This window comes from Malus sylvestris, chromosome 12 (assembly GCF_916048215.2).
Source record: "Malus sylvestris chromosome 12, drMalSylv7.2, whole genome shotgun sequence".
Classification (NCBI taxonomy): domain Eukaryota; kingdom Viridiplantae; phylum Streptophyta; class Magnoliopsida; order Rosales; family Rosaceae; genus Malus; species Malus sylvestris.
In genome coordinates this window covers 7,006,286-7,150,464 of record NC_062271.1, presented here as the reverse complement: position 1 = coordinate 7,150,464, position 144,179 = coordinate 7,006,286, and the positions used below count along the sequence as shown (strand labels likewise).

General features: G+C 37.9%; 5 protein-coding genes, 3 long non-coding RNA genes and 3 pseudogenes across 9 annotated transcripts; 2 read left to right on the top strand and 9 right to left on the bottom strand.

Annotated features, from left to right (window-relative positions):
* Positions 1-1,395: 1,395 nt before the first annotated feature.
* On the bottom strand, positions 1,396-8,151 carry LOC126592109 (zinc-finger homeodomain protein 3-like; annotated as a pseudogene).
* A 22,252-nt stretch (positions 8,152-30,403) lies between these two features.
* LOC126593930 (uncharacterized) lies at positions 30,404-31,689 on the bottom strand. The gene is made up of 2 exons (XR_007613063.1): positions 31,578-31,689; positions 30,404-30,824 (listed from the first exon to the last, which is right to left on the bottom strand). It is a non-coding gene; the product is annotated as an uncharacterized LOC126593930 (long non-coding RNA).
* A 32,282-nt stretch (positions 31,690-63,971) lies between these two features.
* On the top strand, positions 63,972-82,586 carry LOC126592683 (uncharacterized). The gene is made up of 2 exons (XR_007612753.1): positions 63,972-64,642; positions 82,555-82,586. It is a non-coding gene; the product is annotated as an uncharacterized LOC126592683 (long non-coding RNA).
* LOC126592682 (uncharacterized) lies at positions 68,479-69,998 on the bottom strand. Of its 2 annotated transcripts, none has more exons than XM_050258438.1 (5): positions 69,774-69,998; positions 69,467-69,559; positions 69,257-69,355; positions 69,083-69,163; positions 68,479-69,000 (listed from the first exon to the last, which is right to left on the bottom strand). In XM_050258438.1, exons 3-5 carry the CDS (start codon positions 69,272-69,274, stop codon positions 68,785-68,787), a joined length of 315 nt encoding a protein of 104 aa, XP_050114395.1. In that variant the 5' UTR covers positions 69,275-69,355; positions 69,467-69,559; positions 69,774-69,998; the 3' UTR covers positions 68,479-68,784. The 2 variants fall into 2 exon arrangements, with proteins under 2 accessions (XP_050114395.1, XP_050114396.1); XM_050258439.1 differs by having other exon boundaries at positions 69,474-69,559.
* A 1,545-nt stretch (positions 82,587-84,131) lies between the features above and the next one.
* On the bottom strand, positions 84,132-89,622 carry LOC126593296 (uncharacterized; annotated as a pseudogene).
* Positions 89,623-94,151: 4,529 nt separating this feature from the next.
* Positions 94,152-96,537, bottom strand: LOC126592108 (uncharacterized). The gene is made up of 2 exons (XM_050257866.1): positions 96,487-96,537; positions 94,152-96,385 (listed from the first exon to the last, which is right to left on the bottom strand). The coding sequence occupies exons 1-2, from the start codon at positions 96,535-96,537 to the stop codon at positions 95,726-95,728; spliced, it is 711 nt and encodes a 236-aa protein (XP_050113823.1). The 3' UTR covers positions 94,152-95,725.
* Positions 96,538-100,459: 3,922 nt separating this feature from the next.
* On the top strand, positions 100,460-101,618 carry LOC126592008 (uncharacterized). Its single transcript, XR_007612566.1, has 4 exons — positions 100,460-100,733; positions 100,817-100,914; positions 100,998-101,095; positions 101,271-101,618. It is a non-coding gene; the product is annotated as an uncharacterized LOC126592008 (long non-coding RNA).
* An 18,321-nt stretch (positions 101,619-119,939) lies between these two features.
* Positions 119,940-120,593, bottom strand: LOC126594415 (uncharacterized). The gene has a single exon (XM_050260723.1). The coding sequence runs from the start codon at positions 120,499-120,501 to the stop codon at positions 120,175-120,177; it is 327 nt and encodes a 108-aa protein (XP_050116680.1). The 5' UTR covers positions 120,502-120,593; the 3' UTR covers positions 119,940-120,174.
* A 201-nt stretch (positions 120,594-120,794) lies between these two features.
* On the bottom strand, positions 120,795-123,192 carry LOC126594416 (putative pentatricopeptide repeat-containing protein At3g13770, mitochondrial; annotated as a pseudogene).
* A 135-nt stretch (positions 123,193-123,327) lies between these two features.
* On the bottom strand, positions 123,328-126,890 carry LOC126594409 (polygalacturonase ADPG2). The gene is made up of 3 exons (XM_050260718.1): positions 125,865-126,890; positions 124,554-124,885; positions 123,328-123,943 (listed from the first exon to the last, which is right to left on the bottom strand). The coding sequence occupies exons 1-3, from the start codon at positions 126,482-126,484 to the stop codon at positions 123,456-123,458; spliced, it is 1,440 nt and encodes a 479-aa protein (XP_050116675.1). The 5' UTR covers positions 126,485-126,890; the 3' UTR covers positions 123,328-123,455.
* A 297-nt stretch (positions 126,891-127,187) lies between these two features.
* LOC126594411 (transcription factor bHLH48-like) lies at positions 127,188-132,344 on the bottom strand. The gene is made up of 7 exons (XM_050260720.1): positions 131,336-132,344; positions 131,105-131,224; positions 130,796-130,861; positions 128,391-128,459; positions 128,096-128,167; positions 127,633-127,839; positions 127,188-127,465 (listed from the first exon to the last, which is right to left on the bottom strand). The coding sequence occupies exons 1-7, from the start codon at positions 131,831-131,833 to the stop codon at positions 127,430-127,432; spliced, it is 1,068 nt and encodes a 355-aa protein (XP_050116677.1). The 5' UTR covers positions 131,834-132,344; the 3' UTR covers positions 127,188-127,429.
* Positions 132,345-144,179: the final 11,835 nt, after the last annotated feature.

Below are 144,179 nucleotides of genomic sequence, written 5' to 3'. Positions count from 1 at the left end.
TAAATTGGTGGGCCTAAAAAATTTCTGGCACATAGCTCCAAAGACAAGTCTGTCCATATGTCAACTCAAGGCCACGTGTTGGCTATCAACAGGAGAAGAAGTCTATCAAGGAACGTAGGTATGGTTGGGCCCAACACTATCCTTTCGTAAATTGGATATTATGTAATAACTCCATTTTAATTAATTAATAAGAGGGCAAGATTAATTAAGTCATGAGTTTTGGCTTTATATTATAGAGATAATATATTGAATGACTCCATAGGATTTAAGATATAGAAGAAATGTCCTAAACGAGATTAGGGCAAGGAGAATTGTCTTCCATAGTCACTTAGTCCTTCAACAAAGTTCCAAGTCGTTTAAAAAGTCAACAGGACATTGACTATCCGAAAAGGAACCTTTAGGGACTGTGATTGTCTTTAATACTTTGTATGCTTAAACAGGCAAAATAAAGGAAAATGTCACTTAATAGTAGGATCAATTGGCGCCATAGTTGTTGTGACATACGTTCTAATACATATTTTGATTGTGTAAATCCTACGTAGAGATAGATTAGGAATCATTTGGGATTTAGAAGATCTTTCCTAATAGACTTTGTATTACTTAGACAACAAGTTTCTTTCATTCTTATTACTATAAATAAAGGCACACGGGCTGGGGAATAACACATAATTCCTCAAGCCTATTCTCCACTCTTTTTGTCTCCATGTCGCACTCCTCAATTAAATATAGGCCACAACATGTTATCAACAAGCTCTTGATGCTACGCGAAAGAGAATTTATTCATCTTCAATTAGGGGAGTATTACGTTTCAATTATTCTTAATTGATTAATTTTTATTTTATTGGATTTATATATTTTTATTGATTCAATTTATTTTTCTTGTGTTGAACATGATACAAGCTTTGAAGATTGAAAGCCGAAATTTGAACAAAGAACTCCTACATACCCGTTCACAATATTCACCACGCAATATAGGTTCTTCCAAAATAACAGCGTTTATCTAGATATTTTTTCATCGGTGATTGCATGAACCTTCACCATATTACATGACCAACTTACATAAATTGTTTATGCATTATATTAATAATATTACAATTATGTGAATTAAATATATGTCAATAAACAAAAAAAAAATATTTGAAGCATGGACTAGGGTTTTGTAAACCGGTAAGAATCTGAGGGGAAAAAACGGAAATCTAATGAAAAGGGCTTCAAAACTTTGAGTTTTACCCAAAAACCACCCACTAACTTTATTTGATGATAAGGACAAGAGAAAGAAAATGAAAATAAAAACATACCTAACAAGCGCACAAAGGTCCATCTCTCTTCAAATCTCTTAGAATTCAACTCTGTTTCAATCTCCAATTTCCGAACATCCAAACGGACCTCAAAGTCTTATTGATTCAAGAAAATGAAGTTGAAGATCAACAAAGCTTGCGATTTCCATACACCTGCATCAATACATGATTCGCCACCGTGACAATGACGATGATGGTCTTCATACTCATCAGATTGATCTAAAGGGATGGACCCCACCATTCATATCCCCATGTTGTAGTTAGACATTATCATTTGGTGTTGGTGTGGGTATTGGTGTGGTGCTACTAAACTCTTGTGATGTCTCCTCATCTTCCATGATTTAATATGAATTTCCTGCTCCCAGCTCTAATCGCCTTATTGATGGTTGATGGAAATTATGATCCCCAGAGGAAAATTGCTCCTACTGCTGCTCACCTTCAACGTCTTTTCTATGGAAGTTTTTGTGGCAGTTGTAGACAGAGCAGTTGAGGCCCTTGAAGGCTTCGATGGTGCCCTCTTCTCCATTGGGCATAAATTCACCACAACCATCTACAACATTCCCTTATATGGCTGCTGCATGGTTCTTGAGGCACTCCTTGTACCTCACTCCATTGTGCCTAACTTTTTTTTTATTAAAAGTGTTGTGTTTGTAGGGCACAACATTTGCATTTGCTTTTGCATCATCTCCTCCTCATCCTCATGAGAATGATCCAGGCTTGTGGGCATGAGAATATAGCCATTAATGTCAAGGGGACTTGATTTTAAGGCACCACTGTTGAGGAGGGAAGAAATTTGGAGTGGTTGTTGTTCTGGGGCACTAATTATGAAAGTGAACCAATTACTATACACTATATATGAAACTGGAGAATGCACTATTTATGAAACTGGACCAAGAATGAGACACTATTTATGAAATTGACCAATTACTATACACTATGTATGAAACATGACCCAATAACTAAGCATTTTTTATGAAAATTTAGTTTCATAAATAGTGTAGTACCGGTCAGTTTCATAAATAGTGTTTAGTTTCATAAATAGTATACTACCATTCAGTTTCTAAAATAGTGTACTACTGTTAAGTTTATAAACAGTGTCTGTAATGGATTTGCGTTTTAGATTTTTTTTTAATTTTAAAATTGTGTTATTTTTATTAAAATTTAAGTTCTTTTGTCATTTTTATTAAAATTTAAGGCCCTTTCATTAAAATTTAATTTTTTTTTTCATTTCATAAAGTTATTGTTATGGCCTATATTTAACTAAGGGGTGCAGCATAGAGACAAAGAGAGTGGAGAATAGGCTTAAGGAATTTGTGTGTTAATTCCCCAGTCTTTGTTTCTTTATTTATAGTAATAGGGAGGAGAGAAACTTGCTCTCCAAGTAATACAAAGTCAATTAGGAAAGATCTTCTAGATCGCAAAGGATTCCTATTCTATCTCTACTTAGGATTTAGGCAAATGTAGAAGCAGTTGATGAAGTAGTCTCGTCTAGTCGGCACAAGTAGTGAATGTGAGTCTCGAAACAAACGGAAGAATGCATGGGTGGTAAAACTCATAAAACCTTGCTATGGCAAAACCCAAGGTGGGACAAAAGCCCATAGTCAAAGGAGAAAAGTAAGAAATTGCATTAAGTCAAAACCATATGTCTTCGGGACTCAACTAGGATGTACACAAGGGTATGACCAACCCAGGATGGGTGCCTTGTCAAAACCTAGCCAGGTAACAAATACCAAATGGGAAAAATGCTCATAATCATCGAGAAAAAAGTACATCAAGGTCAAGTGAGTATACTTCTGGATACTCCCCATGAGTTTGACAAAACTTCCAAATGAAACTACAAGCATCGCAAGTGAGAAAGTTACGCATACCAATTCCTCGGACAAGCTTCTGGAAGGTAGACTTTGGCAGTGACGTCGTGTAAAGGTCGGCAAGGTTGTTTGGGATCGGATCGCTTGACTTCAATCTTCTGATGCTCATGCTGATATAGACACAATATGCTTGGTGTTAACTTGCTAGGATGTATCATGATCTGGTCGATATATACAACGTTGTCTTCATGAACTGTTGCTGGGACTCAACGATGGATGAAAATACAAGGATTTTGAATATGCTCAACAAGAATTCTCGACCATATCTCTTACGTGATAAGATACAGTGAGTCTTGGAACGATTCAAAGGTTTTGCAACAAAATGTCTATATCACGGACCTCCAAGATATTGCGGTGTTCCTTATTGGTAAAGACATAACCATGTGGGAATGTACCTTATGCGGTCAAACAAATGGTCTGATTCAACGAATCCCATAAGGTAGGCATCATTATGAAGATCAATGAGGTGTGATCTATTCTGAGATGCAGAGGAATAGATAAGCCCAAAGCCGTAGTAACGGAAAAATGTCTTTAACACCAAATTCAGTGGTGGCGTGTATGCGTAGTGCTGATTTATGCCAAAGGATTATCAACATATAAGATGTCTGATTCTAGTGCATTGAGATAAGTACAACAAACACCAATGGTACTTAGATATGGTTGCCTCATGTTCCAATATGGAACCTTATGCTCCATACCCTCCGTAAAGGTCTCATTTGCATCTAATGTACATACAATCAGGGTATACTCGAACGTAACACCTTCTGGGTCTAGTTCAAATGTTGGACTAGAATAACTATCTCAAAACTTCAAGTCGAGGTAATGTCGAGTTTTTCCAAGATCATTCATCTTAAAGTTTGAATTTAGTTGTGAGTCAGTTTTCTCATCTCTAGCAATATTGGATTTTGTACACGCATGGGCATATATCCCTAATTGATCAAATATTCACTTAGAAGGTATACCATATTTGCCCGGATAATTCTGCATCTATAAAGTGAAAACCTTATCAGAATCGAAAGGGTGTTCTTGTGGTCTAAAACTATTTGAATTAATACATGTAAGTCCTTTGGAAACTCCATGTAGGTTTCGTATCAGGATCCAGAGATACTACAACCACGTTTGTAATGCTGCAATAAATCACATGGAGTATGAGAGAAGCCTTGGGCCATAAGGCTTTAATCGTATTATTCATTCATCTCATTCGTCATAGACTGATTCTTCTAGTTGACCAATCAGTTCTACGTTGACATTAATCAACAAAACGTGGTTCGTTATCGTCATTTTTCATTTATGTCGGTAGTTACCATATAAATGAAACATCATCTACGATAATCTCATTCCAATTCCATATCTCATCTAAACTAGTATACTAGACCAAAAACTTCATGTCTTGGGAGTAATCCGGAATTAAACTCATGAGATGAAAAGGATTGAGACAACGATCGATAGGTGGATTTGTTCGTGCCACATTCCTTCATTTTTTGGGAAGTGAATCCTCGAACTGAGTGATCTATCACGCTTCTGGCATAAGATAGATTGATTGGCTAGCCTCCAATGTACGAGGATCAACCACATTAGTGGCGTTCCTGGTTTTGGGATGAATGGCCGTTGTACATTGTGTACATATCTTTGCAGGCACAATTGCAGCTGGTATACGTGACCTTGTCACTTTTGCTAGATCATAGGAAGTGTCTAGTTATACTCTGACGATCTAGATTGAGATTGAGATGAGACATAGTGAGGATGTCCACGATAATTCACATCGTTCTTATAGGAACGTTGACGTTCTTATCTCCCCTTAATGGCCAGAAGACTGTCTCATAAAAGTGACAATTCGCAAAACGAGAGGTAAAGAGATCGCCTGTCAAAGGTTCTTACTAATGAATATTAGAAGGAGAATCATAACTGACATAGATTTCCATCCTTCCCGATGACCCTTTTTGTTCTTTTTGTACCTACAAAATGGCACATAGACCACATAACCAAAGACGCCTAGATGCAATTTGTGGGCTTCGTATTTGGTAATCAACTAACACACGCTTTATAAGGTTGGGTCATGACGGGCCTCAGGTGGACCAACATGGTTGTTTGCAATATTACATCGCCCCAAGCAGAGATCGATAACTTGGTACGTATGACCAATCGATCTCATAATCATTTGAAGGCATTTAATGAATGCTTCTGCTGAGCTGTTCTGGGTATGAACATGGGAATGAAGTTCAACTTCAAAACCCAACCGACATGTAATTTCTATCAAAATTTTTTGATGTAAATTCTCCAACATATCTAATCAAATAGGTTTGATCAGATAATCAGGGTGGTGAGCCCTGAACTTGTTAATCTGAACCACCAATGTGGAGAATGTAGCTTGTGGACAACAGCCACACGTGTGACCAACGTGTAGAAGCATCAACCAATACCATAAAGTATCTGAATGGTCCGCAGGGTGGTTGAATCAGTCCACAAATGTCGCCTTAGAATCCTTTGTAGAAAAGATGGAAGGTGCAAGGTATAGTACGTGTCCAGGTATGATGTCTTTACTTATGGTAAAAGGATGCCCAAAACAGCATATCGCGGATCATCCTAGATATCCTAAATGTACATCCATAGTGAAAATTCCTTTGGAATCGCGAGCTTCTGGCCGACCACATAGTGAGCATGAATGTGTGTAATCCACTCATTAAGCATTCTATCTTCTCTAGAATATGCCTCTGGCTATACTCACAGGAAGTGCAATATGGTAATATGCCAAGGAATTTTACTCCATTTTCTACATTGGTTTCAATATGATAATAATACTCTCGAATATCCTTAAAGCTAAAAAAGGACATTCTTCCAGAATGAAGTGAGTATAAGGCTTCCCTTTATGGTAAAATTAGTACCATTGGACAATATAAGACAGTGCCATGCTCTACAATCAGGTTGGATAAGCCTGAAAGGTTGTCAGGGGATGATTAGGTATAAAGTTAGCATAGAACCAAACTACTAACTTCCCCACAAAACATACCTAAGCATGAGTTAATTGTAGTCACATGTGGTAAATTTCGTTAATTAATTCTTATTTTGAGAATAATAATGACATCCAAACACCAATCTTAAATCCAAGAACAAAATAAATTATTCACAAAGTAAACCAAAAATACAAGGGGGTTCAACCAATACGGCATTCCATGTCAAATTTCGCTCTTCCAAGTAAGTTAGGTGGAGAAAAATTAGTCTCATAGATTGACTACGGGAATGGTACTCTTTAACAACATTGGTAAAAGTAAAGACAAGTGCATGACCAATGATCTATTTCATCAAAACTGAATTAGATTCTGCAAGATTGAGGTTCAAGGATATTATCCCTTATTCTTAAAGTTTTAGGTGTGAATGATCATGATTTAGGCGTGATATCACCTCTTGGCAAGCCCGGCAAGCCCAGATTCTAACATAGATTGTAAAACAAATTTGAAATTAGATTGTATAAGAGAAAGACAAACCGAGACTTGGGTTTGGTAGGCTTCAGCCAAAACTGTAGGGGTCTATTCAGTAGCCTCTGCCGAAGCATAGCAATACAGTTCGATATACTTCTGCCAAAACAGAGCATGCCTTTTGGTACACCTCTGCTGAAGCAGAGCATGCTTGTCGATGTATCCTTGTCGAAGAAAGGCACCACCATTCAGTAGACTCCAGCCAAAACTAGGCCTATATCATTTGACACCTCCCAGCTGAATTGTCGGGGTACCATTCTCTCATGAGTGGTAGAAATCAGATCCGAGAATTTGGTAAACTTCTGCTCTATATACTGTTGCTTCAGGAGTAATTTAGATATAGAAGGACGATAATTTTTTTTTCTTCCAATCAAAATTCAATAGGATATAAACTTCAGAATTGTACCTATTCATACGTAAAAAGGTTTTATTCATGCTTTGCTAATGGAAAGAATTCACCTTTGTATGATTTGAAATGGTCCATAACGAGTCAAAGAGCAATGGAGTCCTCATCAGTAAGGTACTTCTATTTGATATGCTTCAGGCATAAGTCTTCGAATAAAGATCATGGCATATGTTTATTCAACTCTTCCACACCATAATTGGCTACAATGATTTCGTAATTAGTCATAGTAAAGCGGGGTGTGACGTCTTGTATCCACATAAAGTAGTTTTCTTATTCGAAACTTCCAAATTATGGAAGTCAAACTTGTTATGGTTCAACAATACGCTGAATGGCGGAAACAAGAATGTGATTGGTGTTTTAGGAAATAAAATTTCGATAAACATCAAAGTTAGAACATTCAAGTTCTAAGACATGGTTTGGTTTAAACGGATTTAAGCATGGAGAACTTCAAGTCTCAATATGAGTGTTGTATGTTAAGAATCTTTAGGTTTCTATGGCATTTTTCCGAAACTTCGAGTTCGGAAGTATGAACTTCAGGTTCATAAAACCTACAAACAATGTTATATATACAAGACCAAAATATATAAAGCACGAGAAAACAAATATATTAATAATGGGTAACTTCGAGACACTTTGTGTGAAAGTTCAAGGAAAACGACCCTAAAAGAATGGAGTTTCAAGTCCAAAAATATTATTTTAATCGGCTGGGCTGCAGGCCAATGAAAAAACTTGGGTTAACAGAATCAAGGCCCAAATATGGGCTAAGAAAGAAAAATTGAAAACCAAATCCCGATATATAGGGTTCAAGGTTTCATATAGGCTAAAGTAATTAGGCCCAAAAAAAGAAAACAATTTTTTTTTTTCACACGAATTGGACTGTAGGTCCAACTGGGAAAAAAAAAAGGCTAAAAGCCAAAAAATAAAAGAGTGAGCCCAAGCCCAGAATAGGCTGCTAGAGAGGTTGCTGATGTAATAGGTTTCTTTTAAATAAATAAATAAATAAAAATGGGCCGTGAGGTTCTATGCTCAAAGCTAGGGCTGTTTGTTAGGTGTGGGCCTAGAGTAATACAGGTCCAAGGCCTCTGGGGCCTGAGATCCGAGCCCATCTGCGATGGGTAAAGGTTTTATCGGGAAACGATGGAGGCTAATGGCATCAAAAGGGATGACGATGAGCATGGATCACAGAGGTCAAGGCTGAGGTCGTCGTCGTGGAATCTCAAAAGGTGAGACAGCGGAAGACGGCTGAGAGGCTCCAGGAAGCACAATGGGTGCCTAAAGAAATCCGGCGGAGTGTTTCGATCTGAAATTTTGATCTCAATCATCAAGATTCATGGTGGTGGACAAAATTCTGGCATCACCATTGTCCTGCAATCATTGAGATTTAGTGATGAGTGCGGTTGCGGGCGCAGTACTCGATTCCGTCAAGGTGCAGAGGGTTAGAGGAAAGAGACGATGTAAACGACGTCGTTCCGTGAACTGGAACTAGGAACAGCTCTGCTCAACTGGGCTTGGCGGCTTGGTGAAGCCGTGGGCTTTAAGCCATGGCTTAGACAGAGGTCCAGCGCTAGCTTGATGCTTAAGCACTAGGCTCTCATAGGTTCGGTCCAAATCTAAAACATATATATCCATGTTTCTAGGCCCAATCGAGTCCTAGGGTTTTCTTCTTTCTTTTTCTTGCTTATTCACACATATTCAATTCACATAATGGCAAAATTATGGATACAATGCATAAACAATTTATGTAGAATCTAAAATTTGTAAATCGTAAAGTTGGGTCATGCATTATGGTGAAGGTTCATGCAATCAAGGCTGAAAAAACCTAGATTGCATGATGAATATTGTGAACAGGTTTGTAGGAATTCTTTCTTCAGGTTTCGGCTTTCCATCTTCAAAACTTGTATCACTTTTAACACCAGAAAAAAAAATTGAATCAATAAAAGTATATGAATTCAATAAAAATCAAAATTTAATCAAAAAAATAATTGAAACGTAATTATCTCATGATTGAAGACGAATAAATTCTCTTTAGCACAACGTGTAGAACGTGCTAATAATGTGTTGTGGCCTATATTTAATTGTGGGGTGCGGCATAGAGAGAAAGAGAGTGGAGAATAGGCTTGAGGAATTTATGTGTTAATTCCCCATTCCTTTTGCCTTTATAATCCCACGACTTAATTCCATTGAACAAAGAAGTTTGATATCAGAACAAGTTTGATAAAAAAACTTATACTAAAATTTAAACAATACCAAGTAGAAGCAATCGATAAAAACCCAAACTTTTGTTTTATAAAATTGAAAAGACATAAACTTTTATCTGCAAATCATCATTCAATCCAAAAGGGCCATAATCCATAATTCAGGTGTTCAAGAACAAGACATCAAAAACTACAATCAGCCAATTAAAAGAAACCAAAACAGGCATATGGGCATTCCAGAAACCATACAAATAACCCAACAAAATTAAAAATTAAAAGCATACCCAGAGTATGTTCAAGCTTGAACGAGCTTTTGGCCATGGTGGAATTCTTACTGCGATTGAGTGAGGTCGCCGAGGTGTGGTCGAGTCGAAGTCGAGAGGCGCAGAGAGAGAGCGACGGAGAGAGAGAGCGAGTGACGGAGAGAGAGGCGCAAAGAGAGAGCGACGGAGAGAGAGAGAGTGAAGGAGAGAGAGAGCGACAGAGAGAGCGACAGAAAGAGAGAGCGACGGAGAGAGAGAGCGTCGGAGAGAGAGAGCGTCGGAGAGAGAGAGTGACGAAGTCGAGAGGCGGAGAAAGAGAGTGACGGATTTGTAACTCTGAGGGTTTTTACTTTTTTTTTTAATTTTACATATATTAAATTAAATGGGTAAATGGATACCCGTTATAACCATGAATATTATCCATAACCGATGGATACCCGTTATAACCACGGATAATACCCATAACCGCCATTCAAATTTCATGGATAAACTGTTATACCCATAACCGTTTATTTGTTTAAACGGTTACCCATAACCATAACCATCAACTTTAAATGGGCGGATAACCGTGATTACCCATACCCATGAATATTTTGCCCATCCCTACTCTGTGCTGCTCCTACCCCCCACAGGGCGAGTGTCACACAATGCAACAGTTATAACAAGAAAATCATTTCCAAGAACAAATCTCGACGATTCCTTTAAGATTCCTCGGGAATTTCATCGGGTTTTGGGCCCCTTCCCCATCTCCTTTCGAATTTGAAGTTGAACAAGTGCATCTTAGAGTCGCCATCACCGGTGCTCTGCAATTTGGCAGATTGTGGCCGGATCTACATGCAGTTTTTCTGTCGTTTGCTACCGAAGCTCTTGAAGTCTAGCCCAGATTGGGCATTTTCCTTCCCCAGCCCACCTTTCATTCCTAAGCCTGAAGCTTGTTCATGGGCCCGTTTCCTTTAGACTCTTCCTTCACTGCAACATAATGTTTGTAGATGCTCTAATGGGCTACCTGCAATAGCCTTTTGAGCCCACCGCAGCCCAGTGGCTGCAAAGCCTTGACTTTTGACAGCAACCAACAATTCTTTATTGGGCTACTACCGTCATTTTTCTCAGCCTAGCCAAATTATTTTTTTGGCCCGTTCTGTTTCTAGCCCACACCAAATTGGGTAGAACGTCTATGGCGTAGGCTATATTATCTAATCGTTGGCCCAAAGCCCAGTTGATTAAATTAATAATTTATTAGACCTGAAACTCCAACATTTAGGGCCGTTTCTATATACTTTCAAACAAAATGTCCCGAAGCTACCCACTACTATTATATTTGTTTTCAATTGCATTATATATTTTTGTCTTGTGTATATTGCGTTTGTTTGCAAGTACTATGAACCTGAAGTTCACAATTTCGAACACGAAGTTTTAGAAAAGTGTCATAGAAACCTGAAGTTTCTTAACACGCAACCGTCATGTTGAGACCCAAAATTCTCCATACCCAAATCCATTTAAAACAAACCATGTCTTAGAACCCAAATGTTCTAATGTTGATGCTCATGGAAATTTTATTTCCTAAAGGACCAATCACATTCTTATTTTCACCTTCCGTGAATTGTCAAACCATAACAAGTTCGACTTCGCTAATTTGGAAGTTTTGAACAGAAACTACTTTATGTGGATACAAGATGTGACACTCCACTTGACTACGACTAGTTGCAAAATCATTATAACCAGTATGTTGTGTAAGAGTTGAATAAACCTCCGCTATGATCTTCATACGAAGATTTATTCCTGAAGCAAGTCAAATGGAAGTGCCTCCCTAAATGAAGATTCCATAGCTCTTTGACTCACTCCTACAGACCATTTCAATCATGCAATTGTGATCTCTTGCCTGAAGCAAGACATGATTGAAACTTTTACCTGAAATTTATATCTGATCAAATTTCGACTGAAAGAAAATCTTTCTCGTCCTTCCATGTCTCTAAATTGCTCCTGAAGCAACAATATAAAGAAAAGAAGTTCACTAAATTCTTGAATTTGATTACTAAGAGAAATGTACCACAGTGATCGACTAGGAGGTACAAAACGACATAGACTCAACTTCAGCTAGAGCCAATTGAATAGTGATACCTAATTTTGGCTAGGGCCCATTGAAATATATGATCTGCTTCAGCAGAGGCATACCAAATAGACCCCTCAAGCTTCGGCTGGAACCTTTGGAAACCAAGTATGGGTCTGTCTCTTTCACATCTCAATTTTGAGTTTGTTTTACAACATATGGTAGAATCAGGGCTTGCCAAGAGATGGAATCACAACCAGATGCGTGATCCCTAGTACATAAGATCTAAAAACTTTATGAATAAAGTACATTATTTTTGAACCTCAACCTTGTAGAATCTACTTCCATTTTGACATAATAGATCATTGGTATGCACTTTTTTGTGCCACTACCAATTTTATTGAGGAGTACCATTCCCGTTAAACTGTGAAACTAATTTTGCTCCACCTAACACAATGCGAAAACCGAAATTGGACATGGAAGGCCACATTGGGCGAACCACTTGATACATTTTGGTTTACTTTGTAAACAATTTCTTTTGTTCTCGGATTTAAGATTGGTGTTTGTAAACAATTTCTTTTGTTCTCGGATTTAAGATTGGTGTTTGGATGATATTATCAATCTTCCTAACTGCTCAGTAGGGATTGTTGTTACAATAACGGAATATAAAACCTGGATAAGTGTTAAAAAGTATAAATTCATCTAATTGGGGTAAAATTACTTGAATTTTTCAAAATTAGCGAGGAAGTTGTTTTAATATTTACTAATGTTCATTACCAACAAAAATATTAATGCCTTAGAACTTAATGAAATAAGGTGAAGACAATTTAATGCATAAAAGAAAATGACTTGAAATTTTATTTAAGATCATGAAATATTCAACACATATTTAGCTAGGGAGCAATATAGTTCATCTTCTAATAGGAAGAAGAAGCAGGTGCGACAGTAGTTAGAACACAATGATTCCAAAGTTGTTTACCCCTTGCCAAAGCCTTAGATCTTCTTATTCCAATGCTTCCCCTAAGAGTCCAGTCCAAAAATATATCATGACATTTTTTTCCCACCACCATAATAGCCCGACAACTTTTGTCACTAATCGGTTGTCCATGAAAAATGTAATTGTATGCATTGTGTGCATACTTTATGGAGAAATGTTTTTTGCACTAAGCTAAAGCCTTCTCATCTATTGCCTCCAACATCGGACATGTGTTACTCAACAAAAACAAAACTACCACAATTGGAAAAATGTTTATTATGGCCATGCTTCGAAGAATGAGTAACTTTTAATTTTCTGAGAGAATAATGTATTTAATGGAGTTGAAGTTTAAGGCATGTGGTTCAATATTTATAAGGCATAAGGTAAAAGTACAAGTCATTCTAAAAATAAAAAACTTATTTGCCTTTAAAACTAAACAAGCAACATATTGAACTGCTATGGGATATTAAATATGAGAGTTTCAAAATTTTGGTACTTACGTAGTATGTTAAAAATAACAGAATGGGAGATAAATTATTTAAATTGGAACTGTTACAAACTACTTGTTATGTGCCAAAATATTGCTTCACTATGAAGTAACTTTTGCAACAAAAAAACGAAAAGTTTTTTAGATTTATATGATAATGACAAAGTAATATGATTATGAAATTTATTAATAAGTGAAGAATTATTGAAATACAATAAAATAAGTAAATGAACACCCTTTTTAGAAACTCGTTTTAGCATAAATATTATATCAAACCTAACTTTCTAAACTTGGAATGTTACCTCTTCCGTCAATTTAAGTATTGGATCATTAAAAAATATTTTACTTTTGTTTATTCAGACTACATGCACAAGATAAAAAAAAAATAAAGATATGAATAAGTGTGAAATGAATAAATTTCGCGAACCAGGAGCATGCTGAAGTTCATCGATTACAAGAGCTTAAGTGTAAAATAAATGGATTTCACTAATTTATAACATCTTTTTTTTAATACATCTGAATCTACATAAGAGGTCTGGGAATAGGCTAAGTCTCACAATGGGTTAGCCATAGTAATTTCGTTGGAATTCGCCTTTGGAGGGAATCAAATTTAAGACGTTTTAGAACATTTTAGGGCTTAAATAGTCATTTTATGAGCAGTTTAATATTAAATTATTATGTGGGGTGTAGTTAACAAAATATGGGGTGTTAATAAAAAAAAATCCATACTTTTTATATGCAATTGTTAGAAAATATTGCTAACATAGGGTCCTTTTAGTCTCATTAGAAAATACATAGTTATTTTGGGTTTAAATGGATGGGCAAAGGCCATACAAGATGAGAGGATCAAGCCATTGAGCCTATAAGCTAGCCCAACATTCAGTAGACAGATCACTACCGCAATGACGAAAGATGACCACCAACAAATGACCTGTTCTGACTTTGGATAGTCTACTGACGGAAAGAGACGAGTGTCGAACCTAAAAACTTTCTAGCACATAGCTCCAAAGATAGGTCTGTCTACACGTTAACTCCAAGCCACATGTTGGCTATCAACGGGAGAAGAGGTCTATCAAGGAACATAGGTATGATCGAGCTTAGCACTCAGGGAAAGTGCTTTTCAATCACTCTTGAAAAAGTGATGCACACGAGACACATCGACCCGAGAACTCATGCAACTAGCTCTGTGTAAATGTCACTTCCATTCCACATATTGAGTGGACAATGGAGGAGTATCTTGTAGGTCGTGTCTACGTGTTTGCTGAAGTTCTAGATTTATGCAATTCTTTATCAAATACTTCTTTGATTGTGCTTGTTTTGGGGTGCTTTGATATCTATAAATTCAAATTTCTTAGCCTTTTTATTTGGTATTTTTTTCTCATGGAATATTATAATTTATGTGGGTGGAATTGTTAGCTTTCTGTTTCTAGATGGAAAGAAGATGAGCTCGTTAGTAAAGCTGTCAAAGTTGAGCTCTTTGGCATTATGTTTCGGTGGGTGGAATTTTTAGCGTTTGCTTCTTTTAGCATTCTAATACACCAGTCCAAAGAATCTGTTCTAACAAAGAAAAAATGTAATTGGACCCGTGGATCCCGTTTGTACTAGTTTGAAATGGGCTGGGTTAGATTCGATTTCAAAGTTCAAAACTCTTATAATAAGCCCAGTGACATGTCGCGATCTCGATATCCTCCAAACACTAGGACGGGCACGTGTTGGCTTCATCACTCGAGAATATTCTTAATATTCCCAGAAATATTCTCTGGACTATTTCCTACGTTGACTTTTACGAAATTTTCTCGGGAACATTCCAAGACTAATTTCGATGTCCCGAGTCCGATTTTGACATCCGTTTAGTGAAATTCTGAAGTTTTAACATAGTTGACTGGCTCGGCATCTCAGTTGACTTGTTGGGTTAACCAGTGACTTTTCCGTTGACTCGGGACTCCTCTTAGAGTATTTCAACGCCATGATTCCAAATCCATGCTCTGTTTTTCCAAATTCAATCGTTTTAGTACGGTTTTACTAATTGGTCCCTTTATGTGCTTAGGTGTGTTTTTAGTGGTGATCCCGTCTTCTCTGGTTTGAACGGTTTTTCAACAACAGAGTATCTGTGAGTGGATCTCTTCTAATTACATGATTTTAAATGTTAGGCTTGCATTCATAAAAAGCATGATTAAATTTTATTTCGCGACCCGAAAATTTTATTTCGGAAAATAATTTTGGTGATAGGCCAAATTAAACTTTTGTTTATTTAACTACCATTAATCACAATTCTTTATTTAAATTTCTTAATCACTCACAAAATCTATAACCAAAATTTACTTACCAAAAACATAAGATTAAATTTTCGATAATTCACCAAATTTCTTTTCTTAAATCAAATTCCCAACAAAAGATTAATCTCAATTATTTAAGCCTGCATCTAACCTTTATTAGACTACCTACGTACCCTTGAGCGGGATCAAGCCTTTCGTAGTTCATCAACTTTTAAATGTCCTAAATTCTTATGAAGAACATAATGTTTTCTTTTTGGATATCCTTCGTAGTGACGCTAAAGCCATACAACTCAATGCTTGCAAATAGTAATCACAACGTCATTACCAAGTAGCTTATGATGTCTCATTCAGCTCCATTGTTTGAAATAAACTCAACAATGTTTATTAGCTCCACAATCCAAGTTTGAGACTCTAACTCTCAAGTGTAAGCACACTCAACTACACAACCCTTCATTTATCAATAAGCATAGATCTTTCCAAATATACAAAAACAAACACATAATATCAAGTTAGAAAGTTGACAAAATCTTTTACTAGAAAGTATTAAGCTTCCTGTACCTAATTAAATGGACCAAGATTCAAAATTTAATAGTAAGAAGAATTTAGGAAAGAAGATAAACGTTGACGATGTGAAGCATTGCATTTCCCAGGGAGAATTTAGGAGAGAAGATAAACGTTGATGATGTGAAGCATTGCATTTCCCAGGGAGATAATTCCACCATATGCATTACTAAATTATTCATTATTGTCTTCTTCATCAGAATTACTATGCTAAAAATAAGGCAAGCAATAATTCATGACAGTTGGTCTTGCTCTAAGGATCTTCTTGAAAAAAAATTCTAATTCCAATTCAAAACTGGTACAAGGATTAAGGAATTAAAACACTTATGATATGGGCATAAAGTATAACCAAGATGCCCAATAAAATTCAAACTGATTAACAAACCCAGATGAAAGGGATGTGAATTGGAGAATTGTAGCCTTACCAGTTTAGTATCCAAATCTAACACACTCACAACTTCTTACTTCTATTGTTTTACTATCTTCTCTGAAAACCAAACAGGGAAAGTCGGAGACGGTGAGTTTGAGGGATAGATAACGGCGAGAGAGAGGGATGGCGATGTAAAGTGAGAGAGAAAATAGAGAAGGCTGCAGGGTTTGAACCAATTTGGGTTGAAGTCCCCTTCGGTTTTTTTTCTTTTTTTTCTTCTTCTTCTTCTCCCTGCTTCTTCTAGAACTCTCCCTGACCTTCCCCCTTCTTTTTCCCTCCTTTATTCCCTTTCCCCTCCTAGAACTCTTCACATGACATATTTTAAATTTTCAGGGTATTATAGTATAATTCTATATTTTATGAATTATTTATGTTTTATAATTTGTTGAATTTACGTTTTATGAAACGTTTATGATTATTGAATTTACATCTACGAAAGATTTACGAACCATGGCTTTTTACGCTTTATGATATATGATAGATTTATGGATATGAATTTATGTTTTCATATGATTGATTTATTACAGTTTATGATATGATGCTTTGGGTTTTTGAGCTCTGATGATATGATTTGGAAAGATATGATTTATGTTTTTTGTGTTTACTTAGTGGGTAATCATACAAAACATACACACAACACAAGTATGTATTTGTCTATGGTCATAGGACACAGTTGATGAGTTATGAGATATTTATGACATACTCATAGGTTCACCGGCGAAACCAGTGTCGAACAGCTTCACTAGCCATGGCTAGTATCGATGTGTTATATACCTTTTCTTCTCTGGCATAACCCAGAGTCGTACAACTTCACATTCGGATGATAGAGCCTACCATGTTTCTTCACTGGTGTAACCCAATGTCATATAGCTTCACCTTAAGGTGATCGATATGACTTCGAGCAACTATGATACCCATATTTAAGTACATAGTTATATGATTTACGGATGTTTTACGGATTTACCTTTGGAGGACTACGATACCACTTTTAAATACATGGTTATATTATTTATGAACGTTTTCATGGCATGTTAAGATTTTCATAAAACCTATTGTGTAGTACTATATGAGTTTCCAAAACGGGTGGTTAGCATTTTCAGAAAGAAAATTGAGTTTTCTTATTATTATTATTATTATTATTATTATTATTATTATTATTATGAGTTTTCAAAATGGGTGGTTAGCATATTATTATTATTATTATCATTATCATCATCATCATCATCATCATCGTCGTCATCATCATCATCTACTTTGGTCCACTCACCTTTTGATTTCACAACCTCTTTAGGACTTAGAATCGAGGCTTACAATCCCCGCGTTGAGGCATTCCCGTATTGGTATCTTCGAGTTCTCTCGGTGTAGGATTTCTTTCTTTGTAATCGCATTATTTATATAATATTCCTTTCGCAATATTCTTGATTAGTTGTATACTCTGAATACGTTCCCGCCTTTGCACATTTCATTATATTTAAATTTCCATATTTTATTTACGTTCATTCTTTCTTCATAACTTTCATGCATGTTAAAATGACTTCGTCACCCTTAGGTGTTGGCTAGCACATGCTCATCCTAGTGTTTGGAGGATATCGGGATCAAGGCGTGTCACCCGGCCTATCCCGTTGTATTTTGAAGCAAATATGCTCTGGTCACTCCAAATTTGGGTTTGGCCCGGCCCATGCCCATTCCTACAATAAGCTAAGAATTTTTCCAACGCTACTCCGAATGTGCATTTTTCCGGATTAAGCCTTAGGTTGAATGAGTCTTGTAGACAAGTGAGGTACTCCTCCTCCTTTTTTTTGGCCTCCATGTCATCGACGTATACATCCATTGTCTTTTTTATTTATCTTGAAGATCATGTTCATCAATCTTTGATGGGTTACTCTTGCATTTTTTAGTCTAAAAGGCATAACACAAAAAGAGTACATAATCTATCAATGACAAAAGATGCAGCAAAATTAAACAAACATGCAAAAAAATAATCATCATACATTCGTTTCTAGGTGTTGGGACCGTGCCTTTTTCCTCTTCGGTCTTAACGGGATCATCTTCAAATTGTCTTTCTATATTAACTATCATTATCTACACATCATATGTCTAAATAGAAACTAATTCAGAGAGATTAAGGGAGTTACATACATCATGTCTAAGTAGAAACCTAATCCCGAGTGATTATGGGAGTCATACAAAGAGGGAGATAGCAAATTCCCACTTCAAAATAAGAAGGATGAGGCGCGCAAACCCTATTTTATTAAATGTCAACGTAAATTTAAAGTTAAAAACAAAACATACAAGTGCCAAACCATGCCCTCATGTTATACTAACAATCACATGGCTCAATATTTGGCCTACTCCATGATCATCATTATTAAAATAAAAAAATAAAAAATAAAAAAAATAAAAAAAAACCTATTTAATTAATGGCTCAAATAATAAATTCAATATAACTAACAATTAATTATATCTAATCATCATCCTAGTTAATGTTGCTATAACCATAGGTGTGTGACCTCATAGGTTTTAATTAAAGCCCATAGTAAAATTAAATAATAAATTAATTAACTCCATAAACCATAAGTGACACCTAAATTTTTTTTATAGCTACCCAGATCAGTAGAAGAATACGCGAACTAATCATATTACTCTTTCGAACCTTGATTGTAGTTATAATGCAATTTGGTTCTTCCATATTCAGTTCAAGATTTATGTGATATGAAATAATATCAAATCATATGTAGAAATCTATAATCACCATTATTAGGCTTGGCAAACGAGTCGTGTCTGTCGTGTTCGTGGAACACCTATTATCTTAACGGGTCGTGTCGTGTCACACCCGTTATCTTAACGGGTCCTTAACAAGTCGGGTCATTTTACCCAATGGGTAAAGTGACCCGACCTGTTTTGACCCCGTTAAGAAAAAAAATATTTTTTTTCTTAAATTTGCACATACCACACATTGCCGCATAAATATTACTTCAAAACATTAGAACACATTTGTCATTTAAGTACTACATCTACACTTAAAAATAAGAGCCTAATAAAAAAACATCCATACACTACTAATCTAATATTACAAAATATTAAATGTGCAGGGATATGCAAAATGAAAAAGTTTTTGTTTTCAAGGTTGTGAAGTCTTTCTCAAAAGTGTAAACATTGCCAATGGAACTCAAAGCTTGCATGTTATTCCTTTTACAAAATCCTCAATTTTCATCGATCATCATGAGGAAATTGTATTGGAACTTTGGCTTGATCTATTGCCTTCAAGAGTTATGTTGATGATATTTTCAGTAAGGTTTTCCATGTCAGAACTCTCTTCTGCATAAACTAAGTATAGAAAAAACCAAACATTAAAAACCATTCAAATTATGAGAAGTTTACCAAAATAATTATGAAAAAAAATAAAACAATAGTACTATACCATATAAAAATATATTAGCCTCCAACCTAATGCACAATGGACGACTGAGATTAAATCTCAGCCGATCCAATGGTCATCAATTTTTTAAATTTAATTTAATATATATATATATATATATAATTATTATAGTTTTTAGGGGTATACAATTGTTAAATTAATATATATAATTATTATAGTATTTTTTTAGGGTTATAAAATTATAAAATTAATATTTTGCTTATCGTGTATCGTGTTACTCACGTGTATACCTGAACCAACCCGTTATTTTAACAGGTGCTTATTAGGTTACCCGATAATGACCCGATTCGTTATCGTGTCGACCTAAACACATGTTAATTTCGTGTCGTGTTGTGTCGTGTCGGGCTATTGGGTCATGTCAGGAATTGCCAAGCTTAACCATTATGCATCTCATGTCAAAGAAGCTATTACAAAAATAGCTTGATCAACAAGTACGATTGCGCATAGATTCCTCATTGACCATTCACGTACCACCATACTCATACACATAAAACAAAACAACACACGATGGGTCATGCATGCGGAATATTGAGGGCTTTGAGTTCAATTAGAGTTCATATCTATACATAAGTATACTATGATGCCTCAAGTGTGAGATATATTTGCATACTGCAACCGGAAACTTTGTCACATTTGAGTTTGTTGGAAATTTTGAGTAGAAATTTCATTGTCCCACATTGGCCATTCCCAAAAGGTTTCCTCACTTTATAAGGCTTTATCCCTTATAGATAGTGATTGGAGTGATGGACCATGGATAATGAAATTGGGCTCAATTTTGGGGTTGGGCTTTGGGATGTATTAATTAATTGATAATTAATATAAAATTAATTATTTTTAATTAATTTCAAATTTAATTAAATTTTTTTTTTATGAATAGACTCATCTTTTCAGATTAAGTCTGAGAGCGTATGAAAATATCTGAGAAACAGATGGAGCAACACACCCTTTGTGTTGAACAGTCATCTCACAAAAACATGTCTGTTGCAAAAAGACATATGCTCACTATAAATACATGCATCTGCATATCATTCAAGGCTCTAAAAAAAAAAAAAAATTCTCAAGGCACTAAAAAAAAAAAAAAAATCATCAATCCTTATATACCAAGCATACTGAGAGTAAAAAAAAAAAAATTCGCCAGAAGTCTAGTTTTCCAATGCTAGAATTCTAATTTAGATCGTTAAATCCTGATGAAGCAGACGTCCATAGAACTACAAGCACTAAGTAGGGACAAAATTTCTGTTTCAAGGACATTACGGTACGCAAGCCTCGATCTTCTATATATATGCTTAAATATATTTCATTCTGTATATTCTCTGTACTATATTTATTCGCATTTTTATTAGCATATATAAGTTTATCACAGATTGTTGACATATATCCAACAATCTTGAAACAGAAAACATGGATCAACAATTTATGACTGTGAATGGCGTTGTGCCAAAATACTCTGAAAAGCCTAAGAAATTCAAAGCGCTGAATTTTAAGAGATGGCAACATAAGATATTGTTTTTCCTGACAACCATGAATCTCGCTTATATTGTCAAGGAAGAAGCTCCGAAGTCTAATGAGAATCCCATGATGAAAGAGACTGTCATGGCAATTGAAGCTTGGAATCATTATGAGTTTTGTTACAGGAATTATATTCTGAATAGTTTGGATGACAATCTCTATGACATTTATTCTATGTGCAAGACAGCAAATGAGTTATGGGAATCTCTAGAGAAAAAGTATAAGATTGATGATGCCAGTTCAAATAAATTTGTTATCAGTAAGTTTCTTAAATATACAATGATGGCTTCAAAATCTGTTATCTCTCGAGTCGAAGAAATCCAGAAATTGATCTATGAACTACACTCCAAAGGATGGGAGATCAATGAGCATTTCCAAGTTAAGGTGATAATAGAGAAGTTGCCAACTTCCTAGAATGACTTCAAAATTTATCTCAAGCATAAGCATTATAAGATGAATATGGAGGATTTGATTCTGAGGCTACGAGTGCAAGAAGACCACAGAAAGGTAGACCGTTCTGGTAGGTTTGCTGCCATTGAAGCCAATGCGAATTATGTTGAAGGAGGAAACTCTAAGCCCAAGTTGAAGAAGAATAAGGCTTCGAAAACCAAGCAATTTGTACAATCTGCCCTTGCTCCTAAAGGCAGAATCTGAATAAGATTAAGGGCGTCAGCTTTGTGTGTAGCAAATCTAGTCACAAGGCACAAGATTATTATCATCACAAGGATGGAAATCATGTTAACGAAAACAACAACAACAACCATGCTAACATGGCAATCACCAATGAAGAGTTGGCTGCTGTTATGTCCAAGGTCAACATGGTCTCGAATGTGAGTGAATGGCTGATGGATACTGGTGCTACCAAGCACATCTGTATTGACAGATATATATTCACTGAATATTATCCTACTGTCCTTGGAGAAAAACTATATATGGGTAATTCTGCTTCATCTGCGGTGGAGGGGAAAGGCAAAGTGGTACTCAAATTCACATCTGGAAAGAGTCTCACCTTGCTAAATGTGCTACATGTTCCTGAAGTAAGGAGGAACTTGGTTTCTGGACCTATTCTGATTGCTAAGGGCTTTAAACTTGTATCTGAATCCAACAAATTTGTACTTACCAAGGGTATGATGTTTGTTGGAAAGGGATATGTGGTTGATGGCCTCATGAAACTCAATGTAATTGCCATTGATGATGCTAATAAAATAAATGCTTTTACTTGTATTGTTGAGTCTTCTAATATTTGGCATGCTAGATTAGGACATGTTAATTTTCATTCAATGCAAAGAATGGTTAAATTAGAATTATTACCTAAATTTGAAATTGCCTAAATTTGAAATTGATTTTAATCGTAAGTATGAAACATGTATTGAATCAAAATTTGCTAGGCAAATGATAAAGTCAATTGTGGAAAGATAAAATTAATTACTTGGATTAATTCATAGCAATCTTTGTGACTTTAAATCCACACCAACTCGTGGAGGAATGAATTATTATGCACTTTTATTGATGATTGCAGTAAGTATTGCTATGTTTATTTGATTTATAGCAAGGACGAAGCTTTGAATATGTTGAAGACATATAAAGCTGAAGTTGAAAATCAACTTGAGAGAAAAATCAAAGCACTTAGATTCGATAGAGGAGGAGAGTATGAGTCTATGAGTCTACTGTCTTCTCAGATTTTTGTGCACAACATGGAATTGTACATCCAACAACGGCTCCATACACACCACAACAAAATAGTGTTGCCAAAAGAAAAAATAGAACATTCAAAGATATGATTAATTCCATGTTAAATAGTTCTGGGCTTCCACCCAGTTTGTGGGGTGAAGCTTTACTTACTGCAAATACCATATTGAATAAGGTTCCTCAAAAGAAGATTGATGAGTCATCTTATGAACTATGGAAAGGACATAAACCCACTTATAAAACCCTCAAAGTGTGGGGTTGCTTAGCAAAGGTGCAAGTTCCGTTACCAAACAGAACGAAACTAGGACCTAAAAGTATTGATTGTGTATTCATTGGATATGCAAAAAATAGCACTGCTTATAGGTTCCTTGTTGTAAAATCTTTGATTTCTGACATACATGTTAACACTATATTAGAATCGGCAGATGCAGAATTCTTGAGGATATATTTCCTTAAAAAGAAAAGGAATCGGGTTCTAATACAAAAACGGGCCATGATCATAGTCATGATGAAGTCTCTTCTTCTAGTGTCCAAGAAAATGATATGGAACCAAGAAGAGGAAAAAGAACCAAAGTTTCTAAAAACTTTGGACCAGATTTCATTGCCTACTTGTTCGAGAATGAACCTAGAACTTTAAAAGAAACAATGTCTTCTTCCGAGGCTCCTTTATGGAAGGAAGCAATTAAAAGTGAAATGGAATCCATTATGGAAAATAACACATAAGAATTGGTTGATTTACCACCTAGTAGTAAACCAATTGGTCATATAAATGGATTTTCAAGAAGAAACTTAAGGCGGATGGAACCATTGACAAGTTCAAGGCACGTTTAGTAGCCAAAGGTTATCGCCAAAAGGAAGGGTTGGATTATTTCGACACTTATTCTCCAGTTTCTTGCACAACGTCAATTAGGACGTTAATAGCAATTGCGGCTGTGTACAACTTTGATATACATCAAATGGATGTAAAAACATTTTTAAATGGAGAACTTGATAAAGAAATATACATGGAACAACCTGAAAGGTTCGTGCTTAAGGGACAAGAAAGCAAAGTGTGCAAATTAGTTAGGTCATTATATGGACTTAAACAAGCACCAAAACTATGGCATGATAAATTTGATCATACTTTGTTGACACATGGGTTCAAAATAAATGAATCTGATAAATGTGTCTACATTAAGAGTAATGATAAAACTTGCTTTATTGTCTACTTGTATGTGGATGATATGCTCATAATGGGAAGTGATAAAGATGTAATAAACAAAACAAAGAAAATGTTGAATTCAAGTTTTGACATGAAAGACTTAGGTCAAGCCGATGTCCTTTTAGGAATTCAAATTAAGAGAAATAGTGAAGGGTATGTCCTTACATAATCTCATTATGTAGAAAAAAATATTACGAAGGTTTGGTCAATTTAACTGCAAACCTGCTACAACTCCTTTTGATGCTGGATGCAAGTTGGAGAAAAATAAAGGCAATGCCATATCTTAACTTGAATATTCTCAAGTAATTGGAAGTCTAATGTACTTGATGAATTCGACTAGGCCTGATTTAGCTTATGCAGTAAGTAAGCTTAGTAGATATACAAGTAATGCAACACAAGAACATTAGGATGCATTAGTAAGAGTGTTAAGGTATTTGAAAAATACACTTGATTATGGATTACTTTACACAAAATATCCACCTATTGTAGAAGGCTTTAGTGATGCGAATTGGATTTCTACACTACAAAATCCAAGTTGACAAGTGGTTATGTTTTTACCTTAGGAGGTGCAGCAATATCTTGGAAATCCTCTAAACAGAAATGTATAGCTCATTCCACCATGGAGTCAGAGTTTATAGCTTTAGAATTGGCTGGAGAGGAAGCCGAGTGGCTAAAACATTTTATGGAGGATATTCCAGTACGGTCAAAGCCTGTAACTGCTATATGTATACATTGTGACAGTATAGCCGTGCAATCAAGGGCCAAAAGTCATGTATACAATGGAAAGTCACGACACATCAGGTGTCAGCATAATACTCTTAAGAAGTTGCTCTCCAATGGAATAATATCCATTGATTATGTAAAGTCAAAGGAAAATATAGATGATCCTTTGATAAAAGGCCTACCAAGAGAGCAAATATTATTTACATCGAAGGGAATGAGTCTTAAGCCAATTCAATGAATTGGACTGGGCGGAAACCTAACGTAGCTAATTGGAGATCCCATAGTCTAGGTTCAATAGGAAAACAGAGGTTGTGGCATGTGGTAAGCATCCATATGTTTATAACTTATTTGGTAGTCAATAATCAAATAACTTGTTCAATAGACAAGCACCCGTATTTCAACATGTGTCTAAGATGCGTTGCATGAGACCGTGCTAAACTTTATGATATATACTGACCTTTCTTGATACTTAATATCCAGTGACTTTCCAAACGGTTAGGAACTTTGTTTAAGGGCTAAGTGGCGATGGAATACAAGTCTCTATGCCTACCTCGTTTAAGACATTGTTTCCATATCTTAAATCCTATGGGGTCATTCATAGTATACTATCTTTATAATATAAAGTCAAACACATGAATAAATAAAACTTGCACCTTTATATAATTATTTAATATAGAGTAGTTACACAATATCTAATATTAAAAATGACTTTCAGCGCACAAGTCCAACAAATCTTCATAAACCTACTTCATTATTGCTCTGTAAGAATTTTAGTCGATAGATGTTTCAACTGTCTCAACTTAGATTTAAAAATAGTAACAACAATGGTTATGATATCCTGAATAGTCATAAATAAAAAAGTGTTGCTTACATTCGAAACTATTCCTTTTCGGGCGGCTGTAGGACGGACGGTCGCTTATAGGTGGTAGGGTGCGGTGGGTGGTACTGCTCAGATTACAATCAATCTTCCTAACCACTCAGTAGGGATTGTTATTCCAATAAGGGCACGTTTGTTTGGACTCTTTAAGTCTCACTGGACTAGACTGCCTTAGATAGGAGTCCTAGCCCGTGTTTGGCGCAAACAAGGACTATCTTTAATGACGTTAAGTCGGACTCGCTCCGACTAAAACCTTCCCTAGCTGTTCTTAGCGAGGCCGGTCCAAAACTGGAGGATTTCTAATCCCGTCTCTAGCGCCTACGTCGTCTGTGGCGTCGCCCTCATCATCCAGCGAACCCAATCACCAAATCTGGCCTTCTCCTTTGTACATGAGCTGCAACCCCCTTCTCCAGCCACCAAATCAGATTAAATCCCAAATATAGAAAACACCAAAATTTGCAATAAACCCAGAAAATTATTACCTTGGGTTGTAATGCTCTTCTCCATAAATCCGTAGGCATAAACTAAATCGAATTTGGAGATGGAAATCATAAATTCTATTAGAACTTGATTTGGGATTTTTGAGTAAAAGAGATGTGAGAAACAAAAAGAAATACATGTTGATCTTTGAATCCAAATGAAATCAGGTGCAGAATTGGCTTCCTCCTTTGAAGAAGAAAACATGGAGAAATAGGGGAAAAAAAGAGAGACGGGAGAGGGACGGTTGGTCGGAGAAAAAGGGATAGAAATCAAGGGAGAGGGAATGGAAAATGATAGACCTTTCGAGAGAAAGGCAGAAATATCCTAAAAGAAAAAAATAAATTAATGATAAAATATTAATTGATATGAATAAAATAAAATAATATTATAATTTATTAATTATTCTGCTCCTTAGTCCGACACTGCACCAAACGCTTCACTAAGTTAGTCCAGCTTAGTCTAGTCTAAGACAGTCCAGCTTAGTCCCTACAGTTAGTCCAGTCCGAGATAGTCCGGCGCAACAAACGCCCCCTAATAGAATATAAAACCTGGATAAGGGTTAAAAAGTATAAATTGATCAAATTGGGATAACATTGCTCGAATTTTTCAAAATTAGAGAGGAAGTTGTTTTAATATTTACTAATGTTCATTCTACCAACAAAAAATATAAATGCCTTAGAAGTTAAAGTATTAACGTGAAGTCAATTTAATGAATAAAAGAAAATGGCTTGAAATTTTATTTAAAATCATGAAATATTCAACACATATTTAGCTAGGAGCAATATAGTTCATCTTCTAATAGGAAGAAGAAGCAGGCGCGACGGTAGTTAGAACACAATGATTCCAAAGTTGTTTACCCCTTGCTAAAGCCTTAGATCTTCTTATTCCAGTGCTTCCCCCAAGAGTCCAGTCCAAAAATATATCATGACATTTTTTTCCCACCACCACAATAGCCCGACAACTTTTGTCACTAATCGGTTGTCCATGAAAAATGTAGTTGTATGCATCGTGTGCATACTTTATGGAGAAATGTTTTTTGCACTCAGCTAATGCCTTCTCATCTATTGCCTCCAACATCAGAAAGGTGTTACTTACCAAAAACAAAACTACCACAATTGGAAAGATGTTTATTCCGGCCATGCTTTGAAGAATGAGTAACTTTTAATTTTCTTAGAGAATGATGTATTTGATGGAGTTGAAGTTTAAGGCATGTGGCTCAATACTTATAAGGTATAAGGTGAAAGTACAAGTCATTCTAAACATAAAAAACGTATTTGCCTTTAAAGCTAAATAAGCAACATATTGAACTGCTATGAGATAGTAAATACGAGAGTTTCAAATTTTGGTATTTATGTAGTAAGTTTAAAATAACAGTATGGCCGATAGATTATTTAAATTGGAACTATTACAAACTAATTGTTATGTGCCAAAATATTACTTCATTGTTGAGTAATTTTTGCAATGAAAAGGTAAAAAATGTTTTTACTTTTCTATGATAATGACAAAGTACTATGATTATGAAATTTATTTATAAGTGAAGAATTGTTGAAATAAAAAAGAATTAGTAACTGAACACCTTTTTTAGAAACTCGTTTTAGCACAAATACTAAATCACACCTAATTTTCTAAACTTGGAATGTAACCTTTTCCGTCAATTTAAGTGTTGGATTATTAAAAATTATTTTATTCTTATTTATTTAGACTACATGCACAAGATAAAAAATAAAATCTACATAAGAGGTTTGAGAATAGATTTCATGATTTTAGTAAGTATAGCTATATATAACATCTTTATTTTAATACATACGAATCTACATAAGAGGTTTGAGAATAGACTAAGCCTCATAATGGGTTAGCCAAAGTAATTTGGTTGAAATTCACATTTGTCAAGAATCAAACATGTGTAGGTATTCCTCTAATTTATCTCCACTTGAAAGCTTGAGAGTTGATCTACCTTGTCTAGATTCTCCTTTAGGTTCCAAAGTAGAAACCCTCTTGTTCGTGGCAGGAATTTCCGTCGGGTATGACTTCCTGGCCGACGAGCACACAGCTCCCCTGGGAGATTGGCGCCGGTTGAGGGCTACTGTCGGGCTTCTACTTTCCTGTCGGGCTTTGTCGGGCAAGTCTCGTCGGGCAAGACTCGTCGGGCAATACTCTTCGGGCAAGGCTGAAAGAGAAGGACAACGTTAACTTTGAGAGGTGCCTTTGTGGGGCCTTAGGTGTAGGCCTTGAGGCTCACAATCAAGGTTAACATTTTAGTGCTCAGGCGTGCCACTGCCATCTTCAGCATGGCAGATGTCGAATGGATGTTAAGTTTTAGTTGTGAATATGCATATGCCCGAGAAACCGTGTTAGATATAACAGGTGTCTTTGTGGGGCCTTAGGTGTAGGCCTTGAGGCTTCCTATCAAACTAAACCAGTACTTGAGCATATTATATTTGGTCTTTATGGTTGTCGGAGTCTTATAACTATTATATTTCTGATTATCCGAGTCTGAGAGGTAGAGCGAACCCAAATAGGTGCCTTTGTGGGGCCTTAGGTGTAGGCCTTGAGGCTTCCCATTAGAGTCCGTTCTTATACTCAAACCATCTAGACCGCAGAATAGAATGAATCCAAATAAGTGCCTTTGTGGGGCCTTAGGTGTAGGCCTTGAGGCTTCCTATCAGAATCCATTTCATACTTAAGCGTTCTATGATAATCATGATATAATAGAAATAAAACCAAGAGGTAGGTCGATTACTTGCGCCCCAAGTAACTTCGGACTTCTCGTTTATCAAGGATTGTCGTGGATGGGTTAAGTCCACATAAAGTTCTTTTTTATGCCTTGAGGCCAAGGACTTTTAAACTAATCAGATTTACATGTCTGAGGGCTTAGGACTTGAATCTAATTTAAACACTGAAGATATATTCAAATCGGATCCAAGTACTGAGAAAGCTTTGTCATCGTGATTTTGCTAGAAACAACTTGCATATAACTGGAAATATACAACATATTGCTAGACTTTAAAGAAAGAGAAGACAAAGACAGAGCAAAGCAGGTCGGGCAAGATTAAACCTTATCAATTAAGGCTGATCGTCTTGCAGGTCCCTATCTTTGTAGTTCTGTCAAAGGTCTGAAAGCTTAGAGGGGGAGAGGGGAAAGGAGAATACAAAAGGTGAATCGATACTACAACAAGTTCGAACAAGGTAGCAGAGCTATTACAGAGGTTGGGAGAAAAGATTATCCCGCGGGGGATGAAGGCTTGGGCTGACTACAGCTTCGTTTTGAAAGGCAAATCTGGCTTTTTGAGCAGAGTTTGTGCTTTTGTTTGTTTGATTGAGTGTCTTTATTCCTGTCTTCTCTTCCTCCTTTTATAGACGACTCGGTTTGGCTCCTGTAGCGACAGCTTTGCCCAAATGCGGTCTGAGGGTGATGACTCATCAGCTTTATTACATGTAATGTCACCATAAAGTACTTTATGGGCTGTGCAGTCTGATCAGTCTACACCACTTGGTCCTTGGGTAGGTAGGCAAGTGGCCCTTATGAATTGTATCAAGTCAGAAAAGGCCCTTTCTTGCTTTCCCAGGTTTCGGCCGGGCCTTGATCTTCCATTCCTCCAGGCCTCCTTTTGGGCCGACTCCATCTTTGGGCCAAAAATTAAGTTTTAATCCAAACACCTCTAAAGTCTCCACACCTTATAGCATTCCAGATGAATAAGGGACCTAGAGAAGGAGTGGACGTTGGTGCACTCTTTGTCTAATAGAAAGAGGAGAACGAGATGGAATTTCACTCTCAATTTCAAGGCTGATGGAGCCTGAACTTCTGTCTAAAAAAAGGCTATTTTTTTTTTCTTCTCTTAATTCTAGTTTCTTTCATTTCTCAAAAGCATGCATCACTTGTAGAGCGATTAGTGGATAAGTGACCATATGGATGTTTATGTCAAGACAGAAGCCCTCTCCCTCAAAATGTTTGGAACAGAATAGGTTAATAGGTCATTTGGACCACTTTTTAACTTTAAGACATCTTGTAACTTAATGTAAACCCGATAGGTTCTTGCCCTATGAGTTGACTAATTCAAAGTTATTTTGGGAGCCATTTAAGACGTCTAAACATCATTTAATTTAAACTATTTCACTAAATTTCAATCGTTATCCAATTAATCAAATTAATTATTCAATCATTTTGTCTTATTATTTTCATATTTTTTGAAATTGCTCTAACAATATGAAGATAGAAACTTTTATATGCAATTATTAGAAAATATTGCTAACACAGGGTCTTTTTAGACTTATTGAAACAATACATAGTTATTTTGCACTTAAATAGATGGGCAAAGCCCACTACTAGATGAGAGGATCAAGACATTGAGCCTAACAAGCCAGCCCAACATTTAGCAGACATAGCACTACTGCAATGACAAAAGACGACCACTAACAAAGGACCGGTCCTAGTCCTGTATAGTCTATCGACAGGAAGAGATGAATGCAACCTAAAGTACTTTCCGACCGCCCAAGCAATTGGTAGTCCTGAAAACTTTCTGGCACATGGCTTTAAGGACAAGTCTATCCATATGTCAACTTCAAGCCACGTGTTGGCCATTAATGGGAGAAAAAGTCTTTGATGGAACATGATAGGATTTTTACCACCTACACAAATAGGGATAAAAACACATTAAAAATACTTGTAAGAGAACAAGGTAGTTATAGTATAAATGACTCAAGTAAGGTCGTGTTCCACATGAATTGAATGTATAATTTTTATTTATTTAAAACCAACTTTTAATTAATTATTTTAAAACAAAGTTTAGAAAATGTTAATTTTGACATTTAAAATATTAAAAAAGAATTTAAAATAAAAATAATTAAATAAATTAACTAGAAAACAATTTAAAGAAAATCAATTTAAAGAGACACTAGGGTTCCGCCATCACCTTAACAATCCTACGTAGTTATCCCAATTACTTATAAAATACCTATGCATACTTTGAATGTTAGGTTTTCCTAATATATGTCCTACTTGGAACCTCCAACATAAAACGTATATCTAACATGCAACATGTCCAGACTTTCGCATCAAATATGAACAGACTCATTAAGTTTTATGAAAACCCTTAGAAAAACGATGCAACCCTTAAGACATGATGTTCATCCTAAGTGAAATTACAATTATTAACCACAAGAAGTCAACGCCAATTTCAAGGAACCCTCCGACCAAAATTGCATCAAATTACTTTCCTAAATATCCTAATAGTCGTGAATCACTAAAACACTTAGATATCTTAAAACAGTGATTAATAATTGAAAACATGCATGCATAATATCATAAGTAAATTGAAAAGAAACTATATATTCTTGCTAAGACTTGTGGCCTCGCCCTAGCAAAAGGAATTAGTTACGAACAATCATAAAATAAAAATTAGGGTTGTTCTCTTCATGCTCATCCTCCCTCTCTACTGCTCTGCTCCTACCCTTGAAGTTCGTCTAGAAGAGTTCGAGATCTTCGCCTTGGATCACCTCCGAGGTAAGTTTCCTGCCCATAAACTTTGTAAGCATACTTGGAGAGGGTGGTTTTGGCAAGGTGTTCAAGGGTGTCTTCAGTGATGGAACGATTGTAGCAATTAAAAGACTTACCATGGAAGGCAACAGGGCGATGAGGAGTTCTTTGTTGAGGTTTAAATGCTGAGCAGGCTGCATCATCGTAAACAGGGATTGGGAGAAATTGGGAGAAATTTCTACTTTTTTTTACATTGGGGAGGGGAAAATTGGGAGAAATTGAAATCAATATAATCACAAAGGAAATACCTGATAGGATTTTGTTGTCTATGTAAATAAGATCAAAATCACATGAAATACTTGCAAGAATACAATTTTGTAGTATAGATACTCAGTGGCGGAGCCACAGGGAGACTAGGGTAGTCCAGGGCCCATCCTGGAATTAACTTTATATCGATTGTGTAGTGATTTTTACAATAATGTGCATGTGGTGTGTTGATATATCAGGTTTTAAAGGTTTCATTAGGTCCTGGGGTCGACCTGCTGACGGAAAGCCACTTTTTGGTTTTTTTTTTTTACCAATTACCATATATAACTACCCTTCTGCCAACATTATGAATTCTTTTAAACCAATTAATTTTTTTTAGTTCATATAAAACAAGGTATATATATATATATATATATTCAAGAGGAAGATTCAATAATATTAAAAGAAAAATATCGTAATAATAGCTTGAGCTAGTTATAACGTTATTATCAATGTTGCGTTAAATGTCAACACAGGTTCTATTTACTATGACATCTCTCAATACTAATTTTTTTTTCATACAAATTTTAAAGGTCTATCACTCTTGTTTGATTCAAATTTTCCATGATATTACTAAAAAAGTTTCTAATTTCCTTCAGTAGTTTAAAGGCCCCTCTTGGCTTGAATTTTTGGCTCCGCCACTATAGATACTCATTCAAGGTCGTTCTCCTCAAGGACAATTTTAACAATTTATGTAGAAACAATTCCTAATTAAATACTTAGAATTAAAAAAAAATGAAGAAAAGAGATTTTGAAATTGGGTAATATTAAAAACGAATTTTAATTAAAAACAAATAATAAATTTGCTCAAAACTAATATGATAAAAAGAAAAGAGTTTTAAATACCAATTTAGAAAAACACTAGGGTTCCACCATCACCTAGCAATCCTATGTATTTTTACCAATTACTTATGATCTATACATGTCACTTTGAAGGTTAGGTTTTCCTAATATGTATTTTCCTTGTGATGTTCAAGCAAAAACGTATATCTAACATGCCATCCATTTATGATGTTCAGATCAAATATAAACATGCAAGACTCATTACGTTATGTGAAACCCTTTTAAAAACCATGCAACCCTTAAGAGCGTGATGTTCACCTTAAGTGAAATTACAATTACAAATCACAAGAAGCCCTTTTCAATTTCAGGGTGATGTTCCAACAGAAATTGTATCAAATTACTTGTCTAAATATCCTAATGGTGGCCAACCATCAAGACAATTAGATAGTTTAAAACGGTGATTAATAATTCAAAGTGCGCATGCAATCAATTATAAGCAATTAAATAAAAATCACATATTCATGCTAAGGCTCGAGGCTTCACCCTAACAAAACGAATTAGTTACGCATATTCATAATTGAAATCATAGAAAATATTATTATAAAGAAAATGATTGAAAACACCTTAAAATAAAAAGTCCAAAAACCTTCAAGAATTTCTTAATTTATTTTAGAAGAACTTGATTGGAAAAAAAACAATTGAAAGTCTTTGAATTTGGTATAAGAGAGCCTCCTCCTACGATCCTTCAGTTCATTAGATTTTGGTAAGAACGTGCTGATAGCGTGTTGTAGGCTTATTTGATTGAACTGTATAAAGGACAGAGAGAGAGAGGGGCCGGCGGCAATAGAGAGAAAAAAAGATTTGTAATTATGAGGTGTGTGTTGTATCACCCCCTCATGCCTTATTTATAGTTGTAGGATAGGTAAAATCCTTATCCTAATAGGATTACTAAACTTCTTTGGCAATAAATAATCAGTTAACTTGTCCAATAGACAAACAACTGTATTTCAGCACATGTCTAAGATGCGTCGCATGATACCATGCTAAACTTTATGATATATACTGACCTTTTTGGATACTTAATATCCAGTTGACTTTCCAAATGGCTTGGATAATGGGCAATCTTCCTAAACGCTCAGTAGGGATTGTTGTTGCAATAATGGAATATAAAACCTGGATAAGGGTTAAAAGGTATAAATTGACCTAATTGGGTAACATTGCTCGATTTTTTCAAAATTGGCGAGGAAGTTGATTTAATATTTACTAATGTTCATTCTACCAACAAAAATATTAATGCCTTAGAAGTTAAAATAATAAGGTGAAGTCAATTTAATGGAAAATGCCTTGAAATTTTATTTAAAGTCATGAAATATTCCACACATATTTAGCTTGGGAGCAATATAGTTCATCTTTTAATAGGAAGAAGAATTAGGTGCAATGGCAGTTAGAACACAATGATTCCAAAGTTGTTTACCCCATGTCAAAGCCTTAGATCTTCTTATTCCAGTGCTCCCCCCAAGAGTCAAGTTCAAAAAAATATCATGACATTTTTTCCCACCGCCACAATGGCCCGACAACTATTGTCGCTAATCAGTTGTCTGTCGAAAATGTAGTTGTATGCATCATATGCGTGCTTTGTGGAGAAATGTTTTTTCCACTTAGGTCAAGCCTTCTCATCGGTTGCCTCCAACATCGGAAATGTGTTACTCACCAAAAACAAAAGTAGCACAATTGGAAAGATGTTTATTCTAGCCATGCTTCAAAGAATGAGTAACTTTTAATTTTCTCAAAGAATGATGTATTTGATGGAGTTTAGGTCAAGCCTTCTCAGATGTTGCCTCCAACATTGGAAATGTGTTACTCACCAAAATCAAAACTAGCACAATTGGAAAGATGTTTATTCCGGCCATGCTTCAAAGAATGAGTAACTTTTAATTTTCTCAAAGAATGATGTATTTGATGGAGTTGAAGTTTAATGCATGGAGCTCTATATTTAGCCGGCATATGGTGAAAGTACAAGTCATTCCAAAAATAAAAAACGTATTTACCTTTATAACTAAATGAGCAACATATTGAATTGTTACGGGATAATAATACGAAAGTTTCAAATTTTGGTATTCACGTGGTATGTTAAAATTAATGGAATAGGAGATAAATTATTTAAATTGGAACTATTACAAACTACTTGTTATGTGCCAAAATATTACTTCATTATCAAGTAATTTTTGCAATGAAAAAGCGAAAACTATTTTTACTGTTATATGATAATGACAAAGTAATATGATCATGAAATTTATTTATAAGTGAAGAATTGTTGAAATACAATAGAATAAGTAAATGAGCACTCTTTTTAGAAACTCGTTTTAGCACAAATATTATATCACACCTAATTTTCTAAACTTGGAATGCGACCTTTTCTATCAATTTAAGTATTGGATCATTAAAAAATATTTTATTTTTGTTTATTCAGAATACATGCACAAGCTAAAATAAATCAAGATGTGAATAAGTGTGAAATGAATAGATTTCATGAATTTTAGTATGTATAGCTATATATAAGATCTTTTTTCTAATACATAAGAGGTCTTGGAATAGGCTAAGCCTCATAATGGCTTAGCCATAGTAATTTGGTTGGCATTCACCTTTAACAAGAATCAAACCTAAGTCATTTTACTTATAAGTGAAGAAGAATATTATTAGACCATAGTACAAGATGGAAACTATATATAACATCTTGAATCAAAAGTCCAATTAGAGATAACCTAGAATATTTTGAAGTAAAACCGCTCCATCTCTCGAGATTCATGCTTGGGATTTCAAAAATTAACATATAGTAACATGTATGGTAAGATTTACCAATAAATTAACATGCCTCTAGATATAGTTGACAGTGGCAAAGATTATGTTAAAGAAATTTAATCCTCTTCAAGATAAAGATCTAAATTGTTGATGTATCCACTTTTTTTTTTTCAATTTTTCAAAATCAAAAGTTAAGAAGTTAATAGGAACATTTACGTCTAGATCTTGATTTAAGACCTTTGTAGATATTTCACTAATTTCTCTCCACTTGAAAGGTTGAGCATTGATCCACCTTGTTTGGATTCTCCTTTAGGTTCCAAAGTAGAAACCCTCTAAAGTTTCCACACCTTATAGCATTTGAGATGAACAAGGGACCTAGAGAATGAGTAGACGCTAGTGCACTCTTTGTCTAATAGAAAGAGTGGAGATGGAGATGGACTTTCACTCTCAATTTCAAGCCTGATGGAACATGAACTTCTCTCTTAAAAAAAATAAAAAAATAAAAAAAAATAAAAAAACCCTTTCTTTTATAGGAAAACTAATGAAAAGGGTTTGGAAACTTTGAGTTTTAATGATAAAGACAAAATAAAGGGTAAAGTGAATAATACAAGTATTGACTTTTTAGTGTAAAAATGTAATTTTTTGTTAAAGTGAACAGTACCAGTAACTTTTCGTTAAAGTTCTCTTCTTTTATTCTATTTGCTTTCATTTCTCATTGGCATGCTTCACTTATGGAGCGATGAGTGGATGCGTGACCATATGGAAGTTTGTGTCAAGGCAGAAGCCCTCTCCCTCAAAACGTGTCAGCCCAAATAGGTTATTGGGTCATTTGGATCACTTTTGAACTTTAAGACATCTTGTAACTTAAAGTAAACCCAATTTGTGCTTGCCCTATGAGCTTGACTAATTCAAAGCTATTTTGAGAGCCATTTAAGACATCTAAACATCAATATATTTAATTTAAACTATTTCACTAAATTTCAATCGTTATCTAATTAATCAAATTAATTATTCCATCATTTTGTGTTCATCCCAACCTCTTGAATGTGCAATCTATTAGGTTCTAATTGGCAAGACAATAAGTTTTTTATCTTTTAAATGAATCTAAAGCACACTTTTAATTCACCCTCTTATTGAGAATAATATAAAATTATTCTCGAAGTCTCACAGACCATGAATGGTGCCTAACTGCGTATTGCTAAATGTATGCCTTTAAAGTCAATCATTTGATTATAAATTTGGGAATACATCATACATATTAATATAAGGCTTCTAATTTTAAATTAATAGGTAAATATTACTGTTTATTATATGTGTAAAATATAACAACATAAGTGTGGAGCAAAAAATAATCACAAGGCGACACGTGGATTTTTGGGTTAAATGGATAAAATTACCCTCGAGGCATATCGAGATTCTTACGCACAAGCAGTGGGCAATCAATCCTCAACTAAGTCAATAGTGCCCAAAATAGGTAATAATTCAAAACCTATCTCATTCATCGTCGTGAAATCTTCCCCACAAGGTAACTCCCAAATTATTTCTTTCAAATTATGTTAATTAGTCAATTAATGGATTTATTACCTAATTAATCTATTAATTAATGGCTTTGGTGTCTCCCTGCGTTGCGCCGCACCTAATCGTCCACCTCCTCGGTGGGCCTCCTCACTGCTACCCCATGTGGGCCTACTCCATCGCAACCCAAAGGTTTTATACCTTTTGTTTTTTGTTAGCCCAACTTGATCCCAACCCAATTTTTTGGGCGGGGCTTCACGGTTTTGGCCCGTTTAGGCTTGGGTTCAATTTTGGACTACTGATTTTCATCGCCTGATATTTTTAGGCAATATTGGGTTTATTATTTTTTGCCCATCACTCCTTATTAGCCCGAAGCTCAATAAATGAAAATTTGTCAATTCGTAAAATTACTACCGTAGGTCCTGAAGACCTACATGATTTAATTGTTGAATACTTTTTTGTATATATTTGTGTTTGTTTGCTCCCATGAACTTGAAGTTCATAAATTTCAAACCCACAGTTTTGAATAATATGCTTTGACAACCTGAAGTTTTCTTAAAACATTACAACTATCAAAACTTGAAGTTTTTTATGTAAATTTAAACCAATACATGTCTAATAGAATCCGAATGTTCTATTCCTATGTGAATGGACTAATAAATTTTGCCTCCATTGCACTGATCACAATCTTGTCCATTTATTTTGTGACAAGGATATGTCGAATTTAAACAAACTTTACTTTACTGCTTTTGATATCTCCAGAATAAACTACCTCAAGTGAGTCCAAAATGTGAAGCTCCACCTCATCGCTAAGAGCCTCAGAGCAACCATTGAAGTTGAGATGGATCACCCGGTAGGCGAAGCTAAGAAAGTCATTACCATGATCTTTAGTCGAAGACATATGCACGACACACTACAAATCGAGTACCTCGTTAAGGAAGATCCATGAGTTTTATGGGTTGCTTTGGCGGATCATTTCAAAGAAACATCTTCTTGCCTAAAGCAAGACACGATTGCTAGCATTTGCACTTCAAAGAATTTAAGTTTGTGAATGAATACAATTATGAAGTTTGTCGAATCTGATCACTTTTCAAGTTCTGTAGCAAGGAATTGACCAAAGAGGATCTTTTGGAGAATACCTATTCGACCTCTATGACCAATATTGTTCTATAGCAATAACATAAGGCTCAAAAGTTCATTAAGTTTTTGGATTTGATCTATGTTTTACTTCTTGATGAAAGCATAACTAGCCGTTAATGAAGAATCATCAAGCTCAACCTATTAGCACGACCACTATGCCTGAAGCACACACTAGTGAGAATCGACGCCTAAACTGCCAAGGTCAATAGCGTGAAGGCCCACCTAAGGGAGGAAACTGAGTTCAAGGCGTTCTAACATCGTTCCCAAGGCCTCGAACTTCAAGAATAAAGGCCAAAACACCTAACACCATGGATATAGACATGTGTTACAGCTGTTGTTCGAAAGACCATTGGTCCCGTCCAAGCTCCTCCCAGTTGAGCATCATTCTTGTTGTAAGAAGTTTGAATCAAATTTTGCTCAAGTGGATGAATCAAATGATATAGAGATGAGGTTTCTGACTTTTAGGAGGCATTTACTCCAATTGAAGAATATATTCTTAGACATGGGCCCACATACTAGCTGAATTTTACCCCTAAGCAAAATTCCCTATATTGGGCGAACCCCCTATGTTTTTTTTTTCTAAGTTTTGAACAATTTTTTTTCTATTTGGATAATTTGTTGGTTTTTGTTTTAATTTTTTTTATATTTAGTTTTATGGATTATTTTCTCGAATAATTCATTGAATGAAATTTATGTTTTCGAACTATTTATACAGATGACAATTCAACTAATTTATTTTTAGGTATGACTAATAGAGAACTTAGTTGTCTGGCAGATAGTGCACTCACGCACGCAATTTTGTTGAACGCACTTACTTTACTACCTTCATACCTAAGAATGCACCTCTGACAACCCTCTCAGGTCTATCCAACTTGATCTAAGGATATGGACAAGCCGGTATAGTGTTGTCCAATGGTGTTGAATTGACTATTAAAGAAGCACTTTATTCTCCACGTGTCAAAAGAACGTTGTTGAGCTTTAAAAACATTCGAGATAATAATTATATGATGAAACCTTTGTAGAAAACAGAGTTGAATCTTTATGCATCACTTCTTATAAGTATGGCCAGAAGCATATTCTATAAAAGGTGGAGCTTTTTCTGAGTGACTTGTATACTACAACCTTCTACTCCATTGAAAGCCACTAAATGGCCGGCCCTACCTCAGGGATTGCACACAAAAATTTGCTTTGACATGGCCATTTGGGATACCCTGGATGAGTTATGATGCATCTTATCCTCAAATCTTCACACAAGCATCCACTAACCAAAAGATTAGGCAAGTTTTAGCAAGACATCGCATGCCAAACCTACTCTATGGGAAAGCTCATTATTCGACCTTCCTATGATAAGATCCATTTAGATCCTCATACTTTTCTATAAAGTATTCATAGGGACATTTGTAGGCGATTCAACCACCTTGCGTATCATTTAGATACTTTATTGCATTGGTCGACACTTCTACACGTTGGTCACATGTGTGTTTGTTATTCACCTAAAATGTTGACTCGGGTTATCAAGCTCATGATTCACTACTCTGATTATCCGATCAAATATATTCGATTGGATAATGCTGTTAAATTTACTTCAAAAATTTTCAATGACCGTTACATGTCGGTTGGGATTGAAGTTGAACAACTAGTACCCCATATTCATACCTAGAAGGCCTGACATAAGCTTTCATTAAACGTCTTCAAATGATTGCTCAAACATTGGTTATACATACCAAGCTCTCGATCATTGTTTGGGGCCATACAATTTGCTTGCAACCATGTTCGTCCGTCCAAAGCCCGTCACTATCCAACCACATAACGCTGTTCAGTTGGTTATTGGATACAAACCCAACATATTGCATCTGTTCAGTTGGTTACTAGATATACAGCTCATGGACTTGGTAACCACGTATCCTTATGAGGATCTTTATACAAAAATCTATATGAAAGTTCTCGAAAGACTACCATGAACTAGATTAAATGGTTCTAGACCACAGAACAAGTTCTCCATTCAGTTAAGGTGTTCACTCTGCGGATTGAAGCATCCAAGTGGATGTGGTATAATCGTCTGAGTGAGTATTTAATTAGTTAGGGATATGTGAACAATGAACTATGCCATTACGTGTTTATTAAGAAGTCACATTCCAGATTTGGGATCGTTACAATTTATGTCGACGATATGAATCTCATTGGGACTCTTGAAAAAGCTTAACGAAATTGCCACGCACCTGAAGTAAAAATTTAAGATGAAAGATCTTGGAAAAACTAGATACTATCTCAGCTTGGAGATCGAGCATTGTTCAGATGGAATCCTAGTACATCAATCAAACTACACCCATATGGTGTAGTGTCATTTTAATGAGGATAAAGCGAAGCCTTCGAGTACTCATATGGTCGTTCCTAGGACAACTTGGCCAACCTCTTCACCAAGTCCTTGTTGAAGACAATTTTCAGAAGCTTGTTAATGGACTTGGTATGCGTAAACTTTCTAAGTTGCAACATTGTTAATTCTCTTAGGAATTATGTCAAACTCAGAGGGAGTATCCCGAAGTATACTTGCTTGATCTTAATGTATTATTTTCCTTACGATTAAGAGTATTTTTCCATTTGGGTTTTTGCTACCAAACGAGGTTTTAACGAGGAACTCATCCTGAGCTGGTTATACCTTGTGTATATCTCATAGACGTTTAATTTGATTTTGCACTTTCTCACGTACTTTTCATTAGATGATGAGTTTTTATCCTGTATCGGGTTTTACCATAGCCCTGGGTTTTTTTTGTGAGACTTAAATCCATATGCATAGTTCATTTGTTTAAGATTAGCATGTTCTCAATTCAGTGTTGATGAGTCGATTTCCTCAACTCTACCTGATGACCAAACTACTCAAATATTTACACGCTCAAAGAGGAGTGTTATAGATATTATAATTAAAGTGTGACTGTGTAAATCCTAGGTAGAATTGGTTACAATTAATTATTTCCCTATAAAAGTGTATTTACTTAGAAGACAAGTAATTCCTCTCCTCTTTACTATTATAATAAAGACAGTATGTAGGGGAATAACACACACTGAAAAATCTCCACACTTTCTCCACTCTTTCTCTTTGCCCCACCCATCTATTCATTGTCAGTAAATTAGGCCACAACAAACTTTACAATTATTTGGTACCACTAATAAATGACAAAAAAATGACAAAATTAACTAATCTTCTACCTGTTAAAGTATTTGGTTTATCACCTTCATCTGTCATGCCCCAATCATCTTCTCATATCACTTTCATCACCATTTGTGAGCATCTTTCCTTTATTTGTCTGAATTTTTAGGGGTGGAAACTCAAATATATTTAGCATATATTATTTTGTCATATAACTGATGTAAGATTTTATTCTCCAACACGCTTTATCACGAGTGGTTCCACATGAAATCACAAAGGAAACCAATTCTCACATCAGAGACTGGTTAAGTCATTATATATTATCTAATGTCAATCTTTTCGATAGTCTCGTCGGTTGATCAGTATTCAGTCTCTGGAGCCAACACCAATCTTTTCGAAAGCTCAATCATTCGATAGTCTTAAGTTGGAGTTAGCACATCTTTTCGAAAGCCGAACTTCAGAAAGCATGTTCGAGCCTAGTAACTTGGGCCCAAGACGTGTCGAGAGAATAGTCTGCTCTAATACTATAATAAACTTTTTTAAGGCCAATACAGTTTGCCACTAACATCGCGAGTAAGACCTCGTGATTTTAAGGAATGAAAACTCTCATATGACAAATATGAGATCTTATTCTCCAACAAATTTTCACTCAGATTTCAATCAAAATTTGACGAAAATATTCAACATTTTTGGTATTAACACTACCGTCCTTCCTCCCTCTACTCTTCTATATTACACATTTCTCCCATGTAATTCTCACAATAAAAAGAATCAAAATTAAAAGTAAAATGGTTATACCAACTCTTAAAAACTTCCTATGTACAATCTTATTTCATTGGGGCGTCTCTCGAACCTTGTTAACTCCTGTTTCTGCTGGAATAGCATTTAGGTTGCCAACCAAGTCTAGGTTCTTCATCCGTCTTACACGTCGTTTCAAGTTCACATTTCGTTGAACTTGCCTAGAAATAACCCTAGTTTTTGGTTCCTTATTAATGCAGAAGACTATGGAAAATAAGGGAAGAGATCCCCTACGGATCTCTCCCACCAAATCTTAGGGATTCGGAGATCTGAACTCTTAAAATTTGATTCAATGACTACAAACAAATGGCTTCTTAAGGTTATAATAATTGTAATCGTTTGATCAAATTTCAAGGATATAAATTTTCAGATCCTTAGTAATTGGTGGGAGAAATCCGGAGGGGATCTCTTCCCAGAAGATAATATCAATATTTCTGAGCCTGCAGGCCCCGCACCATATAAATTTTGCTTAGCGATAAAATATTAAAATCAGCAGAAATATAAAACGGAACCAAACATTGTCATTGACTCATGGATGATGGACATAATAAAATAGTATTTATACAGTGCAACGGATTATTGAATACCTCACAAATGAAAGGCTAGATTTGAACGTTAAGATTAATTGCTAAAAACACCAGATCATATGGCTACAATTTCGGAGCATTAGTATTTGTAGCTTCACTTGCGCCTGCACCACTTAATATAATTTATACTAGCATAGCATATGGGCACACACAAAATGTGTGAGAAAATTTTTTATTTTTGTTTTTGAAATAAAAGGGGAGAGGAATGGAGTAATAGAGAACGTGAGAGTGAGAAGTTTTTTGTTTCTTTTTTTTTTTTAAATAATTATAATTAGAGATATGTTAAGATTACATGTAGATGAGGCTTTGAAAAAAAAAATTTGGTTATGTAAAATTACATTTCTGCTCCCATATTTCTTATTCATGTTCTGTTTTAATTAGAGGGTTAAACTGATAATTTCATAGAATTTTGATTGACAATGAGTGTTTTATTAATTAATAGAGATTTTGGCAGTTTCCACTTGAACTTTCTTGAACATTATTATCATTGTTTTGCAAAACATGAAATTTTCTTAACATGATGCTTCCCAAGGTATTCAAGCAAGGTTTCTTCGAATTTTCGAAATCCCATCATCCATATCATCATATAAGTTTCCACTTACTCTCTCATGTCGTGAAGTGCAGAACATCCAAGAGATTCAAACGTGACCAAGACTACCACCTTCCCTGTCTCTTCTATCTTATTCTTCTTGTTATTCTTTAGGATGTTCTTAGCCATGGCACAAAACTCAACGATCCCAGTGAATGTGGGTGTGGTCCTTGACTTTGATTCCTTGTTTGGGAAGGTGGGGATGAGCCGCATTGACATGACCAAGACTACCACCTTCCCTGTCTCTTCTATGCTTCTCATGTTTACTACAAGTCTAGGATGCTCCTCCACACAAGGAACTCCATGAGAGATGTTGTTATTGAAGCTGATGCAGGTTCTATTTCTACTTATTTTTATAGGAAAACTAATGAAAAGGGCTTGAAAACTTTGAGTTTTAATGATAACGACAAAATAAAGGGTAAAGTGAATAGTACCCGGATTGATGTTTTAGTGCAAAAATATGGTTTTTTGTTGAAGCGAACACTGTGAGCTTTTCGTTAAAGTTCCCTATTTTTATTTGTACAAATGATATTCTACACTTATTAACTCATGTAAACTAAGTAGATTGTAATCATATTTTGTTGAAATATCTCACATCGACCGTATCTCTAACAAAAGAAGAGTTTAAATATTTCAACCCCACTCCAACTAATACTGAGGCATTTTGTGATAAAACTTCATACCTGACGGATTGTGTAGATGGTAATTACCAAGTTAGGGACAATATCGGTATTGTTGGAAGTGGGTCTATGCTTTGTCTCTCTAATAATTCCATATATTTCAGTTTTTATGTGACTATCAGGACAATCGTCATTTTTTTACCTGACACTTAGTTGCATCCATACTTTGCTTATATGGATGAGATATCGATACCATAATGGTGTAATAGTCTATAACTTTTTCGTTGTTTTTGACAATGATGATGCACTTAGTACTATGGTCTAGTATTAGTGTTGTATTACTCTTCATTTGTAAGTCTAATGCAATTACTCCTTACTTGTAATTGAGACTAAAATACCAATTTATTTCCCAACCCTTAATATAAATATAGATTATTATTGCTGGCACTCCAATCTCATTGTGCATTCCAAACTTTCTATTTAGAAACAAAATACACTTACAAGGGTTGACACGAGGAGATTTTTTGGAGTGCCAATAACATTACCCTAATTATATTGTTTTACATAAAAAAAATAGATAAGGATTAAGGTCATAATTATCACAAGCACAAAACCACATGAGTGGATCTAGCAAATGGGTCGTGTTTGTGTTGTTCTCGTGTCAAACCCGGTATCTTAACAGATCGTGTCGTATCAAACTTGTTATCTTAATGAGTTTTAAACTTCAAATCCAAACCTATTATCTTAACTGAACATTAACATCTAGATTCATAAGTTCATTTTGAGTCATCAGTACAACTATAATCATTTCATTTAAGTACGACATCTACATGCCACACAAATTGAGAGAGATTGAGAGAGCTAGAGCTTTAATTTAACGGGTTAAAATAGATTGAAATTGACATATATTATATGTGTGAGGTGGTTAAGTTTGTTTAGATTCTGTGAGTAGAGATTATGACAAGTGTCAAGATCTTGTGAGTCTTATAATAGCTTAGTAGCTAAGCAATGTAATCAGATATATACAACATATAACTGTAAAGGAACTAGCTCTCTTAATTCATTCAATACAAAAGAAATACTTTCTCTCTCTACAATTGTTCTTTCTTTCTGTGTAAGAATACCGTGCTTCTTCCTGTTTACATGGTATCATTCGCCTGAAAAGCTTCATGCTTGACGATTTCTGAACTTGGTTCTTCTGCTTCCGCTCAACTGCTTCCATTGACGGTCATTCCTCTTCTTCTTGGGATCTTGATCGTTCTCTGCTTCCTCGATTGGGTGCCTTCTTTTCTTTGCACACCAAGTGTTTGTTCTAAGTTCTCAGAGAAATTTTCATCTGGGTTTTCTCCAGATTTGCTACAATGGTGACTTCTGCTCAGTCACAGAATCTTCAATCTCCTATAACATCTCTTATATCAACAGTTTCATCTCCTGTGACTGTTAAGCTTGATGATCCCAATTATCTCACTTGGAATTTTCAGATCGAGTTGCTTCTTGAAGGCTATGGTCTCATGGGTTTTGTGGATGGGTTGCATTCGTGTCCGACTCATTTTGTGGTATCCAATTCTACTGATTCCTCTATTTCTTCAAGCGCTGTGTCTCCGACAATTGAAAGTGATGAATTCAAGGTTTGGAAAATGCATGATCGAGCATTGATGCAATTGATTACCGCTACCCTCTTTCCTTCTGCTATTTCCTGTGCAATTGGTAGTACAAGTGCTCGTGATTTGTGGCTTCGCCTCAAGGAACAGTTTTCGATTGTTACTCGAGCCATGATTTTTCAGATGAAGTCGGAATTGCAAAACATTAAGAAATGTACCAATTCAATCTCTATGTATTTACAAAGGATTAAAGAAGCTCGTGATCATCTTGCTGTTGCTGGGGTTCACTTTGATGATGATGATATTGTCATTTTAACCTTGATCTATCCTCTGAGTATAATACCCTACGGTCAATCATTAGGGGTCGAGAGAAAGTTATTTCCATGAAAGATCTTTGATCTCAGTTACTTGATGAGGAAGCAATGGTTGAAAATGTTCCTATCACTCATTTCTTGTCTACAATGGTTGCCAAAAATAATAAAAATGACTCGAAGTCTTATGGTGAATCTTCCAAGACCATGGTCTTAAATGCCGATAATATCGGCGATATTTCGCCGCTATTATCGGTTTTTTGCTTTATCAATATTTTAATAGGTATCTAAAGAGTTTCGTCAAAATATCGTGATATTATTGATAATATCGATAATATCGCGATATTACCGATAATATCGCGAAATACTTCAAAAATACTGAAAATACTAAAAATATCAGTCTTTTAAACTACAGCACTGGACGGTGGTGACCCGAGGCGATTTCTTGCAAATCGGTTGGAAAAGTTGGCCGGGCTCTAGGCGGGCGCCTAGGCGGTGCTAGGCGATTTAGGCGGTTCTAGGCGACGGTGGTTCCTCACCCTCATAGATAAATAAATAAATAAAAGCATGTGTTAATCTTCTTATTTTTTCTGTCTCAAATCATCAAATCAACACATATTCAACAATGGCAAGGGCGATGCTTACCTCTGTGGGAAGATTGGAGCTTCAATGTGCCACCATTTCCATGGTAAGACTCGCTGGTTTTGATTTTTGCAAAGAAGATTGACTATCGTGAGCAGTTAAAGATGAGTAGGTGTATTGAAATGAGAGAGAAGGGTCAAGTATTGGAGCTAAAATGGTAGATGAGGAGCGGCTATGGTTCTTCATTGTAGGGAAATGACTCAAATCAGAGAGAGGTCCGAGAGAAATGGGAGAAAGGGTCTGCTATTGAGAGATATCTCTCATATTCAGATATTCTAGAGAGCCCTAGGGTTTCTAAAAAGTAATTAGAAATGGGGCACATCTTAACCTTTAATTTGGAATCCTAAGAAGTTCACCACATGGATGCATGACACGTGTGCATGCCATGTCTGTTGAGAGGTCGTTCTGACACGGAGAGATAGGGAGCCGTTTGGGGCTCTAGGCTCGAGGCAAGCAGATGCTAGGTTTTTTTTTAATGATCATGAAGCTGCTAAATTAGCATATATTGTAGATGTTGCTAAAGATTAACACTGGTATGGACTTGGACGTGTTGGTCAGCGTCGCCTCACAAGCTCTGAGGTCTCCGGTTCGAAACCTGCACCCATCATATTTTTCTTTCTTTTTTGATGCGCCTTTCCTATGGCTCCAGGTCTTGGTTTCAAAAGCCAGTGAGCCATTTCCTTTATCTTTTTCCTTTTTTTTTATTATTTGTTTATTTTAAGTTATTTGTTTATTTTATGTTTTTCCTTTCTTTTAGTTTCTTTGTCGTAGATGTTCGTTTTTATTAAAGTAGGACATAAAATCAATTATCTCAAATTTCTATTTTACAATAATTAATTGGAATTTGGTTTGTTTCGCATTATTTAATAATTATTGTCAAGAACGACCTTACGAGATCCGTTTATACTACAATAACCTTGTCATTCTTGCAAGTATTATTTAATAATTCTTGCACTCTAATGCATTAAAAGTTGGAAGTGCAAAATTCGGTACAATATTCTGTCATTTTTATTCACTTTCTATTTTCTAATACCCTAAGCAATTTGATCATATCTTGCTTAGTTCATTTAGACATCTCACATTTGACTTGAAATATAGTATGGTACCCCAAATATAGTATTACTATTAGAGATGCTGAATGTGCATTTATCCTTGAAATTGTATTAATCATAAAATAGTGAAAATTCCTCTCTTAGATCTTAAGTGCCCCTCTTTTTTTTTTGTTTCTCACTCACTCATGTCTAAATCTTGTCGAGTTGCATATATTTAGTTGTACGAATGAGCATTAAATTGTTAATATCATGCAATGTATAAAGTGTAAAATATTATACTAATTCATTATATATAAATGATTATGGTGTGTTTAAACTTCTTTCATTAATTACTACATATTTTCTACACTCACAATGTTTGCTAGCTCGCTATATAATCAACTTGATAGTGTTAAATCCATCATGCAATGCATTTCCTTCCAATTTTTTTTGATAAACTAATAGATAATTGACTAAATAAACATCCTACAAAGTTTTAATAAAAATTTCCAAGTTTTTCTTACAATTTCCGTGGTTTCCATATTATTTTTATCGATATCGATAATATCCCGATATTTCCATCGATATTTCCGTGTTTTTGGACTATCGATATTTCCGATATCATCGATATTTAATACCTTGTCCAAGACTGACACTTCTCCAAATGGTACTTCATATGGAGGTTCATCTGGTTTCAAGCCAACCTACAACAAGAACAAAAACAAGGGCAAATTTCAGTACAATTCTCAGAATCGGTTTGGGAACTGTAAGCCTAACTATGAGAATTATATTGTGAATCAAGCACTTGGAATTCTTAGTACATCTCCACCAAGGCAACAGAGTTTTTCTGGTACATCTTGTCAGATATGTGGGAAATTTGGACACTTGGCTCCTACTTGCAGGTTTCGAAATTCTGATAGTGTAGTTTCTGATGGGTGTCAAATTTGTGGGAAAAAGAATCATAGTGCTAAATATTGCCATTTTAGGAACTCAAATATGTCATCTACATCTCATACAGCTATGCATGTCACAAATACTTAGTCTAGTGAACCAAAGGCTATTCCTCAATAGTTTTGGCTTACTGATTCAGGAGTTTCTTGATATGAGTAATCTGTCACTTGCTTCCCCATATCCCACTAATGAAACGATTCAGACCGCGTGTGGTGTAGGTTTATCGATATCTCATATTGGTTCCTCCACACTACATACTCCATTAAAATCCTTGCAGCTTAATTCCGTTTTATATGTTCTTAGATTGTCTTAGAACCTATTATCTCTGCATCGACTGTGTCTGGATAATAATTGATGGCTGATATATGATGCTTTTTGCTTTTGGATCCAGGACAAGGCCACATGGAAGATCCTCTTTCAAGGACGTTGCATTAATGGATTGTACCCCATCCCACTTCCGGTTAGGCGTAAAGCTATACCTGCACAGTATTAGGCTGCATATCTTAGACACCAAGTATCTTCTAGCCTTTGGCATAATCGATTAGGTCAACCCTCCAATTCAGTGGTCTCTGTCATGTTAAAGAAATACCATCTGTCTGTATTTCCTGACTCAGTGTCTGTGATGTGTCATACATGTCTGGAAGGCAAGTTTTGTAAATTTCCATTTGTTTCTTATGTGTCTAAGTCAATTCATCCATTTCGTAGTTCATAGTGATCTTGTACTTTTATAGATGGTTTTAGGTATTATGTGATATTTATTGATGAATGCACAAAACATTGTTGGTTGTTTCCTATTATTAATAAAAATGATGTCTTCTCCGCATTTGTTGGCTTTTATAACTATATTTCAAATCATTTTGCCACTTCAATTAAAACCTTACAGAGTGATGGTGGGGGTGAGTATCTTAGTAAACCTTTTCAACAATTTTTGTTGGATAAAAGAGTAAAACATCAATTGTCATGCCCCTATTACCCTGAGCAGAACGGTTTAGCAAAGAGAAAACATAGGCATATTATTAAAACAACTGTCACCTTGTTACAGCAGCTGCCTTACCTCCAATTTTTTGGTCCTTTGCATGCCAAACTGCTGTGTACCTTATTAATAGAATGCCATCATATACCCTTCACCAAAAATCTCCATTTGAACTATTATTTAAAGCTATTCCAAATATTAATCATCTCAGGATTTTTGGGTGTTCAGTTTTTCCATTGTTAAAACCCTACAACAGCACCAAGTTACAACCTAAAACTACCAAATGTCTTTTCTTAGGGTATGCTTCGAAATACAAGGGGTTCATTTGTTATGACATTCTTCATGAAAAATATTACATTTCCAGACATGTAGTGTTTGATGATTCGGAGTTTCCATATTCCACTTTATCTTTAAAACATCATGTCTCCACCAATCCTACTTCTAAACCTGTCTTCATCTCCTCATCTCCTACTATATCCATTAATAGGGAGAATCATTTGGTTACAATCCCATTACCTAGGACCACTACTCTGTCCGATACTGTGTCATCCAACTCTGATCATCACAGTGGTTCCCACAGTGTTTCCTTACAATCCATTACTGCATCAATAGATCAACAATCCCCTATGGCTCCTGAGATACCATCAAAGACATATTCAGAGACATGGAGTGAGTCTACTTCTGAGAATCATTATGAGAATGGTATTGAGATTCAGCATGAGTTTCAACCTGATAATCTGCAGGTTATTCTTCCCATTCCTCCTATGAATACTCATTCTATGCAAACAAGAGCTAAGAGTGGTATTTCAAAGAAGAAAGCTTATCTTTCAGCTGTTCAAGATACTTTGCCAGTGGATTTGTCTCAGACTAAAGGAGCTACATATAAGTCAGCTCTCAAGTCCCCTTTGTGGTTGTCTTCTATGGAAGAAGAGTTGCAAGCTCTCAAAGTTCAGAACACTTGGTCTTTGGTTCCCTTGCCTACAAACAAGAACTTGGTAGGCTACAAGTGGATGTTTAAACTCAAGAAACATGTTGATGGGTCTATTTCCAAGTATAAGGCAAGACTTGTTGCTAAAGGGTTCAATCAAGAAGAGGGCATTGACTATGGGGAAACCTTTAGCCCTGTTGTCAAACCTACAACAGTGAGGTTAGTCCTAGCTTTGGCAACAAATTTTGGTTGGTCTCTGCGTCAACTAGATGTGAAGAATGCCTTCCTTCATGACATTCTTCAAGAGGAAGTTTATATGTCACAACCATCTGGCTTTAGTGATCCTAATAACCCCACACATGTTTGTCGATTACGTAAGTCCTTGTATGGCTTAAAACAAGCTCCAAGGGCATGGAATGAGCGATTTACATCATTTTTTCCTTCTTTAGGGTTTCTTTCTACATATTCAGATCCTTCACTGTTTGTTAGGCATGTTGGACAGTCTGTGGTCATTCTTCTACTATATGTGGATGACATTATCATCACTGGCAGTGATTTTGAGGCTATTACTGCAGTAATTATAGCTTTAACCAAGGAGTTTGATATTAAAGATTTAGGCCCTCTTCATTATTTTCTTGGGATTCAGATTACTAAAAATTTCAGTGGCTTGTTTCTCCCACAATCTAAATATATTTCAGACTTACTGGTTAAGGCAGACATGGTTCATTCCAAACCTTGCTCCACCCCTTGTTTACCATATAATTGGTTACTCTATGATGATGGTCACCATTTCAATAATCTTTCTTTATACAAAAGTATTGTAATTGCTCTTCAATACCTCACCTTCACTCGACCTGATATAGCGTTCTCAATTCATCAGGTGTGCCAATTCATGCACTGTCCTATGGATTCTCATTATGTTGCTGTGAAACGCATTCTTAGATATTTGAAAGGTACTACAGATCTTGGCATTCAATTCACACGAGGGGAATTAAATTTACATGTCTTCAATGATGCTGACTGGGCTCGAGATCCTAATGACAGAAGATCCACCACTGGTTTAGTGGTGTATTTAGGACCTAATCTTATTTCTTGGTCCTCGAAGAAACAAAATACAGTATCTCGATCCTCTATAGAGGTTGAATATAGAGCACTCTCAAGCACTTTTGCTGAAATTGACTGGATTAAACAGCTTCTACAATTTATGCAGATTGAAGTTCCATGTCCAACCACATTGTTCTGTGATAATATGTCTGCAATAGCCCTTGCCTATAATCCATTAATGCATCAGCGGACGAAACATATTGAGATTGATGTCCATTTTGTGCGTGAGAGGGTTGCTAAAAAGCTTCTGCAAGTGCTTTTTGTTTCTTCGAATGAACAGTTTGCTAATGTTTTAACAAAAGGCTTGTCTACTTCCTTGTTTCAAACACACTGTTACAATCTCAGACTTGGCAAGCCTCACCCTGAGATTGAGGGAGGATGATAGATATTATATGTGTGAGGTGGTTGAGTTTGTTTAGATTCTGTGAGTAGAGATTATGACAAGTGTCAAGATCTTGTGAGTCTTATAATAGCTTAGTAGCTAAGCAATGTAATAAGATATATACAACGTATAACTGTAAAGGAACTAGCTCTCTTAATTCATTCAATACAAAAGAAATACTTTCTCTCTCTATAATTGTTCTTTCTTTCTGTGTAAGAATACCGTGCTTCTTTCTGTTTACAAAAACAGATTACCTACAAATAAACTTGAATCAACCCATTATTTAACAGGTGTTTAACGGGTTAACTTGATAAGACACCCAACCCATGAAGTCTCGATCCTAAATTTATTTTTCCGATGTCGGGTTAACATGTCGTGTATGTAATTATCAATTCTACTCATGAGTGCAAACTATAACGCGCGCGCACACACACACACACACACACACATATATATATATATATATATATATCAGTCATCTTTCGTTGTGGGATCCTTTGAATAAGCTTATTTGAGAGACACCTTGTGAGGCCAATTTACAACGAATATCGACAATTCGACGTTGACTATTCATGTCTTAATAGATCATTTTTACAAAAATTGATCAAAATCGGAAATCATTTGACAACTTAATTAGAAGGTAGGTATTTTAGTGCTTCTTTGAAGAATTATTCGTCTATTTTTTCACAATAATTAGATGACTTAATAGTTTGGGTTTGTTTTTTTAAAACAATATCTATGAATGATGTATTAAAATAAAAAAGATTTGGATGGTCGAAAAAAATTATAGAATGAACACCACAATATGTTCTCTCAAATAAAATTATTTGAGGATCCTCAACAGAGGATATAAGTGTGGTAACAACTTTTCATCGACATGACTAGTGCAAGAAGGCGTTAGACGGTGGTGGAAAAGAGTCGTCTTGCAAAGTTAAAAAGGAAAACTAATGAAAATGGCTTGAAAACTTTGAGTTTTAATGATAAGGACAAAATAAAGGGTAAAGTGAATAGTATCATGATTGACTTTTTAGTGTAAAAATGTGGCTTTTCGTTAAAGTGAACAGTACCGGGTGCTTTTCGTTAAAGTTCCCAAGTTAAAAAGTGTCATTTAAGTGACAGTCGTTTCCAAAGCAGTAGTAGTAATGGAACTTTGACCTCCACACAGTGAAAACGTGGTCTGCAGAAACTCGACGGTTTAATAGTCTTCCGTCATCTAGTTGGTGTTGTTAAGACATAAATTGTACTAGTGCACACAACCCTGTTTGTTTATACGATAAATATTCAGGGAGAATCAGTCGAACTCAGAATATCACGTGTAGGAATAAATGCTTTTAATTAGTTCAGTTGCATGCCTCTTACTTCGACATAGCAGAGTTTAAATAATTTTCTTTTCTAGAGAGAAGAAAAAATGTCGAAGACCAAAACACTGGTAACCAATTATATGGAAGACGAAGAATATTAGGGAGTGTTTGTTGCGTATAACTATCTTGGACTGGACTAGCTTTAAAGACTAGACTAAACTGACTTAGATTAGATTAAGCTGGACTAATTTAGTGAAGCGTTTGAAGTAGTGTTAGACCAAGAAACTGGACTAACAACAAATTATTATTATACTTCAATTTATTTTCTATCAAAATATTAAAATGAATATATGGAAAAATAAAAGGGCATGGCCCTCTGCTTCTTCTTCCTCACGAATTGCCCTGCTACTCTGCAACTTGGAGAATTATCAAATTTTCAATAACAAAATTAACCCCCAACCAAAGCCCAAAAAACAGAGATCCAAATTTCCAATAACAAAGAGAAAATTTTGATTATTACAAATAAAAAATACCCTAAAAAGACCCAATTAATTGTTGGTGCTCCTCTCCAAGCTCGGAGGTTGTTGAATCTGATCTGAAATCCAAATCCATATTCCAATCTTGTCTGCAACTTAAAAAATGAGACGGAAAAGATGCTCGACCGTAAATCCGCGTCAGACTTGACCAAAATCAAGGCCTCCAACAATTAATTTCAAGCTGAATCAGTAATTTTGAATTAAAAACCTTTGTAGGTTCAGGTCGTTCTGGGCCGTTTCAATTTGCAGAGGTTCATATCATCTGTGAAGAATAGTGGGACGAAGGAAGCGCAATCAGAGTTTCAGATAGAGAGGTTAATTTCTGCAACTAAGGGAAAAGTGAGAAGAAAGAGAGAAATAGGGAGAAGGGCAAGCAAATGAGGGCTAGCAGATGCAGATGAGGGAAAACGCAGAGATGAGGGTGAGGAGGACGACAATAAGGGAGCAGGGCAAGGACGACGATGAGGGAAGACGCAGAGATGAGGACGAGCAGGAAGAGCGACGTTGGGGGTTTCTTGGACGACTGAATCTCTCGTGGTTTTCTATGGCTTACGAGTCCGCCCAAAATTGGGGATCCTCGTTAAGAACTGCTAAGGAGGTGTATAACCTAAGCGAGTCCGTGCTAAGGTCATTAAACCTAATCCTGGTGCAGACCAAATAAGGGACTATAGTATATTCCAGTCCAGTCCTCCCTAATTCGGTCAAACAAACGGGCCCTTAGGGTCATCTCAATACCTAGTTGGTTTAGCTGACTATTTGGGGTAGTGTAACTTTGTTTTGAAACCCCAGTTTTCAAATTAACAAGTGCATGCGCATAAGAATTTGTTTTTCATTTTTTGTTAGAACAAGGCACATGAGAATTTGCTATATATGATTTCTAATTTTTCTCTTTGAGGACTGTTGAAGTGCAAGCCATGATCATAGCCTCAAAGTCATCAAAGCAACCCAACTTTGTAATGATCTTGGAGATAAAGCTCAGGTGCCCATACTTTCCTTTTCAACATGTCCTTCCCTAACTTCTGTTCCGAGTCCATACTTTTTTCCGAGTTGCACAAGATGATTCTTCTCAAGTGAAAGCCATAAGTGCCACCGTCCACGAGTTTGGTTGGAGTGAAGCAGTGCCTATCTATGTCGAAAATGAGTTCGGGAAGGGAGTAATACCTTACTTGACTAATGCTTTCCAAGAGGTAAATGTTCGTATCCAGTACTGGGGTGTCATTCCTCCAGCAGCCACTGATGAACAAATTGCTTCAAAGCTTTATGAGCTAATGACAATTCAAACGAGCGTTAGTACATATGTTGCCGTCTCTTGGGTCTCGACTTTTCGCCAAGACAAAAGAGATGGGCATGATGGCTAAGGGTTATGTTTGGATAATTGCAGATGGGATGACCAACTCTATGGGTTCCTTATATGTTTCGATCCTCGATAGCATGCAAAGGGTGTTGGGTGTAAAAAACTTATGTTGAAAAAACGCAAGAGCTTGAAAACTTCAGCGTTTGATGGCAAAGGAAATTCCAAAAAGACAATCCTACTATCCTAAATGTTAGATTGAATGTTTTTGGATTGTGGGCTTATGATGTTGTTTGGGCACTGGCCATGGCAATTTGAGAAGGTTGGGACCACTACAAACTTCAATTTCCAAAAGTTGAACAATATTACTGGCAGTACGTTCAATAATACTATTCTAGAAAGATTAGGGTGTTGGAGAGTTGACCTTTTATAATTAGTTTAGTTACCTATTTGGATCCTTGCAATCAAGATGTAATTAGGATAGTTATTTATGTTTCTTTCCTTGTAAATCATCCTTGCACAATATATATTTTCCTCCTTGGTGAGAAGAATAATATCTTAAAATTAAACCCCAAGATAAGCCCTAATTACATGATACTATGAAAAACATGATACTCTTGCCAAGAATTTACTTAACTCAATCATAACTAGTGACTTTTACTACTTGCAAATATAAGTTCATAACGATTAGATGAAATTCCCTTATATTCTAGCATTAAATCCCTGCATGCAAACTAAGTATGCATCCTTAATAAACATACAAGAATAAGTTTTCTATAAAGCATATAAGTAAATCACATTCATGTTTTATGAAATAATAACTTAATGTAATCAATTTATATAAAACATATGATCATGGCTTCAAATTCACCTCTAACTAAAAAGAAACTTAGTTACACATGTTCATCATAACTGAAAAGCAATCTAAAATAAACATTGAAACTTAAAACAAAGAGAGAAAGAACTCTGAAAGTTCCAGCAACTTCAATGGATGAATGATAGGCGCGGCACACCTTTTAACTTTGCAGAACACTTCATATATATATATATATATAGGACACGGCTAGGGTTTTCTTTAGAGTGAATGAAAATAGAGGAAAATACGTAATCATGTAGGAACTATAAATGCTTAGTCTTCAACAAGGATCACAAACAACATATCTTACATATAACATTTACAAGAGTTGGCATTAAAAAGAGATCGACCATACCTGAGAACCCATCTGTCCAGCAACAAAGACAGCAGCAACACCAACTGAAAGATCTGGTGCAGGCTGTGTTTACTGGTAACGCATAAGAATTCTTCTACTCACTCAAGACCTTATGTTCCAATGATGATAGAACCCTGATTACAAAACGTGTTCTTTGTGAGCAGGGAATCCTTTATTATATCGAACTGAACTTCTCCAACTTCCATCTATCATGATGATTGGATAGCAACTGCTATGAATTGCAGCAATTAGTTTCTTTCGATGTGGAGCAATGCAGGCATCCTTATCACATCACATATCCCTTAATTCTAGGAGATCAGTTATTGACATGGCCATGACTCCTAATTGGTTTAAACCCACGTTTAGGTATCCTTATCATGATATGTGTAAGTTCAAAACCTAACAAATCAGAATTGGGTAATTGGCCTAGAATAAAAAGGGCATGTAAAAGTGGCAAAAAAGGCAAGTTTTTATGGGGTAAAAGAGGCTGCAAGATATTCCAAGGTGATCCCTACAACTTAACCTTTATTTTGCACGTTTTTGCCTTATTTGGAAAAATTAGGCTAGATATCCAATTCCTTTCCCATTTTGTTCCTGGTCATCTAACAAGCTAGATTCATCTTTGATTCTTTATTTGGACTTCAAAACAAGTAACAACTTCTCTCCAACTAGGATTCCTCTTTCTTGTGTAATTCCTTGCCTTCCAAGCCTCAACTTTAATATCTCCAGATTTTAGCACATGTTTAACACCTTTTAAACACCAAAACGTCCAGCCCATATGGTATCCATACCTGTTATCCAATCCAAGTCCAAAAGTACTCCAAATTGCTCCATTTGACTATTTATTGTCCTCTTTACCAGCTAGACCTACAATAATACGAAAATAACTTAAATTACTATAATAAATGGAAATTAACTAAGTAGATGCAAAGAAATAAGATAACAAAGTCGCATAAATATGCTCCTATCACTACCCTAACTAACCCTACCATGAATCGTACTGCACCTCTACCACAAGTTGTTACATAAATTGTTCATCATGATTCTTCTACAACTTCAATTGGCATCAAACTTAATGGTGCCAATTATGAAGTTTGGTCTCAAATTGTTGAGATGTTCGTTGCTAGAAAAGATAAGTTGGGCTACTTGTTTGTATGTAATCCCTAACCACCTATCGACAATCCGGCCTTCAACAAATGGCGTACAAAGAATGTCATTATGAAGGGTTGGCTCATCAATTCTATGAAAACCAATTTGATTGGGTATTTTCTTTGACCACCGATAACAAAAGAAGTGAGGGACGCAGTTGCTCGTACATATTATGGTGGCTCCAATATATCTCAAGTATATGATCTTACCTGCAAGGCCTCTGGCATGAGGCAAGATAGAAGACTGGTAGAGACATACTATAGTGATCTTTAGTCTTTATGGCAAGAGATTGATTATCCTCGACCCAATCCGATGAAGTGCGTACTGATAATGAAATTTATAATAAAAAATTTCAAACGGATCGTGTGTGTACTTTGCTTGCAGGATTGGATGAGACATTTGATAAAACTCGTAGTGATATTCTACGAACTGAGCATATTCCTTCCATTGAGCAAACCTTTGCCTATGTTCGCCGAGAAAGAATGCAACATGCTATTATAAATACCGGAGGATAGCTGCCAAGTGGGGTAGCGATGGTGGCTCTGCCTACAACACAAGATGCTGCTCCACCTTGTCCCCGCACTCCCGAGAAGCCACCTGGACCGAGCTCAGGACTACAATCCTAGGCTACTGCCCCGAGCCTAGCAAAGGGCTCTCTCTTCGCTACCAAGACAGCCTCACGACCCACCGTGGGCCTTCGCCCTCCTTATTCCAAACCATTTGTCCTGGCCGGTGGTTGTAGATACTGTGGTAATGAGAAGCACGGCCGTAATAATTGCTTTCAGTTGCATGGCTATCCTAACTAGTGGGAACCATTGAAGCTTCAGAAACAAAGAGAACGAGACTAGTAAGCCAAGCTTGGTCAAGCCAATCTTGCCACCTCTATGTCCCAACTATCTTTAATATCTTATGATGATTCTCCTTCTGTTTCAAGTTTTTCTAACATGCTTCCAGAGTCCTTAGGTAAATGTGGTTATGCTTTTAATATGAATCATGATGATACTCAGTCCAGTTGGATCATTGACTTCAGTGCCACAGACCATATAACCTATGACCCCATTGATTTAGCTTGTGATATCGTTCCGTTTCGACATAATATTACTAATGCTAATGGTGTTACCTCACCGGTCACGGGCGCTGACACTGTACGCCTCACGCCCACCCTCTATTTGCCTCATACACTACTTGTACCTTCATTAAAGCATAAATTGATGTTTCCTGGCCAAGCTACTGAGTAATTGAACCGTTGTGTACTAATGTATCCGAAGTTTTGTCTTATTCAGGATATTCTCACGAATAACATAATTGGTAGTGGTACTAAGAGGCGGGATCTCTATTTTGTGGATGATGTCAGTACAGGAAGATTCAATCTCGCCCAATGAGCTGTTGATCACAAACGGCGTCAAATATGGTTATGACATCACCGTTTGGGTCATCCGTCTTTCAGTTATTTACACCATATGTTTTTGAATTTATTTGTTGGTTCGTTGGTTTAAGACTTTAAATGTGACACTTGCATTCTTGCCAAAAGTCATCGTGTTTCTTATCCATTGAATTCTAATAAAAGTGTTATTCCTTTTGGTCTTGTTCATTCAAATATTTAGGGACCATCTCCGATTACTACTTCATCTATTATTCAGTGGTTTGTTACTTTCATAGATGATTGCATACAGATGACATGGTTATACCTTCTTAAGCATAAAGGTGATGCATTTTTGGCCTTTAAGGCATTCCACACCATGGTTCAAACACAGTTTTCTACTAAAATCTGGATTTTGCGTTCTGATAATGGGGGTGAATATGTTAATAATGACTTTACACATTATTTAACTAATCACGAAATCTTCCACAAGACTACTTGTCCTCAGACTCCTTAATAGAATGGGGTGGCTAAGCGCAAAAACCCCCATTTTTTAGAAACAGCTCGCTCTCTTTTGATTGGGGTGCATATTCCCCGCTCATCTTGGGATGTTGCTCTTTAGATAGTCACTTACCTTATCAACCACATGCCATCAAAGTATTGGATTTTCTTACACCTTTACAAGTTCTTGCTAACTTTATGCCTCTACAGTCAGTTTTGGTGCTCCTACCGTGGAGTTTTTGGATGTGTTGCATTTGTTCATTACATAAAAATCAACGAACGATACTTGACCTGTGTGCTCTTCGTTGTATTTTTATGGGATATGGATTACATCAAAAAGGGTACCATTGCTACCACCCTCCTTCCCGTTGGATGTATACTACCATGAATGTTACTTTTTCCTTGTCCGAGATGTATTACTCTTCAGTTTCTTCCAACCGTACTCTTCAGGGGAAGACACTGCATGACGAGCAGGTTTGGACCAAGGCTGCTACAACTGATCTTCCGCTGCCACTATTACCTGAGCCTGCAGTGGCTGCGCTGCCAGCCCAGCCAACAGAATAAGTATCATTTCCCACAGAACCAGCAACAGGCACGGCAGTGCTATCCTCACCCATGGCAATAGTGCTTCCGTTATGTAATCTTGAGACTTCTACTGATTCTACTCCCCCTCGCCTCCAAATATAGTACCATCAGATCACCATACTCTTGAGAATATTCCTGAGGTAAGTTCTACTATCCCTGTTTATGTATCTAATGTTCCGACTTATCAGTTACCTTTTAGGCACAATCGGGGAAAGCCACCCAATCAGTATTCACTGGAAACAACGAAAGGCTCTAAATAACCTATTGCTAACTATGTGTCATCACATAAATTATCAAAACCCGGCAAAGTGTTTGTACAACAAATATCCAATGACAGCATACCTAGTTCATTGAATGAGGCATTATCTGACGACCGATGGACCAAGGCAATGGAGGAAGAAATGAATGCACTTCAGAAAAATCAAACATGGGATTTAGTTCCGCTACCCCGAGGAAAGAAGAGAGTCGGATGTCGAGGGGTGTAAACCATCAAGTACAAAGTTGATGGGTCCATTGAATGATACAAAGCACGATTGGTGGCCAAGGGATACACTCAGACATACGGTGTTGATTATACAGAAACATTTCCCCCGGTAGCAAAGATTAATACGGTAAACGTGTTACTTTCATTGACGGCTAACCTGGATCGGCCATTACAGCAATTTGATGTGAAAAATGCTTTCTTACATGGTAATCTTAAAGAATAAGTGTATATGGATATTCCACCTGATTATGCATCGGTTTTACAACCAGGAGTGGTGTGCAAGTTGAATAAAGCATTGTATGGATTGAAACAATCACCTTGGGCATGGTTTGGTAGGTTCCAGACAGCTATGAGGAAGTATGGGTTCTGGCAGAGCAAATCTGATCATACACTTTTCTTGAAACGTCGAATGGTAAATTGATTGCACTTATTATTTATATGAATGATATGATTGTTATGGGTGATGATAAAGAGGAAATCTCAAGGCTAAAAGATTACCTAGCAACCGAGTTCGAGATGAAAGATTTTGGTGGATTGAAATATTTCTTGGGGATAGAAGTAGCTCGATCTAAATAGAGTGTATTTCTATCTCAAAGAAAATATGTTCTAGACTTGTTAGTCGAAACAGGAATGCTTGATTGTAAACCGGCTGACACCCCAATAGTCCAAAATCACCATTTTGCCGTGCACCCTGATCAAGTTCCCACTAACAGAGATCGTTATCAAAGCTTAGATGGGAGGTTAATTTATTTATCTCACATCAGGCCTGATATTGCATATGTAGTAAATGTTGTTAGTCAGTTTATGCATTCTCCGAATGATACACATATAGGTGCGGTTGAACGTATCCTACGATACCTAAAATCCTCCCCATGTAGAGGCATCATGTTTTCCAAGAATGATCATGGCCGGATAGAAGGTTATACCGTTGCAGATTGGGTAGGAAACATTACTGATTGATGATCCACATCTGGATACTTCACATTTGTAGGGGAAATTTAGTGACTTGGCGGAGAAAGAAACGGAAAGTGGTTGCTTTATCAAGTGCATAGGCGGAATACAGGGGTATGGCAAAAGGAGTATGTGAACTATTATGGCTTCAGAGGTTACTCGCTGAGCTCGGGTGTCCTTAAAAGTTGGCCTCGGATTTGTTTTGTCATAATAAAGTAACTATTGATGTCTCACATAACCCAATCCAGCATAATTGCACGAAACATGTGGAAGTTGACAGACACTGCATTAAGGAGAAGTTGGATGGGAATTATCTTTGAATTCCTGTTCGTAAAGTTAGAGGATCAATTGGCGGACATTTTAACTAAAGCTATTGCGAGTTAAGCATTCTACAACTCTCTCGTCAAGTTGGGCATGAACGACATTTATGCACCAACTTGAGAGGGGGCATGTAGGAGAGTTGACCTTTTGTAATTAGTTTAGTTACCTATTTGGGTCCTTGTAATCAGGATGTAATTAGGATAGTTATTTGATGTTTCTTTCCTTGTAAATCATCCTTGTACAATACATATTTTCCTCCTTGGTGAGAAGAATAATATTAGAAAATTAAACCCTAAGATAAGCCCTAATTAGCATAGGGTTCTCTCAAAATGGTCCTGAACTTGTTCAAGCGCTATCGAGTACAATATTCAAAGGCCTTTCGGATAATTTTAGCCTTGTTAATGGACAACTTCAGTCATCAGGTTTTCAGATAGTAAATGTGAGTGGCAGTGGTGAAAGAGGAATTGGGTATTGGACGCCTCAAGATGGACTTATGAGGAACTTAAATACCACAAACACTGGTACTGCCAATAGTCTTTGACCTGTTATATGGCCTGGAGACACTACCTCTACTCCAACAGGTTGGAAGATAAATCCTAGAAATGGGAATAAGTTGAGAATCGGAGTTCCAGTGAAGGCCGGGTTCGAAGAATTGGTAAATGTGACAAATGATCCTGTCACTAACACAACCATTGCTATTGGATATTGCATGTCTTTGAAGCAGTAATAGAAAATCTGCCTTACACTATTTCTTTCGAGTTTTATCCATTTGCACAGCCTAATGGCGAGCCGGCTGGCATCTTAGATGATTTGATGTATCAACGGGATCTTCAAGTAAGACGCTTATTCTTTCCTATCCGTTGTATCTTCTTTTTAATCTCAATGTTTAACAATGTTGGAACCCTCATTTGTCCTACATCAGACAGAGGGAGAAAAGAAGAGCAGTTTAAATAGAAATACCCCTCTCTAACTAACACTGAGGCCTTTTGTGATAAAACCTCACACCTGAGGATTGTGCAGGTGGTTAAGTGAGGACAGTATTGGTGTTGTTGGAGTGGGCTCTCGGCCCGTCGACGTGAAAAATTCCACATGGTATCAGAGCCAGGGGACGGGCCCGCAATGCCACGTGATTGGGTGGGTCCCCTTTGGCCCCGCGCGATGTCCACGTAAACCAAAGATGCCACGTGATTGGGTGGGTCCTCATTTAGCCCTGCGCGATGGATGAGCCCCCACTGGCTCTACGTGGTTGCCGATGTGGATTTTCACGTGTGACCCATAAAATAGGGTCTCATGTGCGGGAGAGTGTTGGAACCCTCATTTGTCCAACATCGGACAGAGGGAGAAGAGAAGAGCAATTTAAATAGAAATACCCCTCTCTAACTAACACTGAAGTTTTTTGTGATAAAACCCCACACCTGAGGATTGTGTAGATGGTTAAGTGGGGACAGTATCAGTGTTGTTGGAGTAGGCCCTCGGCCTGTCGACCTGAAAAATTCCACAAACAAGTATTCTATCAAAAGTATCCGATTTGTTCACAGTTCACTCAAGTACATGGTCATTTTTTATTTGACAGGAGTGGGATGCTGTAGTTGGAGATATATCCAGTGAAGCAAGCAGGTCATTATATGTTGACTTTACAGTACCATAAACAGAATCTGGGATATCAATAATCTGGGATATCAATGATCATGCCTATCAAATACAATAAAAATAGTAAAAATGCATGGGTGTTCTTGAAACCGTTGACTTGGAAGCTTTAGGTAACAAGCGGTTGTTTTTTCATATTCATTGGTTTTGTGGTTTGGGTTCTAGAACATCGGGTAAACGAAGAATTCCGCGGGCCTCCACATCACCAAACTGGCACAAGCTTTTGGTTTTCCTTTTCAACCATGGTTTTTGCACACCGTAAGTTTAATAAGTTGGTATGTATATACTCTAGCTCTAACACATATTTCATGACTATATATCCATTCCTTTTTTTCTTCTGGACTTTTGTAACAGGAGAGAGAGTATTGAGCAACTTAACTAGGTTGGTGCTTTGTTGTCCTCGTACTGATTCAAAGTTACACTGCCAGTTTAGCATCACTTTTAACAGTTCAACAGCTCCAACCGCTCCAACTAGACCTGACGAAAGGGGTTGGCTACCAAGAAGGTTCATTTGTAGTTAAGATTTTGATAGAACTTGGAATCCCATCTAACAAGCTTATAAGCTGTGATTCTGAACAAGGACTGGCTCAACTTTTTGAGCAAGGGATTGTTTCTGCTGCTTTCGATGAAAAGCCTTTGGTCGAGCTTTTTCTCTCTACTTATTGCTCAAAATATACTACGGTTGGCCAAAAGATATTTACACCAGGCAGTTTTGCGTTCGTAAGCTTACTTGCTTCTCTCTCCCATACCTTTGTTATTATTTTACATAGAACAATCTGGCCATATTTTGTTGGAGAATAGAGTCTTAACATTGGAGATATAACAAAATAGTATTTAGTTTATATGTGGGAGGTTCACTGCTAATATTACCGAAACCTTTTGTGATAAGACTCAACACTTACTAGTAGTTATAGGTGGGTTACTTGGTGATATCTTCTATATCATTGCAGACTCATTTGCCCGAACTTGGAACCTTTTACTTGCTAATGACATAACTTTTACTTTCTCTGTTCCTCTTGATTTCGTGACTTACAGGCCTTCCCAAAGAATTCACCTCTCATGAGTGATGTTTCAAACGCGATCATTGCATCGCAAGACAAAATGAAACGTATACAAGACAAGTGGATTTTTAACAAATCAAGTTGTGTTGATTCCGACAGTAACACAAGCTCTTCCAACATTCTGACTCTTAGCATTGACAGCTTGTTAAACATAATGCACTTTCTCCCTGTTAGTTTTATCAGTTGTTAAGTAGAGTTGTGTCACTTAAGAAGAGTTGTGTTTAGGAAGAGTTGTATCAGATGTCTAGGGTTGTGTCTGCAACTCTTGGAACTAATCCAAGAATTATGTCTGTTATGAAAAGGTCTGAATGTTATTATAAATAGCCAATAAGATGACCTAGTGTTGTAATCAATTTGAAATCAATAAAGTCAGTTATCAATAAAGTTCAGTTTTCTATTTAAAACTCTCTTTCCATATTCTCTCATATCCATCTTCCTCCAACAAATTTGGTATATCAGAGCCAATCCCTCCGCTGTGTTAATCATGGCATCAAGTTCAAATTCTCAACCATGGAAAATATTCAAAATTTAATGCCTATTTTTGATGGAGAGAATTATGAATATTGGAGCCTACAAATGAAGATCATGTTCATCTCTCAAGATCTTTGGGATCTTGAAGAAGATGGTTATGAGGAACCGGAAAAGTGACACCAGAAACGTAGCAAGCACTTAAAGAAAATAGGAAAAGAGATGCCAAGGCTTTATTCCTAATTCAACAGGGAGTAAGCAAAAATCTCTTTCCAAGATTACTTTCTGCAACTACATCAAAGAATGCTTGGGAAATACTCAAAACTGAGTCCAAGGTTCACAGAAATTGATCTCCATCAAACTCCAATCCTTGTGGCAAGAGTTTGATAATTTACTAATGAAGGAGAATGAATCCATTCAGGTTTTCTTCACAAAAGTTTCTAGAATTGTTAACCAAATCAGAAGTTATGGGGATGCAATTCCAAACAAGAAAATTGTATAGAAAACTCTATGCAGTCTACCACCAAAATTCGATCACGATGTTGCATCAATAGAGGAGTCAAAAGATCTCACTCCACTTACGCTCCATGAACTAATTGGTTCTTTGGAAGCACATGAAAAAAGGATTAATAGGTCTACAGACCAATCCTTGGAGCAAGCCTTTCAATCCAACTTGGATTTGAAGGAGAAAGAAGACAAGCAAAAAGGAGAATCTCAAAAGTCTCAAGAGAGAAAAAGTAAATTTCATTGGCGGAAGAATTATAACAAAGGCAACTATAACAACAACAATCAACAAGGACGCAGCCATCAAAACAACCAAAATGGTAACTTTGTCCCTGAATGTTATGTTTGTAAAAAGACAAGGCACAAAGATACTTTGCATGACGTTTTGTTGTCACCGTTGCACAAACATACTTTGCACGACGCAATTTGCTTCGTCACGTAAATATGTTTTTGTACTAGTGAGTGCAGATTGCCGGTATAAGCGAACCTGATGCAGAATACCCAACCACTCTCAAAGAGATTGCAAATATTAGAAAAATAATGAAGCCAATTTCACATAAAATAATGATTCTCCAAAGCAACTATTTTATACATGTCTCAGCGCTCGTCAAGAACCACAAGATATATGGTACGTGGATAGCGGATGCAGTAACCATATGACGGGAAACATATAATGTTTCATCAAATTTGAAGAAAATGTGAATTCACAAGTCAAGCTTGAAGATGGAAAGCTTCACAACATGGAAGGCAAGGGTATTATCTCTTTTCAAATTCGAGAAGGTACACCAAAACTAATCTATGATGTGCTATATGTTCCTAATTTGGCACAAAATTTATTAAGTGTAGGACAACTCCTACAAAAAGGCTTCTCTGTTAAATTTGATGATAACCACAATGGTATTTCTGATAAAAAGAATAGCACTGTAGTGGCTAAGATAAAAATGACGGCAAACAAAGTATTTCCGTTGATCATGGCGTCAAAAGAAAACTATGTTTTGGAAGCCGAAAATGTAGAAGAATCACTATTGTGGCATATGAGGTACGGACATCTAAATCAAAGAAGTCTACACCTCTTACACCAAAAAAATATGGTGGTTGGCATTCCTTTCGTTCAGTCTGAGAAAGAAATATGTGAAGGTTGTATTTTTGGAAAATTCCACCGCTTACCATTTTCACAATCAACATGGAAAGCAAGTTCCCTTCTTGAGTTGGTACATGCAGATATATGCGGATCGACTCACACCATCTTTTAATGGCAAGAAATAGTTTCTTCTCTTTGTTGATGACTATAGCAGGATGATCTGGGTTTATTTTCTAGAACAAAAGTCAGAAGCCTTCTCTTTTTCCAAGCAATTTAAGGCCTATGGAGAAAAGCAGAGTGGATACAATCTGAAGACGTTGAGAACTGATCGTGGTGGAGAATTCACATCAAATGAATTTTCAGAATTTTGCAAAAGCAATGGAATCAAAAAGAGAATTGACGGCAAGCTACACTCCACAATAAAATGGTGTTGCAGAACGAAGAAATCAAACCATTGTTGAAATGGCAAGATGCATGTTAAAAGAAAAAGGTCTGCCAAATGTGTTTTGGGTTGAAGCAATTCATACATCGGTGTTTATTCTCAACAGGTCACCAAACAAGTCTATCAAGGATATGACTCCTTTCGAAGCATGGCATGGGTTAAAGCCAAAGGTTGATTTCTTTAAGATCTTTGGTTGCATGGCCTATGGACATATTCCTTCTCAAAAGAGAGAAAAGTTTGATAAAAAAAGGTGAAAAAAAAACATTTTTGTGGGCTATAGTGACAAGTCCAAGGCATAAAGATTGATTGATCCAAGAACTAATAAGTTGGTAATTTCCAAAGAAGTTATTTTTGATGAATTCAAGGTCTGGAGATGGAAAAACGAATGAGGTAAAATACCGAGAATTTTCGAGGAACCAAAAACATCAAATTTAGAAGAAACCATGCTGCCCCAAAGCCCAATTTCAGGAGCAAAAAGTCAAATTCCAAGTGCAAGAACTTCTGATTCTAGTTCACGAGATTCAACACCAAGACTAAACGCAAGAACGCGTTCATTGGCGGACATATATGAGTCGTATGATCTTGCCTTGATTGCTTTGGAGCCTCAAAATTTTGAGGAAGCAGTGAAAGAAAAAATTTGGCAAGACGCAATGGATGAAGAAATTAGAGTTTTCAAGAAAAATTCTACTTGGTAACTTGTTGATCGGCCTAAATCAAAGGACATCTTTGGACTTAAATGGATCTACAAGACAAAATACAATGAAGATGGCTCAATCCAAAACCATAAGGTTGGGCTGGTTGCCAAAGGCTACTCTCAACAACCTGGAGTAGATTTCAATGAAACGTTTGCTCCGGTTGTATGAATGGAAACTATACGAACTGTTTTGGCTTTGGCAACACAATTGAAAATCCAAGTTTTTCAATTGGATGTCAAGTCTGTATTTTTGAATGGAGAACTTGAAGAAGAAGTTTACGTGGAGCAGCCACAAAGATGTATTGAAAAAGGAAAGGAAGACAAAGTTTGTTGACTTCGAAAAGCACTATATGGCTTAAAGTAAGCACCAAGAGCCTAGAATAGCAAAATTGATCAATATTTTCGTCAAAGTGGATTTGTAAGAAGTCCAAGTGAGCCATCACTTTATCTCAAGAAAGAGGGTACACATGATTTTCTTATGGTGTGTCTTTATGTTGATGACTTCATTATACAAGTACCAAATCAAGGATGGCTTAAGCATTCAAGAACACTACTACGTTTTACTATTTGTGTGACAAATCAAAGTTGGTCGTGCAAAGTGTATTTTCATTGCACGAACTTCTGCGCGATTGAAACTTCGTCGTGCATAATCCGTCGCACAAAGATCGTGAAGAAAGACTTTGCGCGACGAACAATATCATTGGTCGCAACCACACGACGCGACAGTTTAGCCTTCGTCGCACAAAATTTTTAGAACGAGTGTGTTTGTTGCACCAAATATCAGGATACAAACATGGGACGACCATTATTTATTTGTCTAAACTTTGCATAATGACAATTTATTCTTGCGCGACGAAACCTTGTTAGTTGCTAGAGTTTCGAGATATGAAGGTATTCGTCGTGCAAAAATTTTTTTTTTTTTAATTTAATTTTTTTGTTCTGTTTTTTTTTTTTTGTAATAAAATTAAATTGCAATTAAAAAATGTAATGAAGAGAAAAATAATTTATTTAAATTAATATAAATGTGTGCACAAGAAAAATGTTTAAAAAGTAAGGGAGTAAAAAACTAATAAAATAATGCAACATAATCTACGGGGTCGTCATTCGAAGGCGGATGGAAGGTCTCGAGGTTGTGGACGGGCTGAGAGGTTGAAAGGGCAGAGTTGTGGGCATGCTCGGGTTGAAGGGGTTCGGATGTTGACAGGGGACAAAGATCCGGGAGACGAATGCTAGACTGACTGAAGGCTTGTACAATCTGTGACATCTGGCTCCTATACGAGGTGAGCTTCTTTGCTATCAAAATTGTCACTTGACTCTTTGACTACGATGATGAAGGGGCTCTAGGTTCCCACAGCCGCGCATTCCCCATCCCTCTACAATACGTCCCCAGCCTCCGCCCGAGAGTTTGATCCAAGGTCTCCGTAAGGATCTGAAACCTCACATCCTCTGAGGGATCCACAGACTCGAGCAGAGTCTCGGGAGGAAGCTGGGAGACGGCCTCTTGAAGAACGAACTGCCTCTTCTCCATCATCGTCGCCTGTGTAATATAACATTAAATATTATTAATAACCATGATACTGGAATGCATAAGATAGTAATTACAATTGAAGAATATTTACATGAAGGAACTCGGCCAACTCATCCCCGGGTCGAACATATACTTCGCTAAAGACATCGATCTCCGAGAATTTTGAACCCCCCTAAATAAAACAAGAGAAGAAAAATGTTAGTACGAAAAAAAAATTAATATTAATGACATATTAAAAATTAAATATGAAAAACTTTATTATTACCCGCCGCCGCGCCTCCATCCTATATGAGAAAGGCCTCGAACCGAAATGGTGGAGAAGAGTCTTCTTCTCCCGATTGCTTTTGTTGGCTTTCGCCTTCTTCTGTTATACAAAAGATAAACGTATTAGTTCAAATTTAAATGAAATATAAAAAATATCAATAAACACTAGTAAGAAACGTATAATACTTTTAAACTTAAATAAAAAACGTACCACATACCCAGGCTCCTAAAAATGACTGCAGAGCCACGCCTAATTATCTTCCCGGTCCTCAAAACTATTCGGGCAACCCTCCTCAAGAGCAACCTACAAATCATCAAATGTCTCAAAATATTGGTGCAAGTCGCTCTTCCAGTGCTTGTAACGTTTAGCAAAAAGCATGTTGATTGTATGCCAACATATGCTCGTTGCTGTAGTCGAAATTATAGTTTGTCTCCAATGTAACAAATTAATTACATACATTAAGTAATATAAATATATAAAATTTAAAGGAAAAACAATTAAAATGTAGGATACTTACCAACAACTGTGTGCGCACCTTCATCCTCACCTCGTCTGGCATCGCCTTCCAAGACTTCCATTATATAGGGCAATAGGTTCGAACGACGTGACATGTTGTGGGCCAATGAGCTATGCTATTCCGCCGTTGGTGCAGCCAGATGTCGGTCATCGTATTCAATTGTGTTATGTCCGTTGTTCACCCGGGTGATCTTCACCGTCTTCAACTGGCAACAAGGTCCACAGGTATTTTTCTTGGCTGCAAAGAAATGTAAAATTAACGTTAACCCAAAACTAATAACAAATCCTACTAAAATTTTGGCATAACCTTCCTATAATTAAAACATTTTCCAAAACCCTGAAAATAACATAAACAATATATGTATCCAACACAATGATCACAAATGTTTAATAATAGGTTCGGAATGATGACAACAATACACAATATATATATATATAATAACTTTTTAATCCTTAAATGGCATAACTTAACAAACTTAACCTAAAATAACAAAACTAAGTTAACTGAAATTTCTTTCTTGTTTAATTACCATCGGTGGAGGCATATAACAACTATTGGACTCTAAAAACATATAACAAAACAAGAACATATTCAACAGTAGTGATGAAAAGGACAAACCAGGAATAAAAATAAAGGTGAAACATTGCAGAAATAACCATACTAGCAGAACCATTTGGTTGCATAAGAACTCAAACATTTGGCTTTTTCAGCACTGTCTTCCTGTTACTCTACCATGCACAATTGAAATACGAACACAAATTATACTTGATGAAAAGGCATGAGAAAAACATAACCAAGAAATGTTCCAAACAATCCATAAAGAACCAATGACAGCCACCACCCATGTTATGTCATGAAACATGTCTATCGCTCATTGCTAAACCAAAGGGGCTCAACACACAATCAACCGCGAAATAATTCATCTAAAATCATAACAATACCTTAACCAAATACTTTTCAAACTAAGGAATTGTTGATAATATCTTGGCACAGCCGCATCAAAACTAATAACCGTCACTAGGCAATTCTTTACTAATTTGCAATGTCATTCAGCAACCAAATGCTTATCATATTTCATATTTGGCATTCTTTATAAGGTTCTACTTTGCCAACATTTTATGCGTTGTTATAGAATGTAAATACAATCCAACTCCATGTTTGCATAAGTAAACAACAATTACTTTCAATTCATGCAAGCATTTGCATTTCAAAGCACAATGATACATTCGCTTTACACATTTTCTTTCTACTTACCTAACTAACTAAATATAGAACTTAGAGCAGCCGCAGCTCTACTTTTGAACAAAATTAAACTAGTAAAACTTGGAATTAAGCAGAAAAATTGAACAAACAGTTTCAGTGACACGTTGTTCCCTACAAAGAACTAATGAACACCCTCCTAGCATCATTAGGCAATCCAATATCACGTAGAATAGTGTATATGGAGAAATCACCAAAGCACTATAGAAAAAAGAAACAGTTATGAACGGGCGGGGCATTATTAAACTTTACCTTGTAGTGACCCTGAGGCATCAGTAGTGAATGCCGATGGCATGTCGGGTGTGTGGGGGCAGCGATGACCACACCTGGCGCTAATAGGTAACGCCATTGATGAGGCTAATGACGCCGGCGCCTGGGAGACCCTGGGACCAACTGGATCAACCGACATGTGTTGGAGCAGTAGCAGCTGACGGATGAGCATCAAGAGGCGAACGAGGTGCAGTCGTCACCGCCTTATAACTTTTTGACATCTGCACAATTAGAAGAAGAAAAAAATTCATTAAGCATACATAAATCACATCACATGCCTAATTATCCAGCATATCACTCACACCAACCCCAAGCATAACTAAATTAAGCATTTGAACCATATATATACCATCAAACATAAAATCAATAATTAAACCATAAAAGAATGTTGACCTATATGCATTTCCCCATTCAATTAAACAACAAGAAAACAAAAATATATGGTACTTAAAGTCAATTGGCTTGGGCAGCAGCTGCCTTATGTAAGCCTCGAAACATAAACACAAACATATCCTTCGCTATTTTTTCTCAAATTCATATGAGTTCCCTCTCCTTTGAATTGAGATTACAGGAAAAAAAATTAAAAAAAAATAAAAAAAATAAAACCAAAACCAAAACGAAACTACGTCTCTATTTCTCATACGTGGAGAAACAGCTTCTTAAAACTGGATCTCTAAGTTTAAGTGGAAGTGTCCAAATGATGCAACAAAATATTCAAAAAAACACACTTCAAGACCCCAAGGCCCAAGCACAAAGCTAAATTCTAAATCTCTAGCCCTAAAACCCAACATTACACCGTAAAATAACAAATTATGTCATTACATGGAAAGGACGATAAACAAACCTAAAGAAAGCCTAGTTCAAAAGGATTGAAATCCCACAATGCGAGACCCCATTAGAGGAACTATCAACTATCAAGATGTATTATACATGACATATTTATCTCTAATCACACATAAACATGTAAGCAGAATGGGTAAGGCATCCTAATATTTCGAGTAATTTAGGGCGTGCTTAATGACCTCACAACGCATCAAATCTACCCAACTGTGGTGCAGAGACTAGAATGCCTTTGTCCACTCAACTTAATACCATACTCAGTTACAACCCCAACTACAAGACTCAACGACTCTTCTTTATTTGAATTGCTTCTTACAAATAGCATTAGTCAAGTGTAGAACCACAACCGTATGACATATTTTCTCTTACAAATAGCATTAAAAAGTTTAGAAATTAAAAGAATAAAATGATTAGCAATTTAGAAAAGAAAAGTGATTTTCAATGACCTTCTATAGAATCACACTCCCACTCTTGATTTATCGTCATCGGATTGAATAAATAAAATGAAATCAATGGGCTTGATTAAATAGAAGGTTATAAGAAGCTAAAAAAGGTGTCGACATCAATTCCCTTTTGGAAATATATAAAGGGTGTGGGAAAGAACCTATCGTAGGTTCCTTTTCACCTTTCAAAATGAAGAACAAGATAAAATTGATACCAAGTTCAACACCAACGAAGCAACAAAACCCGGCAACTTTTAAGAACCAAATTTGTTGCTCGAGAACAATAATATGCGGTCAGGGAAGAAAGAAAACAAAGATTTGACACATAAAGCAGGACCACTGTTACATGTTCAAACAAAATTTAAAGCTTGTTAAGACAATTTAGTTTAGAACGATTCTGTAACAAAATCTCATCACAAAAATCAGGCCTATGATGCTAGTAATACTCGAAATAGTATGAGGTCATTAAGCACGCCCTAAATTACTCAAAATAGTATGCACTGTTACAAAATATTTCACCAAAAGACCTGAAATTGTAAACACCCAAATGATTACATGTATATAGATCTATCTGTAACTAAGAACACGCACCAAAAAACTGCCATGCCATACATACATTCAATTATACATAGAGGTTTAATCATATACAATTATTCTATGTATCTTTCTAAACATTAGAACCCTAAAGCATATTAGAACCCTAGTTCAAGATCCCTAATTCAAAGCAATTATTCAAAACATTATAACCCTAATTGTATAACCTTAATTCCTAATTTGACTAAAGTTAGGTAAATTGAAATTTACCTCATAGGGAGAGCGTTGTCAGAGGAGGAAAAGATAGGATTGTAGGAGGAGGAAGAGTGAGGGTTGTCGAAGGAGGAAGAGAAATGGGGCTGCCAGATGAGGAAGAGAGACGGTTGCCGGAGGAGGAAGAAAGAGTGCAAGGGAGAGCTGAGGGAGATGGCTGTCAGAGGGAAAGTTTACAGAGAAGAGAGGTAAGGGGAAAATGGGAAAGTGTTGGCAATTTCAGTTTAATCCCAAGGTTATTGTGCGACGAACAAAAGAAATATTCGTCGCGCAATAAATTCAAATTTTCACGAAATTATTTTTGTGCACACCCATTTTCAGCTCATTGTACAACGAAGAGTAATTAATTGTCGCGCAAATGCCATTCGCACGACGAATAATATTTTGTTCGTTGCGCAATGAGCTGAAAATTTAATTTACCCGAGTAAATTTTTTAAAATATATATTGATTCAAATAAAACTAATTTATTTATAATAATTAAATTACAAAAAAAAAATTCATTTACTATGTTTTACATGGCAAGTCACAAATAAATTGCATTATTCATCATCTGAACTATAATAACTTTTGTTATTGTCGTTATCATCACTTTCGGTCTCCCAATCCTCCTTCTCGATAACTACGTCACCGTCGTTGTTCGAGCCCACTGCAACATAGTATCGCAGAATATCACCGTGGTCAATTGTAATTGACTGAATCAGTATTTCGATTGAAGACACTCTTTGTATATGAAATGGTTCTTGGATAAGATTTGTATCTCGAAGTGTTTCCGCATCATTTTCCATTAAAGATTCTAAACATTGATCAACGACGTCGTCGTCAGCTAGGTCTTGTTCTAGTATAGCTTACACGTTCCTCTGATCCATCTTCTAAACAACTTTCCAACCTCTCCTGGCTTTAGGGTCATCTAGATACACAATTTGTTTAGCCATGTTTGCCAAAATGTAAGGTGTCGTTGTCGTACCAAGTTTTGTTAATGTTCACATATAGTAAGCCATGGTCAATTTCAACACTTCCCTGCCTATTTGGATTTGTATCAAACCATCGACACTTAGACATGATCACTTGGTATCGGTCTTTGTAAAGCAATTGCACAATAGTTGTTAGTTTGCCATGGAAATCAATGCTCATACTTTTGCCTCCACTTGGGACATAGACACAACTTGTTATCTCGTGCAGTCCCCAAAAACTTGACGTCGTTAACATGGAAACCCGAGAACAATTCAGCGCGAATCAAGCCAAACGCTAAGTTATATAACTCTTCAGTGTAAGTGGGGGAATTTGATGCTTTCAATTTATTCACCTAATATTATACAAAAACATACACATTTTGGTTTGAGAAAATTAAATACTACAGTATATATCACAAATACAAAAGCATACACATTTTTGGAAAACGACTCGCCTCGTACAGGATCTCCAAAGGGTCGTTCGCTTTGGACAAAAACAGAAAGTTTCTCCTTTCTCACACCCCCGTCATTATTACGCTGATGATGATTGAAAGTCATCTCCACATCTTTTAAATACATTCCATAGAAAGTAAATGACTCATATTGAACCCAAGCCTCTATAATTGATCATTCGGGCTTCACCCTGTTGTGTACACTTTTTTTTCAGCTCCCCGAGAAGTCTGCCAAAATAAAACAATACGATACAAATTAGTAAGCATAGGGTAATGATGCATAAACAAATGATGAGGATTATATACCTTTTTATTGGATACATCCAGCGATAATTGACAAGACCAGTAAGCAATGCCTCTTAGGGCAAGTGAACCATCACGTGGATCATACTTGTCAAGAAAGTTGAAGGGAATATCATCTCAAACTTGCATAGGAATTGCACAATGTCATGGCATAACTGATTAACGTCCTTCTTTCGCAAAGTTCCTGCCATCAGTTGGAAAAAAAAAATCTGGACAATAACATGATTGGCTTCACTACATCTTCCAGCAATAGATGTCGAATACCCACAGGAAATAGGTGTTGCATAAACACATGGTAGTCATGGCTCTTTAGTCCAGCAAATTTACCCCCATCAACAATCACGCAATGCGCGATATTAGAAGCATACCCATCGGGAAACTTTACAAATGATACAAATTGTAAAAACTCTTTTTTGTCATTCGGTTTCATGGAAAAAAAAACACAACATCCCTTCTGGCTTTATCAATGTCCATATTCATCCATAAACCCCTCCATATGCCCATTCTTTCCAAATCAAGATGAACTTTGATAGTGTCTTTTGTCTTGCCCTTGATATCTAGAATGGTGTCCATCAATATGTCAAAGATATTTTTCTCAACATGCATAACATCGAGGTTGTGTCTCAATTTTAGTTTTGACCAATAAGGGAGCTCAAAAAACATAGTCTTGTGCATCCAGTTCATATATGTAGAAGGTATGGTCCTACTCACTGTTTTCCTGAATGGAGCAAAATCCAAACAATTAAGTTGTTCCAAAATTTGATCACCGGACCATTCTCTAGGTCTGAGGCAATGCTTTGTGTTCCCGTCAAACTCTTTATCCTTTTCCCTCCGATGACTAAGGTAACAAACTTTTCTGGCATGCCAACCAGATGTTACATCATCCTTGCATACAGTCATGCCATATAACCCTTAGTGCTCTACCCAGAAACTATTGCATATGCTAGAAAATCATTCATAGTCCACATAACTGCTTCCTCAAAGTGAACATCTTCCCAATGTACTTATCGTATGTGCGCACACCATTTGTCCATAAATCCTTTAGCTCATCAACCAACAGCCTTAAGTAAATATTGATTGACCTACCAGGATCCTTAGTTATCAAAAGAGTCATCATCATGTATTCTTTTTTCATGCATTTTCAAGGCAGCAAATTATATAGGAATACAAAAATCGGAAGTGTTGTTGTGTTGGTTTAGAACCCCGAACAGATTGAATCATTCAGTAGCAAGTCTCAATCTAACATTCCAAGGATCAGCAGCAAACTCGGGGAACATTCAATTGAAATCTTTCCATGCCTCCCCATCTGCAGGATGCCTCATCACATCGTCATCTACCCGTTTTTCCTTATGTCATCTCATGTCGGTGGTAGCGTCATCGACATATACAATCGCTACAACCTAGGTTTCAGGGGCAGATAACGCATGACTTTTTGTGGGATCCTAGTCATTCTATTCTGAGATGTAATTTTGAACCTCGACTCATTACATACAAGGCATTTATCCATTGCTTTATTCTTTTTGTAGAATAAAATACAATTGTTTTTGCAAGTGTGAATTTTTTCATAACCCAATCCAAGACCATTCAACACCTTTTGCGCATGTATATGGTCTTTAGGCAAACAATTGTCCTTCGGAAGCATTCTCTTGAAAACCCCCAAAAAGTAATCAAAACACTAGTTTGACATACAATACTTTATTTGTACCTGCATTAGTTCCACAATGGCCGTGAGAACAAAAAAGCTCTCGCATCCCGGATATAACTCTTGGTTGGCATTTTTTAATAGTTTTTCATATTATTCGAACTCTGCACTATCCATTGGTGTAGGCACGTCATCTTCCCCTTCTTGATTGGTGTTTATCGATACAAATGGAAAAGCATCATTTATAATATCTATGACTTGTTCATTAGGATCCACAATAGGTTCAACATTGTCCACTCTTGTGGCGTTTGAAGACGAAGCATTGTCAAACTGTTCCCCATGATGGTTCAAAGTATTATATATCTCAATCATTCCATCCTTACTAAATGAAATTGAACATTTTCAATTGTTTCCCTTAACGTGTTGTTACACCTCCTACAAAGACACCGGAATCTAGTTGCACCCGGGCTATGTGTACATGCAAAGTCAAAAAAATCCTCGATTCCATCCAAGTATTCGTCTGCGCATCTATTTGGGTTCTGTATCCACGTCCTGTCCATAATTCCTTGAACCACAATAACAATACAACAATCACAACAACTTCATACAAATGATAATGTCACCTTATGACTCCGGTAAGGGCCATATCCCATTCGGGAATGAATAGTCATGTCACATAATTTATGGCTACATCAGATTAGATTTCGACGTGGATGGATTTCGGCAGCATCTCGGTACAGTTTTTCAGGTGTACGACGTAGATATAAAATACCTATGTGCCACCCGAAAAACATACAGAGATAACACCAAAATCTCCACAACCGAAACCTAATCCTTCAACCATAAACTACATGTCATAAATGTGCATTCCTATACTGTCCAAATAATGGGACAATTCAAGAATTAATTATACCGCAATCATGCTTTCCCATCCATGCGCGAAATCCAACTAATCATCAAACTGGAAACTAAGTTTTACTACAAATAAAAAACAAGTACGAAGTTAATTTCAATTAACTCCATACGTCACAACACATATTTGTATGTCACGTACAAATTTAACAAAATAATATAAATATAATTTCACAACACAATATAAACATAACAAACTAAGTTCAACATAATTTAATTAATTTGATATTTTTAAATAATAAAACGAAGAAAATACCTTCTCAATCGTTCTCCACCAATCGCTAATCAGACACAATATCCCTATAGACAACTAAATTAATGGCGTTAGTATGAATTTACATTAATACTTTTACCCTAACAAAATAAAAACGCTTACTAGACACACCGAGATAGCTTGATCAACCTAGAGAAGAAGATTAAAGGAGTATTAGATGACGAAATTGAGAGAAAATGGAAATGACAGATGCCATATTGAGCAAAACCGATGAGGATGAGTGCAAAGGCTAAATCTGCAATTTTTGTATAGTTTGCCTCTGCACAAGCTGAATCCAGATTATAAAGTTCACTTTTGGACGAATGATTTTGAGCGACGAACAAGGTCTTCGTCGTGCAAAGGTCGCACATAAAAAAGGTATTCGTTGGTCAAGTTTACCATTTTTTTATTTTATTTCCTCTACTTTATAATTTATTCTTTTCAACAAATTGCACAACGAAAACATTTTTTGTCGCACAATGCATTTTTTTTTTATGTTTTTCCATTTTATTTGTATGTAATATAAATTTTTATTTTATTATAAATAAATAAAAACTCAAACTTAATTAAACGTTAAATTAATTAACAAAACTAATTTACTATCCCAAATAGAAATTATAATTAATGTAAATATTAATCATCCACATAACATAAATTTATTAATTAAATTAAATATAAAGTCCACAAATTCTTATTTCAAAAAAAAAAAAAACAACCCTCCTCAACTTCAATCCTTTCTCGCCCACAACACATCATACTTCCACTGCTGGAAACTCTACTTGAAAAGCCCATCCACATAAATTCGTTGCTTCTCATCGATTACATCAACATCCCAATGAACCTACATTAATGCCAATAAAAATAAATTAGTAAATTAAAAAATATTACATTTTAACAAAAATAATTGTTTATTATTTACTACAAACTTACCGATAACTCCCTCAACATGGACTTCTTCAACACCTCAAGGACCTTTTTCCAAGACTCAAACTCGGCAGAACAATTCCTCCCCACCAAATTCCCAATGTCATACCTAAATTCGGCTTATGCCTCAACCATATATTTGCCTTCAAAGTACAGCACTTGCTTCCGTCAATGCCTCTCTAATTGCACTACAAGTTTCTTTAAACAAAATTTTTTTTAAAACTAGGATTCTAAAAGTGTGTTTATATAGCACTAGGATCCCTTATTCGTCGCGCAAATTACATGTTCGTCGTGAAAACACGTCATAAATGCGCAATAAAGGGGAATGTTTGAACGCAATCTGACTGTGTTTTGCGCAACAAAAATCTTCTATTCGTCATGCAAAGTCATCTTACGCGATGAGCATAGCGTTGCGCAATATATTTAGTGACGAATGGAATGATTGTAATTATAAAGTTTACGTAAACATATATATCTATGTTTACGTAAACTTTATAATTACAAACAAATATTCAGTTAAATATTTTTTCTAAAAATAATTAATACCTTAAATATTTATTCTATATATAATTAAGGCTTTTTATATTAGCACCCCACAAAATGTCGAATGCATCCCACATTAAATTTTAATACTATATGATTTATGTAATGCAATGACAATTTTGACCTTATTAGGTTTTAAAAAAATAAAAAATTTCTAAATACACCACAAATCACTTTTATTATTTATCTTCATCAACTATCAAAACTCCTCCCACCCTCTATTTTTTTATGGTTATTTTCAAACACGTTTATCTAACAGAATAGAAAGTACATAGCATTTATGAAGCATGAATACTACAAATTGGATGAACATAGATATCCGATGGCTATAAAATTTGTTAGCAAACCATAATTTTGCATATGAAAACTGCCTACAAATTGGTAAGAGCTTTTGGTTTCATTACACAGGCCAAATATTGCTTTGTAAGATACTACATCAAGGAACAACTTAAAAGTTCACATGTATCAAAATCACCATTGACAATTAATAGGCTATACAAGCAAGCCCTTGCCTGAACAATAGAGTAGAACAAAAAACAAAATCATAAGACGTTTAATTTCTAAGATGTTAGAGCGTGATTCGGATGGTGAGGCAATAAACTCAAGTCACATTTCAATGAGCCAACTAAGCCGTTTAAAAATGAACGAAAAATAACAGAGTAGAACGAAAAACAAAATCATATGTTTAATTTATAAGATGTTAGAGCATGATTCGAATGGTGAAGCAATAAACTCGAGTCACAATTCAATGAGCCAACTAAGCCATTTAAAAATGAACGAAAAACAAAATCATAAGACATTTAAAAATGAGTATTATAAGATTTGAAAAATGTGGGATGTATAGAAAAGGTGGGGTGTATGGAGAAAATGTGAGGTGTATGTTGAGAATGTAGGGTATGAGGGTAGTATGGGGCAGTATGTGTGGTGTATTAAGATAATTTTTAATTAAAAAAGCAAATGTATAGTGTATTAAGTATGTGAGGTTTATTCAACAATACGTGGGGTGTTAATATAATAAGCCAATCATTAATGCCTTAATCCATACAATTATTTTGAGCATAAGTACGATATTCATTGAAGATTGAAAACACATACAAACCAAGGATAGGGTGCTTACATTAGGCCTCAATAAATAAAATAAAACAAACAGTAAGTAAAGCCTAATTAAGTCCAAATACATAACTTATAAAAAAAACCTTAAATTTAAATATTGTCATACAAAACATAAGTTTAAAACTACTATTTTGATGGTCCTGGTCCATTCCGCAAGACTTTATAACTCCATTGATTGTAACCTCCCTCCAACGCATCTTTCATCAACTTCATCAACTGTTCGTTCATATCATCATCAAGAGTATACTTACACTAATACACATATATGCAAATAATTAATTCTAACATATTACAAAAAATTTCACAAAATTAATTATTGATCCATGAACAGTATACTTACTAATAATTCATCCATCACCGCCTTCTTCACATTCTCGGGCACATTTTTTCAAGAACGTCACTCAACAGTAGAATAATTATTCCCCATGGCTACAACAATCGCATGCGGGAACTCAAAATGTTTCCTCAAATCATTCGGGTTGGTGACGGGCACGCTATGATCCTTATTTTTATCCTCCATCTGTTCTTGAAGAATAAGGAGAACAGAATTGTGAAGAATAAGGACAGCAGAAGCGCATATTTATAGGAAGGTTAGGATCTTTGAGTGACGAAAGCTTTGTCGCGCAAACATCTGCATTAAATGTGGTATTGATTCCTTTGATTCACCTGTAGTGAGTGGTCTGAGTGAAAACTGACAGTAACTTACACAACGAACCCTTGGTCGCGCAAAGGTCCCTTTTTCGTCATGCAAGTTTTTCGCACCAAAAAAAAATTACCCCGCATTTTCTTTCTGACTTTACACAATGACAACAAATATTCGTCGCACAATTTTTTTTTTTTCCCTATCTTGTCTGTTTTGCGCTAAGAAACATTTTTCATCACGCAAGTTGTTTTTTCTTCTAGTGGAATGATACGATGAAAGAATATGAGATGATTGATTTGGGCTCTAAGAAGTATTTTCTAGGAATTCAAGTCCAACAATCGGAAAAATGGATTTTTATGTATCAAGAAAAGTATGCAGAAAATCTCTTGAAAAGGTTCAATATGTTGAATTGCAAGCCAATGGATACTCCAATGGCAATTAATTTAAAGCTTTCATGTAATGATGGAGCACCAAGAGCTGATGCTTCTATGTATAGAATTGTTGTTGGCTCACTTATTTATTTATCTAATACAAGGTAAGACATAGTTCACGCAGTTAGTGTTGTATCTCGATTCATGAATGATCCAAGTAATCATCATTTTGCTGCTGTTAAAAGAATACTATTATATGTGCAAGGAACCAAAGGATATGGCATCAAGTATACACAAGAGAAAGCAAGCATTTTAGGTGGATTCACATACAGTGATTGGGCTGGTGCAATTGATGATAGAAGAAGCACATTTGGGCATGTGTTTTTCTTGGGAAGCAAAGTTATATCATGGTCATCGAAGAAGCAAAGTACAGTGGCATTATCAACAGCCGAAGCAGAATATATTTCAGCCACAAGTGCATCATGTGAAGCAGTTTGGATTAGAAGAATATTGGCAGATCTTCGTCAAGAACAAAACACTCCAACAAATTTATACTGTGATAACATGTCCACATTTGCCATGACAAAGAACCCGGTCTTTCATAGCAGGTCAATGCACATAGAACTTCGTCATCATTTTATCAGAAAATTGGTTGAAGACGGAGAGATTGAATTGAAGTTATGTGGTACTGATGAGTAGATTGCAGACGTTTTCACAAAAGCACTTCCAAGAGAGAAGTTCTACTATTTCAGAGAAAAGCTAAATGTTGCAGAATAAATGCATTAAGGGGGAGTATTAAACATAATTCATTTTCTCCCTGTCAGTATTAAACATAATTCATTTTCTCCCTGTCAGTTTTATCAATTGTTAAGTAGAGTTGTGCCACTTAAGAAGAGTTGTGTTTAGGAAGAGTTGTATCAGATGTCTAGGGCTGTGTCTGCAACTCTTGGAATTAATCCAAGAATTATGTCTATTATGAAAAGGTCTGAATGTTATTATAAATAGCCAATAAGATGACCTAGTGTTGTAATCAATTTGAAATCAATAAAGTCAGTTATCAATAAAGCTTCAGTTTTCTGTTTAAAACTCTCTTCCATATTCTCTCATATCCTTAGCTCTCCTCGTATATGCAGCTATGTTCCTCATTGCTTTAGGGGCCTCTTCCTCATTGCTTGGGTTTCTTCATCCTTTTAGCTCTCCTCGTATATGCAGCTATGTTCCTCTATGAGCATAGACACATCTTGATGCGCTTCGATCCAAACGCCTCATTTCGGACAAAAATTTGCGAGATATTGAAAGCGTTCGGCCAGAAAGCCCTCAGTCTGCATACTATCAGGAATACTGGGGTGCAAGATGGTAGCGATCACGGTATTGGTGCAGTTGAATCCTCACCAAAATCGTGACGGATGCTCCCCAAGGCCATCCAGTGATTCGATACATGCTGAACCATAACACAGCGTTTTAGAAATGCAAGAAACGCATTCTACAGCGCATGAAAATTTGAATCCCGATGGTCAAGCAACCCAAGAGTGATGACACATAGAGCTTAGATATATGATGTACTAGAATTAATTTAATAAGAGTTTCTCTTGCAAATTTAAATGATCGGATTGTGTAAGATAATATAAATGCACTTTATTTGTACATTCAATGGGTGTTGTGATTTACAATTAGGATAATGCAGAAATTAGGTTTGTGTCACTTATTAGGGTTTGAATTTTACTTCTTGGTTGGATTTCTTTGCTTGGTTGAGAGATTTTGTTAATTACCTATTTGATTAGGATTTGGATTTAGGATTGTTATTGTAACCTAAGTCATATGCACTATAAATAGGAGCTTATGGATAGTCTATTTTGTGTGCCTTCACTATTGGTTTAGAGATTTTTCTCTAATTGGGTTTTAGGGTGGAGGTCACCGTTTGGAGTCATGAGTGCGTGGCAAACTCATGGCTAATTCGTTTGTCAGTTTGTGAGAATCAATTTATGTGTTAGAGAACAATTTAGGAGAATCTTCTCCGTTTATATTGGATTCTCTACTCGTTTGGTTTATGGATTGTAATTTGTGAGATTTAGGTTGTTAGAGTTACACTCTTTTGTTATCTTCATTTATTTAGTGAAATTCTTTGCCATGCTTTACTTGTGGACTTAGGCTTTACACCGAACCACATTAATCTCATGTGTTTTTATTTTGAGATTGTTCATTTCTTCGCTTTCACTTACAACGTTGATATTTGGCACTTTTGTTAAAACTCACTTCCTCTTGCACATAAAAGTACAACAATGGGCCATGGGCAACAAATTCTGAAAAGAAAGAGAAAACACCATGGACTAGAAACCGAACAATTTCATCCGTTGTATCCTCGTTTAGCGTCCAGGAGTGGATCACCGACTGTATTCAAGCTACGGTGAAGGAAGAATTGAAGGCCCTGCTTGATAACTTTTTCGTTTTAGTTTTTACTTTTCGAGTCACAATAGCTCTTACAAAACATAATCTTTAAACCATTGAACGAAACTGAAGATTCATGATCTCTCCACTTGGGATGTATTCCAGATCCAGTTCGAGTTCAGTCAGTATGAACATGAAGTAATTTCGATATATGCTATATGATAACAAAATTAACTCAGTATAATATACGAAAAGGCTAAAATGGCTTTAGCCAATTTTGCCTAAAGACTTGAAATTGTCTTGATATTTGCCTCTCGTTATTCACAGCTCTGTTTTAAGTTTTCTCAATACTTTCATGACGCAGAAAACCAACAGGTATATACACATCTCGAGTCCACTCTTTTGACGCTTAAGCAGACCACACCTCACGAAGGAGTTCATACCTCGCATTCGTGCAGCCATGATGACCTGCATGCTCATGTTTTCCGCTTCCATTTCCATTTGCTATGATAGTCGGAGTTGACGGTAATTTGTCGATAATGGATGAAAGAGGTGAATCCAACTCCTCTAGCTCCTCATCGCTGGTATATCCCTTTCTCTGTACAGCTGAGACCTTCCTTTCCAGTTGAGAACTTCCTCCTGCTTCTGAAACTTTTTCTGCCACATCAGCCGACGAAGGTGGGGTGTACACAACTGGTGCTGCTGTGTAAGGGAAGCTTCTTGCCGATTCACCTGACAATCTGCGCTCCACAATGCTCTGAGGAAATGTTGAAGGGATAAGTCAAAACTTTAACATTACTACTTTTGTTTTTTGCAGATTAGAACCTACAGATTTTGGTTCATTTGGTTTCACATTTCATGTTAAACAGAAAAGGTCGTACCCAGTGCACAAGGCTCCCGCTTTACGCAGGGTCTGGGAAAAGTGAATGTCGGCTTAAGCGTCAAATGTTTGTCAAATGTTTAAAACCCTTACAGTTGTAGTTGCACAAACACATCTAGGCCATGGAACATAAAAAATGAATAAAAGCAAGTATACCTCGGCATTCAGTGCCTCCAATACAGCTCCTGGGACAGCATCCGGACAGAACTCATCCGGAGTGAAGTTACAAAGTATCCGCTTAACTAATGGAAGACTAATTGATGGGCAGACCTAGTAAACATGAAAGGAAACAAATTTAATCAGCCCAAAAGGAGAGGCGAAAACAATGACGACAGAAAATTCAGACAAGTTAGGACAGTCAGACTAAAACCAAAGCCATTTCCTTTCCATATAAAGGCACTGAAAATACAAAAATTAACCTCCTTTCTGATTCTCGTATCAATAAGCAAGTCTTTCGGAAGCATCAAAAGATCACTCAAGGCATTCAGAAGAAGGAAGGATTCGGATTCACCATCCCCAATCTGCCTGTCATCATCCTCACCACCAGGGTGGTCTTCTTGCAGGTAATCATCAGCATCCATGTCAAACATATCACTTAGCCATCTAGACCAATTTCCAACCTGCACGACATGCAGCCTCCTCGTTATTTAAATCTTGCAATCACATTTTGTTTTTCAAATAACACCCAGGGATGTAAAAGTATTATGAGGAAGGTCAAATCAACCGGAGGCACAGGTCATGCCCCTGTCATGAATTCAAGCAAATGGTCAAGACATCACATGTACGGTTTTATGAGTAACTAGTTAGCTATCTAAACCCCAACTAGTGGTTACGGGGCACTAGGGCATAAGAATCCTTTGGAAAATACTTTCACGAACTATGTGAACCTTTGAAAAGTAAATACTTCTTTCTGGTATAAACAAAAGTAAAAGAACAAGAAAAAATGAGATACATACGGAATTTTTGAGTTGTGCACCAGACCCAAAACTCAAGTCACCAGCGGGAATAGGTAAAACCCTGGAATCAAGAATAGGATCTGATACTGGATCTGTAGGGATCTCATGGGCAGACTCACGCAGGATAGCATTGAACATTGCCACATCTAGCCTTGCAACACAGTGTTGCATAACCTAACCGGAAAACCACATTGAATTAAACCTCCATAGCATAAGGAAAGCTCATACAGTTGTTCTGTGAAGAATAAATGAAGATGAGAAACTTTGGTGGCTGAAATTAAATTCCAATGCCTGTGATGAAGAAAGTTTAAACTGCAGAGGGATCTTTAGATAGAGATTCAAGGATTCCATACCATTCTTGCCAAAACAGGCAAGCAGCCACATTTATGCCCCCCTGCTCGAACGGGACAGAGTCGTTGAGAAGCATCCTGAAAAGCGTTTTTCCATAGGTTGACAGAAAAGCTACCTTGCTTCTGATCACCCAGTGCAGGTCCCGAAAACCTTACAGACATCTTATTTATAGATGAATTCTCAGCTGGAGATTGCATATTTGGAGTTAAAGCCTAAAAAGATAAGACCCTGGTCAGCAAACCATAAAATCACATCAAAGCTACTCCAAATTCACATGTTTGGTGATAATTTAGTTTTCAATCAAAACTAACAATTATCATTCAGTCTAAATAAGCTCATGTGTACACCTCAGGCAAAAAATGACCTTAGACATGCAACTTGTCCATCAACCAAAATGATTGTCGTGATGTAGGGACCCAGGCCACCTTTAACATGATAAAAGAAAGAATGAGAGGTTCTTTGTTTGTGTAGGTGTACCTGCCACCATACTGACTCAACGATCCGAGAGAAAATCCAGGATTCAACTTTTTCCAATGCAGCAGTGAAGGTTCCTGTCTCTTGCCAGTCATCAGCATACTGCATAAAACCGTTCATTTGTTTACTACTGGAACCACCCCTCCATTTCAGTGTTGCAGACTTCACTTCATTTTTCTTGCTAGTCCCATTTGACTCTACAAACTTAACTGAAGGACTTGACTCGCTTGAAATGCCAAATGCTTGAGATATGATCTCCCTTAGCACGACAGTGTTTGATAACCAGAAGGTCAACCTTAACATACAAATGGAAAAAATGAACATCAGTTCCCAGTAATTAAGAGCATTTGTAACACTATGATCTATAACGTGATAAGTTTTACCTGGGGACATCATTGCCACAGGACTTTGCTATTAAAACAAGCCCTGATACAGTGTTCTTAGCAATTTTGGCTCGCTTGCCCTGAGTCCAATGCTTGCAAGCATGGATATAAAGTCTAGAAATGCGCCGAGCCGGTGTGTGAACTTTATGCGCAGAGCTCCCATGCTCTGGTACGACAGCGTAGAGGGAAATTTCAAGAGCAGCAACTTCTCTCAGCTCTTCCTCAAGTTTCTCAATTCTGATTTCCATTTCTTCAATCTTTCGTTCCAAGGCTGTTTCAATCTCTTGTTCGCCATTTTCTTCAGTGTCTACTATTTCACGGTCACTTTCCACACTCTGAGCAACATTTGAGGCCCCATCAAGGATATCACTTCCTCTTATATCTTTAATAGGCTTATCGTCAACCTCCTCAAATGGTTCTGGGGAAGGTTCAATGGGAACTTCACTATCACTAGAACCTTTCGTAGAAGTTCTGGTTTGAACTCCTGAAGGTCCGTTATTTGAATTAGTGACTTTGTTGGCAGTGTGATGCAATCCTTTTGATCTTGACTTAATAGATTCACTACGAGACCACTCCCTGTCCCTGGATCCGGGAGAGCTCTCTGAGGAATTCTTTTTTACAACTATTTTGGGTACCCTTGATACTCTTTCTACTATCTCATCCTCAAGGATAGGTAAATCCCCTTGAGATGACACAGAATCCTTTATTGTCTCGCAATCTGACACCTTGTCGTCAATATTCTCTTTGGAAGTCATTGGATTGGCTTTCAGATCTTGAGACACCTCCTTAAACCTGTTGACATCATCCACATAATGTATAACCAAGTTTTCATTAACTTCAGAGAGCTCTGTGCCCGTGTTTGAATCACTTACTAACGTACTGGGGCTGGTCTAGCATAAGAGACTTTAGATTCTCTATCTTTTCCATGCAATGTCTTAGCGGTATTCCCTTGATTCGGCTTGTTGTCTCTCATTTCTGTTCTTCCAGTCCGCTTGGTGTTTTTAGTATTTGGGGTTTTCCTTTTGTCAACCTCCTTCATGCTTAACAAGGTTTAGTTCCTCCAGCCACAACAATCAAATGAAAGGACTGTTACACGGAAGAAAACACAATAATCAACAACAAACCAAAGCTCTTCTTCTAATTACTTTCTGTGTGACGACTGGAAAACGGAAAACCAGCAATACATGCATAAATCAAGCAAAGGGATTACAATTACCTCTTATGCAGTGACTTCAACATTAAGATTTCATTCACCAGAAACGTTGTACTGGACTTTCCAAATTATTTTCAGTCAGCCTGCAAAAAAGACATCGATATTGGTCGTCAACCGGAGACTTATACACATTTTCCACGCAACAAAATCAAAACGGAGCTACACCGAGCGCATTGAGTGCATCACACAAAATGCAATCATGACTGTTATTTTCCATCGACATTTAGGACACGGGTATCCCCCAGTAATTTCAACCAGAATGATCAAAATCATATACAGCACGGGAGCGAAACATTTCCAAACAGTGGCATTGAAACATCTCAAACTCGTCCACTTTTATGTCAATTGGTAAAGACAGCATGCCCGCCTCACCCGAGTTTGAACTTTTATTCACGTAAATTAGACTAGCTTAAAATATCGTCTTGTAAAAAATATTGTCAATTTTGAAAATCAAATAAAAAATTAACACATAGCACAAATCTACGATATTCTGCGTCCACATCAAATGTGGAATAAAATGAATATATCTCGATCTAGCAACTGGCAACAGCAAAGCCAACAAAAAAATCTCTCATTTTTTTAAAGTTTAATTTACTTTTTTCTCTTTTTTTAGTTTCACCAACCAATGGAATCAAGTCAAATCGATGAAATTATAGAAATATTAAAAAAATTAAAAAGGTGAAAGAGTTGGCTGAATTTAATCATAACAATTAACAAAACTGGTAATTTACTTTTTCATTATAAAAAAAATAAAAAATAAAAAACTGAAATAAACTAAACTGCGATTAATAATGCATAACTCGCAATAATTGCCTATATATGCCCACCTGATGACGTGGCCAGATCCTGATCGTAGAATGTAAAACAGCGTGAAGTTTCCGTAGAGAAAAATAGATACGGACAACCACTTGCCAGAAACGTGACCGGAGAAGATCCAACGAAATGTCGCAATCCGATCTCAAAACGACGCCGAACTGAACCAACCAAACACCCGCCGAAGTCTCTCCGCCAGCCGGAACTGAACCAAACGCAAAAAAAGAACACTGACACGAAAGAGTGAGGAAATGCCAGAATTGAAGAACTCGAATTCCAGAACCCAAAACGACGTCAGAATCTATAACCTTACAAGAAAACGACAAGAGCTCGGTAAAAGCTTCAGAATTCAGATCAGAAGATTCAGAACAATCTAAACGACGCGTTTTGGGGGTCGTGCCGTCTCCAGCCGCCAGAAAAGGCCAGCAATGAGCGCTCAAAAAAGTAATTTACAGTAAAACGTTGTACTTACAGAAGCTTTTTTCTGCTCTGGGCGCTCCGGGATTATCAATAATTCCACGCCAATTAAGAGCGTTGAGTTAATGGGGTGTTTAATTTTGTGTGGAATGTTTTAGGGGAGGGAAGGTGGTGTTTAAAATGGAAGGGTGTGACTGTGTCAGGGGTACGGACATGTGGTAGTGGGTGACCGGGAGAGAGGTTGTCGGTGGGCGTTGGGTGACCAGGTAGTCCCGGTTAAGGGGTTGCAGTACGCATTGTGGAGTGTAATGACTGGTTTGGAAAGTGTTTTTAAATTATTGAAAGTGTTTTTAAAAAAAATGTTTATGAAATAAATTCTTAATAAAAATATAAGTTAATAATGAAAAACACTTAAAGTGTTTCCTACCAGAAGTACAAGTTACGTGCTTCTTGTGGGAAAACACTTTAAATGCTTTTGAAACTTGAAAATATTTTTTCTAAAAGAGTTTTCAGTGATTTAAAATCACTTGACCAACAAGCCCTAAGTATGATAATGCCTAACTGCCATCGTTGTTTTTGTTGAATTACATTTACCCGGTCGTGAAGTGGTAGTAGGATTTGGAACGAAAAACATCTTGTTAATCACCGGTAGAGGGGAGAGGGAGGTGGGATTTCGATGGAAAAAAATTTCAGTGTGTTCAGGACACGATTTGGTATACTAATTTATAATATAAGTTGTTGGATACTTTAAAAAAAATGTTTCAACCATTTGTATTATGACATTTGTGGCATATTTACGTAAAGGTAATCAGAATAAAAAAGCAAGCGAAATTGATTTCCGATTACGGAATCCTTGTGTTTACCAAATATTTGGAAATAAAAAATTTGTTGGGACCCACACAATTTTGGAATCCAACTCCAAAATTTGATGGAATTGAATTCCCTACAATTAGATGTTAATTGCATTTCAATTTATTGAGGGATCGGAATGAATTTTTCCTTCCCATTACACGCTTATTTATTTTTAAAATTCAAAGATTGCCCTGCGCTTTAACCAACACTAAAGTCTATTCTCTCATCCAAAACAAAAAATGAAAATGAATAAACAAAATTCACTAAGTTAAAATAAAATAATGTTTTACAAAAATAAAACTAAATGAAAAAGAATTAACCTATAAAGTAGATTACTAAAATAAGAGCATTTAAGTTATCATATTGATTTTTATCCTGATCTATGTGAATTACTAAATAATTTTTATGGTTCAGTACTATTGTTATTTTGATTCTTAAAGTTTTAGTGAATAGTTTTAATAGGAATCTGATTTTGATTATATCTTATTTTAGCTTCTCCTCCATTTAATTTCTCTTATTTTAATTACGGATTAGTAAACGAGTCTTTGGTGCACTAGGCCGTATACTTAATACACTAAAAACTTTCTTATTTGAATGAGCCATGATTGATGATTGGATGTGATTGGATGTGATATGTCCTCTTTTATTTGTTAGAACATGATGAGTGAGTGTGGATCGATTTCGATTCAATAGTAAATCTGATGTGATATTAGGTGACTATAAATTAATTGAAACCTCAAACATCTAATCTAATGTTATGTTGAAAGTCTTGTTTCTCAAGTTGGAAAAGAAGTATTTAGGGTTGATTTGAAAACGTACTTTTAAACGACTAAAAGTGTTCTTAGATAATATGTTTTCGGGTTCGAATGTATTTTTGTAAAAAAACTGTGAACACGGAAAATTCCTGAAACGAAAGAGACAAGAACAACGTGCACAAACAAATATTTGTATTTGATGATTTTGGGTTACAATCTCTCTCTATTTTGATCCTCTGATTCGATCTCCGTAAGGTATTGATTTGTGGATGTTTCCTTGATCCAAGGGCCGTCGAGGCTTGATCTTGGATGAACTGTTGGAAGTTTCTTCAAGGGGCCGTGGGCTTGATCTTTGAAGGTGGATTTGAGCGGATCTTCAAAGGGGCTTTTGGGCTTGATCTTTGAAGAACAGTGACGAACGGATCTCCAAGGGCTTTTGGGCTTGATCTTGAAGAACAGTGATGAACGGATCTTCAAGGGCTTTTGGGCTTAATCTTGAAGAACGGTTGGATGTGTGGATTTGTCGACGTTGTTGATCCAAAGGGCCGTTGGGGCTTGATCTTGGATGAACGGATGATGAACGATGGTGCTTTCTTCAAGGGCCGTCGGGGCTTGATCTTGAATTGGTGGATGGTTGATCCAAGGGGCCGTTGGGGCTTGATCTTGGAAGAACGATGAACGAAAAACGAAGAAGGCTTTCTTGATTCTTCGGGAACCTGGATGCTTGAGAGCTTCGGAGTTTCAGAGCTTCAGAGCTTCAAGGTGTAATATGAATTGGTTCCTTTAAATGAATGAATTAGCCTTCTATTTATAGAAATTTCCAAGGCCTAATTTTGAATATAATATTCCAGATGAAATAAGTCGTTTCTGCCAGGTGTTGACACGTGTCCTGTTTGATGACTTTTCCAACTTATTTTGATTTTTTTGTTTAGACACACGCTACGTGTAAAATTTATGTAATACATGAGCGTTGAAACTTTGATTTATCGGTCAACATTTATTTACCGAAATTTCGATGTCTACAAATGCCCCCACTTCAAGACGCATTGTATACATGTGCTTGTCGCGTGTAGGAGATGCGTTTTGAAGTCCCTTAATGTAGATGTCGATCCAAGGGCCATCGAGGCTTGATCTTGAATTGGGCTGGAGATTTCTTCAAGGGCCGTCAAGGCTTGATCTTGAATTTGTTTGGAATTTCTTCAAGGGCCGTCGAGGCTTGATCTTGAAGTTTGAAATTGGACCACAAGGAGCTTCATGTGGTAGATGATCTTTGGCTTGGGTAGTGAATGAATCGGCAAGTATTTTGTTGCGCTTGTTGACTTTCCACAGCTTTGATCTTGAACTGGGTTGGAGGATTTTCTGGATTCCTCCAACTATTGATTTTCTACAGCTTATTCTTGAACTGGGTTTTGATTCAAAGGTGGTAGACACTTAATCTTGAATCGGACTTGTGATTTCCTCAAGGGCCGTCGATGCTTGATCTTGAATTTGGCTGGAAACTTCTTCAAGGGCCGTTGAGGCTTGATTCTTGAAGGTTGACTCGAACACATGGCAAGCAGGCACGAGGTAAAGGTGACAACCTGTTTCTTTGTTCAATCTTTCTAATTCACACCTGAACAGTTTGGTCAACGGTATGATCTTCAAGATTGATGGGCTTTTCTTCCAATTGGTGACTTGATCTTTAAGGATTCGATTCAAGGATGGTGAATCGGCACGTGCAGCCCACAACGCCTAGTAAGTCGACCCAAGAATTTGAGGGTCAAAACGAGTTCACCGTCCAGAGTGATTGCAACCCTGATGATATGAGATACTTTTGATTTTGAAGAAGTAGCGGATAACTCAGCACGTGCTTTGTTGCACCTGTCTCCACATGCTTCAAGGTATCATTTTCATTTCCTTTAACTGTTCCTCAGGCAGATACGGCATATTCTCGAGTTCTTCATCTCAGACTCCTTCTGCTGAGTTGACTGTGCATGCTACATTCTTCTCTGCTTGTTTCTTCAGGCAAATGTGGCAGCTTCTCGAGTTCCTCAGTTCGGACTCCTTCTGCTGAGTTGACTGTGCAGACCGCATTCTTCTCTGCTTGTTTCTTCTGCACGTTGTCTCCACATGCTGCAAGGTATCATTTTCACTTGCCTTTATCTGTTCTTCAGGCAGATGTGACAGCTTCTTTGAAAGTACAGCAGCAGTGGAAGGCGAGTACTCGAGAGCAATGCTAAGTAGGCAATCAGGGAAGGGTTCCAAGCAGTCGGTTCCTTACCCGAGTTTGAGTGGAAGTTCCGGCATATTGTTTTCTTTATCCTTGTCTTTGTAGGTAGGAACAAGGACAAAGGAAATGACAGGGAGAGTGCATGATATGAGATACTCTTGCTTTCTACTCTGGTGATATGAGATACTTTTGCTTTGGAGTCATTAGCTTGCAGAGGTACTCCAAGGAATAAGGAACACTGAATGACTCGAGAGGTTTCGTTGGGAAAACATTTTTTTGAGATGAAGAGAGGCTCTGTGTGTCTGCCTTGCTATGGAAGGTGAAGGTGGACAGTTATAGGAAATTCGTTAGTACCTATAGAGGTACCATTCTTTTACTCGTGTCGGTAACCAATGCGTGATTGATCAGTATGGCTTCACGTGCTTTCTTCTTTATCAGAATTTTTCGACAAATTGTCCGTAATTTTCATCAAGCTGAACGTGCGTGTGATAGGTGTTGACGAGGCTGAAAAGACTGGCGCCTCTTCGATATCTGGGATTGGCGCTTTAACAAATTGCCCGTGATTTCCGCAAAGCTGAGTTTGCGTGTGACGGGTGCTGACAAGGCTGAAAAGACTGGCGCCTCTTCGATATCTGGGATTGGCGCTTTAACAAATTGCCTGTGATTTCCGCAAAGCTGAGTTTGCGTGTGACGGGGGCTAACACGTCTGGAAAAGCAAGATGCTTCTCCGATTTCTGAGCTTGCCTCTTCGATTTTTGAATCGGTATTTTCGAACTCTGAGCTTGCCTCTTCGATCTCTGAAATCCCGTTGAGTGCTGATTTTTATAGAGGCACGTAGTTCTTTTCAAGCACACTTGAATTTTCGCTTGCAGAAACTCCCTTCTTGCACTTCTAAAGTCTTGATCTGTCTGACCTCTTCTTTCTTCAACACCTTTGAAAATGTCTGGACCTTCCGACCGTCGTTTTGACTTGAATCTTGGTGAAGAGGCAGTCCCGCCTTCTCCAGACAACATATGGCGCCCATCATTCATATCCCCTACTGGTCCTCTTACCGTTGGGGATTCGGTGATGAAGAATGATATGACCGCTACGGTGGTGGCCCGGAACCTTGTCACTCCCAAAGATAGTAGACTGCTTTCCAAGCGGTCTGATGAGTTGGCTGTTAAAGAGTCTCTGGCCCTTAGTGTGCAGTGTGCGGGTTCTGTGTCCAACATGGCCCAACGCCTATTTGCTCGAACCCGTCAAGTTGAATCGTTGGCGGCTGAAGTGATGAGTCTCAAACAGGAGATTAGAGGGCTCAAGCATGAGAATAAACAGTTGCACAAGCTCGCACACAACTATGCCACAAACATGAAGAGGAAAATTGACCAGATGCAGGAATCTGATGGTCAGATTTTACTTGATCATCGGAGGTTTGTGGGTTTGTTCCAGCAGCATTTACCTTCATCTTCTGGGGCTGTACCGACTGCTGAGGCTTCAAACAGCCAACCTCCGACGCCTTCTCTTCCTGGAGCTCCGCCGAGTTGTGAGGCGGCACCTGATCGTCCTTGAATATCCCCTCTTGTAAATTTGATTTGATTTGATTTTTTTTTTTTTTTTTTTTTTTAAATTTATGTAGAATGCAAATTTATGTATAATTTCCAGAAAAATAAATAAAATGAACCTTCTATTTCTCTCTATGCATTTTTTTTTCTTTTTCTTTTGGTGCTGGATGCACCAAGTTCCATCGTTTTTTTTTTTAATTTTTAATTTTTATTATTTTATTATTTTTTACAATTTTTTTTTTTTTGCACATGGTGCCCATGCACCACCAGAAACTTTTGATCTGCCATGGGGCTGTACCCCATCTTTGATCCACCATTCCTCTTTTTTCACGTGGTGCCAGATGCACCACCACCTCTTTTTTTTTTCTTTTTTTTTTTTTAATTGTATTTCTTTTTGTATAAATTAGGATGCTCGGCGGAGGGATTTGTAGGGAGCGGAGCAAGGAGGAACTTAGAGCTGGAGCTTGAGGAAGAGCTTCTCGGCCGGCTAGTCGTTTGACAGCGGTCTTTGAAGTTGCTGGCAGTTGCGAGGCAAGAGACGGAGGAGATGCAGCGCTGGGCGAGGATACGAAGGCATAGCTTTCACACACGACGCAACAGCGGCCTCTGACGACTTCGGAGCTGATTGTTCAGGAGCTCCAGGACAAGACCGATGTCGACGATGAGATGGTTGATTCCGAGCCCTCTGCTTTCTCTGCCGTTGTTGTTGACTATCACCGAAACCAGGCAGGAGCAGATGACGGTGGTGCAGAAAGAGATGTTGCTGGAGAGAGAGCAGGGTTAGCGTGCGAAGCAATGGATTGAGGCTCCGGGGTAGATGTGCCGTTGTCGGGAGGGATGTCACATACAGTAGACTTGACATTGTTGGGAATCCATTCCACAAAGTAAGAAGAGTTCTTGTTCTGAACATTGATCATCTGCTGATCAACTTCCTTTGTGCTCATTTTACCCCTGAACATGGCTGAGGCAGTCAAATACCGACCATGGCGAGGGTCAGCTGCACACATCATGGAACATAGCAGTGAGCAGAACCCTCACATTGTCACCAGCTTTTGAAGACATCATCGGCACGGCCACCGACCTCGATTTTCTCATCATCTTCCTTCTCATCGCAGCATCTGCGTCTTCTTCCTCCTCTTGGATTTCGCCCTCGGCTTTCTTCTCCGCCGTCGTCTCGTGTTCTCCATTATTAACCTCGCTTGTCTTACTCCTGTGAGACGACCGGAATACCGACGACCAAAACGACGGTGTTTTAGTCCGTCCGCCGCTCTGGGGCTCACTCCTGTCACCGGCGGAGTCAAAGTCCGCGTGTCTAAAAGCGCCGCCGAGAAACTTCGACGTGGAGCGCAAAAAAGGGATCGCAACCGACCGGGACCGCCGAAAAGACGGCTCGCTCTCGAGAATCTTGGAGACTCGGACGTCGTCACCGGCAGGGAAGCGAGAGGACGAAGAAGAAGACGAGGAAGACGACGTCGTGGCGCAGCAACCGCAGGGGCATACGTTAGCGCAGTCGGTATAGGCTTTGGGTCGGATCGGGACGACGACTCGGCGAGTAGCGAGGCTAGTCAACCATCTAGGACGCTGAGTGAATGACTGCTGAGTTCTTGTTGAGCAGAGAGAGAAGGGACAATTTTGGATGCCAAAATTGGAGAGCTAATGTGCAATGTTTTAACTCTCACAACTGTAGAACAATCCATTCCCCAGTCTGAGTCATTGCTGTTTGCAGCTTCATCCCCTGAAGGTGACTCTTTAACCATTGCAACTGGTTCCTCATCTTGATTTTCACAGCCCTCGCAATCATCCATATCAGGCTTGTTGATGCACAAAATCAGCGAAGACTTTGGTACAACAGAAAGTGTCAGGTTTTGTGACCTTCGCTTGGTTGCTTGGTTGCTTCAGTCACTAGTGAGGATAAGTACGTAAATGAATAGAGACAGAGAAGCAAACACAGGATGTACGTGGTTCACCCAGATTGGCTAAGTCCATGGAGTAGAGGAGTTCTTATTAGTAGTGAAGGGCTTACACAAGTACAAAGGATCAAGCTCTCAATTTAGTGAGTTCTTGTGAATGATTTAACACAAAATGGCATTAGGCAATATTGTGGGGGAATGACCCCTATTTATAGAAAAACTTGTAGCTTTGTCACATTGACATGTGTCATGTTATGATTGGTTCTTGATGTCGACACGTGCTGCGCTCTGATTGGCTTCTAATCTTGACACGTGTCGAGTAGTGATTGGCCTCCTGGTCGGAGGGGAACTCTTCTGGGTCCTTGACAGTATAGCGTTGGCCGGTGCTCGGTAGTTTCGGGATTGGTCAAGTATGGTACAAACAGTGCTCCCCTAAGTTCCCGAGTGAGGGAAACTCCTCGGTTGGGGACTTGCAAGATCCAATCCCTTGAGTAATCACGAAACTTCTAAGTACCGAAGTGTGGTCTGATCTTCATCTGCCCTTCTCTGGAAGTACCTTTCCTCCATCCGGGAATGGTGTATTTAGCTGATGTTGACGCACAAGGTAATGTATCAATTTCACTTGAAGCTTAGTTGTAGTTTCGAGCTTAGTCAAGTGTGATACAAACCCTATAGTAGGAGTCCCCCAAGTCGCCGAGCTAGGAGATCTGCCGAAAGAGGTGACAGACAAGGTAAGCAGTTAAACCTCCAAGTAAGCAACCCAGGATCAGAGGTTTGACTTCGGCTTCCGGTTGATTGTTCTCATTCTCCTTGTCTCTCATTCAACTGCCAGGATAAGGAGAAGCAAATGGATAAGAGATGATATGAGATACTTTTGCTTTTGAAGAAGTAACTTTCCACAGGCTTATTCTTGAACTGTGCTGGAGGGTTTTCTGGTGCCCTTCAGAGTATAAGGCCGACTCAAAAATTTGAGGGTCAAAACAAGTCCATCAAATCTAGAGTACGTTCGACCTTGATGATATGGGATACTTTTGTTGTTGACGGAATAATGAATGTGGTATGGAAAGGTGTCGTGCTGTAGTGATCTGTTTCAGCTCACCGTTGAACCTTCTGCTTCAATCTTTTGCATGGCAGAAGTGGTGTGCAACCTTTGCATTTAAATGGTCCTTCAGAACATTCCTTCATAGTGACTCATCCACGCTTGGCAGCTTCAGTGTAAAGAGCCAATATCTGATCAACTGTCATGAGGTATTTACCGGTGGAATTCGTGACCTTGACAGCAGTTGAGGATGAGTACTCGAGAGCAATGCTAAGTAAGCAACCAGGCAAAGGCTCCAGGCAGTCAGTTCCAAATTGGAGGTTTGATTTCAGGTTCCGACTGACTGCTCTCTTTCTCCTTGTCCTGCAGGTGTGGACAAGGACAAAGACAAAGATAGGGAGAAAGCATGATATGGGATACTCTTGCTTTCGACCCTGATGATATGAGATACTCTTGTTCTTGGTGTGGCTTATTTGCTGAGGTATTATCGGGGGGAAATAAAGCTGAGTATTTCGAGAGGTTATGTTGAGGGTGCCTTTTCGAATGCGAGAAAGGGTTGAGCATTTTTGCAGGTTTGCCTGTCCGTTGAGGAGGGAGGTCAATGTATATAGGGATTTCCCAATAACAAGTAGTAATGCTATTCCTTTACCCTTCTTGGTCACAGCAATGTAGTGGGAGCTGCCAGCTTCACGTGTTTTAATTTTGTCAGAGCACTTTGAAAAAGTGGTATGTGGTATCTGGAAAGCTGATGTTACGTGTGAAGATTACAGACAAGCTTTATCTAAGGAAATCTGGCTCTCGAAGTTCTGAGAGTTGTGCCTCTTCGGTTTTCGAACAAGCAATCCCGTCGAGGATCTGACTCTCGAGATTCGGAAAGCGGTGCTACTCCGGTTTTTTAGAAAGTAATTATGTTGGGAGTCTTTTCTCGAATGTGAGTAAAGGTTGGACGTTCTTGCCAATCTGTCTTGCCGCAAAACACGGAGGTCGACACACATAGGGACTTTCCAGTTGTCAAGCAGTGGTGCTGTTCCTTTACCCTTATGGGTAATAGTAGGGTAGCTGGAACTTCGAAATTCTCGTGCCTAAACTTTGTCAGAGATCTTTGACAAAGTTATATGTGGTACCCGAGGAGTTGATGGTGCATATGGAGAGCGGTGATTGAACAGTAAGATTCACATGCTTTCTACTTCACCAGAAATCTTCGACAGAGTGCCCGTAATTTCCGCAAAGCTGATTGTGCATGTGACAGGTGCTGACGAGGCTGAAAAAGCAGGTGCTTCTTCGATTTCTGAGATCGGCCCTCGTGGTCTCTGAGCAGCCCAGCTTTTGAGAAAGCAAACGCCTCTTTGATTTCTGAAGCTCCGTCGAGTGCAGATTTTTATAGAGGCTGACATTAAGTTCCACAGCACACTTGAATCTCTACCAGTAGAAGCTCATTTCTTGCACTTCTAAGATCTTGATTTGTTTGACCTCTTCCTTCTTCAACACATTTGAAAATGTCTGGACCCTCCGACCGTCGTTTTGACTTGAACCTTGGAGAAGAGACAGCCACGCCTTCTCCAGACAACATATGGCGCCCATCCTTCATATCCCCTACTGGTCCTCTTACCGTTGGGGATTCTGTGATGAAGAATGATATGACCGCTGCAGTGGTGGCCAGGACCCTTCTCACTCCCAAAGATAATAGACTACTTTCCAAACGGTCTGATGAGTTGGCTGTTAAGGACTCTCTGGCTCTTAGTGTTCAGTGTGCAGGTTCTGTGTCTAATATGGCCCAACGCCTATTTGCTAGAACCCGCCAAGTTGAATCATTGGCTGCTGAAGTGATGAGTCTCAAACAGGAGATTAGAGGGCTCAAGCATGAGAATAAGCAGTTGCACCGGCTCGCCCATGACTATGCTACAAACATGAAGAGGAAGCTTGACCAGATGAAGGAATCTGATGGTAAGGTTTTACTTGATCATCAGCGGTTTGTGGGTTTGTTCCAAAGGCATTTATTGCCTTCGTCCTCTGGGGCTGTACCTGGTAATGAAGCTTCAAATGATGAACCTCCAATGCCTCATCCTTCTGGGGTTTTGTCAAGTACTGAGGCTCCGGATAACCACCCTCCGGTGCTTTCTCTTTCTGGGGCTCTACCGACTGCTGAGACTTCCCCTAAGCAACCTTTGTGAAGGCTCCCTTTTGTTTGTTTATTTTGACTCATGTATATGTACATATTTGTGGCTTATCGAAAATATTAATAAATAAGCTTTGCTTCATTTCAACATATTGTGTTAAATACACCAAAGCCTTCTTCATAAAGTTCTTTGAATTTTTGCTTTTGTTGAAACCTGTATTGTTGAAGCTTTGTGAGTGAAGCATGTAGTTTGAGGTAGTGTTCCCTTAATTTCCCGAGTGAGGAAAACTTCTCGGTTGGAGACTTGAAAAATCCAAGTCACTGAGTGGTTGTGAGACTGCCGAGTATCAAGGTGCAGTAGCATATGGTGGGAGTCCCCCAAGTCTTCAGGCGAAGAGAGTTGCCGAATGAGGTGTCTCGCGTGTTACTAATTTGTCAAAGTAACGAATCCTTGTTTCGATGTCACACATTCGTATATGCTTTATCTAAAAATATTTCCAACTTTTGTGTGTTTGATGCTGCATGCTATTGACTAGACAAGATCAAGTGCAATTAGTAGCTTTTCTCTCTTTTTCATCTTTTCTTTGGTGGAATTGCTTTTCGTTTCCACTAATCAGCCTGAGTGGATGCAAGATAACACCTTTCTCTATAGCTCAGATTGCAAAGTCGTCTTCATGAAAGTTTTTCCTTATCTTGTGAACTACAACATATCCAAATTTGAGATCCATCGGAGTAGTACAACTTCAGAAATTCAAGTATGATGAGTAATTGTTCATCAATGTTCTGTTAATCCGTCAGACTTGTTGTGAGCTTCGAAACTCCATTTTCTCTTGTTTAGATCAACATACTTTCTTCATCGAAGTTGTTCCTCAGCTTGTGAACTACAACATATCCAAATTTGAGATCCCTCGGAGCAGTATAACTCCAGAAATCCAGGTATGATGAATGACTGGTTATTATTTTTCTGTCAACCCGTCAGATTTGTTGTGAGCTTCGAAACTCCATTTTCTATTGTTCAGATCGGCATTCTTTCTTCATTGAAGTTGTTCCTCAGCTCGTCAACTACAACATATCCAAATTTGAGATCCCTCGGAGCAGTATAACTCCAGAAATCCAGGTATGATGAATGACTGGTTATTATTTTTCTGTCAACCCGTCAGATTTGTTGTGAGCTTCGAAACTCCATTTTCTATTGTTCAGATCGGCATGCTTTCTTCATTGAAGTTGTTCCTCAGCTCGTGAACTACAACATATCCAAATTTGAGATCCCTCGGAGCAATATAACTCCAGAAATCCAGGTATGATGAATGACTGGTTATTATTTTTCTGTCAACCCGTCAGATTTGTTGTGAGCTTCGAAACTCCATTTTCTATTGTTCAGATCGGCATGCTTTCGTCATTGAAGTTGTTCCTCATCGTCTCTTTCATAACATATCAAAAATTCAGAATGAACTAATGGTTAAATATTTCCAGATCTTCGAAACATCACAGCAGCTTCGAAATCTGCAAGAATCCGACTGTCATGTTTGGAGCTTCAACACTTTAATTTCCGTCGCTCAAACAGAAATGGTTCCTTCTTGAAAGTTGTTCATATGCTCAAGAACTATAGGGTGTCCAAAATTCAGCTCCATTGGAAAAGAGCAGAGGTTGCAGAAATTTGATAGATGAAAGGAGGCGGAAGAGGGAGAGAGAGAAAAAGTCTCTTGGGTTGGATTTCTATTTTGGGGCAGATTCCAATTTTTGTAGCACCTTCATTATTGATGAATTGCTTGTACTTTTGTCCATTATGAAACTTGGGACTTTGGCTTGTTATTGGATCTATTATAATATGTTTGGGAACATATATAAGTGAATAAATAAGAAGGAAAATTTTGGGCCCTTGTGGGTGTAAAACAAAAAATGTTTATGTTTACCCAAGTGTTTTTGTACAAGTTCAAGGGCATCTTGGGTTTTGTGAACAAAATTTGTTTATTTGGAGCAAGGTTTTGTGTTGAAGCTTTGTAGGTGAAGCTTTGGTGTTGAAGCTTTGTAGATGAAGCTTTCGAGGTGAAGCTTTGATGGTGAAGCGTTGTAGATGAAGCTTTCTGGGTGAAGCTTTGATGGTGAAGCTTTGTGGGTGAAGCTTTTTAGGTGAAGCTTTTTAGGTGAAGCTTTGTGGGTGAAGCTTTGGAGGTGAAGCTTTTCGGGTGAAGCTTTTTGGGTGAAGCTTTTTAGGTGAAGCTTTGTGGGTGAAGCTTTGGAGGTGAAGCTTTTCGGGTGAAGCTTTTTGGATGAAGTTGTTTTTTTTTTTTTTTTTTTTTTTTTTTTTTTTGGCGCTTGACACGGTCTTCATTTGCTTGTTTTGTAGTGACTGTGGAAGACGGATTGCTTTCTGATTGAGAAGGGTTCCGGCATCGCTTGCTATGAATGTAAAAGAGTGAGGGCTGAGTTGGCTAAATTACCTCTTTATTGAATTCATTGCCAAATGGCCTTCATTACATAGGATGCCGAACGGCTATAGCTCAACACTTGTACATCGTGAGTCTATTTGTAGTAGTACTTCAAGTGATCAGCGTTCCATGGATGGCCAAGGGTCTTGCCATCGGAGCTTCTAAGTGTGTAAGAGCCAGGGCGACTGATGCCAATGACTTCATACGGTCCATCCCAGTTTGGACTAAGTGTGCCTTCACTCGGGACTCTGTCGCAGAGTAATCTTTTCTTTAAGACCCAGTCTCCTATTTTGAAAGAGCGAGGCTTGACCCTAGAGTCATAATAGTTGGAGATGCGCTGCTTGTAGGCGACATTCCTCAAGTGGGCTTGGTTTCTGTGTTCCTCGACTAAATCCAAGTTGAGGGTGAGTTGTTTGTCATTTTCACTTTGAATGTAGTTCTGGACTCGGAATGTTGCTTGCTCGAGCTCAACAGGGACAACCGCCTCTGTGCCAAAGGCAAGTGAGAATGGAGTTTCTCCTGTTGAAGTCCGATATGAAGTGCGATATGACCAAAGAACTTGGGGTACAAATTCTGGCCAACAGCCTTTAGCTTTGTCCAAGCTGGTTTTCAAAGTGCGCTTGATTATTTTGTTGATGGCCTCAACTTGTCCATTAGACTGGGGATGAGCTGGAGAGGCAAAGCATAAGTTGATGTTGAACTTAGAGCAGAACAACCTGAACTTCTTGTTGTCGAACTGTCGCCCATTGTCAGTGACTATCGCATTGGGAATGCCGAATCTACAAAGGATGTTCTTCCACACGAAGTCTTCTATCTTTGCCTCAGTAATGGTTGCCAAGGGTTCTACTTCGGCCCACTTTGTGAAGTAGTCCACTGCAACGACTGCGTAACAGACTTTGCCCTTCCCTGCCGGCATTGGGCCGATCAAATCAAGTCCCCACTGGGCGAAGGGCCAAGGGCTGATCATAGGAGTAAGAGGCTCTGGAGGGGAATGAGGAATAGTTGCATATCGTTGACATTTGTCACATGAGCGGGATACTTTGATGGCATCCTGGTGGAGTGTTGGCCAGTAATATCCTTGGCGAAAAGTCTTGTGTGCTAGGGACCGAGATCCAGCATGATCTCCACAGACTCCCTCATGTATTTCCCGAAGGACGATTTCCGCCTCGGCAGGCGTAAGACACCTTAAGTATGGCAGGCTAAAACCTCGCTATTGTGGCGATACCCTTGACGCGGGTTTGACCCACTGCATTGATTGCCTGGGGGCGAGCGCTATTGTGGCGATACCCTTGGTTATCGGGATAGTGTCCCTTACTCTTTTTACTGAAAGGAGAGTGGTGAGGATGGAAATCCTTCCTCTTGCCTTGAAATTGATATGTCTGTTGATTCGGTGAAGCATTATGCAAGGCATGGGGAGGTGCCACTGCTGTTTGGAAAGTCGAGGTCTTCTCATTTAGGTGAGTCTGGCTTCCACCTCCCACTTGTTGATAAAGGATGGTTGTAGGGGGTTTCTCCTGATATGTCTTTGCCTCGGCGGAGGCATGGTTATAAGCCTGCGCCATCACCTCAGAGTAAGTCTTCCAAGTATTGGCATTGATCATGTATTTAAAGAAACAATCACGTAGGCCTGCCGTGAAGGCTTTGAGGGCAGTCTTGTCGTCTGCCTCGGCACACCGGGAGTATTCATGGCTGAAGCGGCCAACATACATACGTAATGACTCGTCTGGCTTCTGGCGGATAGTGTACAAGTCATCTGCAGAGTGCAAGCGATCGGTTTGGAAAATGTGTTGGGAAACAAATAGTTTCCTCAATTCCTCAAATGAGTCTACCGTCTCAGGTGTAAGACGACAATACCAATTTAGAGCTCCACTAGAGAGGGTGGAGAGGAAGAGAAGACATCGCTCTTCGTCGGTGTGCATCCGGTATGCCATGGTGGATTCAAAGAGGTTAAGGTGCTCAATCGGGTCATCTTTTCCAGTATAAAGTTGCAAGCCAAGCTTTTGCTTTGTCTTTGCTTGAAGGGGGGTGTTGAGGATCCTCCTTGTAAGAGGGCCAGGCCTGGGTTGGTTCCAGTCAGGTATTTCAGCCTGACGTTCAGCCTTCAACTTGTTTACTTCCTCAAGAAGTTGTAGGACAAGGGGGTCCTGAGCGGAGTTATGTGTCACTGGAGCTTTCTTTCGTAAATCTCCATCTCCTCTTGGAATTAGGAAGGTTTGATCAAGGGCATGTGATTTTTCCCTGGACTCGCTGTACTGGCTTCCAGGGTATGTCTGTCGGAACACCTCTGAGTCCCCTGTACCCTCATGTCTCTCTGGGACTTGTTGCCCCTTCCCCAAATTGGTGGCCGGCTTGGGCCGTGGCAGGGGACCGAGTCTCTCAGAAATCCTTGGGTCATTAATCTTTGAGCTTATATGGATGGAATTCTCTCGACGTTGCTTCAGGAAATCCCGACAATCGCGAAAGACGGCTTTCGATCCTTCTGCCCCTTCAGCAAAGAGGTGTCTCCCTCCACTTCTCATGGTTCGGGTCGAAGCAACTGGGTTAAGAGAAGCCTCATGTTGATTATCAAGTCGAGGGGTAATCTGTTCCCTATCAGGGATATCTATGTCGAATGCATGTGACCCTCCATGTTGGAGGGCACCCAGTTGATGGTTGACTTCCACGGGGGCAACAAGCTCGCGTGTCTGAGCTTGCCTAGCTTCGTGGAGTGTCTCGAAGAGCTTCTCATATTGCTCCTGGAGGACCTCATTCCTCATTGCTATCTTGTTGTTCTGAGCTTCCAACTCATCGACTTTAGCTTGAAGAAGAACTCGTTTTCCTTCCTTCTTTCGTTGTTTCGCACTATGTGCAAGGGGGGTGTCATTCTGTGTGCTGTGGCTTCCTTCGCTTCCCATGCTGGAGAGGGATGCCTGATCAAAAGAAAGTGTACGAATGATAGAAACCAGCTTGACACAGCTGAAGAGAGTAGGAATAAGTGTCGTTTCCCACAGACGGCGCCAAATGTTGATGCACAAAATCAGCGAAAACTTTGGTACAACAGAAAGTGTCAGGTTTTGTGACCTTCGCTTGGTTGCTTGGTTGCTTCAGTCACTAGTGAGGATAAGTACGTAAATGAATAGAGACAGAGAAGCAAACACAGGATGTACGTGGTTCACCCAGATTGGCTACGTCCACGGAGTAGAGGAGTTCTTATTAGTAGTGAAGGGCTTACACAAGTACAAAGGATCAAGCTCTCAATTTAGTGAGTTCTTGTGAATGATTTAACACAAAATGGCATTAGGCAATATTGTGGGGGAATGACCCCTATTTATAGAAAAACTTGTAGCTTTGTCACATTGACATGTGTCATGTTATGATTGGTTCTTGATGTCGACACGTGCTGCGCTCTGATTGGCTTCTAATCTTGACACGTGTCGAGTAGTGATTGGCCTCCTGGTCGGAGGGGAACTCTTCTGGGTCCTTGACAGTATAGCGTTGGCCGGTGCTCGGTAGTTTCGGGATTGGTCAAGTATGGTACAAACAAGGCTGGTTGTCATTCAAGATTTGCTCCTGATCCCACTCAGCAACCGCATCCCGACAGATCTCAGGCACCTCTAGAGGATTCGCCGGCGTGGGGCCCAACCTAACTGCTAGCGTGTCCCTCCAGCTGGCGGCTTTTGAGCTGTAGAGGTCGAAGTTGGAGGCATAATTTACGCCCGTCACCATATCCCTACGGTAGACCCGTGTTTTGACCTCCGCCGGCTGCTCGTGAAAGGCCTTGATGGCTGAGATCGTACGGTCCAGAGCTGCCAACGGGATTCCGTGATTTGTGACCTGGAAGAAAACGAACTTTCGACACGCCTGGTTGATTTGGTCAACGATGGATGAACGGTGATGGGTGTGCAGGCCGGCGAGGTCGATGGTGGGGATCGGTGTTTGTATCGGGTAGAGTTTCGGGTGGGGAAGAGTCGATGACTGGAATGGAGAAGGGTTTGGTTGGAGGAGAAAACCCGAAGTGGGTTTTGAGAGCTGGGCTTCTTGGAATTTAGAAAGATGGGCCGCCCTTTTTTTTTTTTTAGAAATTGTGGATGGGCCTATATTTGTATATGCACACACATACGTATATATTTCCTTTTTCTTTTTTTTTCTAAATACATAATAACATATGTATTCATTTTTTTTTTTCGAAGAAACTGTAATTTAATTTTGTACAAAGAAAATTGCAAATTTTCTTAACAAAATAAATTTGTAATAAAATTGACCTTCTTTAATAAAACATTTATTCTTTTTTTTATTTTGATGTGACTGAACTCGAAAAAATTGAACATTCGAGCTGCCTACGTACCCTTCCAAAGAAGAGATCAAGTCGTAACGTAGTTCAAATACTTTTTTTTTTTTTTTGGTATTTTCTTTTGGTGCCGTTTGCAGTTTCAACTCGTGCAGACAAGGAGCATTTGGTGTCGTTTGCAGTTTCGACTCGTGCAGACAAGGAGCATTTGGTGCCGTGTTGCAGTTTCAGCTCGTGCAGGCGAGGAGCCTCGTGTCCTACAGTTTAGGCTCGTGCGGACAAGGAGCTTTGTGCCGTGTTGCAGTTTCAGCTCGTGCAGGCGAGGAGCCGTGTGTCTTGCAGTTTAGGCTCTTACAGACAAGGAGCTTAGTGTCATGCAGTTTAGGCTCGTGCAGGCGAGGAGCTTCGTATCCTACAGTTTAGGCTCGTGCGGACAAGGAGCGTTTGGTGCCGTGTTGCCATTTTAGCTCGTGCAGGCAAGGAGCGTTGGTGTTGCCTTTTATGCTCGTGCAGACCAGGAACGTTGGTTCGTGCAGTTTAGGCTCGTGCAGGCGAGGAGCCTTGTGTCTTGCAGTTTAGGCTCTTGCAGACAATGAGCTCTTGTGTTGCCTTTTATGCTCATGCAGACCAGGAGCTTTGGTTCGTGCAGTTTAGGCTCGTGCTAACAAGGAGCATTGGTTCGTGCAGTTTAGGCTCATGCGAACAAGGAGCTTTGGTTCATCAAGCAATCTGAGAGAGTCGTTCCTCGCAATCTTCATAGCAAGGAGCCTTGACTGAGTAGTTGAAGAAGTCTTCTGGGAAGATGTCACGCATCGTGATGGGGATGGATGAACTTCGTGTCAAAGTTTCATTATCTCCAACACTTTCACATTGTTCTAGAGGTGAACAGAAGCTGTTTTGCCCCCTTTCCCATTGGTGAGCTTGTGGAGAAGACATATGCTTCTTGTGCAATTTCTTCGGAGTGACATAAGTCCATCTTTCAACTTCACTCAGCTTGACTGGCATGTTTTTGGAGCATGCCCCCAGCGATTGAGGTGAAAATTTTGAGTTGACAGAGCCGGAAGTGACGTCTTCTTCCAGGATTTCGTCTTCTTTGTCTTCTTGGGCCTTCTCTTCAGTGCGGTCCTCTGGGGTTTGTTGCCGTGAAGATTGGCCGGTGTAGATGATGGTGCGCCTCCTTACCTTCAGTGGTCCTTTTGTGTCGACTTCCAAAGTTGCTTGGCGCTTCATCCTTGAAGGAATCAAGCTTTGAACATCGTCTTTTCCTGTTGGACTGTCGAGCTTCTCTCCCTTTGGTGTTGTCTTCCTGTTTCTAGAGGCTTCTTAGTTTCTTCAAGTCTGTCCAAAGTCGACCGTTGCGGAGGAGATCTAGCTGTGCCGCTTTGTTTCTTGGGTTTTGATAACCTTTCAAAGACTGATCTTTGAGGTGTTGGCGTCTCAAGCCTTTTGAAGACGGAAGTTTGGTCTCGACCACTGATGCGATCAAGTGCTGCAATTCTAGGTTTTGAATAATTCAGCCTTTCGAAGACTGAAGTTCGAAGGGCGGGTTTAGGCTTATCTTTTGGCCTTATGGCTTGTGGTCTTGGCTTCCTCGTTTTTTTGTAGGTCACCGATGTCCACCCTTTCTTATCACCAGTAGATGCATCTTGGTTGCTTGTCCCCGGTGATGGTTGTGTAGGAGGTGCCATGTGACTTGAACATTGACGGGAATGGTCATGCATGCTTCGGAGATGCACAAGATCGAGTGATTCAAACACGATAGTAGTAGTGTGTGCCGCAGCCGTGTCTTCGAGGTCAAGCTCGATTTCCCCTTGTTGTGCTAGCTTCAGGATGAGATCTTTCAGTACGAAGCACTTTTCCGTTGGATGACTGATGAAGCGGTGAAATTTACAGTATCTTGGGTTGTCGGTACGATTCATCTCTTCCGGCCGTCTGCACTCAGGCAAACTGATCACCTTCTTGTCCAACAGGTCTTCTAACATGGCAACCACATCAGAGTCGGGGAATGGATAAGTTTTCTCCTCAAGCTCCTTCAAAGTGCGTCTACGCATCTCTTGATCACGAAAGCCTTCGGCTTGAATCGCCTTGCCTCGTGTAGGGATTTTGACGGGAGCTGTGTTGACCATCATTGCTTCCTTGGTGGATTTCCACGCAGTCTTCTCCAACTTTGGCCCAAGAACTTTGTCTTTTTTTTAAAGTCGGCGATCGGTTCTTTCTTCCCATGATGGGCGATGCTCAACTCCATGTCATGGGCGCGGGTGGCTAGCTCTTCGAAGGTCCGTGGTTTAATGCCTTGAAGGATGTATTGCAAACCCCATTGCATGCCTTGGATGCACATCTCGATTGAAGAGGTTTCCGAGAGCCTATCTTTACAGTCGAGGCTTAGAGTGCGCCATCTGTTGATGTAGTCAATGACTGGCTCGTCCTTCCACTGCTTTGTGCTCGTTAGCTCTAGCATGCTCACAGTGCGGCGGGTGCTGTAGAAGCGGTTGAGGAATTCCCTTTCCAACTGTTCCCAGCTGTTGATGGACTCAGGCTCTAGGTCCGTGTACCACTCAAAGGCGTTTCCTTTCAGCAAGCGCACAAACTGCTTGGCGAGGTAGTCTCCCTCCGTCCCCGCGTTGTTGCAAGTTTCGACGAAATGTGCAACGTGCTGCTTTGGGTTTCCTTTTCCATCAAACTGCATGAACTTTGGTGGTTGATATCCCCTCGGCATCTTTAGGGCATCAATCTTCTTGGAATAGGGCTTCGAGTAGAACGAGGAGGTATGTGAGCTCCCTTCGTACTGTGCCTTGATGGTGTTGGTGATCATCTCCTGCAACTGCTGGATAGAAAGAGATCCCATGAGTGCCGCTGCTTGGTCTGGCTCCGGCTTCCCATCGATTTTCTTCACCGGGGGTTCTTCGTCTCCGCCAGCTCCTCCCTTTAGTGGATCATCCTCTGGGTCGGGTTTATCGCCGTCCCGCGCCTCCAGTCGGTTGACTAGTGCTGCAATTTGCAAGTCTTTTTCTTCCACAGTTCGGGTTAGCCTTGCAATTGCTTCATTCATTTGAGCCAGCTGCTCATCGATTGAAGTTGCTCCAATGGTCATGACTTGCATGGCTGAACTGTCGCTTGAATCGGCATCGGAGAGCATGGATTCGGAGTATTTTCTTGGGCTTTCCCCCCTTGGTGACCTTAGTGAGGCTAAGGTGATCAAAGGCTCGTGCCTTGGGTGCTTTTGTTCCCTTGGCAGAGTTGATGCAGAGGTGAAAGAGACGGCAGAAGTAGCTCTTGCCATGCTTCGAGTCGTGATGCCCAAAGTGACACCAGTTGCGACGAGGGCGCTTTTGTTCTTTGCGCCGGTTGCGGGAACAGTTTGAGCCTTCCTTGATGCCATTAATTTTGGAAGTGCGCTTGAATTTCTTGAACGGAGAAAGAGATGAGAGGCAGAGATGGTCCCACCGGGCATGCCAATTTGTGAACACGAAAAATTCCTGAAACGAAAGAGACAAGAACAACGTGCACAAACAAATATTTGTATTTGATGATTTTGGGTTACAATCTCTCTCTATTTTGATCCTCTGATTCGATCTCCGTAAGGTATTGATTTGTGGATGTTTCCTTGATCCAAGGGCCGTCGAGGCTTGATCTTGGATGAACTGTTGGAAGTTTCTTCAAGGGGCCGTGGGCTTGATCTTTGAAGGTGGATTTGAGCGGATCTTCAAAGGGGCTTTTGGGCTTGATCTTTGAAGAACAGTGACGAACGGATCTCCAAGGGCTTTTGGGCTTGATCTTGAAGAACAGTGATGAACGGATCTTCAAGGGCTTTTGGGCTTGATCTTGAAGAACGGTTGGATGTGTGGATTTGTCAACGTTGTTGATCCAAAGGGCCGTTGGGGCTTGATCTTGGATGAACGGATGATGAACGATGGTGCTTTCTTCAAGGGCCGTCGGGGCTTGATCTTGAATTGGTGGATGGTTGATCCAAGGGGCCGTTGGGGCTTGATCTTGGAAGAACGATGAACGAAGAACGAAGAAGGCTTTCTTGATTCTTCGGGAACCTGGATGCTTGAGAGCTTCGGAGTTTCAGAGCTTCAGAGTTTCAAGGTATAATATGAATTGGTTCTTTTAAATGAATGAATTAGCCTTCTATTTATAGAAATTTCCAAGGCCTAATTTTGAATATAATATTCCAGATGAAATAAGTCGTTTCTGCCAGGTGTTGACACGTGTCCTGTTTGATGACTTTTCCAACTTATTTTGATTTTTTTGTTTAGACACACGCTACGTGTAAAATTTATGTAATACATGAGCGTTGAAACTTTGATTTATCGGTCAACATTTATTTACCGAAATTTCGATGTCTACAAAAACACTTCAAATATTTTTTTAAGATTAATTTGCATTCTTACTCATAATTGGTTTCAAAAATATTTTCTTTAAGAAAAGCATTTTTTATCATTTAAAAGCATTTTCCTAATTAATCTCCATAAGTAAGGAATAGGTTGACAAAATAAGATAGGATGGTATTTTTTATAAACAATGATACATTTACATTACAAGTGGAAAATAAATTGACATCAAACTCGTCATACACAAAATTTAAACTTAAGATTTTTCATTTATAAGTGCAAAGAATGATACTAAATTATAATACTAAGTATTTTACCATTCATATCTCCACCACACTGACTGCCTTCAACATTTGCAAGTATGTTTTCAAATATATTAAATGAGTAAAATTACATTATAAAATAATACCATGAAATTATAAATTAAACTAGATGAGACGAATGCAAATTCGAAGAGGTTTTGAGTTGACAAGTTTATTGCAATTGAGATATTTTGGGTCACTCAAACCACTAATATAAATCCCTGGTTCAAAACTATTTTTAAAATAATTGAAAATATTTTTGAAACCAATTCTTAGTAAAAATAAAAGTGAATCTTAAAAAAAAAAAATTAAATGCTTCCTACCAAAAAACACTTATTTAGTGTTTCAAAAAAAACACCATTTTCTTATCACCTTCTCACATAAATTCTACGCACACACCAAAAAAAAAAAGAGGAAACTTTAACGAAAAACTCTTGGTACTGTTCACTTTAAAGAAAAACCATATTTTTACACTAAAAAGTCAATCTTGGTACAATTCACTTTACCCTTCATTTTGTCTTTATCGTTAAAACTCAAAGTTTTCAAGTCATTTTCATTAGTTTTCCTAAAAAAAAGGAAACCGTTCCTTTCCCAACTTAGAACAATGGTAAATTAAGAAGAATGGTAAGACTACTTTCGGTCCACGGACCGGGCCACATCGACAAGAGATTTTTTTAGTGTGGCCAGAATACGGGATAGAACACCATATATCATTATGCAATGGGTTTTTATCACAAATGGTCTTTAAGATTGATCAAACTCATCATTTTTGGTCTCTCATTTTCAAAATTAATCAATGTCGTCCCTGACATTCAACACTGCACATCAATTTGGTCATTCCGTTAAGATATCGTCAACTATTCTATTAGTTTGTATGTGGGACCCACAAATCCAATGAAATGGTGACACATGGATTTCAAAAATTGATAAATTTGGTCCTTGACTTTCAATACCACACATCAATTTAATCATTCCGTTAAAGTTTCATCAATATTTGTTGCCTCACTAATACAATCATATGGTGCCATGTGGATTAACTATAAGAAACTTTTTTTTTTAATATTTAAAACTAAAAGTAAAATAAGAAACTAAAAACCAAAACTAAAAGAAAAAAAAAGTCATTGTCGTCTTCATCAAGGTATGCTCAAAAAGAAAAGGAAGGCACCATGACACCATTAAATTGCTTGGCCTCCTGAACTACTCCTCGTTCTCTCTAGTTGGTTATAATCCTATCAAGTTTGAATTGAATTTGGATTCGATTTTACCTAATTTAGATTGATTTTTTTTCCACTTGGGGTTGTGGGATGTGAGAAAAATGTCAGCACGGAATACTCGTCTATTGGTTCACTCTTAAAAAAAATAGTTTCTTATAATTTATCCATATGGAGCCATATGATTGGATTAGTGGGACCACATCAACACACAAATGAAAAAAATATCGATGAAATTTTAACCGAATGACTAAATTCATGTGCAGTAGTGAAAATTAAGGACCAAAATTATCGATTTTTGAAACTCAGGGACCAAAATGAGGAGTTGGATCAATGTCAGAGACTATTTGCGATAAAAGTCTTTATTTTGTGTAATTCACGTGTCACCATTTTATTGGATTTGTAGGTCCCATATACAAACTAATAGAATAGTTGACGGAATCTTAACGAAATGACCAAATTGATGTGGGGTAGTGAATGTCAGGGATGACATTGATTGATTTTGAAAGTAAGAGACTAAAATGATGAGTTTGATCAATATTATGGACCATTTGTGATAAAAATCCTTATGCAATTGGAGAAAAGTGTTTTTCTTTTCAAGTGTTCCTTCAATTGCATAATGACACGTGGTGTTCTTGCAAAAAAAAAAACACATATTTTGTGCCTCTTTCAAAAAGCACCATTTTCTTATCACATTCTCACATAAATTAAGCACACACACACAAAAAAAAAAAGGAACCGTTCCTTTCCCATCTTAGAAGAATGGTAGGACTACTTTTCGGTCCATGGACTGGACCGCATTGACGAGATATTTTTTATTGTGGCCAAAATACGAGATAGAACACTATATATCATTATGCAATTAGAGAAAAATGTTTTATTTTTTTTGTTCAAGAGTTCATTTAATTGCATAATGACACGTGGTGTTTCGTCTCGTATTCTAAACACACTTGAAAAATCTCTCCACATCCACACAAAACAAAAGGAATAAAAATGATGGTCAAGTAGGGTTTCATAGAAATATAATATATATATATATATATATATATATATATATATATATATATATTGTCACCTTATTAAGCAGTGGTTGAGTTGGGGTCTAGTCCAATTTGGGTGTATACATATATAATTTTCTAGGTCCTACAAAATGTGTTCCTTTCCCTAAATAATCAGTGTGGTGAGATTAGTATTTATATCAACATGCTTACTTCCCTCAATTATTGGGCGGAATTGCTAAGAAGCCCCAACTAATACTTAAATCCCATCAGCATTATTGCTTTAGATTATGTCATTTGAAGTTTGTCTTTGTTGTTTTTTTGTTATAATTACTCGGTTCAAGTCATCGCAACCTAAGTTTATATTGTTTTAAATAAAAAATGAAATCCCTTTAGATAAGGGGTATGTACACACACACACATATATATGACCAATTTGGTGTCATTATTCTTTTATGTGATGACATTTTTAGGCTTTCCACATATACATCACTTGCTCTGTCCAAAAATAAGAAGAAATTGTATAAACCAAAAGCTTTAAAGTGAGTCACCCAAGAAATCTCGACAGGCCACTCGATCGATCGCACAATTCCAAACAACGTCAGAAAAGAGCACTTGTATAACATGTGATTAACGGAAGCTTACTTAGTTTCAATTTCCTAATTAATTTAAGAAAGAATTCAAGATAGATCCTACTTTTTTTTTTTTGGTGATACAAGCGATGGTGAGAGGGAAAATTGAACCTATGACCTTGGATGTAGGTAAATGATCTTAATCACTTGAGCTATAAATCATTTGTAGACCAAACCAATTTCTCTTCACTTGTAAGTGAAAGACCTTAGGTTCGATTCTTGTCAAAGACGAATTTAAACTACATTATTACTAACCTATTGTGAGACTAAGTTTACCCCCTCCCCTTTGGTAAAGATACTATCGTTTGTCTAAATATATATATATACAGCAATGGATATTGAAGGTTTTGCATTCCAAAATGATATGTATTAGTTTCAACTTTATTAATAACTTATATTAGTAATGAAAATATCCGTTACATGCGGAGAATAGACTTTTGTACCTTATGAGTGTACTATTTTATGTGACAAATGATGTGTACATGTTATTTTTTACACATATTTTGACACACTCTGGAGGGACTATTTCGTAACTTTTTTCAAAGATTTGAACCATATGTATTTCAGTTTATCATTCATAGATCATCATTGCAAAAAATTAGACAAATCTAATACCACTAAGACATTTGTTTCTAGACATATACGATTCAACAAAGAAACACTAAAACGACTATTATTTAATTCAAAGTAATGCTACACTTACCACATATTTATACACTATTTGTATTATCTCTCTAATAGAGGTAGGATCCACCAATAAATGTGGGCCTCATCTCTATTAGAAAAATAGTATAAATATGCGGTAAGAGTATCATTTTTGTTTAACCCAACTTATAGTTTTGGATTGGGGTAATTTTTAGTATACATAATCATTAAGAGAATATTTAGAAGATAAACGGTTTGATCGTTGGAAAACTTCACGAAGAAGAGGGTCGTATAAAGTGCGTGTCAAAAAGTGTGTACTCCCAATTCTAACCCTCTAGTTTTCCACCATATGTATACTATGAAACAGTACAAGCATTGATGCAACATGATCTCCTGTCGTGCATTACTCTGACATGATCAATGTGCATATGCTTATGTCTTTCCGGAGTCACAAAAGAAGGTGCAACCCGACAATACATGCGCGTAGGTAAAGTGTTACAATTGGAAATAATATATATATTTATATATACATTAACAAGAACTAAATTCTCAATTAGTCAAAATTAAAGAACATGCAATAAATTCTTAATTATTTCATGATTCTAATCGATGATCTCTTGATGAAACATGTCTTTGCATACTGAAAAGATAATACAAATAGATAATAAATACAGTACTACTCTTGGAGGTCTAGTCGGGAGGCATAAACTTTATCACAGATCCTAATTACCCCTCTAAAAAAACTTAAATCGGTGTAAGCTATTTAGGTAAATCTAGTTCCTTGATCACCTAATTCACCAATGTTACTTACTGCAATGCATCAAATAAGAATGAATACTCCAACCGTCATACCTTTTATTTTCATTAAAATAGATTTTCTATTCCTAATTCGAATTTCCACATTCAAAGGTATTATATGTTGGTTATTTAAATTTTTTTTTTAATTTTAAAGATCCAAAACTTATTATTTTATTTATTTTTAATATCTAATAGCTGTGTTTTATTGCACTTAATACTACGGTTTAGTGATATTCCTCTTCACTTGTAAGTGAGAGGTCTTAGGTTCGATTCTCGTCAAATGTGAATTTTGAACCACATTATTGCTAGCCCATTGTGAGGCTAAGCCCACCACCACCCCTTTAGTGTAGATAATATTGATTCTTCAAAAAAAAAAATTGTGTAGATAAGATCGCTTATTCAAAAAAAAAAAAAATAGTTGTGTTTTATTTGAAGAGTTATAATCCTTTTTGAAGGGGTATGAGGAGTTCTTTAAATAAGAAACCTCATACTGGAAACAGAATACGTTAAAACTATTATGTCTCCTCCACTTGTCACATTTCTATCGCCATCAATTTACATTTTTACAATCCTTGTTTCTTGGGTAATTGATCATTACTTGGCAATCTCGTATGCCGTTGGCGTGCATAATGGATCAGACATCTTATGAGGTTTTGGGTTGTATTTTGGAGTTGTAGGCACCGTCATAACCTACACATGGGGAGACGTCTACGACTTTAGAGCAGCAATATCGTGACTCTTTTCGATTCACATGCCAGATATTCTTATTCCTTTTTCCTCATTTAATTTTCATAAGTCTGATAGTGATTATACATTTAATGTGTTACATGTGATTATATAAATAGTTAGTATATTTCTGCAATATATTTCATATTATAATCATGCATTATTCACAAATAAGCCCATCAAAACTCTTTTACGTGCTTAAAACCCCTTCAAGCATCATTTTGAAGGAAAAAAACCTCTTTCATGACCCAAATATTTTTAACCATCAATTATATATTGATAGGGGAAGGACTTTGTTTATCCTATAGTGTGATTATTGAAGTGTTTCTTACGAAAATTAAGGTGAAAGGTATTACACTAACTAACTATATATATAATCGAAACCCTTTTGCATCCATTGGGTTCGAATCCCTTAAAGTTCTTTGTTTCAAAAGTGTTTATGTGGCTGAAAAAGCTCTCAACTACATCTTGTCTAACTGTCTAGTTCTCAAACGATTATCAGTTTACTATTCCAATGATTTTTTAAATTTAAGAGTAGTCAATCCGTCGAACGCGCTGTAGTATTTAGAAATAAGACAACGTTCCAACATCAAGAGTATTGATATTTGTGACTCAAATCTTGTATCCTTTGAGGTCGGATAAACCTTCTTCTTAGGGACGAACCGCAACTTGTTGACGTAACCATTTGTGTTTGGTTTTAGTGGGATTATGTTTAATTAGGCCTTATTATTTGGTTTTCAGATGAACATGGAGAATTGTATATTTCAATCTTCTTCGGTTAAATTCTTTCATTACAGCGTCTATTTACTTGCTTAAACTTGTGTTGAATGTAAGTAATGCCTTTTTTCATTTCTTTTAATAAAAAAGAATACAATATCTTTATATATGTATAAGCGCCACCGAGGGAGGAGTAAATTGAACTCGGAACTTTAGGTTCAGGGAGTAAATGCTCTTAACCAACTCAACTATATTCTATATATAAACCCTTTGCAAACTAACTAAAATACCAGTTGGGATTGTAAGACTTGATGGTTTCTATCCAAGAATATTGGGCAGAAGAAACGATAAGAAAGATGCTCCCCCCAAACGCTCCCATGATTACCTCCGAGAAGTGGAAATTAGACGGTTTGAGGGCTGCACTGTTAATTTCCAACTTCTCGATTACTTGACGAAGACTGCTGTTAAACGGGAGAAACTTATTATAAGTCCATTGACGAGTATGGAACAAAGGGCAAGAAAGTATAATAGGCTTGAAGCAAAACTGCCTCTTGTACTCCTGTAGGAGCTTAGGTCATCTTCAACCAAAATGGCTAAACATAGCCTCGTCCAGAATTATAGCTTGGAAAAAAATTATTTTTAAATGAACAACATCAGACCATACTTCATATACCATCTCAGGGGGTAAACATAACCCCTCGATAATTTAATTAAACTGCCGTTGGATGCTTTTCAATCTAGTCGTTGAATTTGAATCAATTATTATCATTGAAGAGCTGGGCCCCAAAAAAAAGGCTAAAAGGAGGGCTATATTTAGCAGAGGCAGATTGTTTGCCCTCCCATTACCATGCCCTTCCCATCCCCTCTTACATTGTGCGGTCACGATTAAGTCAAGTCAACATTTTATATTGATTTTTTATAGAGATAATAAGACATGATGACGTGACTTAACTGTGACCGCACAAATAGAAGGGGATAAGAAGGGCATGGTAAAAGGAGGGCAGACAATCTGCCTCCATATTTAGCAAGCCAATTGCGGTGAAAGTTGAAATTTTGGAACCAACTTTTCCTGGTTGTGTACAAACTGAGACATAAGTCAGTATGAATTCTCCTAAACTGAGTATTTCTACCATTAGTATTACAAAAGGCTTTTGCTCTAGAATGCTATCTTTTCTATCTCTGAGTTTTTCAAGAATTTTGCTAAACCTCCAAAGTCGAACTTAAATTCATCCTAAATAAGATAAGTTCCTCCATAAAACATGAGAACATCAATACTATACACAAATGTACGTCTCTGTTTGCTTTTGAGCCAGAAATCCCACGAGCAACTACTCCCTGACCAAAGGAATACCAATACATTGAGTACCAGTGAACTACAAACTCAATGGTTTCACGAGAATATCACAAACGTTTAAAGCCAATTCAACTCATAAGGTTAATGACATGTTAGAACGAAAGGAAAAGACATGTCTAGTATATAAAGTATAAAGAAATCGCGTCTTGGTACTCATACTTCCTTACACATTAGGTCCATGGCTTTCCCAAGTATTGTCCACAACCTCTCAATCCCAGTTAACCAATCAAGCACCTAAATACCCAACACTAAAGGTTCATGGTATGTGTGAACCATACAGAACAACTCAAAATCCCTTTTAAAGATGATAGCTTTCACTGAAATAAATCCAACAAAAAAATCAACCCGAAACAAAGATTATGAATTCAATTGAAAAATAATGAAATATGAATAGCTGTTGATCCTTTTTTGTACCCATTGTACCAATTCATCACAACATGGGCCTTTTCCTGCCTACGTCTGACAAAACTAAAAAATACGAGTACAGAGATAACTGAATCTGAATTTCATCATCTCCAAGGTCTCAACCCTTCATTTGTATATAAACGAAAAGTCACTAAAATTGGTAAATGGTATGGAACTTAGCAGAAAAAATGCCACACATGCGAAAGAATAACACACCCCACTTAAAAGAGTAACAGCCAGTTCATTTATAGATATAGGTGATTACCGCAGTGCTCTAGTTTTAGCTAACAACACCTAAACTATGTTTATGGTTTTCCCAACAGCAGAGAAGACCTCTATGATCAAACCTAGAGATCACCCAAGTATCAACCAAGTTTTATAATGCGAGACTACAACATACTCCATGCCACTAAAGAAAATGAATATTCTTTATAAGAGTCAGCCGACCACCTCAATAATGAAATATTGAATTGAGGCAGTGTTCATGATACAGTCTAATAAAAACCTTTCAGTGTGTGTTTTACCAACCCAAATGCTTCCAAAAATTTCAGAGAAAATCTCCAGTAATCTGCATTTATATGTGATTTGTAAAACTCATGGAAACCACAACCCGCGGCTCCTATATAACAATTCAGCACGCACAAAATTTAATTTACGTTTTCAGGAAACAATTATAAGAAAAAGAAAAATGCTAAATGGTATCAAATTTCTATGGTGTTTAATTTATAACTGACACAAGAGCTCACATGCCATATAAGTTTTCACATCATTTAGTAAACCTTTTTTTTTATACATCTAGCGTCATTTTAAGCAAAACCCCTACTAATCCTATTTAGGTTCCTCAGACTTCAACATATCTTAAAAGTCAACAGTGTAAGTGTGCAAGTATCCAGATATGTTTCGAGCCCTGCTGCCATTTATGCACATAGATTACAACCCTGGCTCCTATCAATTCAGCACTTTGATTCTCTCCGCGCCTCTAAAACTTATATCTCCAAATGAACAATTACAAGAAAAAAGAAAAACGCTAACCGTTCCCAAAGTTCTACAATGTCTAATTTATAAACTGATGCAATACGTACCATGTAAGTTTTCACATCATTTCGTAAACCTTTGTTATACATCTAGCATCATTCGAAGCAAAACCCGTTACAAATTTATCCTACTTCTTCTGTTCTTCAGACTAACTGTCAACACTCAACAGTGTATGCAGGGCACATAGATGGCATCCTAGCCCTAGAAATTTTAATTAATGCATCCTAATTCTATAAATTTAGCTACTGATACCACTGCACAATTCAAATTACAAGCATAAAAAACTGTATTAGAGGCAAGAAATTGATGAACTATTCGAAATCATCGACGAGTCAAAACATACAAATAATTGAAAAACAGCTAAATTATGAAGTAATAATCAAGCTTCACATCAAAAGCCCAATTAAACATCCCCAAACCATTATTTCAACTACATATCATATCAACAACAGAAAACCCATTTCAACTCTTAAAAAAAAAAAAAGGATCGATATCAGAACGAACCGGCATACCCAGATCGGATTTCAGTCAGATTCAGCCGACCCAGCAACAGAGAGGCCGGCCTGCTCGATCTCGAGCCGTTCGAGGGCCTTCTGGTGGGCCCAAGTCTCGATGGTGAGATCGGGCTTGGCGTTGAGGCCGACGCCGAGGATGACGATGGTGAGGAAGCTGGTGACGTAGCAGGGGAGCTCCCAGTCCTCCCATTTACGAGACTGACCTGGGGGGAGCGGGGTCCGATTGAAGAGGTAGCCTTTGGGTCGTTCCTCGTGGCCCGGGCTGGTCCACCGGCTCGGACCGGTGGCTGAGCCGCCGCGGGTTCGGAGTGCCTGGACGAGGCGCTGGCGGAGCATTGTGGAGGCGGGTATGGCGAAGACCTTTGCTCCCAGCTCGTAAGGGGGAGAGAGGATGAGAGAGAGAGGAAAGGAGTGGAGTGAGTGAGCTTTTGGTTTGCCGTGGTATTGCTTATTTGATGGGCCTAGAATTATATGGGCCAGGAGGAGAAACCGAACCCACTCACAGTAATCTCCTTGGGCCTTATTTATTTATATTGTTTTGCGCAACAATTTTGACACTCTCCGTTTAGTTCTATGCATTTTCGTTAGACGGGTAAAAAATTACAAACGATTTACTACTTAGCGACGAGTGAAGGGAAACCTTGTCCTTTTGCGTATTAAACCATTCTACTTTTGTACAAGTTACAAAGTCTATTTTCAAAAGAGTAATGTTACACTTATCATAATCTCATCTAAAGCAATATATATGTTTACGCTATCCTCACTTTTGTTTCAGCCCCAGTATTCTACGTTTCACAATTCATTTTCATGTTACGGTTACAATATAACAGTATTTTGTATATATTCCGCTCTTTAGTCAGATATTTGTAGCTTTAAAGGAGGATCTTCACACTCACCAGTAATCTCCGCAAGAGTACATTCCTCCAACAATGTGATTAAACCGGTTTTTATCTCTCATACACATTTGTCTTCCATAAATATTCGAGACAAGTTTGGCGAAGTTATGGCAATCAACACAAATCCGAAGGTTACTGGCACTCTTTCAGGAGTAGCAATCATCCCAAAGGCCAAAACCAGTTTTTCATGTGGCTTGGGAGTATCTTCTCCTTCTGCTCCTCATCCACATCATAGAAAACACAACCCAAATCAGGAACATAACCAGCTTCCTTCAACTTAATTGACAATTCTTTCATGAGAGCAATTGCTTGCATGAAATGTATGAAGGATTTTGTCAAGCTCAATCCAACTTCTTCCGGGCTCCTTTATCACAACCTTCTCTAACATCAATTCCCTTATGATTCTTACATCCTCCCATCTCCCTGTAGAAGCATATAAATTAGAAAGAATGACATAGTTACCAGCATTTTCAGGCTCAATCTGTAAAAGTCGGAAACCCACAAATTCATTCCTCCATGGCTGCAACCGAATAAAACCACCAAAAAAGGGACACTATCTGGTCTGACTTTATTTTCCTACCCATTCCATGTTTACTATACCCTACAAGCATGGCATTCCACGAGATGATGGTTCTCTCTGTCATGCTATCAAAGATCCTTCTTGAGTAACTCAGGTTTCCACATTTAGAGTACATATCAATCAACGAGTTCAGAAGAACCACATACGAGGGCAGTTCCTGACAAAGGATGTGGCTGTGAACTTGCCTGCCAAGGTCCAATTCAGCAAGCCCTGATAATGCTGTTAACACACTCGCATAAGTGACGTAGTTCGAAGTCATTCCTTCTCTCTGCAACTGGCGGAGTAACTCCAAAGCCTCCTTATCAAGACCCAGCTGGGCATATCCAGAGATTATAGCAGTGCAAGAAACAACATCCCTTTCTGGCAAGCAGTCGAAAACTCCTCAGGCTTCATAGATTCTACCAGCTTTGGCATACATGTCAAGAAGTGAGCTCCCAACAAATATGTGCAACTCAAAATCTCTTCTTATTATTAGAGAGTGGATTTGCCTTCCTAAGTCCAATCCCGAAGCGCCTGTACATGAAGTAAGTATTGTCGCAAACGTGAACTCATTAGGCTCCGTACCTGCAAAATTATCAATACAAGAAGCCCCTGTTAAACAAAGAGATAGAAAACATAATAACAATAATCCCTAACTAATCAAAAGATCATTTTTTTTCTTAAGGAAAGGAAGATAAAGGATTAGACAGTCGAGCTACACATAAAGCTTGGTCATCGGTCTACCATGGTAGCCTTACTCTCTAAACCCACACAAGACGGTCAGAAAGAACCAAGGCCCTGAGATTTAGCCATCAACTACAAATAGGCTACTTCCTTCTTGCTCAGAGTGATTAGAAATGGCTAACTACTTGATAGAATGACCCCCTTTTCCCTATCTCCGAAATTTTATTAAAAAATAAATACATGCGGGGACGAAGCCAAAACCCGTCAAAGGAAAAAAAACAATACATCAACGAAAAAAGGAAAGCTCGATGCACTTAAACTCCAATTAAAAACTTTACTCACAACACAAGCAATGTCTCAACGACGCACTTATATAAACTTGAATTAAGAACAATAATACCTGATCTTAACATCTGTACAAGAAGTTTCAAGGCTTCAGAGTTCAGAGGCATACCCCCTCTTAGGATAAGCCGAAACCATGGCCGTCCAAGACACAACATTTCTTTCAGGCATTTCGTCGAGCATACGCCTGCGTCACCCAAATAATCGCAATAGTTGTAGAAGATGATCAGCCGGGTTCCGAGATGCACAGGCGGAAGATAACAGGTTCTGATCATGTGGGCATGGACTCTTTGGCCTTCTCTGAAGGCCTTTCGGTTTACACACTCGTTTAAGAGTGTATAGTAGCCGTCGAACTTCATCTCAAGGCCTTTAGCGGCCATTTCCAACAGAGCTCTCTCAGTTGACCGTTGGAGCATGGAGATTTAAAATTCTGTGGATTTGGAGGGAAGGAAGAAAGGCAGAGTTGGCGGGCAGATTGTTTGGCCATTTCCAAAAAGATAACCCTCTAAAATCATGAATAGTCATAATTGATCCATACCCGCGTGCGCAACTAATCTTAGCATACTTCTCACAACTCAGAGTGCGAGTGAAAGGAATTTGTAGTGTATTCTGGTTAAAAACCTTTAAAACCATAACATACAAAACAAATCTAGATATTGGTTTTTCTTGGTGGGTGACCGATTGAACAAACATTCATGCCCTTAATCTCACAAAAACTTTGAACAAAATCCATCACCAACATACAATCAGAAGAATGACATTATTCAATACTTCTTCCTAATCTCTCTCTCTCTCTCTATCCACCTCTTTCATTGTTTGTACAAGCCGGAGTGGAAATTAAGCAGAGATATGTTATTTACAGTAGCAGACTTGAAATCCAAAGGATCATTCCACTGCCTTAACGGCTCATCGGACCATCTCATATTAACATTGTCAATCACCAAGCCATTGATGTGTTCCATGATGATCCCGGCCATGATGTGTTTAACAAGTCCCTGGCATCCCGGTCTGTAGTCTACCAACCCACCAGCATTGTTGGTCCATCTTCTGTAAGTCAGATCCAAGTTAATGAATCGTAAATCACTGAGAAGCCCACCTTTAGAACCTGATAAGAATACTCCATTCTCGGAAGTTGAGGTGATATTAACGAAGAGTAGGTTAGAGATTGAACCCTCCTTTGACTTTGAGTGTCGAGGACATGTGGTCACGTAGATTGGCTCCGCTCTTCCCCACCAGGATTGATCATAGTATCTTGTGATCATATTTATGTTTGAGAAGGTAATGTCACTCACATTTCCTGCACAGGTGAATAATTAGTAATCTTGTCATAATGAGAGAGCTATGACAGCAAACTCTAATCAGCCTTTATTTTATCACAACGAAATTCTCTACCGTCAAACGTCAGTAAATTACCAAGTCCAGCTGCTACTTGTTGAACCAATTTGTTAGTTGTTTTCAACTATTAAACCTGTCAATCTTTAGTTTGAACTCAGAAGGCAGACAATACAAAAGCCACAGAAAGGAGGAGTTTCTTTTAAGGACAGTCCCCCATAAGTGGTGGTCAATCGTTCATACAAGTGAGACCTACTAGGGATAGACATACAACTATCGCTGAGAGTTATTCACGGGCTGCCGCAAACTTTCAGGCAGTCAAAACTCCCCAACTTGCGTACAAACTAGACCTACGTTAATCCCGACCCCCAAGAGATAAGTCCGGAAATTTTACATTCAAAGTCCTAGTTGGGTTTAAGCTATCTCATCGTTCACATAGACAATACGATAAGGTGAAAAATGCATCAACTGATTAAAGATGTCGCGTTATAGTTGTGGTACTTTTCTTTTCTTCTTCGTAACTTAAAAGTAACAGTCATAGCAATAATGCAACAAAATGCTAGAGAATATATTACCTCCATCGCGTATTTGGAGTCCCAGCCCTCTATGAGAATCCACAATGGTGATGTTGTCGAACACCAGACCCTTGAAATCGAACCAACTAGCGCTGCCAAGTTTGATTGCTGAAGACTTTGTTCGAATCCAACAATTTGTTACAGTCAAGTTATAAAGGGGGCCGGTGTACGTCTTGGGACAGATAGCATCATCTCCAGTATTGATATGGCATCTGGTAATGACTGTGTTATTTGAATCCTCGATATCTATCCCATCATTGTTGGGTGTATTGAAATCTCCATAAATTGAAACATCTTCAATGGAAATATTCTCACACTGTACAATGTGCAAGCTGCAAATATGCAATGTTCCCGTCAGTTACATTGCATTTCAAACTTGTACAAACTGCAAGCTGATTCGATCTGGACCTCTTTAAACAAAGTAGAGACTAAGTCTCACCAGACCAAATCGCGATGTAATTAATTGATACAACTTAGATAATGAGAAAAAGAATGTCAGCACTTCAATGACGTTATATATGGAAGGTTTTCTACTATGCTCAGGAAATTTTGGCCATCTTGGATTCTTGGTCATTGGATCATTCATCAAGGATTTAACAGCTAAAAATCAACCCGTATATAAAGCAACAAAGCATAGTAAAATTTTCGTACTTGGTGCGATGGCAAGTGCCTTCGCCCATGAGCGGTAGGTTTCGGGTTCGAGACTTGAGAGCAGCCTCTCCATAAATGGGGGTAAGGCTAGCCGACATTCACCTCTTCCAGACCCTGCGTAAAGCGGGAGCCTTGTGCACTGGGTACGACCTTTTTTATAGTAGCATAAATTATCGGTGTCTTCAATGACATTATATCTAGGAAATTGTTTACTTGGCTGTATCTTAGTCATTAGATCCTTGATCAAGAATATAACTGCTAAAAACTTCAGTGTATAGAAAGCACTGGAGCATCCTAGAGTTTTTGTATATATAGTTGTAAAATTTTTTTTTTTTTAACAAACGATATTATTTGCACTAAGAGGAAATGATCAACTTAATTTCACAATAGGCTAACAATAATATGGTTTAAACTCACATTTGACGAGAATCAACTTAAGTTACCTCTGATCCATAGAAATATGTGGCATATATGGTCGTGTAATTGAATACGTAACTTGTAGCTTAGCTACTGGGCATACCCCAATAATTGGACTATAAAATAATCACAATATCCATTTCCATATCCAAATGATGAATTCAATGTAGCCAGTTAAATAAAATAAAATAATATAAAAATAAAAATAAATAAAAAGAGAAATTTGATTGGAAAAAAACGCACCACCAGTAAGCGGGCTGACGCAGCTTGAAATTGGAGAGGTTGACATTCCGGCAATTGATGAAGCCGACGAGCCTGGGACGGCACTCGTCGCCCAAGCAAGCCCCGGTCCGATTCCAGCTCACCATCACATTCTTCCTCTCATCGAACCTCATCACGAACTTCAACCCCTGACCGTCCACCACTCCGCCGCCGCTGATTCCGACGTTGATCGCGTTCTCCGCCAGCACCACGTACCACTTGCTCTGCTCCTTCGGGTAGTCCTCGAGCCTGGTGCCGCCCAGGAGTGTCGCGCCTTCTTGGATGTCTAATACGACGCCGGATTTGAGGCGGATGGTCGCGGTGAGGTAGATGAGGCCCGCGGGGAAGATGACGCGACAGGGGGAGGGGGAGGGGCAGCTGTCGATGGCGGACTGGATGGCGATGGTGTCGTAGCGGAGGCCGTCGCCGACGGCGCCGAAGTCGACGACGGAGATGGTGGTGGTGGGGTTGTTGGGGAGTTCGATGGTGGGTGACTTGGCGAAGTGGGATTGGAGGGGAGGAAGTAGAAAGAGGAGGAATAGGAGCGGGAGAGTGAGTGATTGGATGAGGAGGGGCGGAGGAGGTGGTGGAGCAATTGCCATTTGGAATTGGCTGCTGGCTTTTCAAGTTTGAAGTCGATCGTCCGCTCTCGATGATAATTCTGAAATGGGAAACTCCCCTTCAACGCTTATACAGTTTATTATGGTTTAGGAGTGTTTTTTCAGTAATTAAAATCATATACGTTTGGTAAAAGAAAGTTAGAACTGCTTTAAGCGCTTTTTAGAAGAAGAACTTGCGGTGTATTACATGCTCCTTGAACTTCAAGTCCTTTTTTATAGAGCGCTTATATTGTAATTAAAAACTTTAATATGCTAATAGAAGTTATTTTACTGAAAATACTTCTGAACAAAAGTGCTTCTTAAAAAAGCAGTTCAAAACAACTTTACTTTAGTGTTGTTTAGTGCAAGATTATGGAATATGTTACTTTAGTGTTGTTTGGTGCAAGATTATGGAATATGGAATTAATATATGTTGGAATTTAGAAGACTTTTAGTTACAATGACAGTCCAATTATTCTAATGTAAATCATGACAGATGAAAATCTAATTCGGTTGCGTTTTAACTTGAACGAACAAGTTTTCAACACAAACGAGCACAAACCCTCGACAAAAGATAGAAGCTACCTCAGCGTCTTAGCCGTGCAATTGCTAAAGTGCAGAAGTATATTCATGGTGCACAATGAACAAATATAGTATTAAGCGAGGGTTCCTTCAATGATTTTACAACACGAATCAAATCAATCAGTTCAAAAAATAGGTATTAGATTGAATGACCCTCAGAGTTAGTGTATATATATACTTATACGGATAACATACCAAATCTATTTCCTCTCGAGGCGAGGCAAATCGGGATGTTCTTAACTGACCCTGAAAAATAGAGAACAAAGAAACTCGGCCATGAATACCGAGACATTTCATCTACTACCTGCTAACTGCTAATACTATACTTTATATACACATTTCTACTAGTACAACTTAATTACGTCTTCACATCTCCATCTCCAGGTGACTTGTCTGCAGTTGCTGTACAGAAATACCAAAACCAAGTTAGCATCGTTGTTTCATTTTGCTTTTCGAGTGACATATGAAACAAACTGCACCTCACGTGTATTTTTCATCGATAATTCAGCCTGAAAATGAGATATGCAAAAGAACTTTGCCAATAACCTTAAAATCGGTCTAAGGTCTACCTGAGTTTGCTGAACAGCCCCAACCGATGAGGAGGGTTCTGGGGTAATGAAAGTGTGATTTTCTTCTTCCCGCCCCCAACCTTGCTGCTGAAGCGCATCAAAGTGCCATTGCTGTTGATACGGTTGTCTGTTCCTATTGATTGGGACTTCCGGACACATCAGAGGTGTAACCATACCGGCGAAGTTACTTTCCATCAGAGATCCACTCTGAAAATTGTGAAGGATAGAAAAGTACTTTAGTAACAGACAGCATCAACTTTTTAACACTAACTTAAAGAAAGGTTTGACGAGTCTAATATTTTTGCATAACTTCATACGATGGAAACTGGAAACAGGCACCTAAGCAAGAATGCATGCATAAACCCATACTGAACAACTGATAAAATTATAAAACACAAGGGCAACTTAACAGTTTACCCATTTTGCTATGCAATAGTAAGTAAAGGAGCTATACGATACTTACTTCAGCAACCAATAGACCATCAAAGTTGAAATCAATTCTCGGGTTGACTGCTGCAAGTCTCATTGATAAGATCTGAAACAAATGCAAACCAGAATCAGAACATGGCAGCATAACATAGTTTGAAATTACCAGTTCAATAACTAAAGCATAAGTAATTAGAAAATTTGGTGGTATACAAGGACAGGATCTAGAGTATAGATCCATAATGATGCACAACTACTGGCCAAGTTCAAGCCTTTTCATTTTAGCTTCAAAACTATTACTTGAGATGTATGAGATGTGAAGCAGGTCTGACCTCAACTTGACGTTGTAGGGACTGCACGTGACTGATGATTTCATCTAGAACCAATGCTGTTCCTGAAATCTGCAAAGCAAATATATTTTAGTCAGTGATTATAGAGATTGGAAGCGTAAGCTATTCTAAAAAAAAAGGCATATAAATATTGAAATGATCCATGGAATATGATTTCACGAACAATTGACAGAAAAAGTTTGCTTAACACATTCAATCTAACAACACGGAACAAATCCTGTAACTGGGAAACCATTCTTGTGATCGCAATGTTCGGCTCCTCATTATATATTTATTTTCACTAGATGAGGCCAAAATTAGATCATATGAGAAAAATAGTTCTTTTTCATAATAAAAACATGCTAGTTAGATTCACATTGCACTCTAAAAGCATTCTCATCGTGTCAGTTTGAATGAAGTACCAAAGAATTGGCATCAACAATGGACTGAGTACAGTAGTCAACTTCACTGGAGAATAATAGAATGACTTGTGAAAACTGAAAAGTGCAATTCCACGAGGAAAACGCATTTGAAACTCGAATATTTTGACGGCAAGATGCAGGCGCAATTGGAGGCTCCAATTTTGGACGCAGGTCAAGAACAATGACTCAATATGCACCAAAAGAAACAACTCGTTTTAAGAAAGCGTCGTCATTTGGCTTTTCCGCAAGGGAAATCACATGGAGCAAAGTATTTTTGCAATCTGTCAGCTTCCAGCAGCGTACAGCTCAATGGATCAACTCCAACGAAAGCAGATAGAAATGAATCACATTTGTATTATCGAACCTACACCGAAGAAAAGGTAGTATGCTAAATTTTATTCGAAATTTTGTCCTATCCAATTTGAGGAAACTTCACAAAATTATACCGGAAAATCCCAAAAACTTGCCATCAGCAGAAAGGAATCTTAGGCATGCTAGATCTTTGGTTCAGCTCAATCAAGTGAAATGCTAATTGGACTCTCACTCACCCACATCATGATGTCCCACGCAGTTAGGTGGTGAGGGGCAGCTTGTTAAAGGAGGCTTTCTTTTGTCTTCCCTTTTCCGTCATCCAACCAAGGATGGATACCAAACTCGTCACAGGTGGCAGTACCATGCACCCTTCACATAGTGCTAGAGGGAAACCCCATTCAACTTGTGGGACCCACAAATATCTAAATCTGTAATTTCAACATTGCCCACTAATTGTGGGGTCTCTCCCCCAAAGCACCACACAACTCAGTCCAGCTAGCATTACCCCATAAGGGCACATCTGTCTTTTACAACAAAATTCCGCTATTTTCCATGCGAATCATAACATATATGAGGTAGGCTAGTTAGATGGCCAAAACTTACAGACTTTGGTATATATTTGTTTTTTTTGTACCTCTTGTCACATGAAGAGAGAAATAGAAAGAAAAAGGTCCGCCACCTTACACCAGAGCTCAAATATCTCCATTTCAGACTAATTTGGAACTAGAAGTCTCATATAGACCAAAAAAAAATAAATACAAATTCTAACATACAAAACAAAATGAAATTTCGGCACTTAGTACTATGGTCTACTAGTATTGCTTTTTACTTGTAAATGCTTTTTAGCCAAAATGATCATTGAGATTTGCATAACTCCTCATTTTGGTTCCTAAAATTTGAAATCGATAAAATTGGTCTCTAAGTTTGTCCACAATCAATCATTTTAGTCATTGGGTGAAAAATTTCAATAAAATAAAGATAAAATGACAAAAACACCCTTAATTTTTGCCATATTATTTTGGCTTATTGTTTATTATATTAAGGGTAATTTTGTTTGATCAAACATAATCTTTCATCGAAAGACCAAAACGATTGATGATGAACAATCTCAGCGAACACTTCTATTTATTTCAAATTTCAATAACCAAAGTGAGGAGTTAGACAAATATCATGGATCATTTTAACTAAAAAGCCAAAAAACTAAATGAAATTTCAGATGACAGAATTAACCTTAAATAGACTCCTCACCTAGCCCAGTACACACCCGATTTCATCTTTGTATGTAGAGAAAAAAGCAAAAAGTACAAAGAGAATGAAAAAGTATAAAGAAAAAGAAGTGAAAAAGACCGTGAGAGGAGAGGAGCGAGGGGAGGAAAAAAAAGAAAAAAAGAAAAAGGAGAATCACCATCACCACACTCACCCCACCACTACACTTTTCCATTTTCTCAAAATTTTCTCCAAATTATAAAAACAAAAAAATTAAAAAATTAAACTGCATTGAAATTACGAAAATGCCACTGGGACAAGCCCAGGGAGCACTTTTCTTGGTAGAAAAGAAGGAACTTTTGTGAAAAGGCAACAAGGAAAAAACCGTTATTAAAAAAAGAACATAATCTTAAAAATCCCCAATCAACCAATTAATCAAAAGATTAAGATCCTAAAAGTCAATCAAACCTTATTGCATCCTGGGACCAGCTCCTGCAGCAGCTTCATCCTCGCATTAATCTTCTCTCTCCTTGCCTGTATAATCCCAAAGTATTTAATTAATTAGCAGAAAATATTTGATTGGTTAAAATTAAGGATGTGCTATCCACACACCCCTTTTTACTTCTCACACACCCTTGTTAATTTCTGTGATCTTCTTTAATTCATCCGATCCGACGGCAGAAAACAAAAAATGTGTGGAAAAAGTAAAAAAATGTGTGTGGATACCACATCTCTAAAATTAATTGTGGGTATAATTAATTAAAGAGGATTGATTACTCGCTCAGCCAAGCTATGGTTGTCCGTGGCTTGACCGCGACGAGCTCGAACATGAACGTACGGCATCTTCTCGGCGTCCTCTTTGATTTCGGTCTTGCACTTCTTCGTCGGGGCTTTAATCTGAATTTCACAAAGTCAGAGGGATTCAATTCGAATTTTATCGATCACTTCGAAAATTCAGCAAAATTTCCGAAAAGGGAATCCTAGAAACCCTAATTCGACGGGAATTACCTTCTTCTCTCGCTCCTTTCTCTTACCCGAGGTCCTCTGGTTGTTTTTGGTCAAGTCAAGCGTCAGCTGCGACGAGCTAGGGTTCGAATCGGTCTCGGCCGGCTCGGTCTTCACCTTCTCCAATTCGGCGCCGGAGTTCGACAGCGCGGAGTTTGTATCCGGCGAGCCATCTCCGGCGAAGGTCGAGAACTTGGCGGCGCGTTCGATTGGGGCGGGGTTGGTAGGGAAGGAGAGGCTGGAATTGAAAGGAAGGTGCTGGACGAAGGGCGCGTGTTGGGGGTCGCCGGAGATGGCGGCCGGCGGCGGAGCAGAGTCGGGTTCCGTCGAGAGGTGGAGGAGCTCCATGGCTTGGGTGGGCGCAAGTTCTAGAAGCGCGGTGAAGGAGCTGGCGTTCTCCGGCGCTGTCATGAGTCGATGGATTTCTTCTCGGAATTGGAGGGATTCGATCTCGGGTCCTGATAAAGTGGATCCGAGTACGGTTGCTCCGGTTGGGTCCATTGAATTAGGCGGCAAATTTCAGACAAAGTGTTGGAGTTAAATTAAGCAAAAACCCAGTAATTTGATTACAGTCTTGGGAAGAACAGTGGACTTCGGAACTGAAATTGGGTAAGAGAGAGAAGCTGGAGAGGGAGAGAGAGAAACAAGTGTAGTTAGCAAATGTGGGCAATTGGGCAAGTGGGTAGAGATATAATGAGGTGAGAGAGAGAGAGAGAGAGAGAGAGAGAGAGAGAGGGAGAGAGAGATGGCTATGGCGGTCAAAATGTTATCTGTGCGTTGTCTGAGAGAGCGTCTGGGTGTTGGTTCTGAAGAGAGAGAGGGAGGAGAGAGATTAGGTGTTCTGGGGCATTTGAAGTATTGCGAAAGCAACGTTGCTTGTTTTGGGTATCCTGTTTTTAAATTATACTGGTTTTCTTACCCTCCATTCGTACAGTTCGTTGAGGGCTGAGCTGAGCAGAGGAGAGAGAGAGTGAGGAGAGAGAGGAGTAAAAAGGAGGGGGAAGAATCGGAGAAATGGAGGGGACCACTACTATTTGCAAAACGCTGCCTCCATTTTTCCCTTTTCTTTTCCTCTTCCTTTTCAATTTTTTTCTTACCTGTTTCGACTTTTTCTTTATTTTTGTACATGCATTTCTTTTTCGTCTAACATTTTTATTGTTGTCATTTAGTATTACGATATAGTTGTATTTCTTTTTATTTGGACTTGTAAGTAAGATATTTTAAATTCGATTCTCGCCAAAGCAAATTTAAATCACATTAGAGCAGTTCCAGCGTGTGAGCCCTACCCCCGGGCAATCTACTATTCAATCCACCTAATGAACTGTAACTGTCCTTAATGAACAACAACTGTCTTTTGCATCTCCAGTATGGGAGCCCTTCCCCCTAGTAATAAACAATAAAATATTATTATTATTTTTATTTATAAAATAATACAAAATAATTTTATTTGTAATTTCGGATAAGATTTTTAATCATTCTCGTTGCACCACGTGTCATAATCCGAAAAGTTATAAAATAATACAAAATTATTTTATTTGTAATTTCGGATAAGATTTTTTTCGTTATCGTTGCGTCACATGTCATAATCCGAAAAAAAACAATTATTGGTGATGGATTTCCGATAAGATATTTAATCATTCTCGTTGCGCCACGTGTCATTATCCGAAAATACAATTATTGGTGATGGATTTCCGATAAGATTATTAACCAATCACGTCGTGTCATGTGTCATAATCTGTTTACAATCTTTGAGGATAGATTTCCATCAGATTTTTAACGAATGACGGCATGCCACGTGGCATTATCTATAACCTAATCGTTTCTGAATCCTCCATATAATCCACTATTCATCCTCACAAATCTCACACCAATTTTCTCAAGATCTCTATCATTATTTATAGTTTCTGCTTCCTTATTCACCTAAATCTCTATCATTATTCATAGTTTTTGCTTCATTTTTACAATGTCTTCTTCTTCCTCAAGGATGATGTGGGAAATCGATCAGCAAGAGCAAGAATTGTTTAACCAATCAGAATGAATGTTCAAATGCTAGGCGGCCCAAAATGAGAGGGAAGAGGATGAGGAGCGTAGACGGAGAGACGACAAATCAAGAATGGCAACAGCCTCACATTCCCGTCGAGTCATCCAAGTTGTGGCTCAGATCTGCAGGCCTAGCCGTGCTGTAAACATTGATAGAGACAGGCAACGACGAGGTGAGTAGCTCTTGGACGATTATTTTGTCCGTAACAGTGCATTCCCTGATACGTACTTTAGACGTCGTTTTAGAATAGAATGTCATTTGTTCAACAAAATCATGGGCGCTGTTTGCAACCATGATTCTTACTTTGTGCAAAAGTTGGATGTTTTTGGTGCTATGGGTCTCCTACTTGAGCAAAAAATTACTGCTGCCTTGCGGATGCTTGCATATGGAGCATCTGCAGACCAAGTGGATGAGATAGCGAGGATGGGAAAATCAACCATTCTTGAGTGCCTGATGAGGTTTTGCTCGGCAATCGAATCTATCTACACCGTAAAGTGCCTCCGGATACTTACTAATATGGACTTGGAAAGGTTTTTGAAGAATGGTGAGATGTGAGGTTTTCCAGGGATGATTGGAAGCATTGACTGTATGCACTGGACTTGGAAAAATTGTCCAAGTGCATGGTAAGGCGCTTATGGGGATAGAAAAGGATCAAAAAGTATCATTTTGGAGGCGGTGACATCTTTTGATACATGGATTTGGCACGCCTTTTTCGGGGTTCCGGGAGCTCAAAATGACCTCAACGTCCTCGCCCAATCCCCAGTGTTCAACAATGTCCTGCAAGGAAAGGCACCAAAAGTCACGTACTGGGTCAATGGACGTATGTACGACGAGACATACTACCTAGCAGACGACATTTACCCAAGGTGGGCATCGTTTGTCAAAACAGTGCCACGTCCACGTAGTGCAAAGGAAAAACACTTTGTGAGCTGTCCAAAAGGGTGCAGGAAGGATGTGGAACGTTGTTTTGGTATCCTCCAAGCTCGATGGGCGATTGTCAGGGGTGCTGCCATAATGTTTGATGTAGAGTCGCTTCGATCCATCATGATGACGTGCATCATTCTTCACAACATGATTGTGGAAGATGAGTACGATTATGATGCCGTTGATGAATATGAGCCAGACACGATGAACAATTCAAGAACACGTATATATTGTGCTCATGACACCATCGAAGAACCCGTGCAACATGAGCCATTAGAAAGGGATGGACGTTACAATGAATTGGTCATTCAACGATATACTGCACTTCAAAGGCCATATGTGCACAATGTCCGGCTAAATGACTTGATAGAGCACCAGTGGGCATTGAAACAAGCTGAAGATAATTAAGTTCATCTATTGTGTTTGGTTTTATTTGGTGTGTTTATTTAATTTTAGTTGGTGTGTTTTTTTTAGTTCGTTTTTTATCATTTGGTATGTTTATGTAATTTTATTTGGTGTGTTTTTGTCATTTGAATAAATATTCTCTTAAGTATAAATAACTTACCAAATTAAATAAATTTACTCTCACTTTAAATAAAGTACTAAATTCAATAAATTGGAAACAACATAAAGTACTCTATTCAATAAATAAAAAATTACAACCCAAAGAAATTGGAAAATTATGGGCTCTGATTACAAAAACTACTCTATTCATCATCACTTAACCAATTTGTGGTGCTAGGATGATCTTCTCTTGTCGTGCTAGGACTATCTTTTCTTGCTCTCGCTTCTCTTGCATGCCTCCTTCGCACCACGTCCGCTTTCTCTGACTTCCAAAAATATTTAGAATTTGGAGACTTCCCTTCTAAAGGCGTGTTCATAATTTCACGATCTTGTTGAGCCATTCTTTCTTCTCTAACTTGTTCCCTTTCTTGCCTAAGTAGCTCTCTTTCTCTCTGATTAGCTTGAAATTATCTCTTAATAGTTGCAGCTTTTGCCTCCTCTCTAGCCTTATCAGCCTCAAATTTTGCCATTTCCCGTGCCAAAGTCAATTCACCTTGGCAAGCAAGTTCTTCCATATATTTTGCATAATCATTCCTGGAAGCACTCCTTTTTCTATTTGAAGCCTTCTTACCTTCAGGTCTAATTGGATAACGGGTCGAACCCGACGCTTGTTCAGGGAGGGGCGTTTCGGGCACTTCTTCTACATCATCTTCATGAACATGCGAGCCATAATTGGGTGTAGAGTGTAGAAGGGTGCTGTTCATGAAAACTTCTGGACCGACAGGCACAACTCTGAATTTAGGACAATATTTGACAATATTCCAACATTCCCACCAGTTGTATGATTTATTTTTTCTTTTGGTTTTGGCACCATACCAAGCTTGTGCTTGAAGTTGCTATACAATGCGGGAAAAGAAATAATTATAATGAAAGTAGGTAACAAATAAATAATACAAACAAATAGTTATAATGAAAGTAGGTAACAAATAAATAATACAAACAAATAATTATAATGAAAGTAGTTAACAAATCAACAATAAAAAGAAATAATTATAATGAAAGTAGGTAACAAATAAATAATTATCATGAAAGTAGGTAACAAATAAATAATACAAACAAATGATTATAATGAAAGTAGGTAACAAATAAATAATACAAACAAATAATTATAATGAAAGTAGTTAACAAATAATTATAATAAAAGTAGGTAACAAATAAATAATACAAACAAATAATTATAATGAAAGTAGTTAACAAAAAAAATAATACAAACAAATAATTATAATGTAAATTTGGGTATAGTACAAACAAATAAATAATATATTGTTACCTGATCCGTGTAATTTTCCCCACTTCGAAAATTAGTACTAGTTTGTGCCAAGATGTCTCTCCACGTACTAAATGATTGGCTAAGTAATTTCCAACGACTGGACATCGATTCTTTGGTTCTTGTCCCACCCATTTTCTCAAGATAATTGGTATGAATAAGACTCCACATTTCTCGCAACTGCATCTCATTACCCGTAAGCGAACTATGAGTAACTTTAACCCAGCTAGTACACAACGCAACATCTTCAAGAAGCGACCAATTCGTACCTACAACAATAGTCATTTTGTTGAAAAAATTGGATTGAAACTTTGAGAGAAAGATAGGAATTTGATTGAAAGTAGTTGAGAAAATATCAAATTGTTGTGTAAGGTAGTTGATAATGAGAAGGTATTTATAAAAAAGTAAAAACATTTTTTTTTTAATTTTCAGATTTTTTTTCAGATTTTTTACAATTGTTTTAATTTTTTATTCAAATAATTAATCTTTGCCATTGGATTTAAAAAAAAATTGAATTCCAACACTCCAGATTGTGCCACATGTTATAACGGTAACTTTTCTTAATTTTAAAACTATTTTTTCTTTTATTTATTTATTTATAAAGAATATTAATATCGACCTCAGATCGAATGGTCCAAGTTAAAGAACCGTTGAGATCGAATGGACCGTGGGAAGCCACGTGGCTTCCCAACGGTAACATTTCAAATTGAAAAGTGGGCTGATTTTTCTGAAAAGATGTCAGGTGACGCGCCCCCACGCACGAGTGGGGTGCACGCGTCTGACAGAAAAAAATAAAAAAAGGGCCTGCTGCAGGACTGACATCACATCCACTCGAGCTCACGGGCTGGCAATTCTTCACAGGCCCGGAGCTCGGGTCTCCACCTCCACTCAAGCTCCTTCACGCTGGAGCGAATCCACAGGGCCTCGGGCCCTTTCCTCTAGCCTGTCCCTCGAGCAATCCACCACGGTGGAGTTGCTCTTATCACTAGCTCATTTGCTGTTAACATAAAGGCCTAGTTTGAGTTTATCCTCACAATGGACTAATAATATTATGGTTCAAATTCGTTTTTGGCGATAATCGAACATAATGCCTCTCACTTATAAGTGAAGAAAAATATCACTAAACTATTGTTTTATATAAACCTATAAATAATGTGGTCTATTAACAAATATATAATCATAAACAAATCGAGTTAGTCTCAAGCACGAACAATTTCAATTAATTGAGAGTGAAAATTAATTTTTGTTTTATACTTTTTCATTTTTAATAGAAAATTTTTCTTTAAATGTCATATAAACTTATGGTTTTTTTTTTCTGTAAAAAACACATAATTTGTGCTTCTTGCATAAAGCACTTCAAGTGCTTTTAGTACACAAAAATATTTTTTTACTAAAAACATTTTTAGTTATTTTAAAAAGATTTCCAAACAAGCCAACAATTACTTCTCTATTTTCCTTTATATGAAGCAAAAAATAATCAAAAAAATTATGGAGACGATACATGGACTTTTGGGTGAAAATGACAAAATTACCCTCGAGGCACACCAGGATTCTCATGCGCATGCAATGGACAATAACGGCTCAATCAAGTCAAGGGTAATCAAAATGGTATTTGTTCAAACCTTCTTATCACTCAATCCTCACCCACAAGGTAACTCCTAATTATTCTTTTCAAATTGGAAATAATTGCCAAATTAATTGATTAATTACCTAATTGTTTGCAAGATATTATTTGGCATAATATCTTGCAATTAGAACCAATTTCCACCATAAGTGGCCAGTCCATATTTCTCCAAATAGGTCAGCCACACCCCTATAAATAGCCCCACATTTCTCCAAAAACCTAAGTCCAATTCTATCCCAAAAATTCTCTAAACACTTTCTCTCAAATTCTAACTTTGGCATCGAAGATTCTTCAGCCAAAGCCTTCCCTTCATCGTGGACATGTGAGACTCTTGGCTTTAATCTTAGGTGTTATTGTTTTGCAGGTGCATTTTCGTCAAAGGAGAAGACAGTGGAAATTTGCATCCACAAATTGGTCATTTCATTGAAAGCTTGATTCACATGCTCGAAGAAGACTCTCGCATTCAACGTTTCTAATTTTTCTTCGTTCATTCGTAGATTTTCCAACAAGTTCCTACTCCTAGAATTTTTACAAATTCTTTGAATAACCCTGGGGAAGAAATACGATGACGAAAAAAATTATGAAACAACAACAAAAGGCGCTCTACAAATTTGAGTTTTCACCCACTCGACAGATCGCAAAGCAACGACGGTTGCCACCACCTGATGCCACTACCGTGGCCCAATCATCCTTGTTTTAATCCTGCTGCAGCAAATCAGAAGACCAGCCCATGCCGGCCCAATCCCAACATGAACAACCTTTACGACACATCCAAGAGAAGTCCACACGGTGCATGCCTAGAGCTCCAAGCACGCAAGGTGATTCTTGCAGCAGATCCATTGGCGCAGCTCTAGCTAATGGCTAAGCCAAAGCTGGCCTCCAATGCACATTTAGAAGACTAAAGCGCGCAAGTCCAAGAAGAAACAGGGGACAAGCCTCATCCATGCGAGCCCATCACCAATCTTCCGAAAGCCCATTCAGCACGAACAACGCTCTAACGCATCAGGACCTCCCATGTACCAGCTTGCAACCACGTGGGCCAAGCTACATAGCCCAATCCAGCAGCACCCAATTGGAGAATCAAGGTAGTAGGCCCTAGCGGTCCATTTTCTACATTCGCTCGCATATCCCTGTAAAGGAAAAATTTTGTCCTAGCTAAGAACATGTGAGAATATTTGAACACATATGCAAACTAATAACACTTTAAAGGCATGTATTAAAAAACAATTCTAAAACCCATGACTTTCAAAGCCTAGTGAATGGTGAACCACAAGACTCTTTAACAACATTAAAGAGAAGAAAGGATTTTGAGATTCATTACCCTTGAAGCCCATCCTTGTTTACATAAGGGATTCACCCAAGTGGAGGGCCTTCAAGTCACCTCCTAGCTCCTTAGATCTTCCTTGTGATTTTCTTCCTTTTGATACTCCTTTGCTCTTTAAGGATGTGAGGAAAAGATCTCCAAGAACACCAAAGGTTTGGTGTCTCTAAGTTTCTACACCAAGGATGAGATGTGAAGATGAAATTGATGACTTAGAGGAAGAAAGATTCCTAACTATCCCTCCCCTAAGTGGCCAGCCTCTATGGAGAAAAAGAGAGAAAAACTTTCTCTTCTTTTCTTCAAGAAAACCCTTAGTGAGATAATGGCTATAAAGTTGCCTTTCTACCACCTCACATGTGAGTGGCAAACTTGCAATTAAGCCAAGTTTGCATCCACTTACCCTAGGCCGGTTTTGACTTTGTTTTTGGGTTAATTTCCATTTAATTTTAGTTGTCACACAACCTAAACTCAATGGGGCTTGTGGACCAAAAACCCTTTTGGGCCCCGAAACCCAAAACCAACTTAAAAACCCAATACGAACCTTTCATAATATTAATTAACTAATTAATTAATCTTGACCATTCTCAATTAAACTATTTAATTGATTATCCATCTCATATATATTTCTTCACTTTCATCCTTACTCGGTGTACGATCCATTAAGTTTCAATTAGCGAGGTAGTGGGCGATTATTACTCTTAATAATCGATTGTGAATTGAAACCACATTTCAATTCTCCCTTTGATGAAGATTAGTGTTTGCTAATCCTCAGGGCTTCCACAAACCATGAGTGACACCTAGCAATATGTCATGGCTACCCAAGCTAAGTAGAAGTGGTTGGAGAACCTATCCAGTTACAATTACAATGCAATAAGGTCATTCTCTAATACAATATTCTTAATCACATTGTTTGAGTGATAATTTGTTTCATGTCTACTATCCAATGTGATACTTCTCTATATGATTCAATTGAATATGATTTGGAACAAACTTCCTAAGTCATATTAGTATGCTTTGGCCAAAGACTCCCGAATCATATCTTAGAGTATTCTCCCTCCACCATGGAAGGTTAGAATCCCTTGTTGTGCATTCATATGCCTACATGACTAGATAGCTTAACCCTAACAATGCCGTGGACACTTTCAATGGAATGCCTTTAACATGATCAAAGATCAAGGATCCAACCATTAGACATTTATGATGCCTCAGGTCAAAGGACTACTTTGCATATTGCAACTTAAGAGTTCTTACATGACATGTATGTTCGAACTCCCTTTTGATCGTTGCTTAGTGTACTCAATTACCTTTTGAGCACCTATGTGTTTGTCCCAGTGTCCAACACTGAATGACTTGAGACTAGTCATACTTACGATTGAGTTAACATAACACATACTAAACTTAACTGATTATCAATGCCCAATTGGCAATCCTATGGCTAGGAACTTTTTAGGAATGAACATAAGAGAAATGTCTCGTTAATCTAACTTACTTAGATCACTTCTCTCTTAGATTAAATACATTCCTTGGATTCCCTTATTGCTTAAACGTATAATACATTAAATAGTGATTAACAATAACATTTGCCCTTCATTAAACATATAATAGTTTAACACAATAAGTATTCCAAAAGCTATTACATCAAATGAGTGGCTTTGTGGGCATACTTCCAACACCCTGACCAAATTTGTGACTCCTAGCGCCCATACAAGCTTATTTTTGGCTATTTCGAACCATTTTTCGACGTCCCAAACCCATTTTTCCATGTTTCGGTCCATTTTTTTGTTTTTTATGCAAATTTGGCTAATCCAAGCTCAAAATCTAGTGTCGGGAGTCCATTACACTTCCACTACTTAAGGAGACGCATACCATCAAAGCTCTTCCAACCCAAATGGCGAACAACACTTGTCTCGACAAGTCATAGAGTTGACAAGTGCCCGCACAGCAGACGACCTTGGTGAATCACCTTTTGTAGCACACCAAGATGCAACGTGCCCTAGACGAGGTGTCCCAAAGTAGGACAATGGCAGACGATGAACCTCTTCAGCAGCATCCCGGCAAGCAGCCACTCGTCCAGTCACGAATCGAGTGATATAGTAGTGTACACTCCAGACTGGGCCCCCGAGATAGCATATAATCTTATCTTGGCTTACGGATAAGCGTGCACTCTCGGTTAGTCCCACAGACGAGCATACACTCACGGTTGGGGCCACACTCCGATAATCAACATGAGCAACCTTCCAGGCAAAATGTTCATTCGTGGCTAGGCCCGCAAGAAGCATCATCTACCTCACATCGGAGTAGGTAGAACAACGGACGGTGAGAAACAGTCACTCAATCCGGCTCAAATTCAATTGGCAGCCTGAGAAGAACTCGTTCGCCTGCTAGGAATGTACCAAATGCATCGCAGCTGCAGCATAGACGAGCCGAACATATGGAAGAGCAACCTAGACCGGCATGTGATGACTAAGGGCAGCCGAGAACTCCAATACCCCCAACAAAGGCAAATTCAAGAAGAAGTAGAGAAGCTCTTGACATAGCGATTGCACGATTTCCAATGCAACGAAGTCATCGATGAGGCACTATGACAGGACATGACCAACATAAGCAGGTCACCCTTCACGGACGAGATCGAGCAGGCAAAGCCTTCACACAATTTTAGCATGCCCAATTTCACATCATTCAAATGAGATGGAGACCCGGAGAGACATTTAAAACACTACCGAAGCACAATGATCCTCTATCGAAACAACGACGATCTCATGTGCAAGATATTCACCACCACTCAACAAGGCGAGGCACAAGATTGCTTCTACACCCTACCACCATAATCAATCCGGAGTTTCAACGAACTTTCTTTGTTTTTTACCAAAGAATATTCACCCTATCGCTCGATCAAGAAGAAGTCTGACCACTTGTTCAACGTCAAGAAGAATCCAAAGGAGTCGCTTCGCAACTATATGAAGAGGTTCAAACAGAAAAGGCAAAATAGTCAGATGCAACGACTCGATAGCTAGAGCAGTCTTCCAAAAAGGACTTCTAGCAGACCACTCGTTGTTCGAAAAATTGATCATGAAAGTATATCTAACTCTAGCAGACTCTTTCACTCTGGCAGAGAAGTATACATTTTAGGACGAGGCTCGCCGATGCACATTCAAGAACTTGAAAAAATACCCGACATCACCTCCCTACTATCCAAATTGGAAGCAACAGGGGACTTATTTACATGTATGAGGATATCTGAAGCAGCAATAAGCTCTACTCTCATATGAGAGGAGTTGGGGGCCTGACTACCTGTATTCCACAGTTCAAAAGCTCTCCTCAATGCAGAAACCAACTACCATAAATTCAAAAGCTAACTTTGGCAACAGTTGTTGCAACCTAGAAGCTCAAGTTATACCTTCAGACGCACTATTCTGCCCAATCCACAAGCGCGATGATAAACGCGTAAACACTAACGGATGCAAGGTTTTCTAATGACCGTAACAACTCAACCCAAAAGGCGCGCCAAGGGTAGAGGAACACTAGAATGACACACTAGGAATCAAGTTTTATCCTTGTCGTCCAAGAAGATTCTACATATGAGCAACATGTATCGACAGTTGAGCACTACCTCCTATTGTACATCACACAGACCCAGCTGACCCTTGCTCCATAATTCATCTCTACAATGGCCCAATACCAGTAGTTGAGCATCTCCTGATGCGTGTAACATGGCCTCAGCTCCACAGCTTCTTATCGCACCTTAACATCTAGCCTATGCGACTTAACAGAGGGACTCAATGCCACTTTAGAGGCAACTGAGCACGCCTTAGCCACGCTTGCTTCACCCTATGGAGACTTCTGGCATTTGTACATCGACGATGCATCCAACTGCAACGGCTCGGGAGCAAACGTGGTCCTTGTTACCCTAGACGGTTCGATGCTCGAGCAAGCAATAATTTTAGGCTTCAAAACATCCAACAACGAAGCAGAGTACGAAACCCTAATAGTAGGCCTCCAAAATGGAAAAAGACTTGGCGGTGAAAAAGCTTGCAATTCATCCTGATTCCCAGCTAATCACCAACTAGAGTATTGGGGAGTGCATAAAAAAACATATGAAGATGACACAATGCCTATAGAAGGTAAGAAAGAAACTTGAAGCGTTTCAGACTTACACCCTCAATTAAATTTCACAGGCAGACAATGCCCACATGGACGCGCTAGCTGGCCTAGGCTCCGCCCTCGACCACCAACTCAAATGCTCCATTTTGGTGGAGTATCTAGACAAGCCAAGCATAAAGGTGAAGCCAACAGCCAAGGTGTCATAGGTTAGTACAACTCCAAACTGGCAAGATTCCATTATAGACTACCGGGTCACTAGCACACTCTTCATGGAAAGATTGGAGTCTATAAAGCTCCAAACAAAGGTAGCATGCTACTACATGTGGAACGACATTCTCGTCCTAAGATCTTACACTGAACCATATCTTCGATGCCTAACTTCTCCCGACAACTTAAAGGTTCTAAGCTCAATCCACAAAGGTATTTGTGAAAATTAGTCTTAAGGCCGATCCTTAGCACATAAGGCTCTTAACGTAGGAAACTACTGGCTTATTATGCATCAAGACACTAAGAAGTTAGTACAAAAGTGTGACTAATGCCAATGCTACAAACCGATACCAACACTGCCTGCTAGCGAACTACACCCGTAAACAAGTCTTTGGCCGTTCATTCAGTGGGCAATTGGCTTGGTAGTGCCAATGATGCCCACTACTGGAGGTAGATGCATGATGATTGTGGCAACTGACTACTTCACCAAATGGGTAAAAGCAAAGCCCATGACAACCACAACTCAGACGAACATAGAACGCTTCATATAGAGAAACATCATTTGCCAATTTGGCATTCCTCAATCCATCGTCACAGACAACAGCTCGCAATTCATAGGCAAAGATTTGGAGAAGTTCTTCCAAAAATATAGCATCAAACAACACATGTCCATGTCGAGGTATCCCCAAGGCAATGGGCAGGCCACATCGTCCAACAAGACGATTCTGGACTATATAGAAATCCATTTTTGACAAGAAGGGGAAAATGCCCAGACAAATTTCCCAAATGTCTATGAGT

What these genes read in the sequence shown, in the direction of transcription:
- LOC126594415 (XM_050260723.1), bottom strand. Translation starts at nt 120,501, where the DNA reads ATGCTCCGCCAGCGCCTCGTCCAGGCACTCCGAACCCGCGGCGGCTCA.
- LOC126592682 (XM_050258438.1), bottom strand. An exon ending in AGTTGGCCGAGTTCCTTCAT is followed by an intron (nt 69,001 to 69,082) that starts GTAAATATTCTT and finishes TATATTACACAG; the next exon opens with GCGACGATGATGGAGAAGAG.
- LOC126594411 (XM_050260720.1), bottom strand. Translation starts at nt 131,833, where the DNA reads ATGGACCCAACCGGAGCAACCGTACTCGGATCCACTTTATCAGGACCC. An exon ending in ACCATAGCTTGGCTGAGCGA is followed by an intron (nt 130,862 to 131,104) that starts GTAATCAATCCT and finishes GGGATTATACAG; the next exon opens with GCAAGGAGAGAGAAGATTAA. An exon ending in GGGCTGTTCAGCAAACTCAG is followed by an intron (nt 127,466 to 127,632) that starts GTAGACCTTAGA and finishes ATTTCTGTACAG; the next exon opens with CAACTGCAGACAAGTCACCT.
- LOC126592108 (XM_050257866.1), bottom strand. Translation starts at nt 96,537, where the DNA reads ATGGATGATTGCGAGGGCTGTGAAAATCAAGATGAGGAACCAGTTGCA. An exon ending in ATGAGGAACCAGTTGCAATG is followed by an intron (nt 96,386 to 96,486) that starts GTTAAAGAGTCA and finishes ATTGCACATTAG; the next exon opens with CTCTCCAATTTTGGCATCCA.
- LOC126594409 (XM_050260718.1), bottom strand. Translation starts at nt 126,484, where the DNA reads ATGGCAATTGCTCCACCACCTCCTCCGCCCCTCCTCATCCAATCACTC. An exon ending in CGTCAGCCCGCTTACTGGTG is followed by an intron (nt 124,886 to 125,864) that starts GTGCGTTTTTTT and finishes GCATATTTGCAG; the next exon opens with CTTGCACATTGTACAGTGTG. An exon ending in ACTCCAAATACGCGATGGAG is followed by an intron (nt 123,944 to 124,553) that starts GTAATATATTCT and finishes TCACCTGTGCAG; the next exon opens with GAAATGTGAGTGACATTACC.